Raw genomic sequence first — 114,039 nt, forward strand, 5'->3', positions numbered from 1 at the left:
AGGCTTAGTCTGTGGAAGGAGTGATAAATGTGTCCATTATATGAAGGACGAGTAATGAGTGAATATAACTGAACAGCACGTAGTACATCTATGTGGCTGGCAGAGCATGCTTAGACTTGTAGTTCTAATCTAAACTATGAAAGCTCCACATTGGCCTTTTGATCTCTCTAGCTGGACTGGCTGCGGCAGCTGCGCATGCGCAGTGGGCACTGGGATCAGCACTGCGGCGTAGTGACGCTACTCAGTGACAGGACGTGACTGGCAGAGCTGCGTAACCTAGAGAGCGTCACATCGGTCACCCTGACAACCTTGTGGCTTATCCAATTAGAAGTTCTCATAACGACTGACTGTTCTCGCTACGTCCAATCATGGAATTGTTGGGCGGGGCTTAGTGCCAACCGGGCCGTTTGAACGGCGGAGAATCTGAGTCGCAACCCCAGCGCCGCTGTCACTGTCAGTCGGTATCGGGGATGGCGTCCTGCTGTGCTCTGTACCTGTACGCAGATGACTCGGTGGAGGCGCAGTACCTGGGTGGAGGGAGGCTCTGCCTTTCTCCGTGCGGAGCGGAGTTCATGTATGAGAGGCCCCGGGCTGGCGGTCACCCGGTGCAGGGGCCAGAGAGAGGCCGCCACAGGACGGAGTTCGTGACCAGCAGTTGCTGGGTGAGCTTAGCCCTTTAGACATCATGATCCCCTTCCCACTATATAGTGTGATGCTCCTCCTTCCCCCTGTATAACGTGACTCCCCCTTGTATAACGTGACTCCCCCCTTCTCCCCCCCTCGTATAACGTGACCCTCCTACAACCCCCCCCTCCCCGGTATAACATGACCCCCTCCTCCCCCAGTGTAACGTGACCCCCTCCTTCCTCCCCCCGGTGTAACGTGACTCCCTCCTTCTCCCCCCCCCACCCGGTGTAACGTGACCCCCTCCTTCTTCCCCCCCTCCTCCTTCTTCCCCCCCGGTGTAACGTGACCCCCTCCTCTTTCCCCCCTGGTGTAACGTGACCCCCTCCTCCTCCTTCCCCCCTGGTGTAACGTGACCCCCCTCCTCCTCCTTCCCCCCCTGGTGTAACGTGACCCCCCTCCTCCTCCTTCCCCCCCCCCCGGTGTAACGTGACCCCCTCCTCCTTCTGCCCCCCCGGTATAACGTGACCCCCTCCTCCTTCTGCCCCCCCGGTATAACGTGACCCCCTCCTCCTTCTGCCCCCCGGTATAACGTGACCCCCTCCTTCTTCCCCCCCGGTATAACGTGACCCCCCCCTTCTTCTCCCCCGGTATAACGTGACCCCCCCCCTTCTTCCCCCCCGGTATAACGTGACTCCCTCCTTCTTCCCCCCCCCGGTATAACGTGACTCCCTCCTTCATTACCCCCCGGTATAACGTGACCCCCCCCTTCTTCTCCCCCGGTATAACGTGACCCCCCCCCCTTCTTCCCCCCCGGTATAACGTGACTCCCTCCTTCTTCCCCCCCCCGGTATAACGTGACTCCCTCCTTCATTACCCCCCCCGGTATAACGTGACACCCTCCTTCATTACCCCCCCCCCGGTATAACGTGACACCCTCCTTCATTACCCCCCCCCCGGTATAACGTGACACCCTCCTTCATTACCCCCCCCCGGTATAACGTGACACCCTCCTTCATTACCCCCCCCGGTATAACGTGACACCCTCCTTCATTACCCCCCCCCGGTATAACGTGACACCCTCCTTCATTACCCCCCCCGGTATAACGTGACACCCTCCTTCATTACCCCCCCCCCGGTATAACGTGACTCCCTCCTTCTCCCCCCCGGTATAACGTGACTCCCTCCTTCTCCCCCCCGGTATAACGTGACTCCCTCCTTCTCCCCCCCGGTATAACGTGACTCCCTCCTTCTCCCCCCCGGTATAACGTGACTCCCTCCTTCTCCCCCCCGGTATAACGTGACTCCCTCCTTCTCCCCCCCGGTATAACGTGACTCCCTCCTTCCCCCCCCCGGTATAACGTGACTCCCTCCTTCCCCCCCCCGGTATAACGTGACTCCCTCCTTCCCCCCCCCCGGTATAACGTGACTCCCTCCTTCTCCCCCCCCCCGGTATAACGTGACTCCCTCCTTCCCCCCCCCCCCGGTGTAACGTGACTCCCTCCTTCTCCCCCCCCGGTATAACGTGACTCCCTCCTTCTCCCCCCCCGGTATAACGTGACTCCCTCCTTCTCCCCCCCCGGTATAACGTGACTCCCTATTTCCCCCCCCCCCCTGGTGTAACGTGACTCCCTACTTCTCCCCCCCCCCCCCTGGTGTAACGTGACTCCCTACTTCTCCCCCCCCCCCCCTGGTGTAACGTGACTCCCTACTTCTCCCCCCCCCCCTGGTGTAACGTGACTCCCTACTTCTCCCCCCCCCCCCCCGGTATAATGTGACTCCCTCCTTCTCCCCCCTGGTATAATGTGACTCCCTACTTCTCCCCCCCCCCCCCCCCTGGTATAACATGCTCTGCTATTGCAATTTCCTGTGCTGAACTGTCTATATGATGGGTGAGGACCCTTATGACCATACCAAATGTCACTTTTTGTAATTGTAAAGCGCAACGGAATATGCTGCGCTGTATAAGAAACTGTTAATAAATAAAATAAATAAGTAACATCTGTGTCCTGTCAGTAAAATACACTAGTATTTTGGACACTCGCTGGGTCACTAGCTCTGGGTCTGTCCCCTTTACCCCCTCACCATTGCTCTCCCTTTTGCTTGATATGTGTCTACCTTTTTTCCTTGTGTTATCTCTCTCTTTATTACCCTTCCTCGTACACATCTCTTCCTTTCCCCTTTGCCTTTCTCTCATCTTCTCTTTTATTTCTTCTCCCCCCTCTTTTGTCATTTTCTGCTTCCAACTATGGGCCTGATTCAGCAGCGAGCGCAACTGCGTACGCAGATTGTGCGATTGTTAGCCATTGCGCATGTGTATAAGCCACACTGCATGCTCTGCGATCGCACACGCACAGAGAAATCCATTGCAAAGTGAGTGACAGGCTATCAGTGTATAGGGGTGGTGACGAGGGAGTGTTCAGAAAAATGCAGGTGTTCCTGTCCGTTTAAATGCTGTTTCATGGGCGTGCATAAATTAGCCACTGCGATTGCATACACAGCTTGAGTACTCACTGCGTGCCGCGAGACTTGCGGTGTCTGCGGCTGGTCAGACCTGCTGTAAATGCTGCATAATAGGCCGATTTGCGTTGATGGTACCGATGTTTACGCATAAGTGTGAGGTCGGATGGATGTGAGAAAGCAGCAGTGGGCGTCTTTATGCTGGCTGAGCTGTGGCAGACATTAGCATATTTTCGCAGCTGCATTGTGGGAAAACGTGCAATTGCGATCGCTGCTGATTCAGGCCCTTTGTTCTTTAGCCTCTCACTACAGGCACCATCTTGTCTCAGTATCTTGGAATTCTGAAATAATGCTGCGTTATAACAAATGTTTTATTCTATTTCTTTATAATTATTATTTATTTTATTTTTAGGGCCAGGTTCTTCAGGCACTAAACTTCCGCAATACATTTGCCAGCCGCCCATTTCTACCTTCAAGTCTCGTACCATCAGAGAAAAGAATTGTATGTAGTTGGCTTAAATTATAGAAAAAAAAATCCATATGATCTGCATTTACAGCAATCAAAATGAAATATAAAGTATTATAGTGTCACATGGATATATAATAAGTTGGGCCATTAATAGTTAGGCCTGCCACAGGATGTCTTTAACTTGAGTAGTTTTCCATATTCGTAAGGGTCCATGTTAATTATACGGGCACCATTTGACTCCACCCACCCAACACTCCAGGAGAATTTGGTTGTCAGGTGTATGTTTTAAGTTTAGGTGAAGGAGTGGGGGAGAAACACAGGGAGGGGAAATGTGCTGACAAGTAAAATGGAGTCCATATAATTAACAGGTATCCTAATCAGATTCTAAGGGGGTTTCAAATAGCCACACTATGGGGGTCATTCAGACCCGGTCGTTAGCGCCGATGCGCTCGGACCGGGTTGATGGCTCCCCACAGAGCATGCGCACGACGTCGCCATCGTGCGCATGTGTGAGACCCGCTACGACCGACAGCGCCGGTCGTAGCGGGTCTCGATTCAAAGGGGGCGAGCTGTCAATGTTGATTGACAGCTCGCCCTGTTTGGAAGGGGGGTGGCAGCCCAAACGGAGGCGTACCCATGGGAACGCCTACCATTTGGGGGAGGCCCCACTGACATCACTAGTGATGTCAGTGGAGAGCTTCCGGCTCAGACAGAGCCGAAAGCTCTCCGGGGCTTACGACAAGGGAGACCCTACCCTAGGGTCTCGTCGTAAGCCCCGATGGTCGCGATGGTCTCTGACCATCGCGACCATCACCCGAGCGGTCGTTAGAGCTGTGGGTGTAAACCCACAGCCTAACGACCGCAACAGAGGCGGGCGGTCAGGATGCAAGTGGCCGCCCAGTTTCTGAGCGACCGCTTGCATCCTCCATCCGCCTCTGAATGAGGTCCTATATGCCATGCAGCTAAATGATCGTGCTGCATGGGGAAAAGCTGTTCAATTCATTAGCCTTTTCTCCACACAGTAAATCAGGGGATAACGTGCACTAACCCATTGATTCCGTGTAAAGTGCGGAATCGATGGGTTTTCACCTTGCGTTAAACTGACTTTTGTCCTCCTGTTTGCTCGCTGCTCTTGAAACTGCGAGGAAAAATCCACATCTGGGACGTAACACATGGGTTAAACCCCGCTAATTGAATCGCCCGGCGCGGGTTATTAACCGTGCAGTTTACTCCGCAGCTAATTGGGTTCCCCCCTAACGGGTCAATTCAATTAGGCACAACTTAGTCGCAGCCACCAGTAAGTACGGCTATATGCTACAATTATGGTACCACTGGACTCATGGATTACAGGACTGCGTACAAAAACCCACAAGCCGGGTCAAGATTGAGCTGCGAAGGGAGCGGGTTCAGCTGCAGTTGCCAGCATTTCTAAGCTGTTGCAATGGCAGCTTGCGTTTAACTTAATTGGAGCCTTTATAGTCTCGTTCTATTTCCATGTCGCATGACTCTGCTCAGGAGTGCTTTACCTCCACGACAGCAGCACTCTTGTGTTAAAGGCAGATCCTGTGTCAGGGATTAATTACAGCAGCAAAGTGAGGCAGAATTAAAAAAAATAAATAAAATTCTGATACAAGCAATGAACATAGTAGTGTAGAAGTGGAGCATTTTAAAAAAATTTACTGTGTTTTTATTCCACACTGTTTTTTTTTTTTTGTTTTTTTTCTTTTGGTATTTTCTTAGCGCTTATTGACTGAGATCTCGGAGGTCACATGGCCCGCGCTGGAGGATGACACAGGGTGTGTGACCCGTCTGGAGGACGGCCGTATAAAGGTTTCCTCCTTGGATGGACATGCCCATTTATACATGACCTCTCTACAGAAAGAATTCACGGTGGAGTTTTTATGCCAGCTCAGCTGTACGACTCCCGCACCAGACTCTGCATCCCAAGGCAAATCTCTAACTAGCTGCCATCCCAAGACAGCAGGAAATAAAACCGCGAGAGACATTAACCGGTCAAAATATTCTTCTTGTGTCTTCCAAGGAGACTCCCAGTTGAGTGTGACCAAACACGCCTTCCAGTATACATGGCTGGTACAGCGCTTCTCTGTATCCTGCTGCCCTGAGGCTCTTCAGTATCCCATGGGATTAGCTCTCCTTTGCCACAGACAGTCCGCACAACCAGAGGAACCTGCAGGCACCTGTGAAACTACAGCTGATCCAGATTTTTCAGAACATCTTGAACATGTTTATGTTTTACCAAGAACTCTGCCTCTCAGCTGTCCTGCTACGCACATGCACAGGTAATTGTCAGATCACACTTTGTGTGCTTCCTGTTTTGTATATGTCAGGTCACCTCAGTCTGCCCCCTGCTCTGATTACATTTCCTCACAGAGAGGGAGCAGCGAAAGTTATAGCTAATTCTGCCCCGGCCGTGCACTGCACGTAGATACCTTGAGAAGAGGAAGGGACATATCTTCTAGTGTGGTGTGTACTCGGCATTAGAATGAAAGTTGTGTTATTCTGAGATTTCCAGTAAAATAATGCAATGGGAAATTACAGTATAATAATCAGAGTACAAAGCACTTTCTAAAGCCAACTGGAACGCTAACAAATGTTCACATTGCAAAAAAAATAAAAAATGGTCATGCCTAATAAAGTCATTATTACGGGAAAGACTGGTTTGCGATCTTCTGACAAAGGGAAATTATACGACGTAATGTAATTGAACTGATCATTAAGATGCTGTGAAGGAGAGGACACTGATTATTATATATTTTTATTATCATTTTGTAGCTTCCAGTGGGCACAGATTCTGCAGCCCTGTGTATAAGGTGGATTGTGCTCTATAAGATATAGTGATCCCGCCAGCCTGGAGGTAGGGCGCTGAGGCGCGGGTAGGGTATCCTCTGCGGGTATCCTCTGCACGCACTCCTCCGAAAAGGGGCATGGTCGACCGGGTAGGGGGCGAGTCCTCGTGCCACTCCTCCATTTCGTCACACTTGGGGGCATGCCCAGCACTTACGGAGGTGCTGGGCTTTCCCCAAGGTCTACTCTCACTGAATAGATGGCGTACGCATGTGCACGGCATCTGTTCACATGGCGGCGATCGGTAACAGCAGTTTTTCACACCCGCAGGACACTGTGACCCCTGAGTGAGGACAGCGCAGGGCAGGCTGTTTTGTCTGTGTGCCGCTAAAAGGGCAGGGTGCATTTTATACACTGAATGACCGCACAGTATATCGTTCACCGATAAACGGCCCATAGGAGCGCACATAGTGGGTACACACTAGACGATGTGCCCGATATGGTGGCTTGATCCACGGATCGTCTAGTGTGTACCCGGCTTAACCCAGCAGGCACATTTATGCCCAGGAACCTCATATTGTAGTATCTCTAACTGCTGGGGAGGAAGAGACTGCTGTTTATTAAGCAGCAGTGCCAACAGACCCATACCTCCTGTGTTACTGCTGGAGCTGTGAGGAGTGACTCCGCAAAGGCCCATCGGAGGAGCTGCTGGGCATGCACAGTAGATTCCCCCCTCCCCCCTTGGCTATTTCACTCGTACTATAAAATGAGCGTCTGTTCATCTGCAGAAACTCTGAATGCTGACCAATCGGAGCCGATAGCTGCAATAATGAATTGTCCGAGCCGGCAACAGAAATCATGGGGCCCTGTACACCCATTTTTCTAGGGCCCCCTTCCCGGGCCCAGGGTCCTCTGCATGTACAGGCCAGTTTAAGAGTCTTCCTTACCTACAGTATATGGTGGTTTCTCTGCAAAGGGGAACCCCTGAATAAATCGATCATCCCTTGGCGGATGATGACTTCAGTAGGTAATCCCTATTTATGTAGGAGATTACTTGGTACGGAAGACGTCTGTTTGTCTAGGAATGTAAACAAAGTCCTCATCATATAACAGAGGTTCAACCAGCTAAAACATAGTAACAGAAGTGTTGGGGCAGAGCACAATGAACTTCCTTGATCAAACCATTTTATATTATTAAACCGTATTTGCTGATTTAGTACCATTTGTATCAGTAAATGGTTTCTTTAGAATTGGTGCCTTAATGAAGATTACTGTCCCCGATCCTTTTCCTTCTAATCCTGCCAGTCGTGGATAATCTTAAATCACTTCCCCCAATTCTCTTCAGCTTCATTCCCCCGTGTATCTGCCACCCCCTTGTGTCCCTCCAGCCTCACCCTACTGTACCTCTCCATCCTCACCCTAGCCCGGATCACTCCATTCCCAGCACACTTCTCTCTCCAGCCGCCTTCTCTATCTACTTCTCTCTCCAACCCCCCAGTGTTGCTCCAGTCTTCTGCATCCCTCCGGCTCCAGCCTACACTACTCTTATTCTGCTTATTACTGTGGCTCCTCTCTGCTTCTAACCGACACGGCATGACTTCATGATGTTACGCGAACTGCGCCGCAAGGGAGAGGCCAGTGACAGGGCTCCGCGGGCCCCGTACATGCGCCTATCGCTGGACCTGTGAATCGGCGCTGCAAGGGGGGCAGCCTGGGACTGTTGCAAGCCACTGGGGGAGCGTGGGGCCTGGCATGCGGGAACTGTCCTGTGCTCCAGGTTTCTCAATCCCCCCCTGATGCATATTGGACTTAGCAGAGATTTCCTAGCTCGGTAATACAGGGGAGGCAACATACTGTAATATGCACAGCACAGGTGATAAGGCTCTGGGCAGTGCTGAGACTGCTGGATTTTAGAACATTCAAAAAATTTATGAATTTGGATATGGGACACTGAATAGAACTTGTACCAGAAATCAGCACTTGAAGACTCTAACATGTCTGTTGCTGCCATTATGGGATACATGTTAATATTGGACAGTCCATAGCAATATCTGTAACCTTAGAAGCAGTCTGCAGGTGGTTTCCATGATTACAGATGTTATCCACAACATACTGACAAATTTGCAGCAACAGATATTTGAGTCTTCCAGTGCAAAGAAATAGTGTTTGGTAAGGAGTCAGGGTAGTGCAGATAGGTAGTGGTGAGTATGGAAGAGTCAGGGTAGTGCAGATAGGTAGTGGTGAGTATGGAGGAGTCAGGGTAGTGCAGATAGGTAGTGGTGAGTATGGAAGAGTCAGGGTAGTGCAGATAGGTAGTGGTGAGTATGGAGGTGTCAGGGTAGTGCAGATAGGTAGTGGTGAGTATGGAGGAGTCAGGGAGGTAGTGCAGATAGGTAGTGGTGAGTATGGAGGAGTCAGGGAGGTAGTGCAGATAGGTAGTGGTGAGTATGGAGGAGTCAGGGTAGTGCAGATAGGTAGTGGTGAGTATGGAAGAGTCAGGGTAGTGCAGATAGGTAGTGGTGAGTATGGAGGAGTCAGGGTAGTGCAGATAGGTAGTGGTGAGTATGGAAGAGTCAGGGTAGTGCAGATAGGTAGTGGTGAGTATGGAAGAGTCAGGGAGGTAGTGCAGATAGGTAGTGGTGAGTATGGAGGAGTCAGGGAGGTAGTGCAGATAGGTAGTGGTGAGTATGGAGGAGTCAGGGAGGTAGTGCAGATAGGTAGTGGTGAGTATGGAGGAGTCAGGGTAGTGCAGATAGGTAGTGGTGAGTATGGAGGAGTCAGGGAGGTAGTGCTGATAGGTAGTGGTGAGTATGGAGGAGTCAGGGAGGTAGTGCTGATAGGTAGTGGTGAGTATGGAGGAGTCAGGGAGGTAGTGCTGATAGGTAGTGGTGAGTATGGAGGAGTCAGGGAGGTAGTGCTGATAGGTAGTGGTGAGTATGGAGGAGTCAGGGAGGTAGTGCTGATAGGTAGTGGTGAGTATGGAGGAGTCAGGGTAGTGCAGATAGGTAGTGGTGAGTATGGAGGAGTCAGGGTAGTGCAGATAGGTAGTGGTGAGTATGGAAGAATCAGGGAGGTAGTGCAGATAGGTAGTGGTGAGTATGGAGGAGTCAGGGAGGTAGTGCAGATAGGTAGTGGTGAGTATGGAGGAGTCAGGGAGGTAGTGCAGATAGGTAGTGGTGAGTATGGAGGAGTCAGGGAGGTAGTGCAGATAGGTAGTGGTGAGTATGGAGGAGTCAGGGAGGTAGTGCAGATAGGTAGTGGTGAGTATGGAGGAGTCAGGGAGGTAGTGCTGATAGGTAGTGGTGAGTATGGAGGAGTCAGGGAGGTAGTGCTGATAGGTAGTGGTGAGTATGGAGGAGTCAGGGAGGTAGTGCTGATAGGTAGTGGTGAGTATGGAGGAGTCAGGGAGGTAGTGCTGATAGGTAGTGGTGAGTATGGAGGAGTCAGGGAGGTAGTGCTGATAGGTAGTGGTGAGTATGGAGGAGTCAGGGAGGTAGTGCTGATAGGTAGTGGTGAGTATGGAGGAGTCAGGGAGGTAGTGCTGATAGGTAGTGGTGAGTATGGAGGAGTCAGGGAGGTAGTGCTGATAGGTAGTGGTGAGTATGGAGGAGTCAGGGAGGTAGTGCTGATAGGTAGTGGTGAGTATGGAGGAGTCAGGGAGGTAGTGCTGATAGGTAGTGGTGAGTATGGAGGAGTCAGGGAGGTAGTGCTGATAGGTAGTGGTGAGTATGGAGGAGTCAGGGTAGTGCAGATAGGTAGTGGTGAGTATGGAGGAGTCAGGGTAGTGCAGATAGGTAGTGGTGAGTATGGAGGAGTCAGGGTAGTGCAGATAGGTAGTGGTGAGTATGGAAGAGTCAGGGAGGTAGTGCAGATAGGTAGTGGTGAGTATGAAAGAGTCAGGGTAGTGCAGATAGGTAGTGGTGAGTATGGAGGAGTCAGGGTAGTGCAGATAGGTAGTGGTGAGTATGGAGGAGTCAGGGTAGTGCAGATAGGTAGTGGTGAGTATGGAAGAGTCAGGGTAGTGCAGATAGGTAGTGGTGAGTATGGAAGAGTCAGGGTAGTGCAGATAGGTAGTGGTGAGTATGGAGGAGTCAGGGAGGTAGTGCTGAGCCACCCAGTAACTCTTGCAATGCTGGTCAGCTGTGGGTAAATGAGACCACTACACATGTACGAACATGCCACACTGTGGTGCCCCTCACATTATGCCACCTGTAGTGCCCACACAGTGTACTCACCAGCAGCATCCTCAGGCAGCCAGCAGAGCAGCAGTCACAGCCTCACAATGTGTCACTCCCATGAGGCTGCGCTGCTGCTAAACTCCAAGGGTCAGAATAGCATGTGATGGTCTCCTCCAATCAGAGCTCAGCACATACTCATCTGACCCCTCTGCAGAGAATACTGGGATTTATTACCCAATAGTGCAGTGCTGACTGCAGTGTGCCCCGTTCCTCTGCATGTAGCTGCTGGCCGGGTCATTCACAGCCTTGATAACGGCCCGACAAGCAGCTGCACTGCAGCCTGCTCTAGAGGATGGCACCACAGGCAACGCCCTCCCGTGATAGAGGGCATGGCTACAAATCAGTGGTGTGGCTTCACCGAATCCCCGACGGCCCAGTCCGAGCCTGTGTCAGTCTTTTCTGCTCTTCCTCTGTCTGCTGGCTCTAGTCCACCCTGGTCACCTCCTCTCATCTTCTCCTGATCTGCCTAATCCTCTGGAACCCACACTCCTAGTGAGACTTTCTGCCAGTCTCACCATTTTCACATATTTACTCAAAACATACCTTTTCTCCAAAGCCTACCACCCCTCCTGAATATTCATTCTTCTTTTATCCCCTGCCCTTCTCTTCTCCCCAGGTCACCCATCCCTTACCATGTCGGGCAGGGTCCTCCACCCTCCTGTTCATCCATGCACTATCCTTGCTTCCAGTGCTGCTTGTCCCCTTCAGCAACTCTGACTCTGTGTGTTCGCCTTTCACTGGGTGTAGGCTCATCCAGTGCTGAACTGCCTTTTACTCCTCGTGACTCACCGTCCAGCGCCTGCCTGGCTATGTTGAGCCTCTCATCAGTCACCCTGTACGCATCCTACCTAATCTGTCACTTATTTGCTCGTGTTGTTCCAATTTTATGACTGATTACATCTACTGTTACCTCTGTGTGTGATTATAATGATGATAATACTTTTATATTGGTTTCTAATAAAATATTATTGCTTTCTTGTATTTGCCTGTGAGTCCATGTATTGTGTCTTGTTATTCTTTGTTTTTTTTTTCTCCCATTTATCTTTCAGATCTAATTTTTGGAACGTCTCTTTGGAAAAAGACAATGAGTCCACAGTGCATCCATTACCCCTGAAGGTAGTGATGTGCAATGGCATCCTTTACAGGTAAGTCCTAAAATTAATTATAATGTTCGGTTAATTATTTTTGGCAATGGATTGAGCACGCCTGATTGTGCACTGTGTAGCCATCAACTGATAGTGTCTGAGTGAGTCGCACTCCCACTTCAATACAAATATGACCCTTGGCTGCTACAGTCATTCTGTGCTTGAACTACACAAGGCCTAGCATGTGGGACACCCACCACCTCTGCTTTATAGATGCATGAGCACAGACTAATGCCGGGTACACACTAGACGATGCGTGTACCCGGCCTAGGCACGTTGCGATGAAAGACCTATCGTGCAACGTTTCACACTGCATGATCTGGTGAACGACTGCACGACGTGTCGATCACCAGCCTCCTCCACAACCATGGGGTCATTCATCAAACTGACAGATTGAGCAGCATGTAGGCTCAATCTGTTGATGCAATGAATGACCCCACGGGAGCGCACAGAGTCAGTCATAGTACATACACACTTGCCGACATGGACGATATGTCGGCCCGATCCGCCAACATATCGTCTAGTGTGTACACAGCTTAAGTCTTATTTGGACATTATTTGCTGAACACTCCCCTATGCGGTGGTAAAGATGGATCATCACTCCGGCTGTTTGACTGTAGCAGTTTCCACCTTCGGGATACTAGATGTGAGTTCAGATTGGTGTTTAGAACAGTTTTAATTACAGGTTGAGTCTCCCATATCCAAATATTCCAAAATACGGAATATTCTGAAATACGGAATATTTTTAGTATGACTGCGATAGTGAAACCTTTGTTTTTTGATGGTTCAATGTACACAAACTTTATTTAAGGCACAGAAATATTAAAAATATTGTCTAAAATGACCATCAGGCTTTGTGTATAAGGTGTATATGAAACTTAAATTAATTTCATGTATGTACAGTACACAAACTTTGTTTGAGCCACAAAATTATTGAAAACATGGGAATAAAATGACCTGCAGGTTGTGTGTATAAGGTGTATATAACACATAAATGCATTGTGTGTGTATATTTGGGTCTCTTTCCCAAGATATTTCATAATGGTATGCAATTATTCCAAAATACGGAATATTCCGATATCCAAAATACCCCTGGTCCCAAGCATTTTAGATATGGGAGACTCAACCTGTATATATTTGGACCCAACTTAGATATTACAAATGTTTAATATATTTGTATCATCTCTACCCTTCCTCTGCACACTTAATATATTTTTATGTTTCTCAGATTCTTTTTGGACGGCGCCAATTTGGTGGAGATACACCCAGGAGATGGGTGCATTATTCTTTCAGAGGGCGAATGCATGGGAAAATATTTCAAACACTACTTCCTTACAGGAGACACAAAACGGGTAACGCATGGTTACTAAACTATTGTGCTGTTTACTATTAAAAAGTAATACAGTCTCCTGCCCAGAAACAGGTGCAGGTGTACGTGGAGGAAGCGGGTGTTCAGAATTTTCATTTCAAGTGTTTTTGTTTGTGAGAATACTCCTGCACTTTTTCAGTGAACTTTGGGCCCCCATACATCAGCAATCGGAAAACCACAATTGAACGATTTGGAGATTTGTTGCCCAATTTTAGGATTTCCCAACCTAGCAATCTGCACCCATACATTACAGATTTCAAATGCAGATCTGCCAATCTTGAAAGTCATGCATATAGGTATATTTATTTATATTGGATTCCATTCGGGTTGTTTATACCTGTCTTAACAGCATGGCTGGAAAGGAAGAGAGGTTCAACGTCTAAACTGCTCTTCCTCCGCACTGTTTTATTCCTGTTCTAAATATGATGCAGGGGCCCTTTGCACGCTTTGTGAACCTGGCATGCATGGCGAGCCGTCCGGGGGCACGACGCGGGAGTCGATTGTTTCGGAAATGGGCTAAATCTATGGCAGAGGTTATTGCTGATCTGACTAGAAGAATGAATCGCCTATCTGAGATTAGTGATTCCCCTCTTCCAGGGGCTCAGCGAGATCTGAGACAAGAGAAGGTCCGTAATATTGAAAGATGACTTTCTGGAGTGTCATCCTCCATGGACAGTTTGCAGCTTCATCTGGAATGTCTAGGAAGCTTTCTGGATCCCAACAAATTATTTTCCCTGGAGAATCTGATTGATTCTTACCAGGAGGAAGGAGAACTTTTAGGAAGATCAGACTGGTTAGGAGGAGGATTCCCTAGCTAGTTCAGGATTCGATTGCTTCAGTCAGGCAGACTTTAAACATTCAAGAGGCAGAGTGTTCCGAGACAGGTGCCTCGTATTCTCTATTTAAGCGTAAAAAGAACCTGGTGGTCACTTTTCCACCATTTTCTCATTTCACGGATACATTGACCGAAGCCTGATTAAAGCCTTACAACCGGTTCCAGGTACCAAGGTGGTTTAAGTCGGCTTATCCGTTCTTAGATGAGGACACTACAAAGTGGGAGGTGCCACCCTGAGTAGATATGCCTATCAACAGGCTTTCAAAAACTACGGTTCTTCCTACTACGCAGGCTGCGTCCTTTAAAGAATCAGTCTGAGAGAAAAAATGAAGCAGTGCTCAAATTTCTTTTTTGTTTCACAGGAGCTTCTTTACATCCAGCATTGGCAGTTGCTTGGGTAATTCTGGAAGCTTGGACTGGGCAGTTGACTTCAGTCATGCAATCTGATACTGATTCTGCCAAGCTTCCTAGCCTTGGTAGATCAAAACCGAGATGCCTCAGTGTATATGGGCGATGTGGCTCTGGATGTAGCCTCACTGTTATCAAAGATTTTAGCTCTGGCAGTCTCAGCTAGAAGTACGCTCTGGCTCCGATCTTGGCAGGCAGATCCGGAGTCCAAACGCACTCTGGAAGCTGTTCCGTTTGAGCGGAACACGCTGTTTGATCCGGAACTCGGTAAAATAATTTCTCAAGCAACGTGGGAAAAAGCCCGTATTTGCCGGTCTTATCTCCAAAATGTAAGTCACCTCGTTTCCGTCCTTTTCACATGGCGCTGGGTGGTAGATTTAAAGCATTCAGTGGTCAGTCCACCTCTTTTCGTTGTAGCTCCTATCGAGCAGAGGTTTCACCACCACTCGACATCCAGGTAGAAAGCCTGCTGACAAGCAAGCCACCTGACTGTTTAGGGCAGGGTGGGGAACCTTTTTCCTGCTGAGGGCCATTTTGATATATATAACATTATTCGCGGGCCTGGTGCTGACCACGCCCCCTCCGTGTGATGTTACACAGGGGCGAGGCCACAATTGCCAGTGATTACAGCAATGCCCGGAGCATCCTGAGGATGCTCCTGGGAGCTGAAAGAGCAGTGGTGTGACCGTCTAAAGTGCCCTAAGGATGTTCCAGGTGGCACTACTGCATAGATGCAGGGTGCCATTCTAGGCACCCTGTAAGCCAAATGAGGCTGGCAGAAAAAAGCTCAGAGGGCCAGACCAAATGTTTCCGGGGGCCTTATACGACCCCCGGGCCTGAGGTTCCCCATCCCTGGTTTAGGGGCTCTCTCCTTCCTTCCGGTGGTAGGGCCCCCCTTACTCTAATTTGTTAGGTTGTCTGGGCCCTGTCAGGGCCGTATCGTTGGGCCCAGGGCATTCTGGACAGGGTTTACATTCTGGATCTGGTGGGTCCCAGTCCAAGACGTTTCTTTTCTACTATTCTATCTCAAGACCCGGTACGGCCTGAGGCCATCATGACAGCTGAGCTTTCACTGTTAGAGTTGGGAGTTATTGTTCCCGTTCCTGTAGATCAGAGGGGCAAAGGCTTCTACTCTCACCTCTTCCTGGTGAAAAAAACAAATGATTCTAACCGCTCAGTCTTCACTTAGAAGTAGCCACTTCAAGATGGAGTCCTACGCTCTCTTGTCGGCTCCATGTTAGAGGGGGAATTTTTGGCTTCTTGGACGTCAAAGGTGCCTGTCTTCATGTCCCAATTTGGCAGGGTCATCAACAGTTACTTAGTTTTACAATGAGAGAATGTCACTTCCAGTTCCGAGCTCTTCTATTCTATTTTTCCATGCTCCCAGAGTGTTTGCAAAAGATAATGGCCACATGGTAGCCTTACTCAGGAAAAAGGGTATTACCATCATACACTATTTGGCCAATCTGAGTCGACACTGATTCAACATTTGTCATCAAAACATTTGAATTCTAATGGTGGTTACTCAACTATCCAAAGTCCAATCTCTTACCATCTCAGCAGATGGTCTTTGTAGGTCTCCTCTTCGAACCCGCAAGTAGTTTAGTCTTTTCATGAGAAGGTTCAGGCCCTCCAGTCTCTGGTCATGGCTGTAAGTCAGCTACCACAAGTTTCGATCATCAGGGGAATGAAACGCCTGGGAAATATGGTTACGACGTCTGAGGCAGTTCCTTTTGCCAGGTTCCATGCTCGTCCTCTACCAAATTCTGGCCTATTGGATCTGAAGGATAGATAGCCACAAAGATGATACACAGCGCTTAATATAATATAAAATTTATAATATATAGAGGAACACGGAGCTACCAGTGTGAATCATCATATATTTCAGCTAATTACAAGCATCTTAGGAGACCTCTGTTCCAGCAGGGCATTTATGTTGGACTCCAGCTTGCACTTATATTCCTTTGCACTGATTCAACATCGTATCTGCTCCTGATTTTTAACTGTATATGTTGCATGACTGCATATTCTTATACATTTTCTGATTCCTGCATTTTAATTGCTTAATTGTTTTATATTATTATAATTGTTATAGACTTTCATTTCAGTCTCTATATATTATGTGCAAAGGGAATACCAAAAAATTGGATACAGGCGCTGTAATGAGTGGTTATTCCTAGCTGCCACTGAAAAGAGGGCTAGTCAGGCCCAATATAAAACAAACAGTGAACCAGGAAGAGGTGGCGCTTTTTTGATGAATATGACACAAACACTGTCACAATTAATATAAAATTACAAAGACCCTATAGGTCACTTTAATAAAATATTGCATAAAATCAATATGGTGAAGAAAAAGCCAGTGTATACATATAATACAGACCACATCAACACACTTCCTGTTTATAATGCCAAATATTAGGGGAAGAAAATGGCACAGAAATGTCACTTGGATGGTTAAGACATATATATATAGTTCAGAACAAGGACACTAGATGGAATCGTGCCACACCAAACTAGTGTATATTCAAAAGTCCAGGGTATAGTTACCAGATCCTATTGTCGATAGGAGGATGTTCCTATTTACATACAATAGTACGCTGCACTTGGAGTCCTCCAAAGTATACGGCAGGGTCTGTTTGGGAAGTCCCGGTCTTTGAAGTAAGGAAATAAGATGAAAAATATCCCCAGGCATAAAAAAATATTCCAGGAAGATGGATCCAAATCGTTCAATCCGGTCGTTGTGTGTGTATAAACACTTGGCAGAATGGAGACAGTTCAATAGTCTCCTTGGTGGTCCTCTAACGCGTTTCGCTGTATCAGCTAACAGCTTTTTTTTAAAACATATGTAAATAGGAACATCCTCCTATCGACAATAGGATCTGGTAACTATACCCTGGACTTTTGAATATACACTAGTTTGGTGTGGCACGATTCCATCTAGTGTCCTTGTTCTGGACTATATATATGTCTTAACCATCCAAGTGACATTTCTGTGCTATTTTCTTCCCCTAATATTTGGCATTATAAACAGGAAGTGTGTTGATGTGGTCTGTATTATATGTATACACTGGCTTTTTCTTCACCATATTGATTTTATGCAATATTTAATTAAAGTGACCGATAGGGTCTTTGTAATTTCTATATATTATACATTTTTATATTCTAGTAAGCGCTGTGTATCATCTTTGTGGCTATCTATCCTTATGTTTAGAACATCATATTATCATAGCTGCTAATCAATTTATTTAATTATTCTGTGCCTTTTTGGGGTCCTTTTTCCTTTTTTCTTTCTATTGAATCTTAAGGTTGGACAAACAGTTTTTCAGTTTGTCGCCTCAGACACTACATCTCTCCAGTGGTGGCTACAATCTCAGAATTTATCCAAGAGCAGTCCCTTCTGGATTTGGGATTGGACCCTGGTCACCACAGATACTGTCTTGATTGGTTGGGGAGTGGTGACTCTCGGCTTTCAGCTTCAGGGCCGTTGCTCCAGGTCCGAGGCACTGCTCCCAATCAACATTCTGGAATTAGGAGCAGTCAGACTTGCTCTTCTACAATCTCAGGATGTCCTGCACAAGAAACCGGTTCGCATTCAATCAGACAATGCCACCACAGAGACTTATATCAATCACCAGGGAGGCACTCTGAGTCGGCAGGCTATGTTGGAGGTGACTTAGAACTTTGTTTGGGCAAAGGCCAGGGTACCTGCAATATCGGCCATTCACCTTCCCGGGATGGAGAACTGGGAGGCAGACTCAGGCACTTGGGGGAGTGGGAACTCCATCAGGAAGTTTTTCAGGCCATACCAGACCATTGGGGTATGCCCGATTTATAGACCTAATGGCCACTCTCCTCAACAAGAAGTTGCCAGTCTACGGAGCACAGTCAAGAGCTGTGGGTGGAGGAAACCCAACACTAACGCTGGGAGCGATTAAGTTCCCATGGAGTCTTCCCTGACACCAACTTAGAGACAACAAGCGTTAGAAATGGTAGCTCAAAATAAAGATGTTTTCTTCTCCTTTCTGCTACCTCCTCCTATGCCGGTGTCTACCTCACTCTGGCCCCTTTCGACGAGAGCATTCGGGGTCTCTTGGGTAGTTCACCATAGTGCTTTGGGGAAACAGTTGTACAGGTCGGCAACCTGGTCTTCTGTGCATACGTTCACCAAGTTTTACCGTTTCCATACTTTTCCTTATGCCGAGGTTGGTTTCGGCCGCTGTGTGTTGCGTGCGGCCTTGCCGGGCAAGGGCCCTGCGTTTGGCTTGCTTTAGGAAATCCCAGCATCAGTTTAGCAGTGTCCCCAAGATTGGATGATGAAGAAATTGGATTTTTTTATGTGGTCACCGTAAAATCATTTTTGTCATCCGCCTGGGGGACACTACAATCCCTCCCTTTCTAGTCTCTTGCTGTTTTATGGTTGTCAGAGTGGTGTGACTTTGGTCCTGATGCAGCAAGGATTGCTATTGCGATTACACACGCAATCGGCTGATGTATTCTGCGTATGCATCGCAGTGACTAGGAAGACCCATTGCAGTGTTGTTAATATTAAAAATAACCTCTATATACCCCTGCCTGTACCTTCTAAAATCCTTCCTATAAACCTCTAAGGATGACGCTAATTTGCGTACGCAGTCATACAGTAAATAAAGACAGACCTGGAATCTGTGGTTCCAAAGCACAAGTGTTATTCAAGTAAAAGTTCAGACAGTTACACGCAATTGATCCAGACACAATTTAGGCGCAAAAGGAATTATACAGACCCAAGTACAGTATACATACGCAGCGCTTCCGGTACCAGATGTTAGGCATCAGCAAGAAACCCCTCAGTCAGCATTCAGCAAGAAGACTAAAGACCCAGTGTTGGAGCACACATATTTATACCCCCCCCCCCCCCCGCCCAGAATAGACAGGACAATAGAGAAGTTTGCTGCTGATGTCATTGGTTCCCAGGGGAGAAGCATCTGTTACAAAGCATTTAACAGGCTGGTTCAAATAGACTCTCCCTGCCTTTAACAGCTGGGTGTCTTTCCCTTCCCGCCCCCTGTAACATCCTAACAGTTGTTCATGAAATATACGTTTTGTTGCTTATAGCCTCTGCGATCCATAACTCGAGAATGCATGATGCGACCTCCCCACCGATAACACCGGAATACTGTAAAAAGAGTACGCATCAGTACAAAACCAAACACGACTTGTTTCGCATGTATAAAACCTTAGTTATCAAATATCTTTATTTCTCAGCATTTAAACTAACTGAACCAACTTAAATCATATACTTTAAAGCTTATTAAACCTTATGCGTGAATATTTAATGTGTGAGTATTCGGGGTTTGATATGAAGACGTATTAATGTGTGCATGAAGATGGGTGCACTTTAACTCTCACTAAGTGAACATCTTAGCAGTGTGACATGCTGAGCCAGATAGTTCCACATGCCCTCTGTCAGCAGGCCCCCACCTTTCCTGTGTTCAAAGGAAAAAACTCTTTTGTTCTCCCAGACTCTTGTGTGAAATGCAACTGTGAAGTTGGGGCCATCCTGTCTGGGTGTGAGGCTAAAACCTGTTTAGGATTCATACAAATCCAATTGTGTAGATCAATGCCTGGATTATATTACAATTGCCACAACTATACTTTGTCTGCATACAGGGATTCCCAATTTATATGTAAAAACACTCATTGTCTATTCTATTTACTTTTACTCAGGAAGCTTGTTCTTCCAGTTGCCCTTGGTAGATTATCAAAAACATTGCCATCTGTTCTTAGCTCCTGAGTTGTAAGTTAAAGTGACGCTGGTCGCAAAATGGCGTCTTGCAGATTCTTGTTTCTAAAATGGAGCCTAGCTGCCATTTGCAAGATGGCGTCGCGCACGCTTCAATTTTAAACTGATCTTGTCTCAGCCAATAATCCAGTTTTGACAGTGTGATTGACAGAAAGTACTGTTTGGGGGGGGGGGGGAGGCGAAGTGCAGCTGTGCCAGTGCGTTTAAATGCCGTTACAGGGGCGTGCATAAATTATCCATTGTGATGCCATACGCAGCTTGGGTTTCCACTGGGTGCAATGAGTTTAGCAATTTCTGAGTAAGATCAGACCTTGTGTGTGAGAATGTGATTGTACTCGCTGTTACCGATGGTTTTGCAGTCTTGCTTAGTATTATGGATGTGTGTAAGGTAAGGGGGGCATCGTTATGTTAGACTGCGTATGACATTGAGATTGCAGTCATTAGCATATCTTCGCAGTGACCCTGCGTGCGTAATTACTATTGCGATTGCTGTAGCCATCCTTGCTGAATCAGGCCCTTAGCTCCTCCAAGCTACTTTGTCAGAGAATAAAAGCTTCAGGGAAGCAGGAGGGGTTAAGATGAACTCTCTAGTGCAGACCTGGCTAACCTGTGGCTCTCCAGCTGTTGTGAAACTACAAGTCCCCAGCATGTCCTGCTACAGTTTTGCTATTAGGGAACGCTAAAACTGTTGCAAGGCATGCTGGGACTTGTAGTTTCACAACAGCTGGAGAGCCACAGGTTGGCCAGGCCTGCTCTAGTGCCTACTCCTGTGTCCCAGCCCACATAACCCAGCGTAAGCTTAGCAGTGTCCCGCAGATGGATGACAAGGAAAGGATTTTACTGTGAGTACATAAAAGAATCAAAATTTTCTGACTACGGTGTCAGCATTACACATCAGTAGTCCTCTGAAATAGTCCTCCCCCTGTTATGAACTTGTGTTGTGTAATGAGACTATCAATGCAGAATTTCTAATGCAATGCAAAAAAAAAAACTTGATCTATACAGCGATGTGTGTGTATAAGAGTTGTTCCTATTTTAGGCGGAAGATCGGCTCTATACTGTGAGAGATCTCCCTCCTGACAAGCCGAGAGCATTGTATTCCGTACGTTCCATCATATCCCAGGCTAGAAGGTCAGTGCGAGTATCTTACTCCTTACTGGTCAGATCTATCACACCTTCTAAAGAACAAGAGCCCCAGTGTGCCCACTGCCCCTTATCATTATTGATAGTTTGTCACATTTCTGAGCCATGACGAGGACTTGGCCTCCCATTAGCATGTTTCTGGTTATTATTGTAATATGTTATCTATATTTATTATTTATTTATTAGGTTTCTTATATAGCGCAGCATATTCCGTTGCGCTTTACAATTGGAAACATTAATAGAACAAAACTGGATAATAACAGACAGATATATAGGTAGGAAGGCCCTGCTCGCAAGCTCTATATGTTACTATCTGACTGTTATTTCTGTAGCTTTGTGTTTCCCTTATTTTGTTTTATCTTGTTTCATAAAAATATACCTGATTTAAAAAGAGGACAAGTGGAGCTGTTGCTCATAGCAACCAGATTCTAGCTATCCTTTTATAGAATGTACTAGCGAAGTGATAGCTGGAATCTCATTGGTTGCTATGGGCAATACCTCCACTTGTTCTCTTTAGAGGTTTGATAAATCTCCCCAAACTTTCAATTGTACCTTTCTGAAGTGGTGAAGAGGATTCTCAGGAAACTCCTTATTTGCTAAGAAATAAAATATACAGTTGCCAATTTTTAAAGAAAATGTATTTACTTTATTCTCACAGCAATATATTGTTTACTATTTTGAATAAATTATATCATGTTAAATTTTTGCTGTGTGTTTTTTTTTTTTTTTTTTTCTGTTCTTACTACAGGGATTAGAGCTGGTTTATTAACTTCTTTCTGTCCAGACCTCATTTATATTGCTTCAAGTTAATTAATTTATGATCTTGAATGTAGTGTTTATTCTAGCACCCTGCACTTGTGACTTACCTGTGCAGTTCCTCTTTCCTGCCTGGGATGTCGCTCTCTACTCTGGTGCTTCTATCACACGCTGGTCTGTATCTCAGCAGTTTGTTGGAATAGCTGAGAGTTAGACAGTGACACCCCAGGCAGGAAAGAGCAACTGCATGGGTTGGGCAGGTGCACGGTGCTAGAATGAACACTATGAATGTATACCATTTTGTTTCATGAAAGTGCATTTCACACCGCGATTTTACTCCATTTTGAAAGTAGTCTCTTGTAATCTAGCAAATCTCTGCAAAATTATGTTATTCAGACAGCAGCAAACAGCCTAAAGGGTATATTGTACATCCCTTCCCTCCACGAAACCTAAAAATCTAGTGGTCCAGAATCCTGGGCTTTCATTGTCTTCCTTAACAAAACTTCACATCTGGCTGCGCTACAGTTTGCACTTTACAACAGAGTTTTTCCAAAACGCTACCATTACAGTCCAGGTTTTCAGGATATCCATGCTTGAGTCTGAGGGGTAAATTTACTAAAGTGAGAGTTTTTAGAAGTGAGTTTTAAAAGTGATGTTGCCCATAGCAACCAATCAGATTCTAGCTATTATCTTCTAGAAGGTGCTAATTAAATGTTAAGTAGAATCTGATTGGTTGCTATGGGCAACATCACTTTTAAAACTCACTTCTAAAAACTCACTTTAGTAAATTTACCCCTAAATGGTTACATCAAATTCACTGAGGTACTAATTAAGTCACCTGTGCTCAAGCATGGATATCCCTAAAACCTTGACTGTAATGGCGGAGTTTAGGAACCTCTGCTTTAATAGATAAACCCCCATTGTGCTACAATACCTCACACTGATCCAACACTCTCCCTTCTGTTGCCTACGGGTAACGATCCCCTTGCAAATATATTCGTTTTGTTGTGTATGTTACACTTTCTATGAATGCATGAGTAATCTCACATTAATTTGGTAATGTCCACATCTGCTAAGCTTCCGGTGTCTATAAATCATCCATGTACACTGCAATTAGTGCTAATTATTCCTTTTAATAGGACATTTCCACCTGCTACTTCATTGTACTAATGGGATGATTCTTGGGGGGCGTTTTTCCTGGGGCTTTGTGGGGGGGTTTTCTTTGTGTCATTTTGCATTAAGCTTTTCATCTCCTTTTCATTCTTCTCTTTATCTACATATACAGTCCCTGGTTAGCTCTTCAATTGAACAATATCATTGGGTTATATTGATGTACTTAGTATTTTATTGTACTTGCAATTCTTCATTATAACTTTTTTGCCTTTTTATTTTGTCCTCTTCTTTTTTTTTACACAGGTTTTTGGAATCCTGTTGCAGGCACAAGCTTTCCCTCAACGCCCTTTCTCACACCTGCTGTTGGAGGATGGTATGGTAACTCGGCTTTAAATGTATCATTTCCATATGTATTTGCATAATTCATTTCCCTACAGCCATGCAAAATGTGGTACAGAAAAGGTCCATTTTTAAATATATTTGCAGATTTCTTGTCCTATAAAGACTTCAGATTTGGGCCAGCTTTGAAATTGCAGGAAATGAGTCTCAGTTAAATTAGTGCGATCGACTTTTGTTCTTTACTGATGGACAAATGTTCTCTTCTATACCTCAACTTTTACCCTCTCATGCCCTAAACCTAAACCAACATTGCTGTATGACTGGATCCTGCATCCCGACAGAGCACACTTTCCTCTTACAACCTAGCGGGACCAGAATAAAATACAGATGTGTCCTCATACACTGTTGCCTCAGTCACACCCAACCGAGCCAGGCCGTTTATGCCGAGCATCTTTTTTTGCGTGTGTGTTGTTTGTTTTTTTTTTTACTCTGATGTGCATTTTAGTCACAGCGTAATGCGACAATGCTGCTTCACGTTTTTGTATATCTGTGTGCGACTGAGTCTGCACATCTGTAGACGACCTGCTACGATGCAGTGGGTGCAGCTTTTTTTTTTTTTTCAAGTCAAGTTTCATTCTACAGATTCAGACTCTGATAGAATGAATATATATATATATATATATATATATATATATCTCAATCTCCAATGAATCAGTGCAGTTTGGTGAAGCAGTTTTGTCACATCTCGTTGTGACTAAGTTGCACATTCAAGCGAAAAATTGCTCAGCGCAGCTTTCTCGCGCCAAGCATCTTGCGACTCGTGGAGTGCTGAGTGTAGGAGGACACATCTGTATTGAACTCCTAATGTCCTATATACGAGGTATGTCTATAAAATAACGAGACTGTGATTCCACCTAGTAAACAATACAGTCAGGACCGGTTCTAACTGCATACGTAGTAACCTTGAACTTGTCTGAACCTGCATGACAAGCAGCAACACTCTATGACGTTCATTTGATTGTGAGACTCCATTTCATTTGGTTGTGTTTTCTGTGGTGCCGAAAAAATGCTACGTTTAAAAGTTGAACAAAGAGTCAATTTGAAATTTTTAGTAACATTTTTTGCGATCTCAAGGGTGTAATATTGCAAGAACGGGTTCCAGAAGGCACAACAGTTACCCAGCGTTATTATAAGGAAGTTTTGAAAAAGCTGAGAGAGAGTCAGAAACGGGCGCAACTGTGGAAAAATGGTTTCATTCATCACCAGGACAATGCGCCTGATCACAAAGCACTTTATTGGTGCATACACACAGTCCGATTTTTCTTCAGATCTGAACAATAACAATTTTAAAAATCGTTCATATCTGAAAGAAAAACCTGACATGTAGAACGATGCGCGCTCCCGTTTGTCAGATAACGATATCTGACATCTGATGTGTTTGCAGTCAGTTTTGGGCAATTTTCATTCATTTTAATGCAGTCAAAAATCATTCAATCGTTTGCAAATCGTTCAGTGGTTCATCTGACATATCTGATCTGACATATCTGATCTGACATATCTGATCTGACATATCTGATCTGACATATCTGATCTGACATATCTGACCCTGTGTATGCACCTTTTGACCGACAATCACATCACTACACTTGAACATCCTCCATATTCGCCCGATTTAGCACCTTGCGACTTTTATCTTCTCCCAAAAGTTAAATCAGTGCTTAAGGGACACATTCTGAATCAGTTGATGCTGTAAAGAAGAAAACAGCAGATATGTTGAAACAAGTAACAGAAAGTGATTTGCTCCATACCTTCCACCAGTGGGAAACAAGACTACAGCGATGTATTAGTGCAAATGGGGAGTATATTGAAGGGGACAAACATAAAATTTGTAATACCAATAAATAAAGCTGAGTTATTTAATCAGTCTCGTTAATAGACATATTACCTCGTAGATTGTAAGCCCTCTTACCTAGGGAATATGCTAGCACTGTATAAATAAATATACCCTGTCCATGTTAGTTAGCAGACTATATCTGATAGAGGCAGCAGTTACCCTGCATGGTATGGCGTCAGCTGGTTGTACTTATCTGTTCCTGCCAGCCATGGCTATAGGTATCCCATTATATAATCGTAATAATATGTTCACACAGGGACATGGTCACAATCATAACAGGCGTGAATGTAATACAATTGCTCCTTTGAGAAATTAATGGAACATTAACACTGATTCCTCTGTTAAAGGACTGTTTTGTTTAGGAGTAAGCACAAGGCTCAGCCAAAAGGTCTGCCAGTGTCTTAATGTTCCTAATTGTAGCACACACGGAACAAAGAGGCACAGTGGTAGCATTGGTGATGGTGGCACCAGTTGGATGTTGTGTTGAGTGCCCATTGCTGCAACTGAGGGTTTATGTGATGACCACAAAGGTGTCTGGTAAATAAAAGACCTCAATTTAAAATGTAAAATGCATCTCTGACTTTGTAGGAGGCCCAGGTTCTTCTAATGTTGGTCAGCCATGGTTGACTTTCACTTTGCAGTGCAGATAGACTGGACCACTATAGTATGGGGAATACAGAGGCCAACCCTTCAAAGTCAGGAACAAACTAATCAACACTTTGCCCAGTGCTGCCCCTTCCTTATAGAACATAGTGCTTAGCAGATCATCTCGTTGCTCTAGATTGCAAAACCCTTAAGCTGGGTACATACTAATTGTCAGATTGAGCTGCATGTAGGGCTGACCTGATGATGCGACTGATGACCTTGCGAGAGCGCGCAATGGCCAACATAGTGGGTACACACTAGACGACTTTGACAATATGTCGGCCCAATCCATCGGATCATGCAAAATATCGTCTGTGTAGCCAGCTTTAAGGTGCCTACGCACATGGCGAAGTTTTACACGATCTGGTCGATTCCGAAACATCGGAACGACAGATGGTGTAAAATATGCTCAAATCGTGAGTCCCCACTCACGATCACGATGCGATGCGCGTCCCCGCAGGTCGCACATCGCATCTTCAGATCTGCCGTGCTGTAGGGCAGATCTGACAATCTGAAGTCACAATGCATTGGATAGTTTAGGAGGCACAATAGATCGTGTGTCAAATTGGCGGCTTTTTCAGACCAAATCGTGCCCACGACTGCTGGGGAGCCCCCGGGAGAGTTCAGGGGGAAATCGTACACATCGTGGAATTGTGAGCACATCGCTATGTGTGTAGGCACCATTACTCTTCAGTTTAGTGCTTCTCAACTCCAGTCCTCAATTACCAACAGGTCGTGTTTTGTGTATGCCATTAATCATGCACAAGTGAGTTAATCTATTTTGCTGGGTCAGTAATTATACCACCTGCTTCCACAGTAAGAAATACTGAAAACATGGCCTGTTAGCAAAACTTCAGGGCTGAGGTTGAGCACTGCTGCTTTAGATAACAAGGGATTAAATGTCTTCATCGTTCAGACAGCAGCTTGGTGCTCTCACCCACAATTGGGATGGAACTGTGGCCCTCATTCAGATTCGGTCGCAAGCGCTGAGCGCTCGGAACCGGCTCAATGTTTTGGTTCTGCGGACGCAGAACCTAACGGAACGCTTGCCGTTTTGTGGGCGGCTGCACTGACATCAGCAGTGATGTCAGTGGGGAGTTTCCTGCTCGATCAGAGCAGGAAGCTCCCTGGGGCTTGCGGTTGCCGAGACCCAACCTTAGGGTCAACCTGGTCGGTCGCTAAGCTATGGGTGGTAACCCACAGCTTAGCTAGCGACCAGGAGGCTGCACTAAAAAAAGAAGCGGCCGCCCTCATTCAGAGAGAGTGATTGCTTCTTGCGGCCGTCTCTGAATGAGGGCCTGTATCCTGAGAGACTCCCCAAAGCTGAGAAAGCTAAACTACATAGTGAGCCTTCAGGAACACCAGTAGCTCTTTATGAGTTTACCTAGTGTTTAATACAGTTTCATGATTTGTATTTTCTTCCCCATAAATCGTTTTTTCCGGCAGCCATAATGTATAGGTTATTTTCTTAGCTGAATAGTGATTTGTTTTCTAGTTAAGTGGCTTTTCCGAGAGTGGACGGTATGAGCAAGGACAAGGGTGGCTCCCTGGTGCGCCAAATGCTATTTCCAGCTAGCAAACACAGGGTTGGTTCTGAAGCCCACATCTACTTTGTCAGTGAGAGCGCCAGGAGGTCACTAGCGCCTATATGACGCTAAGGGGCCTATTTAGTATTATCCCAATGTATGAAGGAGGGACCACAGCAGATATTGTATCCCCCATAGGATTCTATGCACGATAACGCCCGGCCACAACCGCACACGTGAGTTTTGCAGAAATTTGACAGCAGTGAAATGTGTGTATGATGTGTAATTGTTGTAGGTGCTTTTATCACTGCAAGTAAAGCGGAAAATAGCGATAACTCGATCATGACACGCTGCTTTTTTTTATAGCGCTTCAGTGTCCTAAAGTAAATATAACAAAGCGATAGGGGATGAGCTGTATCACATGAATAATACTGTATAATGCTTTTCCTTCCTTCGTTTCCTAAATGTCATACCTATTTCTCAGTGATTAATGAATGTAATTGCTGGCTAACCCTGATACCTTGTATTGCTATTATGCACATTTCTATTCAATAATATAAATCTTCCCTTCTTCCAGGAACCTGGGACAGAAGCCAAAGCCGCTGTACCGGTGCTGCTGGAACAGTCCTTCATCCCAGACAAAGGCAGCTTTGCAGTCTACTCTGATAATATGGTGCTGGCAAGTTACCTGGACGGAGTCCTATTATATATGACTTGGAGTTTTGCTAACTTCAATAAAGGGGAAGAGGTAATTTTTTATTTTGTTGTCAGTGTTCATTCTCTGTGGTAGCTCTGTGCAGGAGTGCCAGTGTCTCTGTAATGTAATACTGCTAGTAATTGGTAGTCTTAAAGTCATCAGACAGGAACTAAGAGCATTGGAGTGGCCCCCAATTAGGCTCAGACCTTGAAGAGACTCATCTCTTTATATTGTTTATGGGGATAGAATCCCTTTGGCATAATCTAAGGCTGGGTACACACTAGACTGTGTACCCAGCCCGACTTCTTCAGCGACGTGACCCAGCGGGGGAGCCGGAATCTGCAAATGCACACACACTTGCCAATGCAGGGAGCGACAGCGGGGGCCATGCTGCATTCGCCAGCATAGCCCTCGCTAATGACGCACGGGAAACGCGCATCGTCGGTGACATAGCCGCCGTATCGGACAACACATCGTTTAGTGCAGTTGTCTCCAACCCGTAGCTTGTGGGCTTACTTGGTAGCTCACGGTCTTAATTTTGGTAGCTTATCTAGCTGCAGTAGTGGCGAGTAAACTAGGAGGAAGTGACCTCTGACGCGTGCTCCCCCGTGGTGTCGCTGCCATGGGTGGAGCCACAAGGATGCTAGTCAGGTGATTGCCACAGCCTCTACAGCAATCACCTGACGTGCTTCCCTGTGGTTCCACCCATGGCATCTACGCTATAGCGGAGCGAGTGACTCCCACTCAGCCATGCTGGTGAATCACACAGCAGCCCTGCCTATACGGAATTGGTATGAAATACCGCCGGCCGGCAGCCCGACAAGAGCAGAGTCCCGAGCAGCGGAAGCCCGACAGCGCTGGAAATCCTGATCGTCCTCAGGTAAGTATATACTAACCTAACCACCCTAACCCTCCTTAGGGGTGCCTAACCCTAACTTCCCCCCAAGTGCCTAACCCTAACCACCCCCTTCCCCGCTGCCCAAACCTAAGTCCCCCCGGGGGTGCCTAACCCTCCCTCCCCCTAGCCTAAACCTAACCCTCCCGGGGGGGTGCCTAACACTAAGTCCCCCCCTGGGAGCCCAACCGTCCCCCCCCCCCTGCGGATGTCCGCTCGCGGTGCCCGGCTTCACTACGATCGTGATGCCGGGCGCCGGTCTCCCGGCATCGGGGAAATGCGGGCGTCTACATCTACACGCCCGGCATTTCACCCTTTCCGGGATATGACAGTCGGGAAGCCGGCTGCCGGTATTTAGGCAGTCTGCTTCCCGATTGCATACCGCCTATACAGTATCTTTTGATCCTGTACTGCACGTACCTCCTTGGAGCCAGTAATTAACAGAGAAATGTGCCTGTCGTTACATTTTATTTACAAACTACAACAATATCATTGTATTAATTAGATGCATTGTTGTTTTCTATGAACATTTTTTTACATTTTTTTTTTATGTTTATTAAATGACCTTCAATTGTTTGGTTATTAGCCAGATTTTTTTTCTACAATTTTAGTAGCTCTTCAGGAGGTTTAATTTTACTAAAGTAGCTCAAATCCCAATTAAGGTTGGCGACCTCTGGTGTAGTGCGTACCCGGCATAACTGTCTGACCAGTCTATCGGAAGTGACAGGGAATACGGAGATCAGACTTATTGCCTCCTGTAGTATTCTTCCTCAGTGCTGAATAGCCAGAGTTTGCCAATATTGGCACCACGCGAGTGATGACCAGGGCTTGGGCATTGACATGTATTGATATGTTTGGATACGTTTATGCTTGTGCCTATCTGATGGCTTTGAGCGCCATATTATGCACAAAAAAAAAACATTACACTTTGCGTTTTGGTGAGGAAATGGTGGAGCTGGCAAAAAAGTTAAGACTCCACTTTGCATCTTATCTAGTTCATTCATTGGACATCTATTTTTTGGAGCCTCAAATGTATTATGCGAGCCATACATCTACGGCCCTGATTCCCCTTTCTGATGACCCAATGCACAGATCCGTGGGTCGGCAGCCATCAGTGAATGGCGATCTGTCGGCAGTTGGGGGAAAGTCAACATGTTAAAAATCGATGACTTGCCGATTACGACCATTTTTGGGTCGGGACCGGGGAATCCTGATAGTATGGGGCCAGTTACTTAGATGTTTAAGATAAATAATGTAGATATGAATTCAGTGTTTCCTCCTTTTTACTGTTCTCACTTGTTACTTCTAGATTTTACATAACAGTAAGGGGTAAACTTACTAATGGGAGTTCTATTAAGAAGTGATGTTGCCTATAGCAACCAATCAGTTCCCAGGTATTCTGTTCTAGAAGGTGCTAGATACATGAGAAGTAGAATCTGATTGGTTGCTATGGGCAACATCACTTCTTAAATAGAACTCCTAAATATATTTCATTTTCTAGACTGTCTGACCCTAGCCCATGTAAATGAAATAAACTTGCTATGTAATATTGGCGATGGCCATCAGCAGGGTGGGATGGATTTGTTCCCATGTTGCCACCATGATTACATGCCTGAAGATGACATGTAACCATTGTATGTAATGAACCATCTGTTACCCATGACCATCCCTATGTAATATATAATCAGACAGTTACTTTTGGAGTGGTCTAATGGGATAAGAAGTGAACCCTGATCTTTTCTATCTCCCAATTGTTAGCTGAAAGACAGCACAACACTACATGCAGCTTCCAGTGCTTCTAAGCATGAACATTTTGGTTGGTGCTGTTTACGTTTACCTAATGGATCATCAGAACTGGTGGAACTGGAGTGTCCTGGAGAGTATGCGAGGTGTGTATTCCGTTTTATAAATCACTGTCATGGACTGTGAGACACATCTAGAACCATGTAACTAGCAACTTGCAGTTTGATCGGCTTAATTTGAGCGCAGTCCTATCGGAAATCCGAATGGGCTTACAAAGAACAGTGGCCCTTATTCAGAGCCAGTCGCTCTGACAGAGCGCTCGCTCTGAATCAGGGCCGGTCTTTTTTTCTTTTTTTTAGAACGGCCTCCTGGCCGCTCGCATAGCTGTGGGTGACCACCCACAGCTATAGCGAGCGGCCAGGAAGATGGTCGCGATGGTCAAGAAAATCGCAACCATCGGGCTTGCGACGAGACCCTTGTGGTAGGGTCTCGTTGCCGCAAGCCCCAGAGAACTTTCGGCTCAAACAGAGCCGAAAGCTCTGCCACTGACATCACTTGTGATGTCAGTGGGGCCGCCCCCAGACGGTAGGCGTTCTCATGGGAACGCCTCCGTCTGGGCAGCCACCCCCCCCGGCCCGCCCACCAAAGGGGGCGAGCTGTCACTCAACATTGACAGCACGCCCTCTTTGGTACGAGACCCGGAGCAACGGCTTGCCCATTTTTCTTTTGAATGTTCTTATTTATTTGGAAACCCTAGGTAGTATGAGTGCATTATAATAATAAGTATAAAACTTTAAGTATAATGGGCTTTAGAGTGCCCCAAATCAGAATACCGTTCTCTTTTACCTTCCGTTTTGTTCTGCAATGTGATTGGCTGACAGCTGCATACAAGTGCATACATAATGACTTATGTGATGCTGGTGTAGCTAGCTCTAGATCCATTTACCGGTTTCCTCCTTTGTTTTGCTGGTAGCTGGCTGTGGTGTAAGCACCATGTCTTCTCTCCCTGTAGCTACATCAGAACGGCGGCGTCATGGTGCCATTGGCTGGATGAGAAGTCGTTGCAGGAAATGCAGACACCCGCTGCTACTGATCACTGGTAATAGAGTTGGTGGAGGGTTAGTTATTGAGTATCCCCAGAGGGCACCATGTATAAGTGGTGGTCGTTTCATATGAATGGACAATATGGCTTCAGTTTGTTGATAATCCCCTTTTTATAACCTTCATTCTACCATTGGGTACAACAGTGTATTAATGCAGAATTTCCCAAACTCTGCCATTACAGTCCAGGTTTTAAGGATATCCATGCTTATGTCCAGATGTTTAAATCAAATTGAAGTAATCATTGTCACCTGTGCATGGATATCCTTAAAACCCGGACTGCATTGGTGGAGTTTGGGAAACGCTGCATTAATGTATTAATCACCACCTTGAGACCACAGTTTTGGTCTGTGCTTTTAAGCTAGTTGTGCTTCACAGACAGCACAGTAGTCTTTTGGTTCAGTGGTTCACAATGCCAATCCTTAAGTACCCCCAAACAGGTCATGTTTTCTGGATTTCTTTCACCTGCATATGATGAGTGTATTTTTGGGGGTACATAATTATCCCACCTGTTTCCACAGACATAAATCCTGAAAACATGACCTGTTGTGAGTACTTGAGGTTCGGAGTTGAGAACCTCTGTTGTGGATGGTCATAAACGTACAACAATAGCATCACCTGTCAAAGCAAAAAAACATCATTATGGGAATACTGTAATTTGCCTTTAATACAAAATACCTTTAATGAAACCCTGCGGAACAGAAGCTGTTAGAGAGTGAGATGATCCAATATGAAGTAGACATCAGAGCTTGGTGACAAGATAATGACATACTATGGAAACCTCATAGTACATTCATACTTAAATGCTGCTATTCTCAAACTCTCGCCACATGATCTCTAACAGTTCATGTTTTCCAGACCTCTGGATCTCTAAAATGTAACAGGTGTGAATGCACCTGTGCACCAGCTAGGTGGTCTGGAAAACTGGGGTCCTGGGGGTAGAGTTTGAGACACTGCTTTCATGGAAAGGGGGAATTGGCTTGTCTTCACATTCAAGTACTATGTGTAAACTATAGCATATCACATCTTAAAAGGGTTCTAAGCATATATTTTTATTTTCAGTCATGTATTGTCTAATGTAAGCATTGAGGGATGAGTTATAGTACCTATTTTACCTGAACATAATTGCCTGTTAGGCCGTGGGATCCATGATTACTCTTTTACCTTTATGATGTCTGCCCATGTCTTTCTCTTTGCTTATATGTAGAGAGCACTGCACATGCAGCTGTGACCTGGGATGGATAGAACAGTGGCACTCTGCTTTACTTCATCATTTTAGCTGCTCCACTTCTATTATTTTTCTTAATGATTTACATGTTATATCTGTACCGCAGTCAGGCTGCACTATTGCTATATAAGATAGAAGGTAGCGGATGAGGGCATAGACAAAACTAGAGATCTGGTAATGGGTGGTCCCAGTTTTAGCCTATTATGTATATATAATCTAGAGATAAAGGAGGCAGGGTGTCTGTTAGAGGGTACTGTCCAAAAAAGGGTGTGGTCGCTCAAATAGGGGGCGTGGTTTTGAGATGAACAGTCTTTACATAATCCACAGCGCTTAGCCATTCACATCAGTCCCTGCCCCAGTGGAGTTTACCATCTATATGCCCTACCACATGTACACACACACACACTCTACCGGTATATTTTTAGATTGCGGGAGGAAACCGGAGGCAAGCGCAGGGAGAATATACAAAGTACACACCGTTAGGGCCGTAGAAGGCTAGACCTAATGGAGGGGCACAGGGAAGGCTGGACCTGGGGGAGGCACAGGGGCAGAAAAAGGCTGGACTGTGATAGGGGCGGAAGGGCAGGGCTGGCTGGACGGGGGGTGCACAGGGAGCAGGGTAGAAACAAATGTACCTGCTACACTGCAGCAAGTCAGGTACAGTGAAACAGCGCCGCAGTGCTAGAGGCAATTCAAACATGGTGTTAGCCGCGAGCCAATCACAGCTCCTTGTCTGGCAGGCGCTGTTGTGTAATAAAACATAGTCACGGCTACAACTGCAACCATCCCTCAATCAAGCCCAAAGAGTGATCTATTCTGACTCAGCAAAGATAAAGAAAGTTGTCAAATAACAGCAGTTTAGGTACTATGCTCAAATGACACTTTGTACGGTGGAAAGGGGTTTATAGGTGTAGTCCTGTGTGTATAGGTGTAGTCCTGTGTGTATAGGTGTAGTCCTGTGTGTATAGGTGTAGTCCTGTGTGTATAGGTGTAGTCCTGTGTGTATAGGTGTAGTCCTGTGTGTATAGGTGTAGTCCTGTGTGTATAGGTGTAGTCCTGTGTGTATAGGTGTAGTCCTGTGTGTATAGGTGTAGTCCTGTGTGTATAGGTGTAGTCCTGTGTGTATAGGTGTAGTCCTGTGTGTATAGGTGTAGTCCTGTGTGTATAGGTGTAGTCCTGTGTGTATAGGTGTAGTCCTGTGTGTATAGGTGTAGTCCTGTGTGTATAGGTGTAGTCCTGTGTGTATAGGTGTAGTCCTGTGTGTATAGGTGTAGTCCTGTGTGTATAGGTGTAGTCCTGTGTGTATAGGTGTAGTCCTGTGTGTATAGGTGTAGTCCTGTGTGTATAGGTGTAGTCCTGTGTGTATAGGTGTAGTCCTGTGTGTATAGGTGTAGTCCTGTGTGTATAGGTGTAGTCCTGTGTGTATAGGTGTAGTCCTGTGTGTATAGGTGTAGTCCTGTGTGTATAGGTGTAGTCCTGTGTGTATAGGTGTAGTCCTGTGTGTATAGGTGTAGTCCTGTGTGTATAGGTGTAGTCCTGTGTGTATAGGTGTAGTCCTGTGTGTATAGGTGTAGTCCTGTGTGTATAGGTGTAGTCCTGTGTGTATAGGTGTAGTCCTGTGTGTATAGGTGTAGTCCTGTGTGTATAGGTGTAGTCCTGTGTGTATAGGTGTAGTCCTGTGTGTATAGGTGTAGTCCTGTGTGTATAGGTGTAGTCCTGTGTGTATAGGTGTAGTCCTGTGTGTATAGGTGTAGTCCTGTGTGTATAGGTGTAGTCCTGTGTGTATAGGTGTAGTCCTGTGTGTATAGGTGTAGTCCTGTGTGTATAGGTGTAGTCCTGTGTGTATAGGTGTAGTCCTGTGTGTATAGGTGTAGTCCTGTGTGTATAGGTGTAGTCCTGTGTGTATAGGTGTAGTCCTGTGTGCATGTACATTCCTTTGTGTATAGGTATAGTACTGTGTGTATAGGTATAGTCCTGTGTGTATGTACATTCCTGTGTGTGTGTGTGTGTGTGTGTGTGTGTGTGTGTGTGTGTGTGTGTGTGTGTATATAGGTATAGTCCTGTGTATATGTACATTCCTCTGTGTATGGGTACATTCCTGTGTGTATAGGTATAGTCCTGTGTGTATGTACATTCCTGTGTGTGTGTGTGTGTGTGTGTGTGTGTGTGTGTGTGTGTGTATATAGGTATAGTCCTGTGTATATGTACATTCCTCTGTGTATGGGTACATTCCTGTGTGTATAGGTATAGTCCTGTGTGTATGTACATTCCTGTGTGTATAGGTATAGTCCTGTGTGCATAGGTACATTCCTGTGTGTATAGGTATAGTCCTGTGTGTATAGGTATAGGTGTGTATAGGTATAGTCCTGTGTATATGTACATTCCTCTGTGTATATGTACATTCCTCTGTGTATAGGTACATTCCTCTGTGTATAGGTACATTCCTGTGTGTATAGGTATAGTCCTGTGTGTATAGGTATAGTCTTGTGTGTATGTACATTCCTGTGTGTGTATAGGTATAGTCTTGTGTGTATAGGTATAGTCCTGTGTGTATAGGTATAGTCCTGTGTGTATGTACATTCCTGTGTGCATAGGTACAGTCCTGTGTGCATAGGTACAGTCCTGTGTGCATAGGTATAGTCCTGTGTGCATAGGTACATTCCTGTGTGTATAGGTATAGTCCTGTGTGTATGTACAGTCCTGTGTGTATAGGTATAGTACTGTGTGTATAGGTATAGTCCTGTGTGTATAGGTGTGCATAGGTACAGTCCTGTGTGCATAGGTACAGTCCTGTGTGCATAGGTATAGTCCTGTGTGCATAGGTACATTCCTGTGTGTATAGGTATAGTCCTGTGTGTATGTACATTCCTGTGTGTGTGTGTGTGTGTGTGTATATAGGTATAGTCCTGTGTATATGTACATTCCTCTGTGTATGGGTACATTCCTGTGTGTATAGGTATAGTCCTGTGTGTATGTACATTCCTGTGTGTATAGGTATAGTCCTGTGTGCATAGGTACATTCCTGTGTGTATAGGTATAGTCCTGTGTGTATAGGTATAGGTGTGTATAGGTATAGTCCTGTGTATATGTACATTCCTGTGTGTATGGGTACATTCCTGTGTGTATAGGTATAGTCCTGTGTGTATAGGTATAGTCCTGTGTGTATGTACATTCCTGTGTGTATAGGTATAGTCCTGTGTGTATAGGTATAGGTGTGTATAGGTATAGTCCTGTGTGTATGTACATTCCTGTGTGTATAGGTACAGTCCTGTGTGTATGTACATTCCTGTGTGTATAGGTATAGTCCTGTGTGTATAGGTATAGTCCTGTGTGTATAGGTATAGTCCTGTGTGTATAGGTACATTCCTGTGTGTATGTACATTCCTGTGTGTATAGGTATAGTCCTGTGTGTATGTACATTCCTGTGTGTATAGGTATAGTCCTGTGTGTATGTACATTCCTGTGTGTATAGGTATAGTCCTGTGTGTATGTACATTCCTGTGTGTATAGGTAAGGTCCTGTGTGTATAGATATAGTACTGTGTGTATAGGTATAGTACTGTGTGTATAGGTATAGTCCTGTGTGTATAGGTATAGTCCTGTGTGTGTATAGGTATAGTCCTGTGTGTGTATAGGTATAGTCCTGTGTGTGTATAGGTATAGTCCTGTGTGTATAGGTATAGTCCTGTGTATAGGTATAGTACTGTGTGTATAGGTATAGTCCTGTGTATAGGTATAGTACTGTGTGTATAGGTATAGTCCTGTGTATAGGTATAGTACTGTGTGTATAGGTATAGTCCTGTGTATAGGTATAGTACTGTGTGTATAGGTATAGTCCTGTGTATAGGTATAGTACTGTGTGTATAGGTATAGTCCTGTGTATAGGTATAGTCCTGTGTATAGGTATAGTCCTGTGTATAGGTATAGTACTGTGTGTATAGGTATAGTCCTGTGTATAGGTATAGTACTGTGTGTATAGGTATAGTCCTGTGTATAGGTATAGTCCTGTGTATAGGTATAGTCCTGTGTGTATAGGTATAGTCCTGTGTGTGTATAGGTATAGTCCTGTGTATAGGTATAGTACTGTGTGTATAGGTATAGTCCTGTGTATAGGTATAGTACTGTGTGTATAGGTATAGTCCTGTGTATAGGTATAGTCCTGTGTGTATAGGTATAGTCCTGTGTGTATAGGTATAGTCCTGTGTATAGGTATAGTCCTGTGTGTATAGGTATAGTCCTGTGTGTATAGGTATAGTCCTGTGTGTGTATAGGTATAGTCCTGTGTGTGTATAGGTATAGTCCTGTGTGTGTATAGGTATAGTCCTGTGTGTGTATAGGTATAGTCCTGTGTGTGTATAGGTATAGTCCTGTGTGTGTATAGGTATAGTCCTGTGTGTGTATAGGTATAGTCCTGTGTGTGTATAGGTATAGTCCTGTGTGTGTATAGGTATAGTCCTGTGTGTATAGGTATAGTACTGTGTGTATAGGTATAGTCCTGTGTATAGGTATAGTACTGTGTGTATAGGTATAGTCCTGTGTATAGGTATAGTACTGTGTGTATAGGTATAGTCCTGTGTATAGGTATAGTACTGTGTGTATAGGTATAGTCCTGTGTATAGGTATAGTACTGTGTGTATAGGTATAGTCCTGTGTATACTTTGCAGAGCTAAACTTTACTTTTTATTTGCTGCTTCTATTTTTCCCACCAGCTCGGTGGCAGCTGAACTTCAGAAAATTCAGAGGTTTAACTGTATCCTTTTATTTATATTTATATACTACTTGTTATGTGAGTGGAGAGGATTGTAGCTATATTTCATTTTTTATTATGGACAACTTGGAGATGCAAACAGTGTAATTTTATTTTCTTTGATATTTCATGTTTTCAATCTATATCTTTTTCATTATAGCTGGCTAAATTGTGCATAATTCTCCTTGGGTTTCTCATTGGTAAATATTGTCGGTCTCTAGACTTACATTACATTTGTGACTTTTATCCCTCATTCTAAATGCGTTGCCTCTCTTCTCTGTACTGTACAAACAAACATTGGTGGCTCTATGCTTACTACCAGTGCTGGTGATTATCTCTCTCCAAGCTTTCATAAAGTGCTAACCAATCAGCTTCAAACTTACATGTTACAGGCTGTGTTTGAAAAATGACAGGAGCTAATTGGTTGGTACTTTAGTATATAAATAGTCCCAACATCCTCCTGAACATTTTTCCGATTGTAATAAATATATGTGTGAGATTAGAATGATGGATCTATAAGCCGAAGCTGACATTCAGTTGATTATATTATTCATGTATTTGGTTATACACATTTTGGGGTCTATCCATATATGCGAAGAGTGCTATGGTGTTAAAACGCTGGCAACGAACCGGCACCTCGCACCCTTCATGCCACGCTCCGAGCCCAAATTCACTTCATTTTGCTCAGTGCCCTAGGGGGCTGCGAGCACTTTCAAGTGAATCCGGGCTGTTGTCAAGCATGCCTGTTCCTTGCAAGTAATTGGATTTACCTCTTTGCGTGAATCTTGCCCATCTTTCTCTATATAACTGATTTCAGTAGATTATATATGGGCAATAGTAAAAAAATATATTTTTATTTATTTATATCCTTAACTAAACCACTTTAGTCCTGCTGGAGAACAAGTGTACATTAAGTCACAAAAGTAACATTAAGCTTTCCAGCCAGCCGGATACGGCAGACAGCAGCCTGCAGGAGAGAACCGGGGAAATAAATATACAGTCTATTCTGGAGAAGACATCCAAAGCCATACACGATATTGACTTACTGCTTTCCTCTAGAAAGTAATAACTGCTGGAAATAAGAAGGCAATAGGACTTTCCTAGCTGAGGATACTTATACCGTCTATCGGAGGCAGTTTATATGTATAAATTGTTGTTGTAGTGGAGGAGATGAGGTTCTGTGCCAGATGGAACTGTATTTTATATTTATTTGTTTGTTCTCTCTCCCTAACGATGGATTGAAAGTTTATTGTCTTTTTTTTTTTTACTCCTTGGATCCAAACTACCTAAATATAGCATTCCTGAGTGCCGGACATGGTTATCCCTGTGCCGGCTCTGTGCTCCATGTACAGAGATTGAATCAACGTGATAGACCAGTGACTAAGTTTTGTGGGGGGTTTTATCATAGGATCAATGTATTGTAGTAATCATGTCATATTTGTCAGCAGAACCCAGCATATGAGTTTGGTTTTCCTCCTACCTTTCGGCTGTTGTGAACATCGAGTCCTAGCTCCGTTAGGTGTATTCAAACAGAAAACTTGTACGCTTTATACAGATATTGTTCTCTTCGAGTTAAACGTAAACACAGCGCAGGGTACACACTATACGATGTGTGTAGCCAGTGACTGTGTCATGTGACTTAACGATACATCGTGCGCCGAAGACCCGGCACGATCTGGTATACGGCGGCGCGATGTCATTACATGCTGTACTTAACAAGCTCTCATCATTCGTCGCATTGTCCCATCTGCTGTGCAAAACAGAAGATGGTACAATTCGCCGAACGACGGATCAGACGTACACACTATACGATCTGAACTGTAGATCATTCCGATCCACGTCAGAACGATTATATATCGTATTGTACATACCCAGCTTTAAGCTGTCTACAGGTCTGGTCAGTGGCCATGTTACCTAGTTCATCTGATCTAGAAGAATGTTCAGCTTTAAAATGAGCCCAGTAATAATATGAACAAACCGTAATACAAAGGTTCCCAAACGCGGTCCTCAAGGCACCCTAACAGTCCAGATTTTAAGGATATCCATGCTTGACCACAGATGACTTAATTAGTACCTCAGTCAATTTGATTTTACCACCTGTGCTCAAGCATAGATCTCTCTGAAACCTGAACTATTGGGGTGCCTTGAGGACCGTGTTTCGGAACCTCTGCCGTAATATCATACAAACAAGGTTCTGTAGGGAGGTGGGGGGGTGTCATCGAATGGACTCAGTGGCTGTGCCTCCAAATTGAACCCACAGGGTTAACTATGGTAATGAGAGTTAAGGGGCCTATCCATTAGCAGATGTTTTTCTGAACGATGAAAGACAAAGATATCTATTGAAAATTCTGGTGGCTGTGCTGAAAGATATCCGTCATGTACACGACAGATTTTTGCAAAAGATGAACGATATCGCATGACATCATTCAGGGAGTGGATTTTTTTCTCTGCAGTGCTTTGTAGCTGCTGTTAATGTCGTTCGTTGTTTACCGCATATAAACTGCCATATTTTTCTAATATCTGCCAGCGATATGCGATAATTGACCAACATGTTCGAGAGACGAAAGATATAACTTATCGGTTGCGGGAGTGCGCATCGTTCAGGGCCTATCCATCAGCAGATGAATTGAACGACTGAACGATATATATCGTTCAACATTCAATTTATCTGCTAATGAATTGTCCCCTTTTAATCCTGGGTGTGTGGAATTTGCAGTGGGGGAGTGATACTGGAAATCTGAAGAACCAGTGCGCCCACCCATGGATAAAGTTCTGGTCTGATTTATCCAGATTTATTTATTTCCATAATGTACTTTACTCAAGTTTATTACATATACTTTTTCGCCCTCTAACAAGAATTATTGTGATCACATTTATAAATTTCTATAACCTTTGAGGATATTATATGGTGAATATAACCCAGATGTTTGCGACGATTGATAAATAAGGATATTTAATGATCTAGTGTGACGTTATATGAATTATTGAAATGTTCTAAATGTGATTTATTCTATGTACTTTGAGATTATTATTTCTATTGAATATAATATTAAAATACTGTTTTTAACAGGTAACATTAAGTTTGTGCCCCCAGAAAAAGAGTTTTCTTTCTTCTTTTTGTACAATACTGCATTCACAATCCACCAACATGATTTTTATGGTAATATGGTAATTGTCCTGTACAATAAAAGGGTTGTGTGTTTTTTTTAGTTATTACAGATCTTCACAAAGCATCTTCCATTATTCTCATTGTATCATTCTCTTTCATTTTCTTGCCATTGTACAGATTTGCGCTAAGTATAGATGTTTCATTTGTTTGCTTTAAATAGCTGCATTAATGCTTTGTCTCTTGCAACAAAGGATGTTTCTATTATCACATTGAAAGATAATAATTTAAGTTTTTTTCCCATATAAATAGTAATTCGCATTTATGAGCATGCATTTAAGTCGGCTTTCAGCCCAGTTTTGCATCTGTTATAAAAATATATTGTTCAGATTTTACCTGAATGTTCTGTTATACACGCTCTTATTTCATGATTGTTTTTATGAGGCCATTAAACCTGGAATATAAGTTAATAAAATATATATATATAATATATATATAAGGTAACACTCCGAAATGTGTTAAATTCCTGATATTTAGCTACATATATCGCAGCGTTCAACAAAATGGATAAAATAGACCTGTGCTAAGATTTAAGTTAAAAAAAAATCAGGACTGTTCCGCACACAGGACCTGATTCAGACCTGGTCGATAAGCATTCGCTCATAGCTGGCTGATTTTCGCATTCTGAGTATGCATCGCAGTGCGCATGCGAGAACCAGTGCGAGAGATCGGGAAGCGTTCGCTCGCCGCGCATAGACAGTCCGGCAGAATGAGTGAGAGGAGAAGCCGTTTGTGGGTGGTGACAGAGGCTGGAGTGGAGATGTGAACGCAGGCGTGCCTGAGCGTCTTAACGCCGTTTCAGAGGCGTGTATAATTACCGGGCAGCGTCATAGTACACGTCACCTGGTTGTATTTCACACTGAAGTGCTTGCGGCAGGATATGGTCAACCTCACGCGCTGCCTACGCTTCTGATCTTACCCGATGTACCAATGGTTGCATAAAACGCCTGGAGATGACGTGCCCACAGAACTATTATATATAGGTATGTGACAGAACTTGAAATGTTTGACTTTCTATGTACATTAGAGGAGGAAACATTTTTGGTTTTGGCTATAACTCAGCATGCAGATGATGGTCGTTCAGTGTGTATGAACGACCATCATCTGCAGATCACTCGATCTGCAGATATATCGCTATAGTGTGTACCCACCTTTAAGGGTAAATTTACTAAAGTGCGGGTTTTTAGAATTGGAGATGTTGCCCATAGCAACCAATCAGATTCTAGCTATTAGTATCTAGAGATGCTAGTTAAATGTTAAGTAGAATCTGATTGGTTGCTATGGGCAACATCTCCAATTCTAAAAACCTGCACTTTAGTAATTATACTCCTTATATTCTATTAAAGTTTGAAGTGATTTATGATCTATTGCCCCAACCACAGAAAATAAATTGATCCGGGTCTTTATCTTCCTGGGTGTTTTCCGTTGTGGCAGCATAGTATCGCTGTGTTGTTGCAGTGATGAGTTAACATTACTTTGCATAAATAATTTTATTTTTCATCCCCATGCTAAATGAATGTGCTTTTAATAAATACACCTATGTAGTCTAGGTGGTAATAAATAAAAAATATTTGCTAGAGATATTCCATTACACATATGCCGAGAATGCTCTGAGCTTGTCCTGTTTTGCACTGGAGTTATAGGTCTCACTAAAGACATATTGGGAGGGGATATTATGGCTGACCCTGGCTTCTGGCTTAAAACCATTACAGATAACTGCATTCTCTCAGTTTAAGAAATCACTTCTTAAACATTTTAGCAATGCGCCCAAGACAGCTATGCCAGTAAACTGGAAGTAGACCACTCCCCAAACAATAATTGTGTAGAAATATATATGTATATGTATCATGCTCACCTATGAGCCTAGATTAAATTGGCTAGGCATTGCTGCTATGAGTGTGTGTGTTCCAGTAAGGCAGTCTATTGGCTAGCCAATGGTCCTTATAATGGGTATGATTATCCCTACCCCACTACCCTTTCAGAATCTGATTGGTTGCTATGGGCAACATCTCCACTTCTAAAACTCTCACTTTAGTAAATTTACCACTAGCTATCCTTTTGCTACTGCATTCTAGAAAATGATACATAGAATCTGATTGGTTCCTATGGGCAACATTGCCAGTAAAAGAAATACATTAGCTTCTGAAACCACATGCTTACCACCTGCTGTGAAAGGGCAGGGCATGCTGAGGCTTGTAGTTCAACAAGAGTTGGAGAGCCACTGGTTGCTAAAATATATCCTAGGGAATACTGTATGTACTGCTTAGCAACCTAGTCGTATTTATGAAGAAAGTATATCCAGTCATTCTCAATGGGTACTTTAATAGCAATGATGGGGTCGCAGTTCCCGAAGGCCCACAGGTTGCCTCAAATATTGTTGTTATTAAGATCTGTTCATATAGGAATGATCCATACATTAGGCGTGCTGGTGGTTTTATTACCCAGCTCATCCGTTCATATATGAGTGATCCATCCAGCAGGCATGCTGGTGGTTTTATTACCCAGCGCATCCGTTCATATATGAGTGATCCATACAGTAGGCGTGCTGGTGGTTTTATTACCCAGCACATCCGTTCATATATGAATGATCCATACAGCAGGCGTGCTGGTGGTTTTATTACCCAGCTCATCCGTCCATATATGAGTGATCCAAACAGTAGGCGTGCTGGTGGTTTTATTACCCAGCTCATCCGTTCATATATGAATGATCCATACAGCAGGCGTGCTGGTGGTTTTATTACCCAGCTCATCCGTCCATATATGAGTGATCCAAACAGTAGGCGTGCTGGTGGTTTTATTACCCAGCACATCCGTTCATATATGAGTGATCCATACAGTAGGCGTGCTGGTGGTTTTATTACCCAGCTCATCCGTTCATATATGAGTGATCCATACATTAGGCGTGCTGGTGGTTTTATTACCCAGCTCATCCGTTCATATATGAGTGATCCATACAGCAGGCGTGCTGGTGGTTTTATTACCCAGCTCATCCGTCCATATATGAGTGATCCAAACAGTAGGCGTGCTGGTGGTTTTATTACCCAGCTCATCCGTTCATATATGAGTGATCCATACAGTAGGCGTGCTGGTGGTTTTATTACCCAGCTCATCCGTTCATATATGAGTGATCCATACATTAGGCGTGCTGGTGGTTTTATTACCCAGCTCATCCGTTCATATATGAGTGATCCATACAGTAGGCGTGCTGGTGGTTTTATTACCCAGCGCATCCATTCATATATGAATGATCCATACAGTAGGCGTGCTGTGGTGGTTTTATTACCCAGCTCATCCGTTCATATATGAGTGATCCATACAGTAGGCGTGCTGGTGGTTTTATTACCCAGCTCTCTCTTTACAGTTCTCATCCTTGCAGACAGTGCTGGAAGATTTCATACCTCTGGCATCAAAGGTGAAAGGATAAATCTGCAGCAAATGTTCCTCTGTGACTTACGGTTCATCCAGACAGCGATTAGAAGAGAGTAATGCACAGTACATTCTTCACATGCATTGCAGTATTATAATAAAGGATGGAGAAGGAATTACCTGAGTTATTTCAAGTGGTGTTTAAGGTACAAATGGATCAATAAGTGGATATGTAAGAAAAATAATGAATCACGTACATTAAAAAGTCATAACCTGATTAAGATGATATAGAGAAAAATCACAGAAGTGCTTTTCATGAAGGTAACACTGAACTGCTCTAGTTTCAACCACTTGACTGGCGTGGTCACATCATGTGTTATCCACACCAGGCTGTGTTCCCCGACATGCTGCAAACAATGTGACCAGTCACAAACGCCCAATGGGCGGCTGCCTGAAGATAATCTTCAAGTGGCAACCAATCACACCTCCCAGCCTCTGCATCCCTGCACCCTCCCCCAGTGTCTGCCGTGCAGCTGATCGGGCAGCTCCCCTCCACCCAGCGGCTGCCCCGTTGGGGAAATGCAAAGTCTCGATGGTCCAGTCATCGATGGTCCAATATATATCGCTGATCGATATTAAAAAAACAATATTAAAGTTGTGTTTCAAATTATTTTTTTTTATAAAACGTCTCCTTGACCTAATTCAGTCATTAAAAAAAAAACCTGACAATTTCTGAGCGGGTTTTGAAAAAAATATTACCCAGTTAAGTGGTTAATGAAAACAAAAATAGCAATCATAGGTTTGACCTTGCATATGGGTATGTAACAGCAGAAACTGCCTTCAGTTATGTGCACATAGGGATTACTTGATTCCATTTGTCCCTTTTATAAGACGTTAATCAGTGCACTGTATGTGTCAGGTAGGGGATGTAGTTACCATCTCGACGGTACATATTAGGGTTAGGGATTAAGGTTATGCACTAGGGGGAGGTGTAGGCTGGGTACACACGTAAAGATTTTCTGTCCAACCATCCAACTAGTTGATTGGTTGGAATGAAATGTGGTAAGGTATGAAAGCAAATGACAATCAGCAATTTGCTCCCAAATGCTGGAAAATTGACACAAACTGCTGTTTGAACAAATTGTTTAACAAACTTGTCTGACGACCATTTTCATCTGTTTTCTGGCATTTAGGATCAAATTGCTGATCATCAGTTACTCCCATACGTTACCAGATTTGTGGGAAAGGCAGGTTAGGGGGAGGACAGTTACCTATTTGGGTCAGGATTCTGACCGCTGGGATACCGTCCCCAATCCGTCAGGTAGACTGTACAGAAATGTGGTTACCATGTGGTCAAATTAAACGCCCTCAGCCATTGACTGGAGCACACCTCCTATTGCCTCTACCATTCCATTTATGTGCTGCATGTCCGTTCCCGTATTCAAGCTATAATTAATGAAGTTAGAAGCCAATTATGCAATATTAGACATAATTGGGGCTTGCTTAGATGAAAGTTAGGACTGTGCAGAGAATTTGGAAGAATATAGCATACTAACATATTGGGCAAAATTTACTAAGCGGCGGGTTCTAAACCCCGGCGTTTTCTAAATGACAGCCACCAAACCGCCGGGGTTTAGAATCCGCCGCTTAATAAAATTTGCCCATTGTCTCCAGCGTACCCCGGTTCGAAGGATCCCTGCTCCACTCTCCTCCCCACCACCGCTCCTTCTTTAAGCAGGGTACACACTTGTCCATTCCTCAGGTGATCAGACCCCAGATTAGACTGTTTATACAATCCTGCTGCAGACCTGGTCGCAGATTCTATGCGTATACACTTGTCCACTTATTCAGCAGACTTCCATTCTGCATCTGCTGAAAGTATAGAATCACCATACACACTCTTCCAATATTTGTCAGACCGGCTGCCACTCACTGGGATGAATTGGGAGAATAATTGGACAAACCAGTCTCAGGAGCGCACACAATAGGGATGGTCCATCAAAACAAAACATTGGAAGTAGCGATGTTTTTTTTTACATTGAATACAAAACATTATGTAGATAGAAACATTGGTTCCCTGGAACAGATGTTTCTGTTGTTTTACGCAAACTCTGTACTTAAACATAATAGGCTACTAAACATTTAAAATAATTGTTATACTATGTTTATCTTCATGGAGGCAAACAGAATATATACAGTGGTGGCTAAACTTGTGGACACTTTTTGAAATTTGAATGTTTTCAACTTCCAATGCTTATAAAAACTGTTACACTTCATGCAGTGCAATGATTCATATATCACATGAAAGGAAATGTAATGCTGAATTCAACACAATAAACAAAGGTCAAATATTTGCATTACACGGGAAGTTATGCAGTGAAATCAACACTTAGACACTTAGGACAGTAACATCATAAGTACACAGGGATTTTCACCCTATCAGTATTTCGTTGGGTATCCTTTATTTTGCAAGACAGCAGCACAGCGACGTGGCATTGAGCCAACCAATGTTTGGAGCTCTTCCTTCTTTATTATGTGGTGCCATGAGACAATTATAGCCTCAATTAATTGTCTTTTATTGGATGGACGCCTCAGATGTACCAGTTTTTTCAAACTGAACTTTTTATTAAGCAATGGCTTTTTTTCAGGGAATCCTACCTTTTAGACCAACCTCCGTTAGTCTTCTCCGTACCGTTCTTGCACTGACAAAAACACCAGTTGCGGGACGCGGAGACGTTCTGAAACGTTGGTATCCTGTAACATGGTACTCTAATATAAGCATTTTTCATACAAGACCTGGAGTGCTGCCTCATTTTTGCACTCTCTCTCTACAATACTACAGGGGAGGGCACCATTTACAGTCTGGAGTGCCGGTCCGTTTGGATATATGCACATGGTGTGAGGACTGCTCTGCCTGTTAGGCAGTTAAACACACCACTGGAGACAAGGCACCCTCACATATTTCAACTATTAAAGATGAAAAAAAGAGAAATTGACTTCCTACTCCACAGAGTTTTCCTGTCAGATTACTACAGGGAAAAACTCATTCCTAGAGGTTTCCGTTTACGGAATATACCAACTATAGAGAGCTATAACCCAGATTTCTGTAGAAAGTGGGTCGCCATATTAAATAAATGTGGTTTGGACCTCATGCTCTTGGCAGTAGATGAGGCTGGGAGAGAGTTGCAGCACACAAGATAAAAAATAGAAGCATTTGAAACTGAACCTAAAAGCAGACTAGAGGAGGATACAAGTAACAACCTGGTACAACAAACTGAAAACACAATGTGACAATTACAAAAAGGAATTAATACGTTTCAAAAGGAACAAACACCAAATTGTTAAAGCAGACTACGATGACAACCGGGTCTATAGGTGGCTGATGGGAGGGGAGGCAGTACGCAATAAGCAATGACCGCAGTTTTCAAGACAAAGCTGGCGACAGAGATGAGAAAATCAGGCCAGACAACTGCAGTCATCAAACAGTGACAGCGAATTCGCTATACCAGAGTCCGACAAGGTGCCGAGAACTGCCGAGGTCCCTTTAGGGTCCCCCCAACAGAGTAGAAGAAACATCCCGTAGGGGGGGCCAGACAAAGAGGTTCCAGGAAGGGGCAATTACCGAAAGAAAACTTAATTTATAACCTCTCCGATAGACCATTGAGTCCCATACAAAAACAGGTTCTCAATAATACCCCTTTTCCACCTAAATTCCGGGTCTGACCCGGAGTTGGAACAAAGTTCCTATCCGGATCAGACCCGGAATTTTGCCGGCGCTGACTCGGGATATTCCTGAGTCAGCGCCGCTCACACCGCAGTCGGGTTTGCATAGACCCGGCTATTGCGGAGTGAAAGTGGACGCTTGGAGATGACGTCATCTCCAAGCGCCACTGAAGCCAGACCAATCGGCCGGCTAGCAGCGCACTCCAGGTCTTCGTGACCCGGAGTGCGCTGTTCCCATAGCAGGGTTTCACGGGCTATGCCCGTGTTAAACCCTGCTAGTTACCTGGGTTGGATTGCCGGGTCACTCGACCCGGCGATCCAACCCTCTGCCCTTTTACACCAGGGAGCTGCCTGGGTTAACCCTTCAAAAACCCGGGTTTTAGCTCCGGTGAAAAAGGGGTATAAGGGGGATTATACTTTATTCCCACTAACACACGACGATTTCAAAGTGGAAAGCGAATCTGCATAAATTTTCTCGCAAGTTACGACTATGCCAGCATTTTCAACATGAGGCGCAACATATGAAAACAATAATCCATTCAACAAGTTCTTACAGTTTCAAAGCAGATAATGATTTGATCCCCTCTTCCACCAATCCATCACTGAAAACCTTCATTAGACTATTGGACGACTCCGTTAGTCGTTCTGTTGCAGCACCATCAAAAATACACTTTCATTTACCCAGGGAAGAGAGAAATGCCTTGTTTGAGCTAAGCCGTTACAATAACATCATAATCCGCACTGCGGACAAGGGAGGCGGCATAGTGGTCTTGAACTTAACCGACTATATGAGGGAATTGGAACATCAATTGGAGGATGATAACACATATGAAAGACTCAACCGTGACCCTACAGCAAATTACAAAAAAGAACTTGATGAAATACTAGCCAGAGAAAAATCAAAGGGGAATATCACAAACAAAATACATAAGGCATTGACCATAATTTCCCCGTCGTTTCGGTGATATACACCGTCCCTAAAATACAGAAACACTTGCAAGATCCCCCTGGCAGACCAATCATCTCTGCCAGGGGCTCATTACTTCCACTGACATCACAACTATTGGACACTATCCTTCAACCATATATACAACAACAACAGCCTACATTCTTAAAGGACACAACACATTTGCTGGTCCTTCTTAACCAGATTAATATTGTACCAGAAGGGACTCTTCCGTGCTTAGTTTATGTCTGTAACTTATACACCTCAATACCCCATCATAGCGGGTTAAGATGCATGAAAGAATTCCTAGTAAAACATTCAATACAAGATTTGGATCAGGACTTGTTTATGACACTCTTAGAAATTACATTAACTAGGAATTACATTCTATATAATAACCACTTCTTTAGACAGAGAAACGGCTGTGCGATGTGGTCCAACGTGGCCCCATCGTACGCCAATGTCTATATGTTCAAACAAGAGGAGATACTATTCCTGGCAGAGCATAAACATCACATTTTACCGTACATGCGGTATATCAACAATCTGATCTTTCTATGGACAGGGGGCCAAACAGCATTTAATCAAATGATGGATTCCATCAATGCCTCCAACCATGAATTAAAATTCACATGCCAGAGTAGTGAGATGGAGATTAACTACTTGGATGTAGAAATTAGTATAAAAGATAGGAAGATTCATACCAAGGTCTTCACAAAAACGACTGATCGGAACACATTACTAACAGCTTCAAGTCACCACCCAAAAACACTGAAGGACGGATTAGCTAAGTCCCAGCGTTAGAAGGTAAACCTATGGAACAACCGGTTTCTAGACACTTTCGTGAAGCTGGACCCTCCTTATCCATGATGAAGCATACCATCATATATCACGTGCCACCCTCTATACGAGGAGGTGACAGAACAAACAAGCTGTCACGCTTGGAATCCAAATGGATCTATGAATTTAATACTATTACGCCGCATGGACTGAATGTATTAATGCCATGGATTGTGTTTCTCTGAAATGTCTTTGATCTTATGTCACCGCATTTTCATCTTCTTGATTCCTAGTCACACTAGTTTGTTGCATGTACTTCCAGGCTATTTGTCAGTCTCTACTTACTCCATATGTTGTCAAGAGTGTCGTGTAGCAACATAGACTGTGTATTCCACATAGATGCAGACATCGGGGGCATTAGGTAACGACCCCCACTGCTTGTATTATATGATCTTGTCACATCTCTCTGTATAACTGGTCTTAGACCCTAATTTACATTAGCATGCACCACAAGAATGTATTTGTTTTTATTGGGAGACCGGAACGCTCGTTTGTTTACACTGGTTGTCATGTGAACCAGTGGGGCATTGTGGGTAGTAACGCGTCATCCCGGCCGGACAAAGGCGCACTTTCAGTGGGCGGCCAGGACCGGAACACATGAGGATGAATGAAGGTGGTGGGTCTATTCAAGGTAAAAAATTTTCATGTTACCTAGAAAAAAAAGAATGCGGAGACGTTCTGAAACGTTGGTATCCTGTAACATGGTACTCTAATATAAGCATTTTCCATACAAGACCCGGAGTGCCGCCACATATATATTATTATCCTTTCTTATATGGCGCCACAAGTGTTCCGCAGCGCCTTACTTAGTACATAAAACTAATAAGTGAACAAAGAAAAAAAACAAGTAACTTACAGTACAGTGAAGGACATTATATACATTGCTGCAATAGTGATTAAAGCACTCAAAATAAGCAGCCGGGAGTTGGCAGAGACGTGTTAGGTGCCTTTGGGGTCTATTTACTACAATCCGCATTTGTAATGCAGATTGTAGTGTGATATTACCGACTGAATTTGCATTTCGAATTCAGGCAATATCACAGGGATTTACTACAAATCCCTTGCAGGGACAGAACTTGTGAGAAAGCTCTGTCCCTGCGAATCCCCTCCGCACTCTAGTCACGATATTTTTGCAATAAAATACCGTGACTTGTGCCCCGCGTATGCGCTGACCGGCCACTGCTGCTACCCCCCCCCCCCGGTGCTAAGCCCCACCCCCTGCGACCCCCCATCCCTTAATAGCACTTACCTGCAGTCATCGGTGCTCCGGTGATGTCTTCCATGCCTCCGGTCAGCTGATATCCCATACTGCACTGGGACCCGATCACCTGACGACCAGGCCGCAGTGCATCATGGGAGACCAGCTGACCGGAGGGGAATCATCACCGGAGCCCCGACCACCGGTCCCTGGAGTCAGGTAAGTGAATTTTTTTTTTGACTATTTTTTATTTTTTTTGCAGTGTATCAGCTTATGGTCTGTTTAGACCACACAGCTGATCACTGGGGCCGATCAGGTGATTGGCGATCTGGTCTCCTGATTTTTCAGCAGGTTTAAAAATCTTTTTACAAGACCAAGATTGTATGAAACCAGAGGTCTTGTGAGCGTACACACTCTACCAATATCTGACCAACCAGTTGGTCTCAAGTTGGGTTGGATGAGAATTGGACAAGTGCGTACCCCACCTTACACTTACCCCGGCAGCACTTTTCCATGGTCCTTTCTCTCTGTCCTCTCTAAGAGGGAGCCGTTTGCAGGTTTGGGACGCGAAGGCGAGTCTTTCCCAAGTGAGACATGATCCCACTGCCTATGCCTGACTCGAGTTTGATCTTATAGAATTATAGATTAAAGGGCATATTTATAAAAATAGATTATACACCCCTGAAAACACCTGTTTTCTGTGGCTACCAGCGGCGGTGGGGGTCCCCCACCTCCCGATTTGGCCACCAGCGGGCCACTTCGGCCCATGGGTGGAACAGCGGGACAGTACTGACCCTCTGAAATTGGGATGTTGTGGTGGGGGTGCACCCTCTATGGGTGGTGCCCCTGTGTGACCGCACTGGTCGAACACCCCTAGAGCCGGCCCTGTCAGGACCCCAAACAGTGCAAGTTTTCCAGGTCTCCTCACAGAATCACAAGGGAAATAATTAGCTCCACCTGTGGATCTTTTAAATTAGTGTCAGTGAGTACTGACTACACCTCTGCACCTGCTGGGTGACCTGGAAAACGAGACCTGTGTTGGGATCCTGAGGACCGATTTTGAGAACCTCTGTCCTAGTGTCAGGGTGGTTGCTGTTGCCTGACTATCTCACCCTCATGCAGAGTGAGACGACTTGTTGGAACTACAAGCCCCAGCACGCCGTGAACCGCTGGCAGGATATGCCCAGATAGTTGCACCCACAGGGAAGATCCCGCCCCAGCCCGACGGTCACAGTATCACTGACTGATAGTACAAGTGATCACTGACTGGGGGAGACCTGCCGCCTCCGCAGTGACGCCCCGGGCCTGGGCGGTGACAGCAGCCAATCAGCGCCGGCTGCCGCCCTGGCTCACTCCGGGCTTCGTGTGCAGCAGCGTCGATCACTGGAGGAAGAGCCGGGTGCTAGGTGAGCAGCAGCCGGCTGTAGGGTGAGGACGTTTCCGGGGTCTGTGTGCGGGGAGAGACACCGGGGGCCAGAGGTAAGCTGCAGCGACTGTGCGTTCTGTAAACACAGAGGGGGGACTACAAGTCTCAGCTGGCGGGGCAGGCACAGTTACAGCTGCCCTATAATGAGCAGTATCTCTCCAGGGCTGGTAATGAAATCAGCCCGGTGTCCGGGGAATTGCACCTCCGAGTCCCATGCCTGGCAGCAGCTGTCTCCCTGTACTGTGGCTTCTTCTGTATTCTTCATCATATGCTGCACTGTAATGTCCATGACAGAGGGGTGTCAGTGTACTTATTGCTGTATATTATACGCCAGGGTTTATATACTGTCCTTGAGGGCTTAGGGTGCAGGACTATTTCCTCTATGGCCACAGTCACCCTGATAATACGCGCAGAACTGGAAGATACAACATAAACCCCATAGCTGCCGCACTGTCTGTAAGACTGAGCCCCATTTTGTAGGTTCAGGGCCGTATTCAATTGCCGGCGAAAAGTCAATTGCTGGACTTTTTGCCGTCATCGCAGGTTTTATGAGCGGAAAAGTATCGCACTCGGCCCCGCGTATCCCCGTATTCAATTCCGAATCGGCGAAAACGGGACCCGTTGAAAACTAAATGAGCTAAAAAAGTGCTGTAATTTTTGGGGAAATCAGCCTGACACCCCCCAAAAGATGCTGTGACTTGACTTGGGCGTTCACTGTGGGTACCCCCGAATAGCCCTGCTGCAGGTATTTGGGGTGTTTAAATTGTCTCAATAGCTGTTTTTTGTGTATATGAATAAGTGGTGAAGAATAGCATTTAGAAAGTGTTTTGGGGGGGAAATAAGTATTCCCATCAAATTTGGGGTACTTGAAAATGGGTGCAAGCATATTTGAAAGTGGGTAATGTGAACTTTTTAAAAAACGTGAACAATGCCGCAACCACCTGCAAACTATAAAACACCTGGCGCATAGTTGGGGACCTCCCCTAAGTCTATTTCGCTAGTTTAGAAGTATGTCCCCCAACTTTGAGGGGGGGTTTTTCGCCCCCAAAATGAAAGTACTTTTTTGGGGTGTCCTGTGGAACTTTTTTTTCCTATTTTATTTTTACACAGTTTACCTTTGGGGGACAGTCCAAGGGGTGCTGGGTGGACCCCAAAACCCCAATTCTGCACTTTTATTCGACACCTATTCATAGGTGATACTTTATCGCTGGGTTCGAACCACTGACTTTCCGCACCGGCGAAAAGTCAGAAGAATTGATAACGGGGACAAGTTCAGATTGGCGAAATGATGTAATCGATGAAAAAGTGTCGCCGATAACGCCTTTTCACCGGCAATTGAATATGGCCCTCAGTATGTTTTGTCAGCATTCCGATAGCCATTATGTATGCTATATCATGTCAACAGGTGATCTATGTCGACAGAACATGTCAACAGGTTCATTATGTGGACCAACACAATGCTGACTTGCAACAGGCCAACTTGAAAAAAGTTTACATGTTCACAATGTCGACACACAATTTTAGCACTTGCCCTAAGATTTCAGCATTTCGGCTACATAGATATGTCGACATTAGCCGATTTGAACCATGTCAACATTTCAATATTCTGGTGTCGACCTTTTAACTGTCTAGTGTCATTGTAGACATGCCGACTACATCCCCCATTTTTTTCATATCCAGGCTTCTTTTGCGATAGAAGGACTTCCGGGTTTATGACCAAGAAGTCCCTCTGGCATCCTACGCACGCGCAGAAGGTGCGCGTGCTGCAGGGTGAGCTGAGAGGGATCTGATTTGATCTCTCTCGGGGGGCATCCCGAAAAGAAGCCCACCGGGTCGAAGCTGCTTAGTACATATGAGAAATGCTGTAAAACTCCAGAAAACTGCATTTTCGGGGGTACTATCGCATTTTTGAGCTTAGTACATCCCACTCTTACACAGTAGTTTGGCACATTATATGTGATTACCACGGCAACCACAGTCATGTGGCTTATGGCGTAGTGAGCAGAGTTTTTGGAACTGAGGACCTGATTCAGACCCGCTTGCTAGGATGCGTTCGCTCGTAGCTGACCGATTTTCGCAGTCTGCGCATGAATCACAGTGAATCACAGTGCGCGAACCAGTGCAAGAGATCGGGAAGCGTTCGCTCGCTGCGCATAGACAGCCCGGCTGAATGAGTGACAGGAGAAGCCATTTGTGGCCATTAATAACGGGGGAGTGGAGGTGTGAACGCAGGTGTGCCTGAGTGTCTCAATGCCATTTCAGAGGCGTGCATAATTTATAGACAGCGTCATAATACACGTCACCTGGCTGGTTTTTACACTGAAGTGCTTGCGGTAGGGTATGGTCTGCTTCAAGCGCTGTGATTGCATCCGATGTTACCCGATGTACCGATGGTTGCATACACTTCCTGGAGATGACGTGCGCAAGTGGACGTCTTAAGACAGGCTGGGGGCATCTACATACACAAAGCGATCGCACGCCAAGACATGGTGGGCATGCTAATGCCTTGCCGTGCGATCGCCTGCCTTGCTGTGGGTTGGCCGGATTTGTGTGTTGATGATTTTAGACTAAGCTCCAAGGAGTCAAAGACTGATGTGAATAACAAATTTCTGTATACTGCGCTGCATTATTGGTGGTACTATATAAATATAAACGTATAATTATTGTTTTATGTGCTCATTATCTTGTGAAGTTAACCACTGTGTACTAAGGGCCTAATTAGTATTAATAATCGCAGAACTGCCGAGATTATCAAGTATCCGGTTTGCGGTGGATATTTTTATTTTTAATGAAAGTATTCTCGCTATGTACTAAGGGATACTCACAGGGACAGCTGTTGGTGTAAAATAATGGGGCCAAGCTTTGCTTTTTGGAGTTTGGTACAAAGGGGTCAGACCATAGTCCCCATTGATAATAATGGGGACTGCGATCTGCAGCGCTAATTAGCATTAGCAACAATTCCTAAAATTATGCAGAAACTGATGATTTTTTATTTTTTTTACTTTATGAAAAAGAGCTTGTTTATTAGGCCTCTGTGTATTTGTCCATGATTTTGGGCACACCATATGGTTGATTCCTTTTACTTCCCAAGATAATTTGGAGTTCATATAAACAGAACATATTAGTCTGTAGATAGAGTACATATGATGCAGTACAGTTAAACAGGTAATACCCAGAGCCGAGCCGAGCCTAATTTTTTTGGTAAGCGACTTTAGATTTTGGTGACCCTTGGTGAAATAAACCCTCATATTTCAGTGTGTGAAATATCGGGAGTACATCTAATGATGTAACAATTAAAAAAAATAAAAATAAACAATTACAAAAGTGTTGTAGCGCCCTTATACAGCAGGATGAACCTGGGGTGCTAAGCTACAATTATACCCAAAGATACATATTCAGTGAGAGGGTGACGGCACTGGGTGACAGGGAGAAAGGGTTACAGGGAAAGGGTGACGACAGAGAGAGGGTGACAGGGAGAGGGTAACAGCAATGGGTTACAGGGAAAGGGTGACGACAGAGAGAGGGTGACAGCACTGGGTGACGACAGGGAGAGGGTAACAGCAATGGGTTACAGGGAAAGGGTGACGACAGAGAGAGGGTGACAGCACTGGGTGACGGAGCGGATGACAGCACTGGGTGACGACAGGGAGAGGGTGACAGCACTGGGTGACGACAGGGAGAGGGTGACCGCACTGGGTGATGGGAAGAGGGTGACAGCACTGGGTGACGGCAGGGAGAGGGTGACAGCACTGGGTGATGGGAAGAGGGTGACAGCACTGGGTGACAGGGAGAGGGTAACAGCACTGGGTGATGGGAAGAGGGTGACAGCACTGGGTGACAGGGAGAGGGTAACAGCACTGGCTGATCGGGAAAGGGTGACGGCAGGGAGAGTGTCGGCACTTGGTGATGGAGAGGGTGACAGCACTGGGTGACAGAAAGAGAATGACAGCACTTGGTGACAGGGAGAGGGCGACAGGACTGGCTGATCGGAAGAGGAAGACAGCAATGGGTGACGGGAAAGGGTGACAACAGGGAGAGGATGACAGCACTGGGTGACAGGGAGAGAATGACAACACTGGGTGACAGGGAGGAATGACAACACTGGGTGACAGGGAGGAATGACGACAGGGAGAGGACGACTCCAAGAAAGGGTGACAGCACTGGGTGACAGGGAGAGGACGACAGCACTGGGTGACAGGGAGAGGACGACTCCAAGAAAGGGTGACAGCACTGGGTGACGGGGAGAGGGTGACAGGGAGAGGGTGACTCCAAGAAAGGGTGACAGCAGTGGGGACAGGGAGAGGGTGACAGCACTGGGTGACAGGGAGAGGGTGACAGCACTGGGTGACAGGGAGAGAGTGACTCCAAGAAAGGGTGACAGCAGTGGGGACAGGGAGAGGGTGACAGTCAGTGGATGATTGATACACAGCATTTAAATTTTACCTGGGCCCAGAACTGCAGTGTATCTCGTGGATGGCGGCTACTCCTTGGCCTTTTAACGCCGGGGAAGGTCACAAGATCGTGACGTCAGATCCCCGGCGCCCAAGCACAGCCTTAAGAGAGGGGAGGAAGCCGGGGAACATAAGGTAAAAGGGGAGGAGCTGAGTAGAGGGGAGAGTGTGGCCCCTCTTCCCCCTCCAGCTTTGCATGAACGGACTCCAGTAAGCCAGGCTGTCCCTCTGGGGGGGGGAGCTGTGGAGAGGGGAGGAGAAGAGAGAGCGGCCCCTCCTCCCCCTCCAGCATTGCAGGGACGGACTCCAGCATAAGCCAGGCTGTCACGCTGGGGGGAGGAGCTGAGGAGGGGGAGAAGAGCGAGCGGCCCCTCCTCCCACTCCAGCCATGCCTGTACTGTCAATCACTGACCGTGTTCAGGCTGGGGCACTGGCTGGCGGCGGGCATCGCAGCGGCATACAGTATAATAAGTCAGTGTGTTATTGTAATGCCGGCTGCTGTGGGGGACTGCGGTGGGACTAAGGAAATTGCGCCCTTACAGCTAGGCGCCGTACAAAGTTGCGTACCTGGCGTAAATATGCCCGGCCGGCACCTGCCAATACCACTAAACTTCTATTTCCAGTTCATCAGTTTTTTCTTTCCCAAAAAATGCTGTTCCTGTAATACTCTAAATTAACTCTTTGTGTTTATGCTTTGCTTAGTTAACTGTGTACTAACCACCTGTGGTAATAGATTCCCCAATGGCATTACCCCCTCCCCACCTCCTTGGCCATAGTTCCGTATTGAAAAATAACCTACCCCCCAGTGGCAATAAAGTCCCTGTTTATAGATTCCATACCCTCAATGGCAACAAAACAGCTATTCACCTCCCCTGTGGCAATAGATATATCCACTCCCCAGTAGCACTTATCTCTACCCTCACCCTAATTCAGAGCGCAGCAGAATGGGTTCAACGCAGTGGCGTAACTAGGGCAGGGCCGCCGAGGCTCGTACCCTGGGGACCGTGGGACCGGCGGTGCTCCGCCGGCCACGGTACAGGTCTGCCCTAGTCAGCCAGTGTAGTGCAGACCGCAGTGAGTGCAATCCACACTACACTGTTACACACACATCGCCGCCGCCGCTGGGTACCCGTGTGTGTGTGTGTGTGTGTGTGTGTGTTTCAGCAACCAATGAGAGTCTGTCTGACTCATTGGCTGCTGCGCTCACTGCCAGAGCCGGGCTGGAGCTCACTCATGAGCTCCGCCTTCAGGCTCCTGCAGTGGGTGATGGGAGAGACGTCATGATGTCTCTCCCATAGTGCAGAGTGGTACCCAGCGGGAGGACGGAGGAGCAGACAGCGGCGGGCGCGGGGATTCAGGTAAGTCAAGTCAGTGTTATGTGTGTTTTATGCCCGACGGAAGGCACTGTATAAGGGGCACAGCATATGGGGGGATCACTACTGGGGGTACTGTATAAGGGGGCATTACTGGGGGCCTGCATAAGGGGGACCACCATTGGGGGGACTGTATAAGGGTGCACTACTGGGGCACTGTATAAAGGGCACTGCTACTGGGGACATTGCATAAGGGGCACTGCTACAGTGGGCATTGCAAGAGGGGTACTACTACTCGGGGCATTAAGGTGCATATGGAATGGTAAGGAATGTTCCCAGAGTGACGAGAAAGGGTTGTGTGTAATGTTGGCACACACCATTTTTTTTTCAGTAACCACGCCCATTTTTCGGTGCACATAGGGGGGGGGCTCCATTTTTCAATTTACCGTGGGCTCCAAATACCCCAGTTACGCCACTGGTTCAACGGGAACTGATTTCTGCACTTAGAGACTGAAGTTCCCATTTTTGCATTTTAATACTGACGCATGCATCTGGGAATGCCATTCACACGTCACTGCTGGCAGAGTAAACTTTAATACCCGGTGGACTGAGCACAAGGGCAGCACAGTGTCAGGGAAAGCCCCACTGGCTATGGTCGCATCCCAGGTGACTATGCCACTTAAGTGATTAATATATCTTTATAGTTTCTAGTATGGTGTTTGCAGTGAATATGTGTATCACTATATACTATTCACAGGCACGGCATAGCAGATTTTCTGGATGTGGAACTTACAATAGATCATACAAAATGTCATATAGTTATCTTACACCCAGAGATTCTGTATACATTACACATATATAAGCCTAGAGGCACATAACTCATGGCAGGGACAATGATACTTCTACCAGGAAAGAGTGCCCGTCTGCGTGTAATATCACTTGAGATGTTATTATCTGGAAGCTTCTCCCTGCTAATTCCTCTTAGTGAGTATTTATGCAGTATGGGAGAGTTTCTCCTTCACAACCAGTCTTTATTGCCTTTCCGGGCATCTCTCATGTTACAAAGGGCCCTATTTACTACAATCCGCATTTGAAATGCAGATTGTAGTGTGATATTTTTGCCTAAATTCGCATTTCGATTTTAGGCAATATCACAGGTATTTATCACAAATCCCCTGCTTGCAATAAGGCTCTGTCCCTGCGAATCCCATCCGCAGCCTTATCACCGTATTTTTTGCAAAAAACACAGCGAGAAGGTTCAGCTACACCATACCCACACCCCCTCGCGATCGCCCGCCCCGCACTTTCACTTTCCTCCGATGATTTGCGTTCGATGATGTCCTCTGGGGGTCCTGTCAGCTGGTCTCCCATCCTGCACTGTGACCCCCGGTCAGCTGTTCTATGCAGCAGCTGACCAGGGTCACAGTGCAGGACCCAGGAGACCAGCTGACCGGAGACCTGGAGGACATCACCGAGCACCCTGGATGCAGGTAAGTGTTTGTTTTTTGCAGTGATCGGCTTGTGGTCTGTTTACACCACACAGCTGATCACTGGGCCCGGCTCTGCTCTGCCTGTTAGAGCGGAGCAGGAGTCAGGGAACCAGGGGAAACCCTGGATAACGCCACCTCCAGATGGCGTTATTATCACAGGGCTCCCCTCTGTATTTTTTCACAATTTATTGTTAGTAACTTTGGCCAGATCACATTTCCCATTACAAATATGGGAAATGCGATCTGATTACTAAATATATGTGATAATTGGGGCTTGGAGTAGAATTTTATGTGATACTAAAATAATGTGAAAACACCCATTTTCACTTTATTTTAGTAAAAATAATGTTAATAAATAGGCCCCAAAGTAACTATTCTCAGCAGAATTATGGTGCGTACACATGGGACAATTAAAATGAACGATATCGATCATATCGTGCATTTTTTGGTCCCTTCCAACCCACCAACGACCTGTGACGCATGAACGATATCGTCCATCGCCCATGCATGCAGGCCAACCTGGTCAATTTCGACCAGGGTACTATAGGCACCCGCGATTGTTGATCATTGCTGGTGGTGTGCTGGATGGATGATCGATATCGATCATCCAGCACACCCGGGAAATCGTTCAGCGATGTCGTTATCGCTGACTGTCGTCCCGTGTGTATGCACCATTACACCTCTAACACTACAATGTGTACAATTATTGGGTATGCTGAAGATGGAGAACCTGGTCTATCTGTAAATTGCTCATCTCCTGGATTGGGGTTCCAGACAGGGCTGCTGAGACGTCTGAATTTGGTATATGGTACAGTACTACACACACAGAATATTTTTTCTACATAAGAATCAGAGTAAGTGAAGAGTTACATTCTTATATGTTGATGCATAGTTGACATTGTTAGGGGTTTGTACCATACTTGCTTACTCTCTCGAAAAATCGGGAGCCTCCTGCACCCCCGAAAGAGTAGGCAGATCTCCCGCATCCTGCCGAATTCCTAGAGAAGTGGGCGGGGTGAGATTTTACGGGGAATTCACCGATCCGTAGGGAGGGGCGGGGTTAAGATGACACAAAACTTGTCATTTGGCCCCGCCCCCTCCTTGCGGACCCACAAATCGCAGCCTTTTTCTGTTTTGGGGCGTGGCCTAATGATGTATACAGTCCAGCCCCACACCCCGAAGATGTCAGCAGGATCTCCTCTCCAGGCATCTCCCAGGGAGGAGTATTGTGAAGTCGGCAAGTATGGTTTGTACTATGCCACTGAAGGCCGTCCCTTCCCCGAACCTGAAATGTTGGCATCGTAGCTTTCTGCTCTTGTATAATGAAAAAATAATACCTTTTTATTCCATTGAGTTTTCCTGTTTCTACCTAGGACTGTAATGTTTTTTTATTTTTTTAAGAAGCCATATTTTAAAAGATTAAAGCAGTGGTTCCCAAACTGGGAGCCGTGGCATCCTGGGGTGCCGTGGGGGAGTTGCTGCGCGGATGTTCCAGAACCAAATCAAATTATTTGTGGTTCATGTGATAGGCAAAACCAGCACTGGTGGCTACCGGACAGGCAGAAGCGCAGCCCTGTCCACCACCACATAACTGATCCTAGGGATGACCGGTAAGCACAATCTACTTTAATATTTTTTGCAGAAACTCTTGGCCTAGCGGTGCCGTGAAAAATATGCTGATACTATAGGGCGCCGTTATTCAAGAAAGTTTGGAAATCACAGGATTAAAGTATTTGTAACAGGAATACCTTCTACTTTCCAATAGCTACAGTAAATGAGGGAATATCCACCAAAGACATCTCCATGTACAGACACACAATATGAATTTATAGAACAGATACCATTGTATAACTTCACTGTGCCTCCACATTTGAATCTAAATTAGCCCTGTCCCTGTTTCTTTATGAAATGTCCTTCTTATGTAGGTAGCTGTATTGATGTCCCAAAGATGTCTGTTTATCTCCAAAATTCACAATGGCATTCATAGCCCTATTACTGTATAAAATGCTTTCTAGTATAGGATGTCTTGTATAGTAAGCGGTGATTAATGCTAACTCCATAGGATGCATAATCCGTTTTCCTCTGGAGCTGCGAGATGGCCTAGGTGAGTGAGGGGTAATATGTGCAGGTAGATGATAAGATGTTCAAGGGGTTAATGAAAAATTATTTCATGATGGATGAATTTTTCCCTTTAAAGAAAAAAAAAAGTTAGGGTGCACGTCGTAATGAATTGTACTGTGCACATCCAAGGGTGATTTATTGAAAAGTCTGCTTGCGAGAGTCCATAGGTCCTCATGCTAATACATCATGACTAACATGGATTAATAATGTCAGTGTCTGACCAAGCCATCCATATTTCCAGGTGCTCCTTATAGCCGAATTAATCTTGGATCCTGTTTTCCTGTGTGTAAAAAGTGGAACATTGTATGTAGGGAAGGCGAAGCCCCCCTGTGCCGTTTTCTCAGTCAATGCTGTTGAAAATAATTATAATTGAAAGAAATCAGTCTTCCATGCTGTCTGCGACTGTAGCAATGTGGCAGTCTAAGGGTTCCACACCATTACAGCGTTCCATGTTTTTTGGGGGTGCATATATTTGCCGTATACAGTATCCCCTAAATAGCGGCTACATTGATGATTTCTCTGCGCTCCTCTATGGGTGCAGGAAAATCCACGATGTGCCGCTCCGTAATGTGATGAATGGCACATCACACCTAGAGGGGTAAGTTACTTTCTCGGCGTGTTGCTGAGAATTACGGTACAGTAACATTGTGGTTTTTCCTGTTTCCTGTGCGCCTCTATTGGCTTAGAAGGAAAACCAGTAATGTGTAGGGGTCCCCATGATGTGTCGCTCCGTAATGTGATGAATGGCACATCACACTTAGAGGGGGAAGTTCATTTCTCTGCGTGTTGCTGAGAATTACGGTACAGTAACATTGTGGGTTTTCCTGTTTCCTGTGCGCCTCTATTGGCTTAGAAGGAAAACCAGTAATGTAGAGGCCAAAATATTTTACTGCTCCGTAATGTGATGAATGGCACATCACACCTAGAGGGGGAAGTTCCTTTCTCTGCGTGTTGCTGAGAATTACGCTACCGTAACATTGTGGGTTTTCCTGTTTCCTGTGCGCCTCTATTGGTTCAGAAGGAAAACCAATAATGTAATTCTCCTTTCCGGGGTGTTGCTGAGCATTACGGTACAGTAACATTGTGGGTTTTCCATCATATTGAGTTTTCAGACGATTCTACATGAACCGTTTCTCGTGGTTCTATTGAAAATGGCGATTTTGGGTTGATTTTCAAATCGACTATTAGTAAATAAGCTTTTTCTACTGGTGGCTATGGGGAAGTACCGATGGTCTAGTTGAAGTTCTATTTGTGTGTGATGTCGAATTTCTGGGGGTTTTGAGTCGGTTTTGCTTTTAATAAATACCTGTCTGTCAAAATCACCCCCAATTTACCTCAAAAACACCACAAAATAGAATGGAACTGAAAATCGACCTTTAGTAAACTTACCCCTCAGACTCTCGGCATGTTGTATCTTGAGAGAAGGACATTTACAGTGCGGGCAGAGGGCCTGATTCAGAGATGGACGCCAATGCGGTCGCAGCTACAATTTCGCACGGAACACAGCTGTTAAAATCTGCTAATAGTTCCCAAGCTTACCAGAGCATAAGGACGCCCACCGCTGCCTTCTCATCTGCGTACGATGATGCCTACCTGCGTAAATATCGGTAGCATTGACGCAGCAGGTCTGACCAGCCGCAAACACTACAGCTCTCCTGACACGCAGAGAGCTCTCATGCTGCGTTTGTAATCGCAATGGCTAATTTATGCACGCCCATAAGATGGCGTTTAAACGGAAAGACACACACACCATTCCTCCCCCCCGCCCCCCACCCCATTAACTTTGCGAATGGGTTCTCTGTGTGCGGAATCGCATAACAATCGCAGCTCATGCACAGTGCGGCTCATGCGCGTGCGCAGTGTCAAACAATCTCTCGATCTGCGTAACAGTCGTCATTGGGTCCATCTTTGAATCAGGCTATAAGGCTCAGAGGGGTGTTCTAAAGCCTTTCTGCTTACTGCATCATGTGTTATGTGACTATGGTTGCCATGGTCACATGACACCATGTAGAACTGTAATTCGATAATGGCAGCCGTAAGAAATGAACCAAGCCACCATAGTGATTTATGTAAAGAGAACAAACAACAAATGCCTTATTTTTCTTGTGATTGCTGCTTTAGTCCATGTATAAACAACCTGTATTAACAGTGAAGTGATGAACTCGGTGTGTAGTGAATATTCATACTGCTGTATATCATTACAGATATGTTCGGTTACCTCTGATTTAAGACCTTTATAAAAGCACTTTTGTATTTATGTGATCACAGAAGTCCTGACTTCTAATATACATATAAGTGTATTGAGCGCATTATACCATGTGTATACTCAGAACTAGGTTGCAGTAGCAGGTACAAAATCCTGTTTATATTGTTTGCACCAAGTCTATAAATGAACATGAACCAGCAGTGTCACAGGGGGGATAAGAGTTGATATCATGTAAATCAAGTTAATCACTAAATGGCAGCCTAAGCTAATACATGAGGACAATATTGCTGTAAAATGCTATTTATTGCTTGCAGACAGGCATCCTTTCCGGCTCCTAATTCCATTAGCAGTGCAGTGACTGACTTGTGCATTCCTGCTCTATTTATGACCTTGAAGGAGAACGGGAAGAAACTGCTCTTTTGAGTTGTGTTTTTCCTTTATGTATTCATGTCACACGATTTGTTTTCCTAGCTTCCAAACTAGAATGTGATTCATCTTATGGAACTTAATCTGCCTGTAACTATTTTGCCCATAGCTATCCTGTATATCCCATGCTAGAGGATAACTGTTACTGCACAATATGTGATTACCTGCGATGATATCTGATCCATCCTCGTGGAATAACTCATCAGATTGTATGGCTTTTCGACAAATGTCCACTATATAATCTATCAATTAGCGCACATCAGATCTGCATGCGCTCTCTGGGCGGAATTCAATTGATTACGCGGTCCGGATTTCCCGTCTAAAGTGACAGGAGATTGCAGGCCGCTGTTCAATTGCTGCCATTTTTCGCGCTGATCGCGCCCATACATGTCACTTTTCGCACATTTCAGCTCTCATCCCCCAGGGGCTGCGAGCTGAAATGTAGCGCTTGGCAGCTGATCGTGCCCGACAGGAGCAAGAATAGAATAGCTCCGTCGGGCGCGATAGGGGATGAAAACAATTAAATTCCGCCCATTGTGTTCTATAGGGATCCTTGGTAACAGTACTATCCGATCTGTACATAGTTAGGCCTATTTGGAGCATTGGAGCATTAGTGGGCAAAGGAACTACAGGTGGTGTTTAGTAAGTTGTGTTTGCATTTAGATTTTGGCATGGTGGGTAAATCTAGGACTATGGGGCAAACAAATTAACCTGACACTCTTCGCTGTTCAAAGAGACGTCTTGTATCGCTACCATTAACAACATAGGTTGGAGATGCAATAATTATCCCCCGCCCCCCCTGTTTTCTGCAAAAGGGATAAAAAAAAGGATTTATCACTGCATCATACATTTGCCTTATTAAACCTCATGGCACAAATAACAGTATATGTAATACTTACACATGTGTTGCTTTGCAGGATGAGTCTGCATTGAGATGGGCAGGTTGCATCCTGGAGCTTTGGTGCCTTTCCCATTGCAATGGCTTCAGAGGTGGAAAAGGCCGACGCCCTCCTGCAGACGTTTAGCACTGCCTCTGTGGTCTCCAGCTTAGGGCTGGGTGTCTTCTGCTTCTTGGCCGACCGGGTCCAGCAAGCGTCTTTCATCCAGCAAAATGATTGGCTGAGATCCATGTCTGACAATGCAACACACGGGGTTATTGGCATGTGGTCGTGGGCCATCGTCATCGGCCTGAAGAAGAGGAGCGACTTCTGTGAAGTTCTGCTTGCGGGATTCTTTGCTAGTGTCATTGACCTGGACCACTTCCTCTTTGCGGGTTCCTTCTCACTAAAGGTAAGGGATTTCCCTTGGAAAAATATATATACGCAGAGTAAAAATCTCATCTACACCACATGCCTACAGAAGCAAAGTACACATGAAAAGTAATTGTAAATACACCAGCGTAAATGTCCATCATATATGATAATATGGTAAAGGGTTATTTTGTGACCATGCAAATTAGCATTAACCTATAAAACCAGTTAGTAATTATCAGTCAAAGCTACTTGCTACTTAGTTTCTATTGGCTCCTGTACTTTGTTAGTATATACACACTACTGTGTCTTGAGTCACTTTAGTGTTGATTAGTCTTTTAGGCGTTCCTTTAATTGGTAAAGTAGTATCATTCTGGGTAACAGTGTTGTACGCTGTCTTACAGTATGGCGGCTCCCATTCGACAAAGCTCAAGATTTTATGTACTATACGAATACATTTATAGACAAAATTGTACATAAGGGCTTTCTGTACATTCTGTGACCGTCTACTACAATCAGGAGTTAAACAGCCCATGTGAAGCACCACAATTGTTCTCATCTTTCTAGATAACTACCAAAAAAATTCTGCCTCAAACTACACCACTCTCCTTCCATGCTGCAGATAGATGTACTTTACGTCTTGTCACTCGTGTATAGAGGGGAGGATCAGGGGCGCCGAGAGGGGGGGAAAGCGGGTACAGATGGCCCGGGCTTCCTGAGGGGCCCGGCGGGGGGCGCAGGTCGGCGCCGCCCCCCCCCTCCTCCCTCACAGCAGCCCAGCACACAGCATGTGCTGAGTTGCAGCGGGAGACTGCTCGTGGCAGTCTCCTATGCCTGTGGGGGGGGAGCGATCACACTGATCGCGCCCCCACTGGCTTTGAGTCGGGCTGAGGGGGCTCAGAGTGCGCTGCAAAACTTTTTTTTTTCTTTCGGGAAGGGGGCATGACCACGCCTCCCGCGATTAGGTCACTCCCCCTGTTACCCGGGCCCGGCGCGGCTCTTGGCGGGCATGGGGAGGATGGAGGGGCAGAAACAGGAGGGACCACCAAAGGCTTCCTGCCATGTGTAAACTCGCTCTCTGTCTCCCCTATAAATGTCTTACTAGACAGTGTTTTCACATACACAAATAAAGGCATTGGATCCCTTTGCAGTCAGTAGAAAACAATGATTTATAACTTCTAATATATGAATGTGTCTCGTACAAGGAACTTGAAAACTACATTTCACAGCGCCTTACATAGAATGTTTGCCCATTGGCACACTTGCACACTTGGGTTCATTTTTTTTTTCCTCTGGAGCCAATAAACCTAATAATCAACCCACGACCCCAGTGCTGTGAGGTGGTAATGCTAAGCCATGCGTCATGCGTGCTGCCCATAAAATAGGGTGTCCATTCAATTATGGGGTGAATTGCAGGCAATGCATGTGATGGGCTGTTGGAACGCCAGTAATGGAAGAAACATTCACTCCTAAATTTATATTTTAGTTTGCAGCACCATAGGGGTGCGTATTAAAACTATTATTATTATTATTATTATTATTATTTATTTTCAGTTTCAGAGCTGTTGCACACTGGACAAAGTGGTGCATGATCTGTTTTGCTCTGAACAGACACATGGGAATGTCATTAATCACTCTCCTATAACTTATTGTCTTTCATTTCCATATTGTATCAAGTCTTGTCCCATTTTCCTCTAAATAAATTCAGGGCGTTGCTTAAAGTAGTTTTGTGCTCTGTTCAAAATGTTTGATGTATTCGTAGGGTTTAAGTACATTGAATAAATCTGTAAATAATTTGATAACCTATCCCTAAAACCTGGACCATTCGGGTACCTTGAGGACAGAGGGCCTGATTCAGAGCCGCTCGTAAGTTGCCGCTCGTTCGTTCCGAGCGATGTTTGCACAACTGCGCATGCGTACGGATCGTAATACGCATGCGCGAACCAGTCAGTGCGGCCGAAAATCGTTTGTTCGCTAAATAACGTATGCCTGCTATTTTGAGTGACAGGAGGAGGTGTATGTGGGTGGTAACAGGGGAAGGTGCTTGAAAACGGGGAGTGGAGATCCGAACGCAGGCGTGCTTAAAGGTCAAAACAGGCGTTTTATGGGTGTGCATAATTAATACAGCAGCGTCATTGACCACGTCACTGGGTTATTTTATAGTCAGAACTGCTCGCAATATTGCGGTAGGAAAAATCAACCACAAGAATAGCGAGCAGTTCATACACTGGTCGATGTACTCGATTAATCTAATAAATAGCGGACATGACGTAGGATGCGAGCGGCCAGGGGGCGTAGTTTTCCAAAAAACGACCGCATGTTTTGTACGCTCGTTCAGACCTAGAGGCGTGAACAGACCGCAAAGAGCGAACGGTTCATTTGAATAGCCACCCCTTTTTTCTGAACGAGCGAGTGCAAATAGCTTCCGGCTCTGAATCAGGCCCAGAGTCCGGAAACCTCTGTTCTAAAGTCTCTAACACACACATTAAGGGGTAAATTTACTAAGATGGGAGTTCTATTAAGAAGTGATGTTGCCCATAGCAACCAATCAGATTCCAGGTATTATCTTCTAGTATAGGTGCTAGATAAATGAGAAGTAGAATCTGGTTGCTATGGGCAACATCACTTCTTAAATAAAACTCCCATCTTAGTAAATTTACCCCTGAGGGTGGGTACACACCTGAATGATCGGCAATCGTGCCGATGTTCAGGGCGATTTGCCTTCACCCTGAACATCGCATGATTGCCAGTACATACAGCACGATTTAATGAACGACGGAATGACTACTTGTTCCGTCTGTAATATGTATGGCGCTGCAGCACGGCCAATCGCGCGATATCACATACGACCGCGGGAGGGCGCAAATCGGGCATGCACACTGCATGATATTCCCGATTTATCGTTCCAATTTGGCTAAATCGGGCTGATATCGTGCAAGTGTGCCTTAGAATACAATACAGTTTATCCTATCAGCTCCATGAAAATATATTTTCATGTGGTTCCCTTATTTTCAATCGTGTGTAAGTACCGGCAGAGACAATAATTATGTAAGTTCCAACAGAGGCATTTTTTTACAACGAAAAACAAACCCTGATTTTGCGTTTTAAAAAAAAATAAAAAATGATATTTTAATTCCTGCTGCAAAAATCTATGAAAATCTGAGATATTGACAAACCGATGTTAATTACTGTACAGTTTCCCCTTTTAGATCCAGTCTGACAAACCACCTCTCACTCCTGCCTACGAGACTTACCCACCTAATGGAAAGAAATGCCATGTCTCACCTGATAGTACCCCAGCCTCCGCATTCCCTCCTCTTACTAGAGCCTAATGTAATCCAACTACTGTTACTATTCGCACTGGAACAATCTTGCTAGGGGCGATTACTAGGCCTCATACCCCCAAAAATATTGTTTTTTATTTACACTATAACAATGGCTCTTAATACTCTCTAGCAGAATGAATGCACTGTCTACCAGCCTATCACACAGCTACAAACAGCTTGTTGGCTTGAAGACATAATATTACTGATCTGTCACTGGCTGTTAGTAATTACCCTTCTAACTCATTGATCTGCGCCTATTTTTCATCCAGCGCTGCATAAAATGGACTTTATTTCCCATTACTTTCAGTAGTTCTCTATTGAATGGTGAAATCCTCTTCTTATATTTCTTTGTAGCATTAACTATATACTGTTTCCATTGTACCTCCAGTCTCAGTCCTATGTCATAAATATGTACTATGAGGTCCACTAACGGACATTAATAGTGATATAAATTCCTCATTTTAAAATACATTTATTTGACATAGGAGTAGCCTGATTTTATGGCTGAAAGTGCATAATTGACAGCAGCCAGTACATCAGTATGTAGCCTAACATGTACTAGATAGACTGAAGAATGGTAGTTAGTGCATTGTTAGTAGGCGAGTCCTTCAGATTGTAATGGAAGCTAACAGCTTACAAAAAAGGTATGTAATTAGCATTATATCCCATGGTAAATCCTGCTCCTTATTCAGTGTTCTCCTTACACCGACAAGGAGCAGCTATTGCCTATGGGCCTGACCCAGGGATGGAGGCTAATGCCACCACAGCTGCCGCACGAAAATATGCAAATTGATGTTCCTTCTAGGGTGGCCAGGGGGGGAGGGAGGCTGTCAGTGGGGGCGTGCCTGAAAAAAGGGGCATGGTCACTAGAAAAGGGGGGAGTGCCCTTTAGATACACCCCCTTTTCATCACTGCAGGGGGCGTGTCCAGCACTCACTGAGATGCTGGGCTGCCCCCAAGCTCTCCCGTAGTGTGAACAGATGCCATGAGGGAGGAGCCATACAGCAGGAGCGAGCTGAGACAGCTCTGCAGGGTGCCAGCGCGGCGATCCCAACAGGGCGCCCGAAAAGAGGCAGGGCGCGTCTTGACTTTAAAATAAAAAAGGGGGGGGAGGGCGCAGCGCCCCTCAAAAGAACCCTAGCGGGAACGCTATGCGAATGTCACAGCCGCCTGGATTTCTATTGAGGCGCCCTGCGGAGTCTTCGCAAATCCAAGCGACTGCGTGCAAAGATGCAGCATTGGTGGCAGATCCTTCGATAGTCAGAGTTCTGTGTAACCCTATGCTCGTGTATAATGGCCGTGTGTACTGAGATGCCAGAGCCATTTTTATTGCGTACGAGATTGCAGGTGCAAGCTGAAACTCGCCCCGAAAATGGTTGCAACACGCCTGCGTTTTTGCCACCTCTCCCCCGTTACTTCCCCCAAAATCCCCCCTGACTGTCAATCACAGTGCGAATCAATAGTCGCTGCGAACGGAACGTGCCTTGGCGCATGCGCAGTGTGACTTGGGCGCTTACAACACGCTCAGTTGCCTAAATATTGGCATAGCGTTTATTTCTGAGTCAGGCCCTTTATCGATAGCTACTCTGCTCTGTCAGTGGTGTCGTTTGAAGCATAATTACCCAGTGCTACAGATAGGAAACCCTGTAACGGGCTGTCATGTAACAGATGGTTTGTCTCATTGTCCGTGGGGAAGCTGCCTCAGTGAGATGGAAATAGTAAGGCCTCAGGCACTGAGACTCTGCATTAGATCTGTGATGCATGTGTTTCCCGACCTTCACGGGTCCATTGCTGCGCGGGTGTGTTTCACCTTGTTAGAGGTGGAGATAATCTTGTTGTAGAGAGATATTTTTCACTGTATTAAACAAGTTTCTTTCAGGAGCAAAATTATAGGTGGTAATTATTCTGCCGTCTGTCCGTGCGTAACTAGTTGCTTGAATGCGCGTGGCAGGGACGTTATCGCGTTGTTCGTAGCGGGATGGAGGCAAGAAATCAGCTACAGACTTCGCACGGCTTTGAACAATTGTGCTTTTATAATCCAATTACAGATGTGCCCTTACAAATCTTAGCTGCAGTGGCCCGAAAAAGCCCCACGAGACTCTGCTAGCGCCGGGCATCTTTTTTGCAGAAAATGCATCTAAGTCGCAGTGCGATGCAACTAGAACACACCAGCAGACTGTGCTGATTAATTAGATATGTGACACTTGTATATCTGTGTGCGACTGAGTCTCTGAATCTGTATACAAAGTGCTACAATGTAGCGGCCGCAGCTTTTTTCATTCCAAATTCCGGAGTGCCTCATATACAGACTCCGGTGCAGACAGATATACTAGTGTCACATATTAAATTTAATCCACACAGTCTGCTACTGCGTCCTTATCACATCTCATTCCGACTTAAGGCACATTTTCGGAAAAAAAAAGACGCGAGACACTAGCGGAGTAGCTCGGAACCTGGCGGCACACTCACGCCAGGTAAGTCACGCTGCGTGGCGTATTGAGGCTATTACATCTGTAATTGTAGTTATTAGTGCAACGTTCTAATATTCCAGATGTGGCGCTAACCATTTTTTTTAGTATTCCCTGATCAGAACAACACAGATGATTCAGTAATTATATTTTTTTAATGTGCTTTTAATACATTTATTAACGTGTGAAAAGTGAAGGTCACAAAAAAAAAGTGGATAGATGTGATTTGAGCCCTGAGCGCTTAGATTGTGGAATAGACTCAGCGTTTGTTTACTGGTCCTTCAATAGACTGGTCTGATCATAAATATTTTTACTATTGAATATATTTACTTCGTGATATATGCACAGAACATTGCTTGGAGGAATGTCATGGGTTTTCCCTCTTATCGCCTCCTCCGTGAACAGGAGTTAATGTTGGCAATTGGCAGAGGGCTGCCTTTCCCAAGGGGTTAGGGAGATACAAGGTTAAATGTAATTAAGTGTTTGTAGCAGAAGGAGAACGCACAGCGATTTGATAGGCAATGTGGGTGGTTCCCATGGAAACAAAGGACAAGTTCAAAGAACACAGACATGTATGTTTAGCCTTCCAGAACAGATAAGGATTCATCGCCGCACATAGTTCTTATTATTCTTTATTTAGTAATACTATTTTTAATTTTATTTTTTAATTATTTAACAGGTCAATGATCCACTTCAAGGGTCATATGCTGCACTGTCCCATACCTTAAATCTTAGTAACTGTTTAAATCAAGGCAAAGCAGACCTCAATTTGTAATCTCTTATCAGCAGGCATTGTGACATACACAAGAGTTACAATCTCTAACAAGACAGACCGAGGGGTATATTTACTAAAGTGATAGTTTTTAGAAGTGGAGATGTTGCCTATAGCAACCAATCAGATTCTAGGTATTATCCTCTAGAAGGTGCTAGTTAAATGTTAAGTAGAACATATGTATGGCAACATCTCCATTTTTAAAAATTCTCCCTTTAGTAAATAACCCCGTGGCTGTAACCCCGTCACTGCTAAGGACTAGCGAGACTTGTCCTACAGACGTACATTAAACCTACTAAGGTGCCCTAGGCCAGTGTTGGCTAACCTTGACACTCCAGCTGTTGTGGAACTATATATCCCAGCATGCCCTGCCACAGTTTTAGCATGCCCTAATAGTAAAACTGTAGCAGTGCATGCTGGGTTATGTAGTTCCATAACAGCTGGAGTGTCAAGGTTAGCCAACACTGCCCTAGGCAGTGGCACTGCAGAAGATCAAATGGAGGAAAAACTTATATGTGCCTCGTGACCTAATTCAGCCCACCCCCTCACAGCCAAAATTCTGTGATCCAGTGTACAGTGCCATGGGATGGGAGTAGCGCTCTAAAAAAAAACACGCTTTGGACCTTATTCAGTCACATGGAACGATGGCGTTCGCATAGTTGAGCAATCTGTCTTGCTACTGCACGTACACAAGGATCCCTAATAAGTCCTGCGGTGCATGCGTCACACAGAGTGCACACAAAGGCGCTGTGGCGATTGAGACTCGCGGTACCAGCAATGTCTTGGAAAAGTTCTGGGCGTTCCTGGGAGATGACTAAACAGACGCACTGAGATGATCCGACTTATTGGTATGATATGGGAGTGTTGCTGAAGTGTCTCTGCGTACACAGACGCTCAGTCGCCATACACTAACGGAAAGCCTGCGACTTGCCATAGAGCTGGAAGATTAATATGAGTGTCTCTTTTTTTTGTGTCCTAATGAACGTCATCCGCTGTCGCTGCAGGTAACGCTCGGCGGGGAGTATGGCAGAGTATGAGCGCTGCTGAGGACCGTAGATTAAGGCTCGGGAGACTGACAAATGGTCACGTTTATTTAGTACAATAATAATTTACTTTGACAGCAAAGATGAATTGTTATGTGCATCTATACTGTATATCCAGTACAGTCTGCCGTAGTCATGTCCCCCATTGTTCCCCGCAAGGTAAAACAACTATGTGCATTTTGCTGTAACCTTTAGCCACCAGCATCATGGAGAAACCCCCGGCAGAGGCGCCTCAGCATGGTAAATTACGGCGCTGATACAATCTGTAGTGATGCAGTAAGCGGTTATACAGGTTGTTAGCGCACAACTATGATGAATATTTTGCCCATGGGAGCAGAAAGCCCAGTGTTCCTAAAGAGTGATGTGTATATATACCTACTGTCATTCTTCTTACAATACCGCAAATATTTTTTATTGAGTGACATAAGTGGTGTCTCCCTACTGTAAGGGTGGGGAACCTTTTATCTGCTGAGAGACATTTTGATATATATAACATTATTCGCGGGCCCGGTGCAGGCCACGCCCCCTCCGTGTGATGTCACACGGGGGCGGGGCTACAATCACCGGTTATTACAGCAATGCACAGAGCATCCTGAGGATGCTCCGGGGAGCTGTAAGGGCAGCGGTGTGACCGTCTGAAACGTCCTAAGGACGCTCCAGGCGACACTGCTGCAGGGTGCCATTCTAGGAACACTGCTAGCCAGATGAGGCTAGCAGAAAAAAAGCTCAGATGGCCAGACCAAATGATTCCAGGGGCTTTATATGGCCCCCGGCCTGAGGTTCCCCATCCCTGTCCTACTGGCTGAACTGTTGGACCTGACTTAGTAGGTGAAGCCTCGACTAACCAGGACGTATCCTCAGACTATCTCCCCTACTCTTCTACAGCTCCTAATAACTCCACTTTTCTCAAATCAGTCTGCTAGATGATAAGACGCCTATTTAAATAATGCTGTCAAAGGCTACAATTGCAAAAGAGAAATGAGTGCGTTTTCTATTACTCTTCTTACTAATATAGAAAGAACTTGTCTAACACTTTACTTACCGACTGGCTGTTTGGAGGCACTGGCAAGTGGTACGAGCGCTAAACGTGACCAATGTGAAGATGAAAAAATGTGTCATTTACTAACATTGCTCCGTCTTTGTATTTGCTTTTCCGTAGGCTGCACTTACCCTACCTCACCGCCCTCCTTTTCACTGTTCCACAATGATTCCCGTTGTGGCCGTGGTCCTGAAGTTTCTCATGCAGCTCCTGAGGTTGAAGGACTCCTGGTGTTTCCTCCCTTGGATGGTGCTGATATCTTGGACTTCTCACCATGTCCGCGATGGGATCCGTCATGGACTCTGGCTTTGCCCGTTCGGAAAGACTGCCCCGCTTCCATATTGGCTATATGTGGCGATCACCGCCTCCTTGCCGAATCTGTGTTCTCTGATCATGTACCTAACTGGAACGAGAGAAATTATGACCAAAAAGCACGGAATACACATTGATGTCTGAAGGAGGGACCGGTGTAAATTCTTATGGGTCTAGGTGGTGGATAAAAATGTACTTTTTTTTTTTTTTTTATATTATAAAATTAAATTTTGACAAGTTGCAAAGGCACCTTGGGGTTTATTCAATTACCCGCTAAGGGTGGGAGTTGTCCTTGCAACAGCGTTTCCACGTTGTTGCCGGCACCGTAGCTCGCAGCTTGGACTTGCACATTTTTACTCGCAACCCTATTGCACTGCAAATAAAAATCAGCAAATCTAGAGGTGCCATAAGTGCGGCATATAGCCACACTAGCGGTCGCCAGTACTTTGCAGTTAATTGAATTGACCCCTTTAAGGGAACTATATGGGGTACAGACCGTGTGTGTATGTATGGGTATAATAAATATATATATTCTAATTTCATGTCATATTTTGTGGAGATATATATATATATATATATAATATATATATATATATAAAATTTGGAAAATGTGTGTTTTTAGGGTTTAATAGCATATAATTGCATTATTTGTAAAGAAAATCCTATGAAGGTATATATCATTGGAAAGATGAGTTATACACAATATAATTTAGTTCACCGCAAAGCATTCTCTTTATTACATAAAAAGTTGTGGCTAAATAAAGATAGGGAGCTACCAGAATTGATAATCAAACAACTAGATAAGATGTTTTACTTTCACTAAGGGCCGTATTCAATTAGTTTCGCACTCGCGATACTTTTGCGGATGGCGCACTTTTTGCAGATTTCCTCGTGTTTTAGCCGCGGAAACCTATTGTGCGCACCCCCTCTATTCGCTGTATTAAATTCCAAAGGATGCAAAAACGCATCCCGGCGGAACTCTAACATGCAAAAACTGTTGGCAGAATTGGGGAAATCAGCCTGACACCCCCCAAAAGATGCACTAACATTGGGGATCAATGTAGATATTTCCGATTAGCCCTACTGAAGCTATTTGGGGTACTTAAGTGCTGTCAATTGCTCCAAAATAGCGGCTTTGCACAAGTGGTGAAGAATAGCATAAAGAATTTTTTTGGGGTGAAAATAAGTAGTCCTGTCAAATTTTGGGTACTTGAAAATGGGTGCAAGCATAGTTAAAAATAGGTAAAGTCAAGCTTCAAGTGCTGCAAAAAATGCACCTTCAGCAAACACCTGCAATAGAAAAACACCTCCCCCATACTATCAGACTCCCCAAAATTTCTCTTTCGCTAGTTTTTGCGTTTGTACCCCCCACTTTGTACTTTTTCAACTCTATTTTCAAAGTGCTTTTTTGGGGTGTTTCTCTTTTTTTTTTTTTTCATGCATTTGTTTTGATATAATTATCCTTTGGGGTCCTTACTAAAGGGTGCAGAGTGGTTTCCGCACCTTTGCACCCCAAAACCGCAATTCTGCACTTTTTTTCCGCCTGCTATTCAGAGGCAAAGTTTTTTCGTCGTGTACATTGTATTGACTTTCCGCACCGGCGAAAAGTAGCAAGAATTGAATACGGCAGAAACTTTCCGTCTGGCGAAATGACGTCACTCACGATACTTTATCGCGGATTCAGACTTTTTGCCTGGATTTGAATATGGCTCTAAGTTGGTAGCTGTTTTTATGCATTTTTTTTTTTTTTTTTTTTTTACTTTAAGTAAGCTGTGTAACTCATATAGGATGACAAGCAAAGTACAAAGAGTTGACTATTTTACGTGAAGAAGGTAACCAAAGGAGGCATTTCGGAACTGTGAAATAAGTATCAACAGACTCAGTCGATCCAAAGTGCCAGGACACAGACTTCAATATTTTAGATTAAATTCCAGATTTCCAAGGAAAAATCCACTTTTATCTCTCAAACAAAGACAGAAAAGATTAGAATGGGCTAAAAAGCATATTAATTGGTCAGAAGAACAATGGAACAGTGGGCCTGATTCAAAGACTGTCGCTCTGACAGAGCGATCGCTCTGAATCAGGGCCGGGCTTTTTTTTTTTTTTTTGGAGCGGCCTCTTGGCTATTGCGAGCGGCCAGGATGATGGTCAAGACCATCGCGACCATCGGGCTTGCGACGAGACCCTTGTGGTAGGGTCTCGCCCATTGCAAGCCCCAGAGAGCTTTCGGCTCTAACAGAGCCAGAAGCTCTCCACTGACATCACTTGTGATGTCAGTGGGGCCGCCCCCAAGCGGCAGGTGTTCTCATGGGAACTGCTCACGTTTGGGCAGCCACCCCCCTGACCCGCCCACCAAACAGGGCGAGCTGTCACTCAACATCGACAGCTCGCCCTCTTTGGTGCGAGACCCAGAGCAACTGAGTGCCCGTCGCTAGCCGGGTCTCGCGCATGCACACGATGGAGCCGGCCCAGTGTCGTCTGGAGTGATGAAACCAGAATATCCATATTTGGTTGGTAGTGATGGAATGAAATATGTCCGCAGAAGAATTTGAGAAGATTTGCTACCTGAGTGCACAACACCTACTGTGAAGCATCCAGTTAGTGTTATGCTGTGGGGATGTATGATAGCAAAAGGTGTGGGATGAATTTGTGTGATCAATGACACTTTAAATAGCAGCAAATACATCAGTGTCCTGCAGTGGGGGAGTGGGGGTCAGTTGGGGTGAACACACACTACTGCTCCCCAATAGCAGAGCAGCAGGTAAATAGATGGAAAGGGGGGATCTGAGAGGCTCCACCCCTTCTTTCCTAGGCTCCACCCCCTTTCCTGACGTGGACGCAAGGGTCCTGACCCACTGCCCACCAACGTTGGGAGGTATGTAATTGCAGCAAAAGGCTTCCAAACACAGTACTAATGGATATTGTGCAAAATTAAGAAATGTTCTTTCCCACAGTTCAGTACATATAACTGTTTTCAGAATGTAAAATGTTGTTATAAAATTCATTGTATTATGCCTCATTATGTTCTAAATGAAATTGCAATCGTAGTGATGTATGTTTTTTGGTATAATACTAAAATATATTAGTGCTATAAACTGTTAAACTTCAAGAATGCACATTTTCCAAAAGGTTTCCACAATTTGGCCACTAGTGTGTGTGTGTGTGTGTGTGTGTGTGTGTGTGTGTGTGTGTGTATGATATATTTATTAGAGAGAGGTATTTTAATGCTCATTAAGTCTAAATTTAAATCTAAATTGCAGCTATACTTTTGTTGCTAATAGTATATTTATTTTTACATTTGAATAGAAATGCACATCTCTCTATAACATGACATCTGTATGTAGCAGATGTGGGATGTAGTCTCCGAGCAGGCTGTATCATTCACTTACATGGGAGAATATACATGGGTCATTTCTGTGGTCTGTGTAAGGGTGTACTATGGTGCCAGTAACACAGACCACTTATATGCTTTTTACACCCCTAGATGACGAAGTTTGTGATGGAATCTTTCACAAGATCTTCTTCTGTTTAATCGGAGCAGAAATAAAACCTGCCTAAGTCTATAGCAGATATAGGTCCACAGAGCATAAATCCTGGGCCCGGTCTTTTCTTTCCTCCAAGGCTCTATAAAACCCTTAAATGCCACCCACAGCCCTGTTTCTGTTTACATGCCTGTCACCATGGCATCCCCAAGGCAGTTGGCATCATCACATCACTACCCTGATGGTGTGTGCCAGTGCTCTGGTCCTTTCCGCCCTCATACACTGATCACATATATACAGGGACAATCAGGTGTGATGATTGAGGTCTCTGCACAATGTTTCATGTGTTTCTTTTAGTCTGATTTCTCCCAGGACATCTCTGGCTGTTATATGGCTCTGTAATAACTTGCAGCCATGAAAAGCATTTTTTGAGGGGTACCTAGAGTTAAGGAGGTCATTCAGTTCTGTCCAGCCGGCAGCCCTCTAAGGCTTTGTTCATGGCCATCACCGAGAACAGCTGTTAGACTCTATATTATATGTCAGATTTATTTTTTTAATATAGTATTCCATTCACACGGACACTGCTGTAACACATATGTCTATTTCTGTAAATAGGTAGACTACAGCGCACTATATAATACATGATCATTCTAGAGTGCAGCAAACGCACAGAGCTGAACCAAGCAAGTTGTTATTTAGTGACTGACTCTCCCCCCACCCCCACCCCCTCCAATTCTACACCCAAATGTTATGTTCACTTCAGGAGTGACCTTTGTATATCATGACATCACGACACTGGCTTACACAGCATTTTATATAGTGCCTCCATATCACGCAGTGCTTTATAGAGAAGATGTACGTAATCAGTCCCTGCCCCAGGGAAGCTTAGTGTGTTTTCCCTATTACCCAGACACACTAGGGTGTTTGGATTGTGGGAGGGAACTGGAGCACTAAGAGTAAATCCACGCAAGCACGGAGTGAACATACAAACTCCACACATAAAGGGCCCTGTTTGAAACTGAAAGCTTGAATTGAACCCATGGCCCCAGTGCTGTGAGATAGCAATGCTGTTCCATTATGGTATGTTATACCTCCCAACATTTCTGATTTTGGGACCAGTATGTTTCAAGACCCATCCTGGCCAGACCAAACCATGTGTCTCAATTATGATTCCCCCCCCCCGTAAATTGGGAATCCTCACTGCTGTTTGGCTGTGAGCATTGGTTATTGTCCTGCTTAATTAAGGGAGTGATTACTGGATATTATTTTACCAAAGCTCAACATCTTGTATAGAGGGTTTAGCAAAGTAGATATGGTAAGAGCCTCAGGTGCGTTTCATGGATTTAGTGTGCCCCCCTTCCCCCAATAATTTATTAAATATATATTGTGATACTGGTATTGAGTGGTTCCACTAGTAAAAAATAATAATAAAGTATAAATAAAATTCACAGATAATATTGTATATATAACTTAATGTTTTAGTGTTTTTCTTACATAAATGTAAATAATGAAATTTTATTCTATTTAAACACTGCTGCAATAAAAAAAATATATTCTCACTTTTGTTTTGGTAACGCCATCAGATGAAGGTGTCGCCATAATGCAAATATACAGATAACTCTGCTCGGCTCGTACACATTGTGAGGTATAATATATGATGTGTATTTATTTATTTTTTAATGTGAAATACAATGTAATTGAACTTTGCAATCTTTCATTATATAAAATAAAATGGATCAGTGTGATGATTTTTGTGCTACTCCTGATTATTCTGACGTTATTGTTTGAATGCAGTACCTTCTTCTAGCCTGCAGGTGTCACAATAACAATTGCTGCCTATAGTAAGCATTGGACCAAATATGAGATCTTTCCATATACTATAGTGGAAACTTTAATCTACTCGATGTAAAATGTATAATTGTGCACATGTATTGACAAATGTGACCATGCCTTGCAAAGCATTTGCAGTGCCTTTTTTGTTTTTTTTAATCCCTAATCTATAATGAGAATGGATTAAACAAAGTATGGTTACGGTAAATTTACAAAAATAAAATTGTTATTGATCCATAGAGTGGAAGTCGGTGTATGTTTGTAAATCTTGATTAAGTTCCAGCACTTTAATATTTCTCATGTTCCTTTACAATTGCGTTAGATGCTATGGTGAGATAGAATTCACACTCTGGCCAATTACAGGTAGTATGACACTTCATATAAAGCATTTCCTTGTACAATTTACTACAATCTGATGAAGTGGGCTGTGACTGGCGAAACGCAGCATGTACTTAAGAATATGGAAACTTTCAAATGCTTTATATGAAGTGTCGTGCTTTTAATTAGAGAAATAAATAAATGTTTTAAACTTCTGTGGCATGGTTGGAAAATATTATTACTACAAAAATTTGACACTTTTTTTCTTTTTTTTTGTTACTACAAAGAGATTCTGTCTATCTTCAAAAAAAAAAAAAAGATACATTCCTTCACAGTTTACCTGCGCCATATGGCCCTTACACGGGACGATCAGATAACAATCAGATATCGTTGTCTAATCGTCCTGCATGTGCTGAATGTTCAATATCGAACAACATGCACCAACCCCCAAACGACTTAACGACCCGTGATCAACAATCGTGGGTCCCTATAGTAAACTGGCTTACCTGGTCGATATATCGACCTGGTCAGCCTGCATGGGCGATGGTCGATATCGACCATCCGTGCCTGCGCATCGATGGTCGTTGGAGGGGGCTAAAAAAGGGACGATATAAACGATCAAACTATATCGTTATAGTTTATATCGTCCTTTTTATCTGACCGTGTGTGCACCATAAGTAAAACCACATTCTTGCTATTTCCACCCCAGAGGGTTATTGGACTCCCCTTTATCTCTTGCAGGCTGCAAACTTTATTGGTGGCCTCTATATTGAGGAGCGCTGCGGATCCCATATTTCAATATTACTGTATTGCCTAAGCCAACTTGGAATAAAAACATTGAAGGCACTAATGCTGGCCCACCATGATCCTCAGTTTTTATAAAGTATTGTATGCTAATGTACCATTTACTATACCAGTCGTCACATATTAATTAAAAAATACACACAGCATTCTGGCTAAGCTATACCCGGTCAGCTTTCAGCTGGTGGTTTAATGCAGCTCAGACTGGGAATTAAATATAATTGTCATTTATAAAGCCATTCTGCAGATCTACCAATTTGTTATACATTCGACCATGCCCTGATCTATTCAGACCAATTTCCCAGTAATACCATTCCAATGAACCGCACCCATTTTGACCTTACTGAATTTGAGACTGTATCGTGAAAAGTGAGTGGGGTGATGCAGATCTGGCTCCTAGATATTAAAATGGAATTAAGGCAAATTGTTCTTAATAAATGTGGCATAAAAGGGTGCAGTTTGCAATGGAAACACTACGTCTTATAATTAAATATTGTGTAGTTTAATTACCTGATTTTAAACCTTAATTAAAGAAAAAAACTAAATGAAAACCTTTTTATTTTTTTATCTGTAGACTCGTCTTTCCATGGAAGCCATATTTGTTCTGAGGTTATAAAAAAAAAACTGACATATGGATCATTCAAAACTGAAGAATGGGAGGTGGAAATCACATAACTCTGCCATTAGGTTTACAAAATTGTGCCTGATGCACTTATAGCTGGGGAAAAAAATTTGCTGCTTGGTCTAGATCATTGTACATTACATTTTAAAAAGCAACTGCTATGCAATAAGGCAGGGCTTAACAAATACCGGGCACCAGGTCGCCAAGGCGATTAAGATTTCAGCCCGGATGACTAGAGTTTGCTGTTGTCTGCTCTATAGTTTGATTCCGATTGGCTCAGTCTAGACCCTGTGAGTGATGAGAGGTAGGCTTCCACTCTGCGTGTAGCAATAGACAGTCATAATGAAGGAGGACCCACCCCCCCGTTTCTGCATTGGTGGAGGAAGTTTGAGAGCGCTCCTTTTCTGCCTTGACTGACCAGTTTCAAATCTCCCGTTGCTCAGCTCAACTCCGCCAAACTCCCGGTATCATGGTTGCCTGCTCCCAGCTGTCACTGAAGAGGAGATCCTGTTGCTTGGTCTGACAGATCACGCTGCAAAGGCAATCACAGTCCACAGCTGGTAAGCCGCCAGGAGATGTACTACACAGCCTACGTAGTCAGGTAAATTGCCTGTGTTAGGGAGGGCAGAGCCGTGGGTCCTGGCCTGATTATGTAGCTTAATTGCTAGTGCCTTTAGTTTGCACTCTTGTTTCTGGTATCATCAGAGATGTCCTCGTTGGAAGAAGTCAGAGGTTTGTACAAGCAGTTCTGGTACAACTGAAAGCCCACAGGCTTAGGACCTGGTGGTGTTCGTTCTATGCCAAGATGTTGTGTCTAGCGACCAATGTGTATAGATTACACACCGTGTGGAATGGAGTGCTCTAATATTCCTTTCAGCCATTAAGAAACCAAACCTTGCTTCCCTATTTTACTTCATTTTAACATTTTTCTCCTAAAATATTAATGATTGGATTTGCTACTATGTGGCAGAACTGAATTGAAGACATCACTGTATGGTATACTATAAATTAGGGTGCACTAAAGTGTGGCATAATATGAATTAGGGGGCCAGGGAGGAGCATGTTGCAGGGTCTCATTGGCATTGAAATGTCCTGTGGGGATGTCTGAGGAGTATTGAAGAGGAATGTGTGTTGGTTAATACAAGTTTTCAGATTTTGGTTGGGAACGATGGTTTGGCTCCTAAATGTTTAAGATGGCTCCTACATTTTAGAAAAAAACTTTTCGACCTCTGCAATAAGAACCTTCCATGTAAGGCCACGCACCCTTCTTATACAGAGTGCTGGGATCTTCCTGGTGAAATAGTTTGGAGGGACTCACTGAAATGTGTTTGGGGGGGGTAATCTTATAGCACAGTGGTAACCATTGATTGATGGGGTGATATAGCTTTCTCTAGTTAGTAAATAAGGTCCTATATGGATATTATCTAGATTGCAGGCTCTCAAGCTCTGTCCTCAGGACCCCATACAGCGCATGTTTTCCAGGTCTTCATAGAATCACAAGTGAAATAAGTAGCTCCACCTTTTAAAATGTGTCTGTAAGTAATGAATACACCTGTGCACCTGCTGGAAAATGTGAACTGTGTGAAGTCCTGAGGACCGAGTTTGAGAACCTCTGATCTAAACCATATCCCAACGCTAACCCCCAAACCACTTCCTTTAACGCAGTGGTCCTCAGGACCCCTTACAGTTCACATTTTACAGGTACCCAGCAGGTGAACAGGTGTATTTATGACTCACTGACACATTTTAAAAGATCCACAGGTGGAGCTAATTATTTCACTTGTGATTCTGTGAGGAGACCTAGAAAACATGCACTGTTTGGTGTCCTGAGGACCGAGTTTGAGAACCTGTGCTTTAATGCATAAAATCTCCCCTAGTTCTAGCAAAATGCTTCTTTGGTCTGTAAACAAGGATTACGTAGCACTGTTTTGTTTTTTAAAGTGTGTATTAACCATGTCATCATGCTGCTCCACCAACATTATTCACCTTGCATATGTAAGAGAGCAATGTGGGGCATCCTCATCCACGCTGCTTACTTAAATTCTGCTCTACCTTGTCTGTGAGCTAGGATGTGTGCTGCAGCTGCATACTATATTTTGGGTCTATCCAGGACAGATGCTGAAGTGATATTCTGCTGCCTGCCTGGCGATACTGGTTTGCAGTGGTTAGAGTAGTCTGGCAGCTTTCCCAGGCCAGTTCTGGTGCATGTAGACATGGGTGACTCGGGCTTGCAGGCTCACGCGTGCACTGTGGAAATGAAAGCCCTAAGTAAATAAATAGTATTTTTTTTCACTCAATGTCTCCTGCTATCACTGTGAGCCTTGTTTAAAAGGCAGATGTTTTCTGCAGAGAATGCTGGAAAATCTCATAGCAAGGTGTTGGCTAATGACAGAAGATCGTAGCCCAATATTAATCACCAAGGAGCACTGTCCTGTGTTTTTGTAAATGTGCTCATTGATTTTGTTAGCAGATAACATCATATATAGAAGGTCATACTTGACTACTCTCATGGAACGGCCGAGAGGCTCCCGAAAATCAGGTGGCACTCCCAACCTCCTGGAAAAGCAAGCAAGTCTCTTGGCTGGCACCCTAGCCCTGGACACCCCACACTCCCTACAAACACCCCCGCTATGCCGACCAGAATGTTGACAAATATGGAGAAGATATAAAGTACAGCCACTTAGTAGCCATGCTCCCGTGCAGCTTACCTGACATACAGTGCACTGATAAATTCTCTGGAAACAAGACCTGAAGCAAAGCTCACACTAGAATTTGTAAAAAACAGACTCATAGATTAATATCGGCGCATAATAGGATAACATGGAGAATGACACAAAAAAAGCCCTTAAAGTTACAGATACCCAGTTGCATAATAAGGAAACGACCATGTTTTAGATGTAGGAAAATTGGCCATTTAAAGAAAAACTGCTCAATATGGAAAGCAGAACAGCAGAAGCTATCTTTGAAAGGGTCCAAGCAGAAAAGTAACACTACACTCACAGACATATGTACATGCAAGTGCAGTGGAACTTTTAAAGCGACAGTAACTCTTCTGACCAATAGCTGGTATATAGATTCAGGAGCAACAAGTCGCATGACAAGTGACCTGAGATTTCTTGACATGAATCCTAAAGAAGCAATCTATTCTCACAGATGGTACCAATATCACTGCAGAAGGTATAGGGCATGGTCTGCTGATAAGCTCCTATGGAAACAGCAGTAATTTCCTAATACCAGTAAAATATGTATTATATGTTCCCAGATTGGAAATAGGACTATTGTCTGTAAGGTGCTTGGCAGCTAAAGGACTTCCTGTCAAATTCCAGGATGACATGCATTATCCAGAATGGAAGACCAGTATTAGCCAAAGCAGAAGAACACCACTTGTATTGTCTTGACACTGCAAAACAACAGGTGAGATTAAAGACACACAGACACACTGTATTCCTGTGTAGTTCAGACGACTAGAGCACAGACAGACAGCATTAAAGAACTGTAAAAGAGAGACCTAACAAACAAAGTGAGAGCATAGTATTGAGACCACTTGCATACACTGTAAATTTTATCGCCCAATGAAAGTGCGCACACTAGAAGGTAACGGCTATATAGTGACTTACACTGAAGACTACTGCAGATACACAGTCACTTATCTGATTCAAAACGAAGATGAAGTACTGGGCAAGTTACAGGATTATGTAACAATAGCTAGAAATATATTTCAAAGAAATCCACTTGCATTCCCTAGCGACAATGGAGTTGAAATCACAGGACACAAAGTAGAACACTTCCTAAGACAACGCTGCATAGAGCACAGGAGGCGGTCATAATACCGACCGAGGGGATTCCGGCGCTCAGAATGCCGGCGCCAGAATCCCGACACCTGTCAAAATCCCGAAGGTAAGTAGTGGGGATTCGGGGAGGGTTAGGGATGGGTACTAGGGGGAATTGGGTTTAGGGTGCAAGGAGGGGGAGGTTAATATAGGCACTAGGGGGTAGGTTAGGTTTAGGCACCAGGAAGGTGTTTTGACAGTAACTTGTCATGTGACTTTTGCCTGCTGGGATCCTAAGTGCCGTACCCAACCCTAGAGCACCCCAAGGCAGTACCCTACACACCAGAACAGAATAGAGTAGCCGAAAGAAATAACAGAACTCTGACTGATATGATCAGATGTATGTTAACAGATTCAGGATTATCTGAAGAAATATTGGGGTGAAGCCGCAATGAGAGACACTTATTTACAGATCAGACTATTCTCCTGAACAGAGGAGCAAGCTCTGTATGACTTATGGCATGGCAAGAAACCCAGTATGAAACATATCAGAGTTTTCGGATGTAAAGCACGTGTCTACATTCCTGCAGAAAGACGCAGTAAACGGCAGAACCGAGCAGTGGAAGGGATTCTAATTGGGTACCGCAAATGTTACAGAATCCTAAATCCAAAAATAGAAGTAACTAGAAGCAATAGTGTGACATTTGCTGAGGAACTGAGAAATTAAGTGATGATCCCAGCATATCTGGATGAAGAGGAGAACACTAACTCCAAAGACACCAGCAAGACAGCCACTGAACAAGAGATTGAAATCAGCTGCAATTCAGATACTGGAGAGACACAGGGGTGCACGGCAGATGAAGTAAGGGGCTCAACCAGAGAAAACAAAGGTAAAGCTCCCTACACACTGGCAGATATATTGGGCGATCAATTGGCCAATATATAGTGTGCCCGTTGACCAGTGTGTACCGGTGATATGTCTGTGAACAATGTCATCCACGGACATTGTGTCGGCTGTGCAGCACAGCTGATGGCAAATATCTCTGCAGATCAGCGACCACCCATACACTTGCTGCAGAAGTTGCAGAGAGGGGGGCGTGACTCTACCCGCGGCCAGAAGACCAATGGGGATGTGTATGAACAACCATCATCTGCAGATATCTTTTAGGTGTGTACCCAGCTTAAAGCAGCTTCATGGCAGAGTAAACCCACATTGGTAGTTGGATAAAGCGCAGGAGATGGTGGCGCTATTGGCAATACCAAAGTCCGGTACTAAGGCGCTGGAAAAGGTAGGATTCACTGTTTTGGCAAAGAGGTATCCTCACCAGTGGTATTTTGACGATTCCAGGCTCAGGCTCCAGCTGTAGGGCTGTTAATGTAACGGTAAATTGACTATACGCAAATTTTGGTATGTTGTGTGTGAGTAATGGTTTCTGCCTTAGAACACCTAGGCTTTCCTTACCTAGTTAAAAGTAGTTTATAACAAAAGAGGAGTTCTTGGCGCATACCTTAGGGAAAGGAAAGATATAGTCAGATATATTACACGTTTTATAGTGAAATTACCTATATCTTTCTAAATTATTGATTTTTGATTGTTTTTGCTGAATAATAAACTCATGTTAATTTTATATTGTAGGGTTGTTAATGCTGGCGGAGGGATCTATTTACAAAGCCTTGGCTGGAGATAAAGTACCAGCCAATCAGCTCCTAACTGCCATTTCGCAGGTTGTGTTTGAAATTACAAGAGCTGGTTGGCTGGTACTTTAGACTCCAGAGTCTCGTGTGTAGAGCGCCAGCAGATGTATTGGGCGCTGAAAAGGGGATTTCAGATGGAGTGGCTAGGGATCAGTGCGTAACTAAGGCGGGTCGAGCAGGGAACCATGGCAGGCCCGGCCGGCCAGGGCAGCGTGTCCGGAAGTTGTCATTATTAAAGATATGTCCCTCTGCAATGTAGCTTCCTGCCTTGTGAGTCCTAGCATTTCCTCTCTGCGTTTGATCACATCCCCTCCCCTTCAATCATATTCACATCTCAAAATACAATCATAGTTGGGACTTGAACCTGTCACTTCATACTTTGCAGTCAGACACTTCACCAATAGACAGTAAAAAAATATGGTAGTTGCTCAAATCAGCTTAATTGCATAACACAGGTGCTTGTAAAGGGCGGGGTTTACACTGAACACAAAAAAGAGATTTGCCCCCCAGCACACTGCAGCAAAAACAATACTTAAATCCTACATGATAATAGAGATTCAGAGGTATTAGTTACATACATTTGCAAATATATGAATAAATGCCAGGCCACTCGTCAAGGCTCCTCTATACGAATGGCGCTTATTCATATATTTGCAAATGTATGTAACTAATACCTCTGAATCTCTATTATCATGTAGGATTTAAGTATTGTTTTTGCTGCAGTGTGCTGGGGGGCAAATCTCTTTTTTTCTGTGTTCAGTGTAAACCCCGCCCTTTACAAGCACTTGTGTTATGCAATTATTTCACGCGTGAACCCCTTAATGTTAGGGATGCCAGTATAGAGGAGCCTTGACGATTGGCCTGGCGCTTATTCATATATTTGCAAATGTATGTAACTAATACCTCTGAATCTCTATTATCATGTAGGATTTAAGTATTGTTTTTGCTGCGGGGCAAATCTCTTTTATCTGTGTTCACTTTACCAATAGAACCAGCTGCTATTACAAGGGAAGTCTGTGAATTCTAACTATATGAAGCTACTTCACATTCTTATTAATCTAAAATACAGTCATACCTAGGTTTCGAACTTAGCACCTCATGTTTCGTAGTCAGTCACCTTACCAATGGATCCATTTGCTGCTACGGTGAAAGGCTGTGAATTCTAACTATATCAAGCTACTTCACATTCTCTCTAATTTAAAATAGTCATACCTAGGATTCAAACAGGAATGGAAAGGAATGTTCCCAGAGTGACGAGAAACGGTGGTGTGTCATGTTGACACGCCCCCATTTTTCAGTGGCCATGCCCCTTGTGGCATGTGGCCATGCTCATTCAGTGCGTGCACATGGTTGGGGGGTGCCATTTTTCATCTTGCCTAGGCACCAAAGACCCTAGTTACACCTCTGCTGGGGATAGCAGTGCCAAGGTACCAGGTGGAAATACTCAGTCACCGGGGAAGGTAGAGGCATTTAGTAGATCTGGAGCACATGCTGGGGAAGAATAAGGGCAATCAGAAACAAAATCAGATACTGACTCACTGGTGCTGCTCTAACTGGTAACACAAGGCTGAGGTGAGCGGGAATAATCTGTATCTTCAACGCGTTTCACCACACATTGCGGCTTTCTCAAGGAGTGGATGTGTAGTTACACAGCAACTGGAGTGCGACACATTGTCTACCCTCTAACTTGTGGCAGGCGTAGATAATAAAAGGTTTATTGTGTACTATTATGACCTAAATTTGGATTCCCCATCCCTAAAAAGGAAAATAATTACTTGCTCCTAGATCTAGTTGTGATCTGATTATATTGCTTTATATACTGCTTTATAAGTATCAGTGCACTCAAATGACAGAGAAAACGATCTCAAATTAATACAAACAAAATGATATCCTTTTATTTTCTAGGCTTAGCTCTATTAGAACTGATTTAGTTCTTCTCAGATTATAGTGTGTATTTTTCATCAGACATGCCTCATCTGAACATATGTAATTAATAGTTACCCATAATAGTTTTATTGCTAGGAAACAAGAGTGGAATCTGAAGCTACTGTATCGTGCATTGCACACAACAATGCCGTATTGTTCCAGTAGAGGGCAGCATTGCATTTTCTTAAACGTGGCTGATTTTCTACATGTGTTTGTTTTGTTCACCAGAGGGCGCTGGTGACATCTCCTTGTTTTTCTGTTACCCAATCAAGATATAAATAAGCTACACCTTCTGTTTAATGAATGCAGAATGTATCCCCCTAAAATGTTTTGAGATTTGTAACTTGGTGAACATGCCATGAGGATATCCCCAAGCACTGCATTGGTTGTAAATAACTGGCAATAAATGGGTTTTGAATAAGATATTTAAGATATGCTCCATTAAACCAAATATTTAAAATGTGCCGTCTGTCCTTCTCTGGTTATTCCACAAACACTTTCTACCAGTATTGATTTATTGCTCATGTGAAAGCTTTTAGACTTTTTATACAAAATAATAGGGTGTATTATAATACAATTTTTTTGTAATTTGAATTTATTGTTAACAAGGTGTAGCTGGACTAGTGGTATCCATGCATCTTAAATGCACTTGTGGAATTAATATTTAGGCGTTTATACAGGGACTCTATATACCATCTATCCATGGGAATTGTGTTGTATCGGGATGGCGGGATTTAATACCATTGGAGAGTGGGTATAAAATGACCCATTGGTCTTAGATGAACTTCCAACCCATATATCATACAACATTTGCCTGAACACTTAGGAGTTTATTTACTAAAGTGCAGGATTTTAAAAGTGGAGATGTTGCCCATAGCAACCACTCAGGTTCTACTTAACATTTATCTAGCACCTTATAGAAGATAATAGCTAGAATCTGATTGGTAGCTAGGGGCAACAACTCCATTTCTGAAAACCCGCACTTTAGTAAATATATCCCTTACTGTCTTTCTTAAGGGGGATCCTGCTGGAACCTGATAGTTCCTATTGCTATTTTGTCTATAACAGATTGGTATGTTTGATCGTTTTTACATATACTGGTATCTAATTGTTTTTAATTTTCTTCCTACTTTTATGATTAAAAAATAATTAGCAGGTAATATATCGTCTTGCGTATTTCCAATATATCTACTGTATATTGTTTACTTTTTTATTATTTTTATTGACTTAAAGCAATCTAGTTATCCGCTAATTGTTTTGCAGCCTTTTAATGAAACTGTGGACTCTCTCAGGCTCATTTACCAAAAACAAAAATATCATTTTTGAGACTTCACATGCATACCTTTCTGCAACTGCCCCCCATTTAATTCCACTACGTCCGTGGATTGGCCAGATGGCTGTGTCTATGGGATGTGGAAATAGTTTCATCGTCCAACTTACCAACATTCAAAATGAGGGATCACATCACCGTAGTCCTGTCCCCTTTGTACAGAGCTGTTATTCACTGCATTGTAAGGCGTGGGAAGGGGCCACAATAATGCAATTCAATACAAAACGAACTATCAGACCCCCAACATGCACATGTCTCTCGGAAAGTGGATGGCCTGTGGGAGGCTGACTTATACTCTCAGGCATTTGGGAGAGACCCCCACCCCCCAAATTCAGGAGTCCACTGGACATTCCGGGAGAGTAGATACATATGACATTAGTCAGGGGAAGGAGTTGGGCAGATCGGGGGCATCCTTGGTAAGTGCTAATTAAATTTTGTCCTGATGAGGTTTGGTATACAAACATTAATGATAACATAGGTAAATCAGTGAACCACATTCCGGGGGTGAAAGAGGGGGGGAGCCGGCAGTTTTACCTTCCAGGTTTACAGGTTACCTTCCTCAATATGCTCAGAATTTTTTTTACAGCATATAAAGCAGCGTTGTCAAGCGTGCCGCGGTGGTCAGCTCAGCGCACTTGTACTGTGGTGTGTTTTATTCCTGTGGAGGCCAATGTAGTGAGTTTTATTCCTGTGGAGGCCAATGTGTGTGTATTTTTTTGATTTGGGAGCCAACGTGTATGTTTTTTCATAGGTGACGCAAGCCGCATCGCTGGATGGTGTTCCTTGGCAATTTTAAAATCTTGTGTAGTGTTCCTCGCGTTGAAAAAGGTTGAAAATCACTGATAAAAATCTTTAGATCTGCATCACATAACCTAATTTTGAAAAATCCCATCATAGTGAGCACCTTGTCATGTTAGGTGTGTGTGTGATATATATATATATATATTACAGCAGGTCAAGGTAGTGGCACTCAGCAAATTTAAACGAAGAATACATCAACGTTTCGGGTTTATTACAACCCGTCATCAGGATACAGTGTATCCTGATGACTGGTTGTAATAACCCGAAACGTTGATGTATTAAAGACTTGCTGTGTGTTTCTTCGTTTAAATCCGTTGAGTGCCGCTACCTTGACCTGCTATCATACCTGTGACTGGCACCTCAGTCAGAGTCTTTTGTGAATGGGAATGCCGACTCCATGGATTGAATATATATATATATATATATATATATATACGTATACATCCAAGCGGCGGCACTCAAGCATAAATCAAAACTAACCACACGGAAGATCCGTCTCCAGTCAACGTTTCAATTCAATAAACGAATTTTCATCAGGACGTCCTGATGAAAATTCGTTTATTGAATTGAAACGTTGACTGGAGACGGATCTTCCGTGTGGTTATTTTTGATTTATGCTTGAGTGCCGCTGCTTGGATGTATACGTGTTATTTATTTAGGAGGGCACCAGCAGCAGTTGATATACATATAGCCCAGTGCCGAGTATTTGGGATGGATATATATATATATATATATATATATATATATATATATATACACACACTGTATATATATTATATATATTTTTTTATACATTTTTCTTGTTATATTCTTCAGTTCAAATTACTTATTGCAATAGCATTTATGTGTTATCAGCTTCTAATCCCATCTTGATGTGAATTTGTAGAGCTGCTGAGAAAGTTTCCCACAGTGATTTTTACTTTCTATTTCTTGACGGACGGATTACTTTGCAGGAAATCATGTTTTTCACAGCAAGTGAAATATATTCCGCACACCTCAAGTTTTGCCTCAGGATAAAAAAAATTCCCTGCGAGAGGTGTGGTCACGTCTCCTATTCTGCCTGCATGATGCCATAACTGGGAAATGTGTCATTATCGGGAAGAGGTATACAGATGGGCCGTGTAGTGAGGTACAAAACATAAGGCATTGTGCAGGGGAGAAAAAAAACTGGTTGGGGAATTCCAGGAGATAATTAAGCATAAAGATGATAACATTCTGATATATATATATATATATATCTAATACAATATGTGTATGTATGTATGTGTGTGTGTGTGTATATATATATATATATATATATATATATATATATAATATATATATGTATGTATGAATTGTGATGACTTGGGGTATTTAGCTCAGTAGATGGGTGTCAGTGGTGCAGTGTTTAGTGCTAAAATGAGGACCCATGTAGCTTTTCCAGGTAAAATAAATGGAAATGGTACTTTAATGTCAGCATAATCGGGAAACAAAAATAACAGATGCCTAGCCCAATCAGGGCAACTAACTCACTTCTTCAACCCTCTCGCCCATAGGTGCAGCTAATCTGCTAACAAAGACTCTCACAGTCTCTGTGCCTTCCCTGTATCCTCCAGGTATAGTCAGCCCTGGCTTCCTCAGCCTGCAGCCCAGCTGCCTCAATGTCACTCAGTCTGAGAGTTTGTGGCACTCCCTTGCCTCCTGCAAGGTCCAGACACAGGCCTCCTGGCCCCCAATGGCTCGCTCAGCATCACTGGGCTCAATCCCACATGGACTGTTTCCCACAGCAACTTGACTGGTCTGCCTTCTCATCAACTTCCCAGAATCCTTTTCTTCTCTGTGTGGGCGGATCTCTCCTGCCCCACACAGAATCTGCTGCTCACCAGTGCCATCTCTGGTGATACTGCCACAGTATATTATATATATATATATTTCTACTTCAGGGTCCATAGGGTATCCACAGGATACCTTGGGGTATAGGTGTGACGTCAGTCGCAGGGCACCAAAGAGTTAAGCTTTCAGCCTCCCAGGATGCACTAGGTCCCCCTCCTATACCCCGCCCCCGGGCCAAGGCACCTCAGTTTAGTTTGGTGCCCGGCCGGAGTCGGGTGCACCTGTTGGAGTGGGGGCTAGAAGAGCCCCTGAAGCTTATTCTTCATGCAGCTGTGGCTGCACAACTGGATGTACAGCATGGACAGTCAGTCCTGACGTCCATGCTGTCTTCCCTACACCCCGCCGGTACCAGAACGCCGGTACTGATCCGGGGATGCTGGTGGGCGTCTGGGGTCACAGCTAGCGGTGACCCCAGATGCTCCGGACCATGGCCGGATTCAAGGGGGACAGAGGTAAGCAGCGGGGTCCCGCGGTGGGTCCCCGCTGATCACATGGTCCTAAGTCCCCAGGCAGGGGGCTCCCTGGGGACTGGCTGCAGCGTGGAGCCAGGCGACCAACCTGCGCTTCCACTACCCCCGGGGACAGCGGACCGCAGCAGAGCGGTAGCGCTGCGGCGTCCCAGGGGTTAAATGCATGCCAGGGGAGCGCGCCTTCCCTGTCTCACAGCCGGCGCCTCCCCCGCTGCACACAGCCCTCTCTGCATGCTGCCGACTGGTCCTGTGGCAGCGCTCCTCCCCCAGGCCAGCCTCCTCTCTGCTCCTCGGCGGCCATCTTCTCCAGAACGCATGGTGAACGCTGCTGGAAGCGCTGGAAGGAAGCATCGTGGTCTGGGTCCCCCCGCATACCTCTCCTCCGCTGTGGCTCAGGTCTGTGTATGCAGCGCTGTGTCCTACCAGGCCCTGTGTCTGTGTAGTTGAGTGATCAGCGCTGTTAGTGCAGGAATTGTTATTTCTCTGCATTGTATGTGACTGTGCTAGCGCTGCTGCCTGTAATCTTTTCTTCATCTAAACTGTCAGCTTTATTACTGTCCCTGTTCTTTCTGCTAAAGCCCTTGCGGTGCGGTGCTGCAGGTGGTCTCTCGCCTATTTAATACTTAATTGGTGAGAGAGGTCACATACGTGGTGCCATCATGTCTGAAAGTGATTTTCCCCTCCGGCTACAGTGTACCACGTGCAAAGTACCGTTAGCGGAGGGGGAGGGTAGCGCGGAGGGCCTTTGCCGGCAGTGTTTGTCCATGGCGCGGCCTATTACGGTTACAGCACCGGTACAGGAGCCGCCCTGGGCTTGTTTCGCTCAGGCGTTAACAGCTTTAGTGGGCCAGTTAGCTCCGCAGCCCGCGTTTACTCCGATGGGTTTGTCCCAGCAGTCTGTGGTGTCGTCACCCATGCAGGGGTTCCCACGACAATTGGTGGTACCCCACAGTCTCCCTATTTCCCCGCTCCCGGGTTCTCAGGAGCCAGCGTGGGTTAACTCCCTGACGAGTTCTGTACAGCACTTGTCGGATGTGTTGCAAGGGGAGTCTGTGATGCGGTCTCATAAAATGCCGGTGGCGTCTCTGTCCGCTCCTTATGAGGATGACGAAGGGACGTCTGATGATGGGGAGATTCTAGATCCTTACGATCAGGAACCTCTCCATACTAAGGACGCTGATGCTAAGTCCAAAGTATATATTCCTGGACTTATTCGGGCGGTCCGCACAGCCTTGGTGATTGAGGACGAAGTTCCCCCAGCGGCTAAATCTAAGTATGCCTTTTTCAAAAATGTGAAGGGCGATGCCACAGTCTTTCCTCTTTCGGGTCAGTTGGTGGACCATTTGGAGGAGGCGTGGAAACAACCTGGCAAAAGATACCAGCCGCAGAGACGCCTGGCGGTGGCTTATCCGTTCGCGGATAATTATTTTGGAAAGTGGGAATCCCCTCCACAGGTGGATTCTCACGTGACCCGTCTTGTCCGTAGTGCCACATTGCCGATGCCATCCATGTCCTCCCTTAAGGATGCTACGGACCGCAAGGTAGAAATCTGCCTGAAGTCCGCTTATTCCCTTGCAGGGGGGGCAGCACGGCCGGCTATGGCCATTTGCTGGGTTGCCAGAGCGATGGAGCGCTGGGCGGATTCATTAGAGGCTTCTTTTGAATCCGACTGTCCGGCCGATCAGGCGGAGTTGATTGGCAATCTCCGTGATTCGGCCACCTACATCAACGAGGCGGCTCTAGACATTAGTACTCTGGTGTCTAGAATTTCTTCAGCAGCGGTAGCTGCTCGTCGCACCTTGTGGCTGCGATCCTGGAAGGCGGACGCAGATTCCAAGAAAGGTCTGGAAGCGTTACCGTTTACCGGAGAAGTTCTCTTCGGTCCGGATCTGGATAAGATTGTGGCCACGCTGGCGGCAGCCAAATCTGCCTGTCTCCCGTCGGCCGCTGCTCCTTCTGGTTCGGGACCATCGTCCTTTCGGTCATCTAGGGCCCAGGGCAGGCCCAAACCACAGTCATTTCCTCGACAGGCTGGCCCTAAGAAATCGGTCAAGCCCCGGAAGCAGGCATGGAGTACCAGACGTCCGGCCCCCAAGCCAGATGACAAGCCTGCGGCCTGACGGTCCGGGCCTCCCTTTGGGGGATCCCAGGGTGGGAGGCCGCCTGCTACAGTTCGCCCAGTGTTGGTCGACCACTACGACAGACACTTGGGTTCTGGAGGTGGTTTCTCACGGATACGCCCTCTCCTTCCGGCACAGACCCCCGGCTCGCTTCTTCACCACGGGTCTCCCATCGGACCGGAACAAGGCTACGGAGCTGCGGAAGGTATTGCACACTATGCTCCAGGCTGGAGTTATAGTGGCGGTTCCATTCTCCCAGAGGGGCCAGGGTTTCTATTCAAATCTATTTTTGGTACAGAAACCCAATGGGTCATATCGTCCGATTCTCAACCTCAAAGCACTCAACAAGTCTTTGCGGGTCCAGAAGTTTCGGATGGAGACCCTACGGTCCATCATTCTGGCGCTGGAACCTGGGGACTACTTGGTGTCATTGGACATACAGGACGCTTACCTGCATGTCCCTATTCTTTGGCGCCATCAACAGTTCCTCAGGTTCGCAATCAGCAGCGACCACTTCCAGTTTCGGGCGTTACCTTTTGGCCTGGCAACAGCACCACGTGTTTTCACCAAGGTGATGGCGGTCATGGCGGCTTCTCTGCGGCTGCAGGGAGTCCGCATGTTGCCGTATTTGGACGACCTGTTATTGGTGGCAGGATCTCCAGAGCTCCTGTTACGCCACTTGGACCTGACCATTGCACTGCTGCAACGGCACGGCTGGCTAATCAACTGGCAGAAGTCCACTCTAATCCCGTCTCGGAGGATTCTGCATCTTGGAGCCTTATTGGACTCGGGACAGCAAAGGATCTTCGTGACGGAGGACAAGATCTCTGCTTTACAGTCAAGGGTGCGCAGTTGTCTGCACAGCCGCCAGGTGTCCTTACACTCGGCGATGAGGTTACTGGGCTCCATGGTGTCGGTGTTCGACATGGTGGAATACGCCCAGTTTCACTCCAGACCTCTGCAGCACCTGATCCTGTCCAAGTGGAACGGGCTGACTCAGTCTCTGAAGTCCCAGACGATTGTGCTCACCCAGGAGGTTCGCCTGTCCCTTACGTGGTGGTTACAGACGACCCACCTCAACAAGGGACGTCAGTTCTGGGTTCCAAATTGGGTCCTGTTGACAACGGACGCCAGTCTTCGGGGCTGGGGAGCAGTTTCGGGTCCACACTTGTTCCAGGGCAGGTGGACGCCGACAGAAGCGGAGCTTCCAATAAATATCTTGGAACTCCGTGCGGTCTTCAATGCTCTCCAGCAGGCACAGCGGTTTCTCCAGGGTCGCCCGGTGCAGGTCCAGTCGGACAACGCTACCACCGTGGCCTACATAAACAGGCAAGGAGGAACTCGCAGTCGGGCGGCTCTCGTAGAGGTCTCTCGGATCCTGGTTTGGGCGGAGCGCAATCTTCCGGCCATATCAGCGGTCTTCATCCCGGGAGTGCTCAATTGGGAGGCGGACTTTCTAAGTCGCCAGGACGTTCATCCGGGGGAATGGTCCCTGCACCCGGACGTTTTTCAACTACTGGTGGACAGGTGGGGTCTTCCAGAAATCGACCTCATGGCGTCCCGGCACAACAACAAGTTGCCGGTGTACGGGTCTCGCACAAGAGACGAAGGGGCGTCTCTGGTGGATGCTCTGTCCGTCCGGTGGACGTTCCGGTTCGCATACCTGTTCCCTCCGGTCTCCCTTCTTCCACGGGTAATCCGGAAATTCAAACAGGAAGGAGGGACGCTCCTGTTGATAGCTCCCGCGTGGCCCAGACGGCACTGGTTCTCAGACCTTCAGGGTCTGTCCGTGGACATTCCTCTGCGGTTGCCGCTACGACCGGACCTTCTGTCTCAGGGTCCTTGCCTTCACCCGGACCTGACTCGGCTGTCTTTGACGGCGTGGCTGTTGAGACGGCCATGCTGAGGTCCCGGGGGTTTTCCAGCTCTGTGGTGCGTACCATGTTGCGAGCTCGGAAACCGTCTTCCGCGAGGATATACCATCGCGTGTGGCATACGTTCTTCCAGTGGTGTCGACCGAGAGGTTATGCACCGCGGGAGTTTCGTCTGTCTCGGATTCTCGCCTTCCTGCAAGCGGGACTAGATCATGGGCTTCGCCTTGCTTCTTTGAAGGTACAGGTTTCGGCCCTATCTGTCTGGTTTCACCGTAGGATTGCTACAATCCCGGATGTGCGCACCTTTATGCAGGGCGTTCTCCGCATTCAGCCGCCCTTTGTTCCACCTGTGGCGCCTTGGGATTTGGCTGTGGTCCTGAGGGCTCTCCAAGGACCGCCGTTTGAACCACTGGGCTCAGTGGATCTTAAATGGCTAACAGCTAAGACTGTTTTCCTTCTGGCCATTGCTTCGGCCAGACGTGTTTCTGAGTTAGGGGCTCTTTCTTGTAGACCCCCTTTCTTGGTTTTTTATGGGAACAGGGCAGTGCTCCGCACTCGGCCCGAGTTTCTTCCCAAAGTTGTTTCCCAGTTTCATATTAACGAGGAAATAGTTGTTCCGGCCTTTAACTCACCGGGTCTTTCCGTGGGTGAGGCCTCTTTGGATGTTGTGCGGGCCTTAAGGACTTATGTTGACCGCACTTCTTCGTTTAGGAAGTCGGACGCTTTGTTTGTCCTCTTTGGCTTCCGTAAAAAGGGTTGGCCTGCTTCAAAGCAAACTTTGGCAGCCTGGATCCGTATGGCTATTTCTGAAGCTTATCTTCATGAAGGCCTACCGGTCCCTCCTTCTCTGAAGGCTCATTCCACTAGGTCTGTGGGTCCTTCGTGGGCAGCTCGACGTGGTGCCTCGGCAGTTCAGATCTGCAAGGCTGCTACGTGGTCTTCTGTCCATACCTTCGTGAGGTATTACAGGTTTGACACCTTCGCCTCTCAGGATGCTTCCTTCGGGCGGCGGATTCTCCTTTCTGCACAGGAGCGTCCCCACCCTTAAAGGATACTGCTTTGGGACATCCCCAAGGTATCCTGTGGATACCCTATGGACCCTGAAGTAGAAAATATGAGATATGGTAAGAACTTACCCTTGTTATCTCTATTTCTACGAAGTCCATAGGGTTCCACAGGACTCCCGCCCTGTCGCACCTGTGCTGCAGATGGGCTTTGCTCTGGTCACCGGTTTTCCGTCTCCCTCTGGTGAGAATGTGATTCTTGTATGTGTCCAGATCTTTGTTCTCTCTCTTCCTTCTCCTCCTCCGGCCTATGGCTTGGTAACTAACTGAGGTGCCTTGGCCCGGGGGCGGGGTATAGGAGGGGGACCTAGTGCATCCTGGGAGGCTGAAAGCTTAACTCTTTGGTGCCCTGCGACTGACGTCACACCTATACCCCAAGGTATCCTGTGGAACCCTATGGACTTCGTAGAAATAGAGATAACAAGGGTAAGTTCTTACCATATCTCATATTATATATATATATATATATATTATAATTTTTTTTTCTTCACTTCTGTTTGTATGCTATATGTTTATATAGTGATTTATTTATTTTTTGGCAATAATATTTGGATACAGTGATGTTTTTTGCTGTGTCATTGTGTTAGCAGCTTAGCAGCTACTAAGTATGTATTTTATGTTTAATTTTTTTTATTTTTTTTATTTTTGTATATGCATAATTATTTAATTTAAAAATATTCAATGAAAAAAAAAAAACTTAGAATACACAGATTAAAAAAAGTTTGGGGTCACCCAGACAATTTTGTGTTTTACATGAAAACTGACTTTTATTTATCAAATGAGTTGCAAAATGAATAGAACATATAGTCAAAACATTGGTAAGGTTAGAAATAATGATTTTTATTTGAAATAATAATTTTGTCCTTCAAACTTTGCTTTCGTCAAAGAATGCTCCTTTTGCAGCAATTACAGCATTGCAGACCTTTGGCATTCTAGCTGTTAATTTGTTGAGGTAATTAGAAGAAATTTCACCCCACGCTTCTGGAAGCACCTCCCACAAGTTGGATTGGCTTGATGGGCACTTCTTGCGTACCATACAGTCAAGCTGCTCCCACAACAGCTCAATGGGGTTGCGATCTGGTGACTGTGATGGCCACTCTATTACAGACAGAATACCAGCTACCTGCTTCTTCCCTAAATAGTTATTGCATAATTTGGAGGTGTGCTTTGGGACATTGTCCTGTTGGAGGAGGAAATTGGCTCCAATCAAGCGCTGGCATGGGTATGGCATAGCGTTGCAAAATGGAGTGATAGCCTTCCTTATTCAAAATCCCTTTTACCTTGTACAAATCTCCAACTTTAGCAGCACCAAAGCAGCCCCAGACCATCACATTACCTCCACCATGCTTGACAAATGTGTCAGACACTCTTCCAGCATCTTTTCACTTGTTCCGCGTCTCACAAATGTTCTTCTGTGTGATCCAAACACCTCAAAGTTCGATTTGTGTGTCCATAACACTTTTTTCCAATCTTCCTCTGTCCAATCTCTGTGTTCTTTTGCCCATATTAATCTTTTCCTTTTATTGGCCAGTCTCAGATATGGCTTTTTCTTTGCCACTCTGTCTAGAAGGCCAGCATCCCGGAGTTGCCTCTTCACTGTAGACGTTGACAATGGTGTTTTGCGGGCACCATTTAATGAAGCTGCCAGTTGAGGACTTGTGAGGCGTCTATTTCTCAAACTAGAGACTAATGTCCTTGTCTTCTTGCATAGTTGTGCATCGGGCCTCCCACTTCTCTTTCTACTCTGGTTAGAGCCAGTTTGTGCTGTTCTCTGTAGGGAGTAGTACCCACCGTTGTAGGAAATGTTCAGTTTCTCGCATGAAATAGCCTTCATCTCTAAGAACAAGAATAGACTGTCGAGTTTCACATGAAAGTTCTCTTTTTCTGGCAATTTTGAGAGTATAATCGAACCCACAAATGTGATGCTCCAAATACTCAACTAGCTCAAGGGAAGGCCAGTTTTATAGCTTCTCTAACGAGCAAACCCGTTTTCAGCTGTGCTAACATAATTGCACAAGGGTTTTCAAGGGTTTTCTAATCATCCATTAGTCTTCTAATGCGCAAACACAATGTACCATTAGAACTCTGGAGTAATGGTTGCTGGAAATGGACCTCTATACACCTATGTAGATATTCCTTTAAAAACCAGACGTTTGCAGCTAGTCATTTACCACATTAACAATGTATAGAGTGTATTTCAGATTCATTTAATGTTATCTTCATTGAAAAAAACAGTGCTTTTCTTTCAAAAATAAGGAAATTTCTAAGTGACCCCAAACTTTTGAACGGTAGTGTATCTCCTGACATTTCTCAGTGTAGATAGGTTTCTAGATAAAACATATTAAATAAAGCTTACTGACAGCAAAAACTATACATTCTTAAACTCAATACATTGTAAGACACTGGTTCTTAAGATAACGCACTAATACACATGAGAAGGATTCCATCTTTAAAATAATCTTAAAGTATTGTGAAATTAAAAGTCATTAATAGATTTGATGGAGTAAGCACAGACCGACGTCCTCCTGTAGTGTATCTGTTTGTTTGTTTATTCGCTTAAGTGGAAATTAGTTCCAGTTACAGATATGATCCATATCAAATAACATATTCAAAACATGTTTGAATTAAATTTTGCAAAGATCAAAAAGACAAAACAAAAAAAGTCAAAAGTAAAAACATTTAGTCAAATTGGGATAAAAAAAACTTTATTAACAGTTATTTATATAGCACACACATATTTCAAACTCTAATGGCATTATGCTTTACACTATGCATTATGCTGGTTCTTTGGACAAATTAGACACCTTTCGCACTAAAAAAAAAAAAATCTCAATTGTTCGACTGAGTCATATATTATCTACTCTTTATATAGTACTAAGCTTAATGAAGTGCCATTGACTTATAAGACCCAGGAAAAGTGGATTGTATTATCTTCATATAAATAAATAAACTATTCTAACCTTTAATTGAACATTAATAAAAAAATATATGCAAGATATTACTTCATACTTTAGTAATTTCCCTGGTAAAATGTATTAAGAAACAATCCAAATTGACAATAACAATATAGTAAAAATAACTATAACGTACTAATATAGCAATGATACAATTTCCAAACAAAATATTACACAAAATGTACACATAAAAATGAAAATAAATATACAAAAGAAAAATAAATATCATGTATATCGGTTGTTCAACACTTAGGTATTAACAGGGATGGGTATGGGATGCCAGCGTTCGGAATCCTGGCAGTCAAAATCCTGAAATCCTGATGCCGGCCAGTGGCAAACGCAGGATTTTAAATGGGGGTTTCCAAATTATTGGTTACTGAACCAATGAAAAAACATCTAGACACAAATGGATAGACAGAAACAGCATACAAGGGATTTAGGACCACTGCAGTAAAATATACGCCTATGACGGGGTACACACACACACACACACTGACAAAGACATACACACCTCTATCACTAAAAACATGAATGCAGCAAGCAAATAAATAAAGCCAGCATGAGTTATTAAAGACCCCCCTGCCTCCACTAGTGCCCTTTATACAGTGTCCCCAGTAGTGCCTCATACAGTGCCCGCAGTAGAGGTCCCCCTATGCAGTGTCCCCAGTTGTGCCCCTTATACAGTGCCCCCAGTACTGGACCCCCTTATGTAGTGCCCCCAGTAGTGGTTCCCCTATGCAGTGCCCTCAGTAGTGCCCCTTATATAGTGCCCCCAGTAGTGCCTATTATACAGTGCCCCCAGTAGAGGTCCCCCTATGCAGTGCCCCCAGTTGTACCCCTTATACAGTGCCCCCAGTAGTACCCCATATACAGTGCCCCCAGTAGAGGTCCCCCTATACAGTGCCCGCAGTTGTGCCCCTTATACAGTGCCCCCAGTAGTGGACCCCCTTATGTAGTGCCCCCAGTAGTGGTTCCCCTATGCAGTGCCCGCAGTTGTGCCCCTTATGCAGTGCCCCCAGTAGTGGACCCCCTATGCAGTGCCCCAGTAGTAGTCCCCACTATACAGTGCCCCTTATATAGTGCCTCCAGTAGTAGCCCCCCCCTATGCAGTGCCCGCCCTATGTCCTCTATAGGACAGGGAAACACACACAAAAAAAAGAAAGACTGCCAGCCCGCTGCTGTCCGCTCCTCCGTCCTCCCGGCCCGCTCTGCACTATGGGAGAGACATCATGATGTCTCTCCCATCACCTACTGCAGGAGCCGGAAGGCGGAGCTCATGAGTGAGCTCCAGCCTGGCTCCCTCCATGGATGCAGCAGCCAATGAGAGTCTGTCTTACTCTCATTGGCTGCTAAACCAAACACACTGCCGCCGGCAGTGTGTTTATGCTATGTAGTGCGGACTGCACACACTGCGGTCCGCACTACACTTACTGAAACTGGGTACTCGGGGGGGTCTGGGTACTCAGAAATCTCTGTATGTGCGTGCCTGATGCCGGCAACCTGATGGTTGGTATGCCCTCCCCCTCTCCCTACCCTAATCCTTTCTTCCCGGTGCCTAAACCTAACCTCCCCGCACCCTAATACTAACCTCCCCCTCCCCGCACCCTAAACCTTACTCTCCCCCAGTGCCTAACCCTAACACCTAACCTTCCCCATAACCTTGCTACTTACCTTTGGGATTCCGGTGATCCGGATGCCGGCGCCGGGATTCTGACTGCCGGAATCCCATGTAATACCCTACTATGCAAGGTATTATTATTACTGTGCTTAACACTGTGCAAACGGTTCCTAGCAGTCTCTGCAGCTGCTTAGGAGGTCAGCAGCAGGTCACATGACCAGTGTCAGGTGGTGGGAGATGTGACAGTTGGAGGGAGCAGTTGGTCAGCGCTGTGCTGGGAGGAGGTGCGCTGAGGGCGGCCATCCCAGGGAGCCCTACCCGAGTACTGACAGCATCGTGGTATCTGCAGGAGAGACTTTCCAGCCCCCTGGCATAAATAGGCAGGAAGAGGTGGCAACATCCACCTAGAAGAAGGCACTGCTGAGGCAGAGCACAGAGTATTCTGATTGTCCAGCAGAGTGAGACTGAGCTGGGTGACTCGGTGGTAAGAGGCTCCAGTACACCACAGTTGAACACTCATCCACGGTGATCTTCAGACAGTCAGGCTACACAGCTCCCCATTAGCCCAGTGAGAAGTGTTACACAGACTTAGGGCCGTATTCAATTAGCGGCGAAAACTGATGTTTTTCGCCAAAAAAACGGCAATATTTTTTCCCCAGACCAGGCGAAAAAAAAAGCAAAATCCCTATTTTTGGCTAGAAATGTGGGGATTTCTTTCAGAACCCTTTGGACATCCCCCCCCCTAATAATAAATTATCCCAAAAAAAATTCATAAGTTGCGCACTTTGGCAAAAAAGACTGGGCAATTTTGGGGGAAAAAAAATTAAAAACAGTGAAAATGATACAAAGCAATTTTTTATTCCAGGAAATTACTGTTCCACGTAAATTGAGGGTACATTAAAAATGGGTGTAAGTATATTCTCGTGTTGTAAAAACACATTTTTAAAAACCGTAAAAAACCACCTGCTGCGACTGTGTGCAATGTTTAAAACGCTTCACACATCCATTCAGCCCCGCAAAAAATCAGACCTAATACATTAATACCATTTGCAACCGTTTGTTTTTTCAAAAAATTGCGCGGTTGTTTTTCACCAAATTGCGCAACTTCCGAATTTTTTGGCGAATAATTTATTATTAAGGGGGGTGTCCAAAGGGTTCTGAAAGAAATCCCCACATATTTAGCCAAAATTAGGTATTTTGCAGTTTTTTTCGCCTGGTCTAGGATGGAGAAAACTTATCTCCAGTTTTTGGTGAAAATATTGCCGTTTTTTTGTCGAAAAACATCTGTTTTCGCCGCTAAATGAATACGGTGGTTAGTGTCTGAGATAGGAGAAGGCGTTAAGTCGAAAATCGGCACTATCCTGACTGTCCTGTCACCAAAGCTGTAAATTAATTACTAGCACACACAGAGAGAGAGAGAGGCTCCAATGCTTTAAGCCTAATTTACGATACAATAATGCCTCTGCTACAGTATACCAAGAAACTGCTGGCTCCTTTAGTTGTCAAGTTTAGCTACAGCGGCAGAGTTGAATTTCATCACCTGATCAGACTACTGCAAAACAGCCGGACTGTGTGCATAGTGTAATTAGTGATACCGGCTGACAGAAATAACTTTGACTTCTTTTTGCTACAAAATTGCAACCTAAATATCATTAGAAAGTTGCCAAAGCTGCCACTAACTTGCTTCTGTTTATAGCACCATAGTAGCTAAGGATATCAATGCTAAACAGCAGTAAGAGTCAGTATAACAGACTTATAATACAGAACTTCTATGAACCAGCCAGGAAGTAACAACAGCAAGGGATAGGAAAAGATATTGTGATCACCACCGTAGTTCAAATTACTTAACCCGGGCAGCGTAGAGTGCACCAACGGTCAAGGTAGCGCTGGACTGGTTTAGTTACTGTTAGTTTCCTGGCCAGGAAGTGTTAGTAGTAAAATAGGTTAAAATTGGACATCATTTAACATTTGTTTATTTGGTGTAGTAAAGGTTAAATGTTGGTTGCCAAGGTATGACATAACAGACAAGGTATTGCTTGTTCTAACCATTTCTCCACAGTTAGAAGACACATCACTTCTTGATCTGGAGTTCCCATTTAATAAAATGTAACTAGGGTCATGGGTATTATCTTTCTTGAAAGTGTGTGCCTAATATTGTTTTATTGAATTGTAACATTGTACTTTTATTTGTAAAAATGTGTTGATTAGTGAGATTGTTCTTTTTGGAGTAAAATTACACTGTTGTTTAAAGTGAATTGGATATTTGTATTACCGGTATCTTCATTGCAACCAAACAGAGTTATCGGACCAAGAGGCAGTTCTGTAGAGTCTGTAAGGTACACCTAATACCACACCTGGGACTATCTATTTGGGTGTGTTACACCCATGTGCTAGGATATTGAATGTATCCAAGTTAAACATACCATTACATCCCTTAGAGGACCTGGTGTTTCATTTATATCCAATACTCTTCTCTTTTCAGGAGAATTCATTAGCAGTGCCACATGTAACTGCACATATCTTTCTGTTGTTGTCACTGCAATGCCTACACACATTTCACGTAATGGATTACAGTTATGTGGTGAATCAAAATGTGCAAGTAACTATGTCAATGATTGTTAGGATGCTTTTTTCCCCCATCGAGCTCCTATATACAAGTTTTGAGTTTTTCAGTCCCCTCTGAGCAGGAAGTAGCAGAAGCAACGGCGTCACTCACCTTGGTGACACCCGGTGTGGACTCTGGAGAGGACAGTAGTGCACGTGGCTTCGCCACATGGCGGGAAGGGGGCATGACTTTGTGGCCCGAAACCCGTTTTAGTCACTACGGGGGGAAGGGGGGGGAGTGTCCAGGAGATGTGGGCTTCCCCCGAGGATCATTGTGTGTAATGCTACAGTACAGCACCCAGCTCCTGTCACTGAGGGGGAGTCGGCACTTTGCTGTCACCCCTCAAATCGTCATGATCACACATCTGTCTGTGTAGAGATTGCTGATCAGAGGGGAACTTCAGCTCCAGTCACAAAAAGCAAGTGATGTCAGCGATCACTGACAAATGACATCACAGCCCTTCAGGAACAGGATGGTATGTCCTCTTACAAGGCGCCGGGGAGCAGCAGAGCCTGTGGTCGCATGGGGTGCGAAGGCAGCAGGGAAGGCCCACCTGCCTACCTTCACATCCCATGCGGCTTTGCCAGGTAATTGAAATAAAATTAAATATCTAATTATTGTAAGTAGTGATAATGCGCAGTGAATAAGCAGTCATTTTGGTTACAACTGCCTGCACCAATGATCACTCAATAGGAATAGACAATGAAACAGTAAGGGGGAGATGTATCAAGCTGTGTTAGGAGTGGAGAAGTCAGCAAGTGGCCATAGCAACCAATCAGCTTTGAGGTAGCATTTACCAAGTACATTCTATAAAATGATAGGCAGAAGCTGATTGGTTGCTATGACAACTTCTCTACACTTTGCGCTGCTAGCTAGAGCTGATAGATCTTTCTCCTTAAATTGTTGATACAGTGCATATTTGTTATACATCAGGGATGGGAAACCTTTTTTTCTGCCGAGGGCCATTTTGATATATATAACATTATTTGCGGGCCTGGTGATGTCACACAGGGACGGGGCCACAATCCCCGGTGATTACAGCAAAGCCCGGAGCATCCTGAGGATGCTCCGAGCAGCTGTAATGGCAGCGGTGTGAACGTATGAAGTGTCCTAAGGTCGCTCCAGGCGGCACTACTGCATAGGTTCTGGCTGCAACTTCTCGACCATGTCGACCTTTTAACTGTCGACAATATGACCCTGACGACTTTATGTCCATGTCAACCTTTTGACTGTCTACATTTTTTTCCATGCCGCCCTTTTGACTGTTGAAGATACAACCCTGCCGCCTTTATGTCCATGTCGACTTTTTGGTTATTGATATTTTGACCATGTTGACCTTTTGACTGTCAATGTTTTAGTATTGATTTTTAAATTGTTTTGACTACATCCCACAAAAATTGTGACTGCCCAATATAATACCACTTCTTATACACCCATTTACTTCAGTGAAATTCCAAGGATATATGAGAGGAAAATAGCTTTTAAACAGGTAAATAAACTGTTTCTGGAATTATCCTTATAGCAAAATAATAGATTGTAGAATTTTGCTATTATTTGATATCTGGAAAACTAAAAACATTTCTTTAACTTAGCAGTAGCACTAGAAATATATAGCAATTCCTCACAAGATAATAGAATGAAGTGCTAAAGTGTGCCCAGTAGTATAAACTTACCATGTAATGTAATGTAAATCCATAGAGAGCTTGATTGAAATGTGCTATTATAAATGATACCACATCCATGCCATATACCAGTGAGCCCCAATGTATGTTCTCACTACAATACTCCAGCTAATTGCAGCAGACAGACGGTTCTCTCCCTCACATCAGATGCATTCTATGTGGACCCAGCACATAGAGAACCTCAGGTTATGCCGGAACTCGCCTTCTAAGTAAGATTCCTATCTGATGAAGCCTGCTGTGATCCATGAAATGCCATTTTTCAGCAAAGCTATAGATAGATTTAGTCTGCCACCCCCTCTCCACTCTTTCCTGACCTCCTCACCATGTGCTCCGCTCTGTCTGACATGCCCTGGTCTGCATCTTCCCATCAAGCCCCCCCTCCACGCTATGATCCCTCCCTTCTATCCCCACCCCCCCCACCCAAATCCGTTTTGGACCAGAACAAAGCAGACCCCACCAGTGGCGTCCCTACATTATTTTATTTTTTTACACCTGGTGCGGGTAGGGTTCGGTAGGTCAAGCCGCGTGTCAGGAAAAAAAGGGGCATGGCCATATGGGTGGGCGCATGGCCTTGCAGGTGGGGTTTTGCCTTGCGGCCCGAACCGTTTTTGTCACTCCGGGGGTCCCGGAGAGTTAGACTGCCCCAGGGGCCACTCTGTGTGCAGTGCCGGCTCTCTCTCATTGTGTCAGGAGCCGAGTGCTACCCGTAATGCTACATTGCAGGGGATCAGTATGGAATACTGCCGGACACATGTCCGGCGGTTCAAATCCTGACGCCGGAAGACTGGCACCAGTGAAGATCCCGACAGCAGCTAAGGTAAGTACTAACTAACCTAACACTTCCTTAGGGGTGCCTAACCCTAACCTCCCCCCCAAGTGCCTAAACCTAACCCCCCTTCCCCACAGCCTAACCCCACCTTCCCCGCAGTGCCTAACCTCCCCCCGGGGGTGCCTAACCCCCCTTCCCATAGCCTAAACCTAAGTCCCCCCGGGAGCCCCTAACCCTCCCTCCCCCCGCGGCTGTCCGCACCTGGTGCCCAGCTTACCTTCGATCAGGATGCCAGGAGTTGGGCTCCCGGCATAGGTAAAATGACCCTTTCCGGGATTAGACAGGCGGGGTGCTGATGGTCGGCATTTAGACTGTCGGCATCGCGGCTGCATACCCATTGCAGCACCCAGCTCCTGTCACTGAGGAGCAGTCGGCACTTTTGTATCACCCCTCGGCGGATGACACTTGGGTGCGGTCCCACACCCCCGCACCCTCTTGTGACGCCACTGTACCCCACACAAGTCAAGTTTGTTATTTCTTCAGCAATAACTTCCAGTGGTCAAGCCTAATATAGATATACAAAAACAAAGTTGTGACCTTCTCCACTCACCTGTGCCCAATGGCCAAGGCCAATGTACAGTTCATTGGCCGGTGTTAATAAGCATACTAAGTCAATTAATTTCAAACCCCGGTTGTCTGCCCCTTTCCTTATTTTGTTACTGCAGATCAGCTATTCGTATTACTACTCTCCCTCAGCCACCCTGTCACCTTCTCTATCGTGGCAGTGACGATGCGGCTCGTGTTCATGTGCTCATCACCCATCATGTAAAGATTCAAGTGCTGATTGTGATAATGATCAGTGACTGTAGTAGGAAGAAACAGATTCACCCTGCAGCTGTGGGAGCGGGTTCTTTTCTCAGGTTCTTTTTATTGTTTTCCCTATTGGATTATTCCGGGGTTACTGCAGGACAGATGAAATTGAACCTTCGGATTTAGGGGTAAAATAAAGTTGGAAATGTGGATTTGACTGAGTAAGTGTTTCTACTAAAGAATTGTTATACTTGTAGTCCATGTCTTTATTTACTATTAAATAGGTTTGCGGGGCCAGCTGGATCATGTAGTACCACATCTCAGGACATGCTGGAGCTTTTAGTCCTACAGGGGACATAATTCTCTGGATGTTCACTTGGAGACATAGTCATGCTGGCAGTTCATCCAGCACCAGCATGACCGACTAGTAAATGGCTGCCAGGCCTGGCTGTGACTTGTAGTTCCACAAACTGCAATAACATTTATCTGTATTTTACACATTACCCTGATCCCCACAGCCCATCGAGGTTGGGAGAGTCCCAGCACTATTTGTTGAAGATAGTGATGCTACTGTGCAGATTCCATATTTGTCACCGGAATGTCAGAGGCTGATACAGAGAGCTGGATGGTGGGGAAACGAGGCCATCAGAAAACAGATCTACAACACCACTAGTTAGTACATACATATGTGTGGGGTCCAATGGTCCTATGTAAAGTCAATAAGTGGATACAGATACTTTGTGACGTTCATAGAATGACACACATATACTTCAGCAGAGAGAAGTCTGAAGTAGACTTGTAGAGAATCAAACTGGTGACAGATTCAAAACCGTGAGATATGATAATGATGGAACATCTAAACAGAAAGGTGGAATTCTTCTTGAGAAAATATTGAATAGAGCATCAGTTGACCATTGTGTATCCTCATGAGCAAAACTGTGTAAGTGAGCAAGCAAACTATGGAGAAAGCAAAATGTATGCTAAAGGATGCAGACCTAGACAAGCAGTTTTGGATGGAATCTGTGTCTACAGTAGTTTATCTAAAAAAATGTTCTTCCACAGTTGCCCTAGAGGACAAAACACCTATTGATGTTCGGACAAAGAGAAAACCAAGTGTAAAATGTCTCAGAACCTTTGGAAGTGCAGCCTACGTACACATACCAAAGGAAGGCACAAGCTACATTCAAAATCAGTAAAGTGCATAATGCTTAGCTATTGCCATGAAAGCAAATAATACAGATTATGAAATCCAAGTACCAAAACGTTTCCCAAGTCAAGAGATGTCATATACAAAGAAACAGCACAAGTCATAAAAAAAGCTGGAAGTTGATATGCAGATCGAGTATATGTCACTGGATATGCCAGCAACTGGAGATATATCCGAACCAGAAGCTACAAGCTAGGTCATTCAGCCACAAAAAAATATCAAATATTGAGAAACCGCCTAGAAGGTATAATGAGGAATTTGCAAATATTGCATTCTGTGAACCTCTAAACATCCAGAAACCAAAGTCAAGATCCGGCTGGTATAAATGGTCCAAAGTAGGCAAAGAGACTTTGCAAGATTTAAATGTCACAAGTGTAGAGGACATCAAACATCATGAGAGTGACAGCAGTCCTCAGTTTGAGACAAGAGACTGTTGTTGTGGTCCATGCTGTCAGAAGAGTCTTGCTGATCGATCTACCAAGAAGAGTAGATCAAAGTCACTTGATATGTTGATGTTGTCTCATGTGTCTAACCCTGTATTTTTTCCAGGTTGCTATTAAAAAGCTTTCAGTAACTGTTTGTGTAACATGGAGAAGATTGTAGTGAGGAGGGTTAAAGGACCTTATTCAGCTTGGATCGCAGATATGCATTTGCACGCACCCGGTCGATGTTTGCAGTCTGCGCATGCACCACAGTGCGCAAACTGCCCCCTGCGAATGCGAACGCAGTGGATACGCAGTGCCACGGACAAATGATTGACAGCAAGTGCCATTTGGGGGTGGAGAGGGGGGGTAGTCGAAGGAACACAGGCGTGCTTTTGCGTTTGAATGCTGTTACAGGCGCGTGTATAATTAAGCCCCAGCGACGGCATGCGCAGCCAGAGCTCTACATTGCGACAGGAAGCTGCGCAGGTTATGAGTCATTTCATGCTCCACCACAACTCTGCGTATGAGTCCGATGTCACTCGATGTTTTCGCTGTCTTACGGATGTCTGTAATGGGAAGTGGGCGATGCGATCGCATTCATTTGCATATTTTCTCAACGTGCGGGTGCGTGCGATTACAGACTTGCGATCCAAGCTGAATGATGCCCAAATATAGAAAGTGCTACTGCGCAGTCTCCATATTTGTCCCTCCACTTGTCCCCAAGATGGCCACCGAGCCTAGTACTGCGCATGCGCAGTGTCATCTTCCTCACTGCATTAGAGTGCCACAGTGGGAGTCTTCCACTTAGCTGTGAGACCTGCCACTATATTGTGTTCTGCAGCGTTTCCAGCTATCCTGCACCGCTACCCGGTATCCGCATACACTCACCGCCTGGTGAGATGTATGACACCCTGCTCCGCTCAAGCTCTGCTGTACCTCATTTACCATCAATAAACCATCTGTTGAAGTGTCCGTATTAACCTTTAGTATATTCCTTCCTATAAACCTCTAAGATTCACCTGCCTAGAACCTCTAAGACAAAAACCTGCCTATAACCTCTAAACAGAATGCTAATTGCGTATGCAGTATTACCGCAAATAAAGACAGGAGTTGAATCTGTGGTTCCAACGCACAAGTATTCAGGTAAAAGTACAGTCAGTTACACGCAATATACATACACAAGTTAGGCGTAAAAGGAAATAATACAGACCCAAGTACAGTATACTTACGCTGCGCCTCTGGACCCAGAGATAGACCTCAGACTAGAGATCCTCAGTACACCCAAAATTCAGCATGGACTGGCAAACCAGTATTTGGACACATGTATTTATTCCCCCCCAGACTGAAACAGGACAAAGGGAAAACTTCCTGCTGATCTCATTGGTTCCCAGAGGAGAAGCATATGTTACGGCACATTTAACAGGTTGTTTCAAATAGACTTTCCCTGCCTCCGACAACAGGGGTCTTTCTAGTAACGCCTCCTGTAACATTCCATCAGCTAAACATTTTGTTGCTTGTAAGTTCTGCGATCCGTAACTTGAATTTGCATGATGCGATCTCTCCACCGATAACACCGGGATGCTGTAAAAAGCATATGCATCAGAACGAAACCAAACACACCTTGCTCATCATGTATAATACCTTAGTTATCAAAAACCTCTATTTCTTAGCATTTAAACTAACTTAACCAACTTGAATCATACAATTTGATGCTAATGGAACCTTGTGTGCGAATATGTAGTGTGTGGGTATTCGGGGTTTGGTATAAGGACGCTAGTTATTAATGGGTGAGATTTAAGTGCATAATCTCTCATACACGAAGTGAACATCCAGCAGTGTGGATGGCTGAGGGTTGTAGTTCTACATGCCCTCTGTCAGCAGGCCCCCACCTGTTGTGTGTTCAAAGGAAAACAAAACCTCTTTTGTTCTCACAGACTCTTGTGTGAAATGCAAATGTATTACCACCTCAAGCTGTGGAGTTTGGGGCCATCCTGTCTAGGATTCAGACAAATCCAATTGTGTAGATCAATGCCTGAATTATATTACAATTGCCACAACTATACTTCATCTGCATCCAGGGATTCCCAATTTGTATGTAAAAATACCCATTGTCTATTCTTATTTACTTTTACTCAGAAAGCTTGTTTTTCCAGTTGCCCTTGGTAGGTTAACAAAAACATTGCCATCTGTTCTTAGCTCCTGAGTTATAACTTGAATTGACGCTGGCCACAAAATGGTGTCTTGCGATCTCATTTCCAAAATGGAGTCTTGCGGCCATTTGCAAGATGGCGTCGCCACGATTAAATTTTAAACTGAACTTGTCTCAGCCAATATTTCAGCTTTGACAGTCCACCCTTTGATAGCAAACAACATGCTATCACAATCTGCTATATAAATTTAATTTAGGCTTATATTTACATATTATTTGGTGTTATTATGGGATGGCACAAGGTGGTTCTTAATCTATCATTAATGTGTCTCTAGGCGGGGGCATAAAACTACTATTATACGCACACCGCGGATCTTGGGAGATCACGTGACAGATGTGGGAATGCACCAGTCTTATAACAGCAGTTTTGAAGGGGAATTTGAGACTTTACATTGTCTGGGTGTTCTATAAATAACATTTCAATAATATCTTCTATGCATGTCTAAATATTATACATTTAAATGATGGTACTTCCTAGCTCAGGGTTGTAGTGCAGCTCTGTATCTACCTCGGTATACATATTATCATTTCTGACCACCATCATAGTTTCATTCCTACGTTTCACTCTGTTTTCACATTTTCCACACTTCAACACAATAGGAACACACTGGACGCATATGCCAATTACTATGATGACAATCAGTATAAGGATCAAGAATTTGCCTACGCTGGTGACCACTTCCTGGACCCAATCTCTTAGACCCGAGAACCATTTCACTGGGTTCAGCCATGACACCCATCCTTCTATCTTTTCCCTTGCTTCAGACACTGATGCGTTATGGTTCTTCCGAAATTCCCACTTTAGCTGCAGAATCTCATCCATCTTCTGGTCTATCACCTCCTTAGGGTTGCTGGTATCATTGGTGACATAAGTGCAACACTTTACTCCAAATTGGGTGGCTAACGTTATGCAATACCCTCCAGTAACAGCAGTTAAATAATTCA

At 44.8% G+C, this 114,039-nt stretch overlaps 2 protein-coding genes across 2 annotated transcripts; both read left to right on the forward strand.

Annotated features, from left to right (window-relative positions):
- Positions 1–391: 391 nt before the first annotated feature.
- Positions 392–41,513, forward strand: CUNH5orf34 (chromosome unknown C5orf34 homolog). The gene is made up of 12 exons (XM_088469498.1): positions 392–662; positions 3,497–3,586; positions 5,294–5,853; positions 11,646–11,741; positions 12,970–13,093; positions 21,172–21,263; positions 23,448–23,517; positions 28,126–28,296; positions 30,899–31,029; positions 31,896–31,982; positions 37,921–37,961; positions 38,846–41,513. The coding sequence occupies exons 1-12, from the start codon at positions 471–473 to the stop codon at positions 39,022–39,024; spliced, it is 1,833 nt and encodes a 610-aa protein (XP_088325624.1). The 5' UTR covers positions 392–470; the 3' UTR covers positions 39,025–41,513.
- Positions 41,514–52,248: 10,735 nt separating this feature from the next.
- TMEM267 (transmembrane protein 267) lies at positions 52,249–80,379 on the forward strand. The gene is made up of 3 exons (XM_088469436.1): positions 52,249–52,676; positions 65,548–65,920; positions 74,649–80,379. Exons 2-3 carry the CDS (start codon positions 65,609–65,611, stop codon positions 74,982–74,984), a joined length of 648 nt encoding a protein of 215 aa, XP_088325562.1. The 5' UTR covers positions 52,249–52,676; positions 65,548–65,608; the 3' UTR covers positions 74,985–80,379.
- Positions 80,380–114,039: the final 33,660 nt, after the last annotated feature.

This window comes from Taudactylus pleione, unplaced genomic scaffold (genome assembly GCF_031769625.1).
Source record: "Taudactylus pleione unplaced genomic scaffold, aTauple2 ptg000092l, whole genome shotgun sequence".
Taxonomy (NCBI): Eukaryota; Metazoa; Chordata; class Amphibia; order Anura; family Myobatrachidae; genus Taudactylus; species Taudactylus pleione.

What these genes read in the sequence shown, in the direction of transcription:
- TMEM267 (XM_088469436.1), top strand. Translation starts at nt 65,609, where the DNA reads ATGGCTTCAGAGGTGGAAAAGGCCGACGCCCTCCTGCAGACGTTTAGC. An exon ending in CGGGTTCCTTCTCACTAAAG is followed by an intron (nt 65,921 to 74,648) that starts GTAAGGGATTTC and finishes GCTTTTCCGTAG; the next exon opens with GCTGCACTTACCCTACCTCA.
- CUNH5orf34 (XM_088469498.1), top strand. Translation starts at nt 471, where the DNA reads ATGGCGTCCTGCTGTGCTCTGTACCTGTACGCAGATGACTCGGTGGAG. An exon ending in ATCATATCCCAGGCTAGAAG is followed by an intron (nt 21,264 to 23,447) that starts GTCAGTGCGAGT and finishes TTTTTTACACAG; the next exon opens with GTTTTTGGAATCCTGTTGCA. An exon ending in GAAAATTCAGAGGTTTAACT is followed by an intron (nt 37,962 to 38,845) that starts GTATCCTTTTAT and finishes AAACCACTTTAG; the next exon opens with TCCTGCTGGAGAACAAGTGT.